The sequence below is a fragment of the Moschus berezovskii genome, chromosome 1 (genome assembly GCF_049115385.1).
Source record: "Moschus berezovskii isolate FMDL1 chromosome 1, NW_MosBer_1.0, whole genome shotgun sequence".
NCBI lineage: Eukaryota > Metazoa > Chordata > Mammalia > Artiodactyla > Moschidae > Moschus > Moschus berezovskii.
This window is the reverse complement of record NC_142460.1, coordinates 94,744,754-94,888,932: the sequence shown is the minus strand read 5'-3', so window position 1 is coordinate 94,888,932 and position 144,179 is coordinate 94,744,754. Positions and strand designations below refer to the sequence as shown.

Sequence of the window (144,179 nt, the reverse complement as noted above, 5' to 3'; positions counted from 1 at the left end):
CAGTCTTAAATGCAAACCACCCTCATCACAAATCCATCTTCAGTCCTGACTCTCTCCACCCAAAGCCATTAGCGGCCAAGGCAAGAGGGGAAAGTGGCCTAAGCCACACACAAACTTAGCATCCGGAAAAACTCTGAATCCACAGCGGAATTCCAAATTGGAATCCAAACCAGACACCATAACATCTGCTGAAGCTGCTTTTGTAGCAACTGTGAGTCAGTCTGTGAAAAGAGGACAGCTCTTGCCTGGGGAGCCCCCAGCAACCCCCGAGAGACCCAAATTCACCATGGACCACTGGTGGCCACCATAGCAAGTGCTGAAGAAGAGGACCTGGGTTTGAATCATCTGAAACTTAAAAGAGAGAAAACTCTTCTCCCGGTTGAACTAGTATCCAGAAAGAGGTACACTTGATGGGTAACTGGTGTGATAATTTAGTCAACTTTCCATGCGTCTTGCCAATCTAAAACATCTTCTCAGCATCTCAGGTCGACATCAGGGATGGGTAGGACAAGTGAAGCCAGAGGCGGGTCAGGGATCAGGAGAGGCGGGCTGTGGCCCCAGGCGCCTGGGCAGCAGTGAGGCGCGTTCTGAGAGCATCCTCAGGCACGGCGCCAGCCCTGCCTCTTCTGGACTCTCTTCCCCGGGGGAGCGGGGTCAGCAGAAAGGGAGGGGGAGGGTAGCCGGGTCCTTCCAGTCCGGTGGAAGGGAGGGAGGAGGCGGGAGGCCGACCCGCCTACTTACCAGCAGCTCGGCGCCCACCCGCCTGCTTGCCGTCGACCAGAGGGAGCCGGAGAGGAGGACGTGGGGTGGCTCAAGGCTGCAGCATGAGTGCGGCTCCCGGGTCCTCCGCGTATTTAAGGGCTGCCTGGCGTGAGTCACCGCCAGGGGCAGTGTCGGCGCGGTGGCAGGGAGGGGCGCGCGCGCCGCTGCAGCGCCCCGACGTGCGAGGACAGCGGTGCGGCATCACCCGGGGAGGCAAGCCTGCAGCGCTCAGGGGAAGGGGTTTCCTTCTGCCAGATTTTGTGCTATTTTTCGGCCCGGGAACTGGGGTGGGAAGGGAGCGTTGTCTGTTTTTTTGAACACGTTATCCTCTTGTCTCTTTTTCTCCAGTGTTTCTTTTGGACTTTCAACGGCGTTGGCTGCTGCGGTTCTAAGAAAGGGTTGTGGCTCTAGAAAAAGCATCTGTCTTTTCCGTTTAAACCTTCTATTCAGAAGTAATTTCAAGTTTACAGAACATTTGCAAGAATAATACAAGGAACCCTCTTATTTGCTTAACCCAGTTGACTCTGTGTTAACATTTTGGGAAAATTCTGAGGAAAGTTACCCCCAGGGTGTCACTCCTAAAAACAGTGTTTCAATTCCCCTCTGACATCGTTCTCTGTTCCCTCACTGCCCCATGCAGAAGTGGGTACACAGGGCAGTCAGGTGACCTGTCAGAATGAGGGTCTCCCTATGCCCTGCACCTCTGCATTGGAGCCATCAACCTGCTGCCCCAATGGGAGGGTAAGAAACCATGTCTGTGCATGGCATCACCAAGAGGGCCTGGGAGGGGAAGAAAGAAGTCATAGTTGGAGGGGCGGGGAGGTTGTTAAGCCCCAGCTTCTCCAAGGTGGAGCCTCAACAAGTTATGAGCCACACTGGACCAAGCCACCTGCCCTGCTCAGCTCAAGTTACCCTCGCAGCCAAGTGGGGAGAGTGATATTTACACACAGCGCCTCATGGGATGCCGAGAGTCTTAATTAATGTTTGCACTGTGCTTTGAGATCTGTGATGAAAGGAAAACATAAAAGTGTGTAGTGTTATTACTGAATAGTCATTTGGGTGGCTTGCCATGGTCAAGCCCTTCAACCTGAATCATGCCGCATGCCTCCTCACCATGGCCCCATAATTCAGAGCCAGAAACAAAAAGTGCCCGGTCCATTAAGTCATACTGGCCCAAGAGGGGCAGGCAGAACTTGGAGGGGATCCCCACGCAGCTCCCAGCCGTCCTCTTCAGCCACCAGCCTCCCTTCCAAATAATAGTCCATGTGGAGAACTCCCTCCGACCCCCTACTCCCCTGGAACCTCCACATTCCCAAATTTGAGTCTTTAACTGCTTTTCCTTAGAACCTACAAGAATAAGAATATTCCCTCTTTACTTTCTTTCCTCCTTTCCCAACCCTAATACCCAGCTGCCCTGTGCTAGGCCCTGTCCTGGGAGCTGTTGGACAACACAGGGATGAATTGGAAACATTTCCTGCCATTCAGTGAGCACGTACTATGAACCAGAAAGAGCACAGGCACCTTATTGCATTTATGCATTACTTTGTCTCCACTGGGTTTCACAGCTTCACCACTATTGACATTTGGGGTCACAGGATTCTTTGTCATGGGAGCTGTCATATGTATTGTAGGATGCTTAGGCATCCCTGACCTCTGCCTGGGGCTTCCTGGATGGTGCTAGTGGTAAAGAACCTGCCTGCCAATGTAGGAGTCGTCCACCTGCCAATGCAGGAGTCGTAGGAAACGCTGGTTTGATTCCTGGGTCAGGAAGACCCCCTGGAGTAGGGCATGGCCACCCATTCCAGTATTCTTGCCCAGAGAATCCCATGGACAGAGGAACCTGGTGGGTTACAGTCCATGGGATCTCAAAGAGTCAGACATGACTGAAGCAACTTTGCATGCATATGTGCATGACCTCTGCCCACTAGATACCAGAAATATCCCTCCCAAATTGTGACAACCAAAAATGTCTCTACCCAGTGCCAAGTGTCCCCTAGGAAGTCAATACACACACATTCGTGTGCATACGCATACACATAGACCTGGCCAAGAACCAATGATTACCAAATAAGCCTGTGAGTATGAGTAATTGCCCACATTTTACAGATAGAAAAACTGAGGCCTTGGGCAGTTAACTAATTTCCCCAAGGCTACCTACTAAGTGGCGAATCTAAAATCCAAGCCTTAGATTCTTTATTATATGCTATTTCCACCACACTGTATGCTTGGACACACATAATACTATAGACAGAAGTGTGACTGTGTGGTGATCGGTGCAGTGTCAGGGTTAGAAGGGGAGGCCCCTGATAGAAGGCCATTGACAGAAGCTTCTCTGGGATAAGGTTGATACCTCTCGGTGCATTTGAAGGGATAGGGCTTGAAACGTACAAAGTGATCTAAAAAGATGAGCAGAGGGAATTCCTTGGTGGCCCAGTGGTTAGGGCTTTCACTGCTTTGACCTAGGTTCAATCCCTTCTTGGGGAACTAAGATCCCACAAGCCTCACAGTTTGGCAAAAATAATAGATAAATAATTTTGTAATTAAAAATAGAAAGATGAGTTGGATCTGGAAATGCAGAGACAATTAAGGAAAATCATGGAGTCAGAGGAAGGAGAGAGAGCTCACAGTCAAACACTTCATGAGCCCAAGGTGCGTGACGGCCCCACAGGGAGGCCTGGAGTGCCTCTTTGAGGGGTGGAATGCCTCTCTGCAGGCAGTAGGGAGCCCCCAAAGGTTTTGGAGGAGGGGATTGGCACAGTCCAAGCCATACTGCTGGAGGTGTAGTACAGCAGGGTTCCCAGGTTTCACGGAGGACCCATGGGTGCTCACAGAGAAAGCAGGTTCCAGAGCACTTCTATCATTTTCTCTGATCTTTTGACCAGCCCTAGGTTTCAGTACAGTAACTGGGCTGTGCAGGGAGGTCTGTTTCCCAGATTAACAGTGTCTATGGGCAACAGTTGCACACAACCATTTATAAAATAGAGAAACATCAAGGACCTACTATATAGCACAGGGACCTAAATTCAGTATCTTGTAATAACCTATAATAGAAAGGAATTGAGAAAAAAGAATATGTAAGATCCCCTGGAGAAGAGATAGGCTACCTGCTCCAGTATTCTTGGGCTTCCATGGTGGCTCAGCTGGTAAAGAATCCACCTGCAGTGCAAGAGACCTGGATTCAATCCCTGGGTTGGGAAGATCCCCTGGAGAAGGAAATGGCTACCCACTCCAGTACACTGGCCTAGAGAATTCCAGAGACTATATAGTCCATGGGGTCGCAAAGAGTCCGACACGACTGAGCGACTTTCACTTCACATACATATAACCGAGTCACTTTGCTATTGTAAATCAACTACACTTCAATTAAAAAAAAAGAGAGAGAGAGAGAGTGTACGTGGGGATCTAGCTACAGGACGTCTGGGTTTCTGCTCACTGAGCCCCTCTTTTTCACAGGGAGGCATATTCTCTGCTACAGAGAAAGCGAAATGATCCAAGCCAGTCCCCAGAAGTGAGATCTATTATTGGTGAAAGTAAAAGCCTGATTCACTCCCCGCAGGCCCTGTAAACTTCAGGGCTCACTTTCCAGCCCCCTCTGGGAGAACCAGAAGGGCCAGGTTGTCTCAGAGTTTCAGGGAACTCTGCACTCCCACCCACACACATTTCTCTAGTTTGGGGAACAAGCACAGAACCCAGGGAATTGGGGGCCATGTGATCTAGCCTCCCCACTGGGGAGGAAGCCCCCCCCCCCATCTCCACCTCAAGAGATGAAGTTATAACTCTGCTTGGTCTGCTTCCAGGGTGGGGAGGTCATTACCACACAGTGAAGTACCCTGGTAGTTGGGCAGAAAAAAAACACGGAGAGATGTGTGTGGTCTTATGCACTTTGATGGGAATATAAACTGGTGGAGCAGTAGGCACCAAAATCCAAAATGTGTAAATCCATTTACCAGCATCAGTGCTACATACACAGATGGGAAAACATGTGGGCAAGAAGCTACATGTTCAAGATGGGTCCATGCAACATTGTTGGCAATAATAGATCATTGTAAACAATGCAGATGTCCATCCGTAAGACAATGATTCCACTCATCATGAAACCCACACCAAGCAGCTAATTTAAAAGATGGGGTCCATCTCTGTTTGCTAAGCAAGAAAAATATATGATGTTTTAAGCAGACTAATATATAGTGTGTTAGTTGTTCAGTCGTGCCTGACTCTTTGCACCGCATGGACGGGAGCCTGCCAGGCTGTTCTGTCCATGGAATTCTCCAGGCAAGAATACTGGAGTGGGTTGCCATTCCCTACTTCAGTGGATCTTCCCAACCCAGGGATAGAACCCAGGTCTCCTGCATTGCAGGCAGATTCTTTCCCATCTGAGCCACCAGGGAAGTGCATGATTGCACTAATTGGTTTTAGGAAGACACTCTGCTGATCACGATCACTCAAAAAGCCAGATGGCACAAAACTTCAGTTTTCCCATTGCATGGCTCTTCATTGCCTATGGGGTCAGCCTGGATGGGCATCCAGGGCCTGTCCCCCTACTTCTCTCCTTTCCCAGGTGTCCCTGTTTAGCCCTCACCTGTTCTTCCCCTCCCAGTGGCCCAGCTGTCTTAGAGGCAGAGAAGTCCATGGCCCCTGAGTTCCAGATGCATGGTTGTGGTTCTAAGCTCATTCCCACAGCCCTGGCTTCTCTCTGAAGGAGGAATTTTAGGTTTTTTCCTCAGAGCAGTGAATCCCAAAGATAGGCATCACTTTTGCTCACCTGGACAGCCTCTCATAATAGGACTGGGATGCAGCCATCACCTGTCTCTGATCACTTACTCTGTTTTATTAAAAAACCAACACATATAAGGAGAAACAACAGAGGACAGTGCAGGTGAGAGAAAATTTCAACCAGCTATACATCTGTATGTGTTTGCATGTGTACTAATACATGCATATATATACATATATCTTTGTCTGTATCTCTTATACAAACACATAGAAAAAGATCTAGAAGGATACATATCAAACTGCTACAGTAGTGGGAGCAGGGAGCAATGATGAAGGAGGATTTTTTATAACTGTATGTTTCTCTTAAGAAAAGACACAAATGAACTTAATTCTAAAACAGAGACACAGGAACACAGAAAACAAACTTATGACTACCAAAGAGGAGAGGGAGGTGAAGGGAGAGGTAAATTAGGAGCTGGGATTAATATATGCACACTGATATGTGTAAAACAGATAACCAACAAGGACCCCCTGTAGGGCACAGAGGACTGTGCATCAGGAACTTAAACAATATTGTAAATCAACCATACTACAATTTTAAAATTTTAAATAAACATACATTCCTGAATTGCATCTAACTGATCATTAGAATGACTATTTCAAAAGATAAAAATTAAGTTCTATTTTTTAATGTTTCATTTCATTACACTGAAACCTAGCTGCCTGGGCCCTCTACCAATGACTCTCTCCCCTGCTTCAGACGCCATCATTACCTGCTCTTACCCATGGGCCAGCCCCTTGGGCGTTTGGGGCCCATGAGCAGACTCACCCCTTTCCAGAGCCCCCTTTGGACACATCACACAGTCCCTTCCCTCCACCATCCTGGTTGCTCAGCTTGGAGCCCCAGCATTCACTCAGCAAACTGAGTGTTCAGTGAAAAGCAGGTCTGGCCAGGGGCCCGCGTACAGAAATGAATTTGTCTGAAAGGGACTCAAACACGTGAACGGTCACAGTCAAGCATAAGGCCTGTGTGAAGTGGGGCCACACAGGGGAGCTGCTCAGCCTGCCTGAGCTGCAAGAGGAAGGCTTCCCCTAGGAGATGACTCTTGGTCTAAGCCTGGTAGGATGGGCCAGCCTTTGGGCACTCTGAGAAGAACAAATAGCATTTGCAAAGGCACGCAGGCACCAAAGACCATGGCGTATCCAAGCTGTAGCAAATAAACCATAGGCAAAGTGTGTGTGAGGGTTCTGTAGCAGCACCATCGAGGGAAGAAAGCAGAGTGTGCCATGTGAAGGGTCCCACCAGCTGGACTCATTCTGCAGGCCATGGAGGGCCATGGAAGGGCTTAGTCAAGGAGAGATTTATCAGCTTGGTGTCAAGCAGTGGTTTTCAACCAATAGTGATTTTGCCACCCTGCTCCCCAGGGGACATTTGGCAATGACTACAGACATTTTTGGTTGTCACAACTTGGAGAATGCAAGTAGCATCTAGTGAGGACAGGTCAGAGATGTTGCTGAACATCTTCCCAGACATGGGACAGTACCCCTACATCAAAGAGTTATCTGGGCTGAGATGTCAAGAGTGCTGAGGCTGAGACTCACTGAGAGGACAGGCAGCTCTGGCAGCAGTGCAGAAGACGGATTGCATGGGAGGAGGGGGTAGGGGCATGGAGACATGAGAAAAAGTATAGCAGTAGCTCAGATGGGAGACGGTGAAAGCCTGAGCTGGGACAAGACAAGGACTGAGAGGGAAACCTGAATCAAAAGTTATATTAGGAGTTAAACTGGCAAAACATAGTGATGGATTGGTTATGGTGGGTAAGTGAGAGCTGTTACTATAGAGATAAGATGACAACAAAGTGAGCCCCCAAAAGCAAGAGTTTAAATGAGTGCTTATTTTCCATCTAGAGCTGGAATGGTGCTGCATCAGGTACTGAGTTCCCATCTATCTAATTGAGATTGAATTCCCATCTCAATCCATGGTTGCCATCTCATATCCAAAATAGCTGCTCCAGCTCCAGCCTTCACATTCATATTCCAGCCAAAGGAAAAGCAAGGAAAGAGGAAGTGAAGGGCTCAGTTCTTTTCTTTATGGAAATGACCTAGAGGCTATCCATACCACTTCTGATCACATTCCATCAGTCAGAACTTAGTTGCTTGGCTGCCACTACCTGTAAGGGAAATGCAGTCTTGAGCTGAGTGCCATGTATAAAAGCACAGCTTTTATAACTGTGGAAGTAGGGGTGAGCAGCCTCTGGAGAACTCACAGCGGTCCATGCCACAGGTGATGAAAGAGAAAAAAATCGTGAAGGAAAACAGGCCGGTGTTCAGCATGAGTGTCTGAGTGGATGGTGGGTTCTGTTAAGAGGAGGAAACACAGGGAAGGGCATGTGGGGAGACGGCAGAGTCACTCGGACAGACTGGATACGAGCCCTATGGGGCCACAGTGTAGACTGTCTAGCAGAGTCCAAGATCAGGGTCTGGGCTCAGGGGAAGGGTCTGGGTGGGGATGGAGATGTGAGGAACTTTCAGTAAGGACACCGTCCAGAAAGGTGCTGGATGTGGAGTCCAAGAACCGCAGCCATTCAAGCAGGCTCTACACATAGAGGACGAGAGGGAGAGGCCACCTCTGACCCCCCTGAGATTGCCTGTCAAGCAGGTGCTGTGCAGGAGCACTTTTCTAGGGAGACAGCTTGGGGCTGGCATCAGATTCTCAGGGGTCTGGGCGCAGGGTAAGAAGGTAAGAAGGGGTTCAGAAAGGCAGTCTGGGGCTCCCCAATATTATTGAGGCAGGCAGAGGAAGAGGAGCCCACCAGAGGGACCAGAAAGCAGTAAGGAAGGTAGCAGTGCTGAGCAGCCAGATGGAGAATTAAGACGGGGGTGGCGGTTGGCGGGTGGCACCTGTAGACATGGTAGTAGTCTACGGGGCTAGAGCAGAAGTGGGAGATGGGGTCCCGGAGGGAAGGGTGGGAGAAACGGCCCATCCTGGAGGGGACACGGGGCTTTTGGGGTGACAGAGGACTAAATGTGTCAGAGGTTGAGAGGACATGTCCAACAGAGAGAATGGGATTGTGATGAGAGCGATAGTGCAAATTCTATCTTCTTCTTGAAACCAGTTCCTGACACCAGCTCCAGGGACCACAGCTGCACCCTTTTCTTTCTGCCTCAGAAAAGGGCTCAGACTGCCAGAGTGTCTTCCACCTCTGCCTGTCTTCTCTGACTGGGTCCTTAATAAGTTAGTCGCTTCTCCAAGCCTCCTTGTCAACTCAGATGAGAAGAAAAATCATGGGTGAAATACCCAGCTCAATCCTGATCACAGAAGGTGCCAGTGCTTGGGAGGACCCTTCTCTCCTCCCCATCCTCCCCTTCTCACAGGACAGCTGCTTTTTACTTCTCAGGGAAAGGACAGTCTTTAAGAAAATGACTTTATAATCTTCCTACTTGTCCCAGAGTGTCAGGATTTGGGCCATTTAAAGGATTGTACACCAGCCTCATAAAGGAAAAATGAAATGCTTTAAAATACACAGAGTAGGACAAACAAATTAATGGGACAAACAAGCAGAAAGTCGCCTTATTTTTTTTCTGTCATAGTTTATTACAGGTTCTTGACTATAGTTCCCTGTACTATATAGGAGGTCCTTACTGTTTATCTCTTCTATATATAGTAGTGTGTATCTGTTAATCCCGAACTCCTAGTTTATCTCTCCCCACTCTTTCCCCTTTGGTAACCCTAAATTTGTTTTCTATCTCTGTGAGTCTGCTTCTGTTGTGTAAATAAGTTCATTTGTGTCATTTTTAAGATTCATATGTAAGTGATATCACAGGATATTTGTCTCTCTGTCTGACTTACTTCACTTAGTATGATAACCTCTAGATCCATTCATGTTGCTGCAAATGGCATATTTCATTCTGTTTTCTGGCTGAGTGATATTCCATTATTTATATAACACATCTTCTTTATCCATTCCTCTCTTGGTGGACATTTAAGGTGCTCCCACATATTGGCTATTGTAAAGAATTCAGGTGTGAACTTAGGGGTACATGTATCTTTTCCAATCAGAGTTTTGTCCGGATTATGCCTGTGGGATTTCTGGATCATATGGTAACTCTATTTTTAGTTTTTAAAGGACCCTCCATACTGTTCTCCATAGTGGCTGCACCAATTTACATTCCCACCAACAGTGTAGGAGGGTTCTGAAAGTTACCTTCTTAAAACGCTCAGTGACAACTCCCAGACTCATCTCCATTCATAAGTGGTTATTAATGGTAGTTCTCCAAGTGTCATGAGATGGTTCTTCATCCTCGCGTTCTATTCCTGATGATGATGATGTGTTTAGAGTTATGAGTGTCCCAAGGAGGCTGTTTGGTCAGAGGCTGTCAAGCCTGGAAGCAGTGGGTGGAGGAGAGAGGATTTCACATGTGAAAAAGCAATCTTAAAAACAAACAACCCAATTAAAACCTAGGCAAAGGACTTGAGTAGGTATTTCTCCAGGAAGATATACAACTGGCCAACAAGCACATGAGTAGATGCTCAACATCACTAGTCATCAAAGAATTGCAAACCAAAACCATATGTATCACTTCACACTCATTAGGATGTCTGCTGTCCCCAAAATAGAACCTGGTAAATGTTGAAGAGGATGCGGAGAAATTGGAGCCTTTGTGTGTTGCTGGTGGGAATGTAAACATGGTGCAACTGTTGTATATAAAAATATGGTGGTTTCTCAAAAATTAAACAAAGCAGGGACCTCTGTTCAGTGCTCTATAGTAAACAATATAGGGAAAGGATCTGAAAAAGAATAGATATTTCTATTTGAATAACTGAATCACTTTGCTGAACACCAGAAACTGATACACTGTAAATCAACTGTACTACAATATAAAGTAAAATTAAACCCAGCATTATTGTATGACCCAGCAATTTCACACACAGACACACACACGTATATGTTGTTCAGTCACTAAGGTGTGTCCGACTCTTTGTGACCCCATGAACTGTAGCCTGCCAGGCTCCTCTGTCCATGGGATTTCTCAGGCAAGAATACTGGAGTGGGCTGCCATTTCCTTCTCCAGGGGGATCTTCCCAACCAGGAATCGGACCCAGGTCTGCTGCCTGTCTCCTGTATCACAGGCAGATTCTTTACTGCTGAGCCTGGGAAGCCTATATATATTTATCCAAACGACTTGAAATGTTGGTCCTATGACCTGTCCACATTGGGTGAATCAGGAACCAGCTCATTTAGACTGGGTCTCTGTGTTTATCTTTTTCAAAAAGGCCTAACTTTTAATTGCATAGGAAAACATTTCGCCAATTAAACAAGGATCTTCAACTCTGTCCCACATAATTCGATATGAGAATTGCTTTTTGTGTTGTAAAATACATATAACATAAAACTTAACATTTTAACCATTTTTAGGGGTACAGTTCAGTGGCATTAAGCATATTCATATTACTGTGCAACCATCATCACGATCCGTCGCTAAAATTTTGAATTGCCCCAAACTGAGACTCTGCACCCATGAAGCATTGGCTGCCCATTCCCCCTTCTCTTAACCCCTGGCAACCACCATTCTACTTTCTACCTTAATGAATATGAATGCTTAGGCACTTCATATAAGTTGTGTCATACAGCATTTGTCCTTTTGGACATTTGGGTTGCTTCTCCCTTTTGTCTATTATGAATAATGCTGCAATTAACATGGGTGTACACTTATCTTTCAAGTCATTTAGAGATACGCATGGCAGAAAGTGAAGAGGAACTAAAGAGCCTCTTGATGAAGGTGAAAGAGGAGAGTGAAAATGCTGACTTTTAACTCAGCATTCAAAAAACTAAGATCATGGCATCATTTCATGGGAAATCAGTTCAGTTCAGTTCAGTCGCTCAGTCGTGTCCGACTCTCCGCGACCCCATGAATCACAGCACGCCAGGCCTCCCTGTCTATCACCAACTCCCGGACTACACTCAAACTCATGTCCACAGAGTCGGTGATGCCATTCAGCCATCTCATTCTCTGTCGTCCCCTTCTCCTCCCGCCCCTAACCTTTCCCAGCATCAGAGTCTTTTCCAGTGAGTCAACTCGTCGCATGAGGTGGCCAAAGTATTGCAGTTTCAGCTTTAGCATCAGTCCCTCCAATGAACATCCAGGATTGATCTCCTTTAGAATGGACTGGTTGGATCTCCTTGCAGTATAAGGGACTCTCAAGAGTCTTCTCCAACACCACAGTTCAAAAGCATCAATTCTTCATGGGAAATAGATGGGAAAAAAATGAAACAGTGACAGACTTTATTTTCTTGGGCTCCAAAATCAATGAGGATGATGACTTCAGCCATGAAAGTAAAAGACACTTGCTCCTTGAAAGAAATCTATAACAAACCTAGACAGCGTATTAAAAAGCAGAGACATCATTTTGCTGACAAAGGTCCATCTAGTCAAAACTATGGTTTTTCCAGTAGTCATGTATGGATGTGAGAGTTGGGCCATAAAGAAGGCTGAAAGCCAAAGAATTGATGCTTTTGAAGTGTGGTGATGGAGAAGACTCTTGAGAGTCCCTTGGACTGCTGGGAGATCAAACCAGTCAATTATAAAGGAAATCAACCCTGAATATTCATCGGAAGGACTGATGCTGAAGCTGAAGCTCCAATACTTTGGCTATCTGATGCAAAGAGCCAATTCATTGGAAAAGACCCTGATGCTGGGAAAGATTGAAGGCAGAAGGAGGAGACAACAGAGGATGAGATCGTTGGATGGCATCATCGACTCAATGGACACGAGTTTGAACAAGCTCTGAAAGATGGTGAGAGACAGGGAAGCCTGGCATGCTGCAGTCCATGGAGTTGCAAAGAGCCAGACATGACTTAGCAACTGAACAACAACAACTATATATATATCTCATATATATATATATATGTATACATATACATATAAGATACATATATGTATACAATATATATGTGTGAACAATTCTCATACTGAATTATGCTGGACAGAATTGAAGATCATTGTTTAACCAGTAAGATATTTTTCTATGCAATTAAAAATTAGGCCTTTCTGAAAACATTATCAAAGATAAACATAGAGACTAAGGAAGCTGGTTCCTGGTTCAGACGGACATGGACAGGTCATAGAATGGACCCTTCTGCTCTGGCTGGAACTCAGCTCACTTCACCTAGTGAAGCGGGTGAAAGGCTCTCTTATGTCTGAGTCTTTGAGAGAGACTGGCCTGCCTCTGGGTGATGAGCATATGAGCCATCTTTCCCTCCCCTATAATTTTTTGTCTTTTGTAATTTTTCCACATTTTCTATAATTGATTTGATGATTTTTACATTGAAGAAAACGTTCCTTAAATTCCCCATATTTTAAAGACCCCATCTTCTATACCAGCCCCTGTGATCGAGGGCTCAGTATTTCTCAGGAGGGACCTCCAATGCTCAGGACCAGCCCTCGAGTGAAACACTCTTTTGCTAAGTGAGTCATGCAGGTAGGACCACAGGGATAGGTTAGGCTCACAGTTCAGATGAACAGATGTCCCAGCAAACCTTTGTGGCCATCAGTTGAGCTCCTGGTAGGCACTTGTAGGGACAAACTGCAGAGACAAACTGGAATGACCATCAAGGCCGCATCCTGAGAGGTCAGTCTCAGGGGCCTGAGACACATAAACAGCCACCATAAAGCATCTTAAACTAAAACAGGTCCTGACCTCATGCAAGCGGAGCCTCCAGAAAGGACAGAAGAGGGCAAGGTCCCCCAGCCAAGACAGATCAAGGAAGCCATGGCAGGGGGGTTGCAGGCTTCGAGGAGTGCATGGGGTTCTGAAAGGGTCTGAAGGGGGTGAGGAAGCATTCCAGACAAGGGCCATGGGGTGATCAAAGGCAAGGAAGGGTACTATTTGAAGCCCTTGTATGTCCAGCTGAGAGATTTGGGCTTCAATAGCTGACTGCAAACCAGGAGGGTGGTTGGTGATGGCTATGGTTTCATTTACTTTATCAGGAGACTGGCCCACCTGGACCATGAGGCCTCAGAGTCTGCTTGGTTGTCCTGGCAGCCTCAAGTCATGCCAGGAGGACAGTGTGAGCCTAACCAGTAGCTGTCTCTGAACCTCCAGACTGACTCCAGCAAGCCTGCCGAATGTCTTTTTAAACACTGCTTTTCAAAGAGCCCCATCCTCCATTTCCCTCAAAGCGATTCAGGGAGTTTGAAAATAGTTAACAGACAGGGGTGGGAAGGGGACAGAGCTAGAAGAAGGGAAAAGTTCTCTTTGGCCGAAAGCAATTTATTTGAGTTACATTTCATTGTACATTTTAATGTGAGACTTCCAAATTTTATGCCACAATAAAACAGAGCAGCCTTTGAAATGATTAAACTAGCAAGTTCGTGGTCCTCATGGCTAGAGCAGCTTCCAGCGCGTCACCACACCTAATTAAAGGTCAGAGATGAGCGCGGGGAGAGCAGCTATGTTTTCCCTAATTATGACATGAATGAACAGGTCTGTTTTGAATGCCCTACATGACTGAAGTTTATGCAAAAACACAGGGGCACGTGGGCTCAATCTGAGAAGCCCCATTCTTCCCCTGCTCCCCACTTTGAGAAACTTGCTGGCTCATCACTCCACTGGCTCATCATTCTCTATGTACAACCCTACAAGGAGCAAGAAGATGATTTTAGCTAGACCAACATGTTTAATACAGTTAGGGACAGCCAGGAGCCCAGAATCTGGACTTTAGTAAGTCATGTTCCCTTTTGGGTATCTGTTTTCCCATCCATAAAGTGGGGACATTACATGAGCTAACTATTTATAACAGTCTGTTTTTCTGTGAAAAAATCATAAATATTTTAATGAAAAATTTAAGAAAGAAAGGAGGGAGGGAGGAGAGAAGAGATAGAAGGATATGGGAAATTTTTTGTTCACAGTTGATATTTGCATTTGCCTTGACTCATTTCAGGCTTCCCTAGTTGCTCAGATGGTAAAGAATCTGCCTGTAATACAGGAGATCCAGGTTCAAGCCCTGGGCCTGGTAGATCCCCTGGAGAAGGGATTGGCTACCCACTGCAGTAATTTGCCTGGAGAATTTCACGCACAAAGGAGCCTGACAGGCTAACCCATGGAGTTGCTGAGAGCTGGACATGATTGAGTGATTAACACCTTAACTTTGACTAATTTCAGACCCTTTTGACTCCATATCATGCACCACATACATCAGTACCCAGACTCAACAGCTTCCAGCTTTATTTATTATTATTGTTATTTATTATATATAAATGGTAAACAAGACCAGAGAAGGCCTTCTCTCACCACACAGTTGCAAAGAGGGTACGAGGCTCCTCCTAGACTTGGCTAGGGGAGTGGTGGCTCTTGCAGGATGGGAGTCCGTTGGGCTGGGTCTGGATAAGTCCCAGACCCAGATTTTTTTCACAGAATAACAGAGTGTCATAAATAGTTAGGTCTTCAGAGGTTTCATCGCACTTGGAGCCTTCAGCAACTCAGTTCCATAGTAGGACCTAAAAGGAGCATTTCAAAGTGGAGCCCCTTCAGATGGCTTGCCTGAGCTGAGGCCTCTGTAATTCTGCTCCTCTCTTGCTTCAAAAAACTCCCAACTTGTGTTTTTGGCCATCTATTCAATCCTGTACCTTGAAAGGTAGTGGCAGCTACTGTTCAGAAGCTGAGACATTTTCATAGCAAGGTTCCCATTCCTCCTTTTGAGGACTTGTGCAAAAAGGAAATAAATCTATGAACTTTTCCAAATAAAATCAGTATCAGAAAGAATTGGGGTTTCTTCTTTCATTCAAACCATTGCTTAAACATGCGTTATTATCGGAACCATTTTTGTCACTTCAAAGTGGTCAGGGTCCCCACAATACTACCCACCCAAACCGTATGCTTTTGGGGAGGTGTTGGGGGGAAGCCAAGATCTGGAAAGGATCCTAGACTTCATCTAGTTTAAATCTACACTCTTCTGGAAAAGCAAACTGAATTCCAGAGAAGTCTCGGTCAGAGATTGAGATTAGAGTCCTGCATTTTCTGTTACCCACACCTCTTTATTCTTAAAACTGCCTTCTGGTCAGCCTCTGCATAAGGAACAAGGCAGCGGAGCAAGCGGCTGCTCTTCATTAATGAAGCTGTGGCTACTGCTCAGAGGGAAAACCAGGGGCAAATGACAGTGCTGACTGGGCTGCATCGTCAGAGCCGTCAGCTGAGTCCTTGGGATGACAGGCTGTCTTCTCTGGCGTCAGTCATTTCCCTGGTGACAAATTAAGGGACATAACTAAGCTTTGCTCCTGACAGCAGAGGATTTTGAAGACAGAAGTGCAGGGATGGAGCTTATTACAACTGGAACCTAGAAGGAAGTGGCAAGTGGTTAACAGGCTGAGTGGAGGCCCAGGTGACACATGACAAAGAGGATAGCGCTGATGTCAGAGCTGCGTCAGGACTGAACAAGGATTCCCCCGGCTTTCTCCTGCTCTGACCACCCACCCCTCCTGGGAAGCCTTTCCTCGTGTCTAGGATGGAGTCACGGTCCTCAGGACTAGTGACTTTGGGTGGACCAGCTTCCCAGTTATCTCAGAGAACTGTGTATTTATCCAGACACTCATTCATCTTTCTGCATGTTTGCTCTCATCCCTCCCAGTTCCAGAAAGGATTTAAGGTAGCTCAAATAAATGGTCCGTATAGTCATGACGTCCATCTAGTCAAAGCTATGGTTTTTCCAGTAGTCATGTATGGATGTGAAAGTTGGACCATAAAGGCTGAGCACCGAAGAATTTATGCTTTCAGACTGTGATGCTGGAGAAGACTCGAGAGTCTTTTGGACTGCAAGGAGATCAAACCAGCCAATCCTAAAGGAAATCAACCCTGAATTTTCACTGAAAGGACTGATGCTGAAGCTGAAGCTCCAATTCTTTGGCCACTAGATGCGATGAGCCAACTCTTCAGCAAAGACCCTGATGCTGGGAAAGATTGAAAGCAAGAGGAGAAGGGGATGACAGAGGATGAGATGGTTGGATGGCATCACTGACTCAAAGGACTTGAGTTTGAGCAAACTCCGGGAGATGGTGAAGGACAGGGAGGCCTGAGGCGTTGCAGTCCATGGTGTCACAGAGAGTCAGACACAACTGAGCAATGAACAACAGCAGCAAAATAAAATGTAACAAAACATTTAGAAACAAAACCTAAGTTAAAAGGAAGAAGGAAAGAGGGAGGAAAAACAAAAGTGAAGGACTAAAAGGGATTCAAGAACGAGACTCAAAGTGACCACTTCAAACTTCGTTTTGTGATCATTCATCCAGTGGCACACGTGTGATTCGTGTACTTTTCTGTATGGGTTTATGGGTGGGAATTTAAAAACCCATTCACAGCTCTCTACACTGCGTGCTTGTCTCAGGGACATCTTCTAGGGGGCCTGGGGGAGTGCCCGAACCACTTCCCACGTTTTCTCTTTCCAGAAACTTGCCCTAAATATTGCTCTGCTCACCTGAGATTTGAAAGAACATAATGTGGCCATGAGGCTAACTATGCTGTCTAGGCCAAGTGTCAAAGTACAGGGCTTCTCCCCAGAAATCCAGACCCACCCATGCTGGAGCTGACCTCTTACACAATCTAAGCATCTTTAAAAGCCCAAAAAAGGACCACCTGGTTAATCTGAGCAGAAGCAGGTATTCCTCAGGAAGAAACAAAGATGTGGGAACTAGTTTTCCACTGGGTGTTTAAGTGACATCCCATAACTCGGTCTATAAACCACGTCCAAAGGGCAGGGCTCTGATTAAGAGGCTGGCACTGCAGGCCCATCAGGAGGCTGACACCTCAGTGCGGGAGGGCTGTGGGGGTATAGCCCAAGCAGGGACCTCCATGGCCCCACTGGCTCCCTCCTCTGCCTCAGCCTTGGTGACCACGCAGGCGTCCCAGGGAGGCAGAAAAGAGTCTTGAATTCACTGAACCTCACTGATAGCAGAGGCTTGTGGTGGTCTGACATTGAGAGCAAATTTCTTGATTTGCAGTTGAGGGAATTGAAATCACAGAGACGGAGAACTGGCCGAGGGCCCTGCAGCGAGGGGCATGGCCAAGATGGAGTCCACACGCAATCTTTGTCTTGTTCTGTCTCTGTCTCTCCCTTGCTCTTTCTCTCTTTCCAGGAAGCATCTGCCGCAACGTGTCTAAGCCCGGTAGCACCAGTTGACCTAACATGCCTTCCCCGATGATACCAGGCAGGCCCTGCCTTACTGTCCCAGTGGACCTCCAAGATGTGGTCATTCCTCGCAGAGAACTCTGCTGCTTACAAAACACTTCCTCACCCAGGTCTCACCATGATTGTTCCAAGAGCACCTGCTCCAAGAGCAGCCATTGGTGGGGGGAGAGAGCAGGGCCATGATTACCCAGAGAACTCTTGCCATTACACTAGGGTGAGCGAGATTCCAGGACTGCCAGGGGATAGCAGAGACGAGATGGCGGGCAGCTGCTGCAGGACAGGCAGGCTGTGCTCCCAGTTAGCAGGGAGCCTTGGGCCCAGCCACAGCATCAACTGAACCCAGGGCTCAGAGGGGACCTTGCCGGGGTGGCCTCCAACCAGGAGTCATGAGAACAACGCTAAAATGCACTTCTGCAAAGGTGGTAGGAATGCATATAGGGCAGAGACACTTGGACAGACTCTTGGACTGGAAAGGGGCCCTTTCTGTAGCTATTTAAGTATTAGGAAGGAGATGAGATATTCAACTATTCAAGGGCAGCTTAGGGTGGGGAGACAAGTGGCAGGGATGTGTCTTTGAAAGGACAGAGGCAGACGGACAAAGAGGGAAGTGCTATTTTCAGGGTCTAGACTCTGGGCTCCTGTAGCATCAGAGTGGGAGGGGCCTTCTGATTCAGTACCCTACTTTACCAATGGGGACACTAAGGCTCAGGAAAGAGAAAGAACTCCTTCGCAGTCACACAGCCGGTCAGCGTCAGAGTGAGGATCTGATCCTTGGAGGGCAGAGTGGAGGAGCTGGGGGAGTGGGTAACTAGAGGAAGGGCACAGGAAGTGAGAAAAGCAAACACACACTTTGGCCAGGGGCCAGTCCTCGAAGGACTGTGGGAGCCTAGGACTGAGCTTTTCCAAAGCAATCTGGAATATAAACCCCTGGGAGGCCCTGCTGGCCAGTGACAGGCCTCCTCCCCGAAAAGAGCAAGCTACAAAAATCCTGCTGTTCAGACAGCAGGCTTTATGTCTGAGGACGTGACTGACCCCAGGGCATTAGGCACCTACACCAACACAGGGTCAGCAAATTGCTCTTCCTTTCTGTTCAAAGCAGCTCAATAAGGCCATGGCCAGTGTCTCCGGAGGCCAGAGCCTGGGCAGTGGGTTACACCCATATTCACCCAGGGCAACCCAGGGCAAGGTAGAGTAATCACAGGCCATGTGAGGGAGACGGGTTCTTAAAGGGCAAGTTCCAGCCTCACACCTGTCTCCATCAAACACTGGAATTCCTTCCATCTCTGGGTGGCTCAGCAGCAGCTTGAGCAGCTCACAGAGACAGCTCATGCCCCCACGTGATAGCCACTCCAACCCTTGGGCCAAGTGTCTCCCGCACCACCCACCATGTGTTTCCTGCCAAGTGGTGTTCGTTCTATCCCTTGAGACCCCACGGACCAAGCCCCTCTCCCTTCCCCACAGCAAACCTGATCTGGTTAAACAGTCATGCATGTGTGCTCAGTGGTGTCCGACTCTCTGCGACCCCATGGACGGTAGCCCGCCAGGCTCCTCTGTCCATTGGATTCTCCAGGCAAGAATACTGGAGTGGGTTGCCATTCCCCTCTCCAAGGGATCTTCCCAGCCCAGGGATTGAACCCCAGTCTTTTGTGTCTCCTATATTGGCAAGTGGATTCTTTATCACGAGTGCCACCTGGGAAGCCCTAAACACAGAGATCAGCCCCCCAAATCCTCTCCTTTCCAGACTAAACACCCCTGCTTCCATGTACCTGGGTTCCAGTCTTTCACCAGCTCCCCTTCCCACCCTTCGCCCTAGTCATTTCCTACTACACTGCCTCCCCTAGATTAATTACTAATCCTGGTTCCACATAACATTCAACGTGAAGGCCAACATTTCAAATCACCCTCCTAGAGACCTAAGGAGGCAGCTTATCCACAGGCCCCTTCTCCTTCCTGTCATCTCTGCTCTAAGCTTCAGATATACACACACAAAGGCCACAGTTTCTCAGAGAACAGTTACATGAACCTGCGCTCATAATTACATGCGTGGTAAATCCTGATTTTCCAAAACCTTAAAAAGGAAGACTATTTAATTCTTTAAAAGGCAGGGCATCTGTGTGGCAGCTGACCTCTGTCAGGTCTGATGCTGGAGTTCAAATTAGGTAAGGAATATTCATTTAGGAGAGCAAGCTCTCAGCACCTATTAGGCCTAGAAGCACCACGGCAGAAGGCTACTTAATATACCGCTTTTACCCCAAGGAGCCCAGTTAAGGAGACCCGTACACGTAGAATTACAAGAAACACTGCTAGGTGCTGTGATTGAGGCATGGAAGTGGGAAAAGTTAGTTTCCTGTTGCTGTTGTAATGAATGACCACCAGCCCAACATGTGTCTCCCTGGTCTAAAATCAAGGTGTCAACCAGGTTGGGCTCCTCCAGGAGGTACCAGGAGAGGATCCACATCCTTGCCTTTCCCAGCTGCTAGAGGCTGCCTGCATTCCCTGACTCATGGCCCCCTGCCTCCATCTTCAAAGCCAACAGCATTGTCGTCACATCTTCAATTCTCTCTCCAGCTTCTGCCTGCCTTCACTTATGAGAACCCTTGTGATTGGGTTCACCTGGATAATCTTCTCAACTCAAGATCCTAAACCTAATCACTTCCACAAAACCCCTTTTGCCTTGTAAGGTAAACTATTTATACATTCATAGGTTTGGGAACTAAAACACGGACATCTTTGGTGGCCATTATTTTGGCCATTATGTTCCACAGGGAATAACTAATTGCTTGTGGGAGGCATTGTAGTTGTATGCAGGGGGCTTCCCAGGTGGCGCTAGTGGTAAAGAACATGCCTGCCAATGCTGGAGACATGAGGCCAGTAACTCATTAGAACACTAGCATTCCCAAAGCTGGACGGGCTGCAGGTTTCACTGCAGCCCTCTCCTCTACCTCTGTCCTACAAATCAACTGAAGAGAATTTAAACAGAGGCTGACTTTGACCTTGAGTTTGAAGGGGGCAAAAAACACAGAAATACCGACATTTTCTGTTTCTCTTTTGATGTCACTGAGGACGTGAACTGCTAGGGGTTTGGAGCCAGGGAGGAGGCCCAGCTTTCTGCGTTCTGTCAAGGCAGAGACAGCCCCCAGCTCTGTCAACCCCCAGCTCTCTGGGGTTCTACTGGACTTCAGTCTGGCAGCCCCCGTTATGGTGGTCAAGGGGAATGTGGGAGCTCTGGGCCGTAGAGCCTGTAGACGGAGGCCAGGACCATGGGAAAGGCTTGCGCAGAAGACACACCCTGTGTCCCTGTTGTCCCTTTGCATCCTCTGCTGATGTTTTTCAATCCTGGGTCTTCTTTGTGTTGAGCAGGGCTGTCCTGGGTTATGGTCTGAGCTGTGGAGGCCGTGGATCAAAAACCACCCTGCCTTCATGGTGTGCCGACAACAAGGAGACCGTTCCCTGCTGAACAGAACTCTGGTTTACCATACACTTTTACAAACATGATCTTCTTAGACTCGATTATTTTTGGCTACATGCGACATGTGGGATCATAGTTCCCCGACTAGGGATGGAAACTGCTCACCTGCAGTGGCACTTTAACCAATGGACTGTTAGGGAAGTCCCTTTCTTTGACTCTGATAATACCCCGAAGAGGATGGGGGAAGTCAGTCAGTGGCATTGCTGAGACCTCAGCTGAGACCCACCCTCTGCCACTCCCACCACACAACAGTGCCTTCAGTGGGCTCTTGCCGGTGACTGTGTGTCGAGGCCACCCTTGCAGCCACTGTCAGAATGGCCTGCACTTAGATTTCTACTTCCTTTCTCTTGTTTCCTTCTCCTCTCAACTACCTCTCTCCCACCCTTTTTTCTTCCCTGTTCCTCTCTTTATCCTCTCTTCTTTCCTCCTTCTCAGCAACCAAAGCCCCCCAAATAATTCTCAGCTCTCAGGGAGCCCCCAGTAGGCTTAAGGGACTACAACTCCTAGGTCAGGATGTCTACAACCACAAAAGAATGTCCTCCTGGTGTTTGCCTCCCAAAATCATCATGTCCTGTGTTGAGCAGGTGGCCTGTCCATACCAGGAGAAGCACTGAGAACTTGGAATAGTCTAGACCAGAAGCCAGGAGACTAGAGCTCACAGACAGCTCTGCCAATCATAGCCTTAGGTACATTACTGCTCCACTCTGGACCTCAATTTTCTCATCAATAAAGTGGGATAATAACAACTACCTCTCAGGGCAGTTTGAGGGTTAGGAAAATTGATTTCATGGTACTAAGCATGTATTAGATGTTTAATAAAGCTTGGTTGAATGCGGCAGATGCTGGAACACAGAACCCCCCCAAGCAGTGGACTTGAAAATATCAATATCTGTGCTGGGGTAATAAAAGTCAAGAAGCACCTGGAAACATCAACAGAGAGGTGGAAGGGGATGGAGGAAGTATCACTGGGGAGGGGCTGTTTATTGTTTCCTCCCCCACCCCCAGGGGCATTTCAGGCTCCAGGTACTCTGGATCCAGCCACTGAATTCAATTAATGCTTGTCTCTTTATGATGGTGAGGAAATCATCTTGTAACATTCCAGATGCCTAATGAGGGTGTGTGCAACTACTGGGCAGTGAGTCCCGGAATCTCCCTGCCTTCGGCACGCCCTGGTAGTAATGGTGATTTTTAAAAGCTGGGAAGCCCAGAGTGACTTCTCCCAAAACAGACTTGCTCAGTCCCAATGTCAGCAGAGATCCAGAGTCCAACTTGCAGTTGTTCCAGAAAGAGAAGCCAATTACAACACGCTGGGGGGAGGGGGGATTGGAAACTTGGAGAAAAGAAATGGATGGACTTGCAGTTAAACATGCAAATTGATTGTCCCCATTTATCTCCTCTCCCTCCAGGGACCCCACTTAGACAGCAGCAAAGGAACTGGAATGATAAACCCACTACATCACAGGGAATGGAAAAAGATCATCAATGAACTAGAGATTTCAGCACATTTATGGAACAGAACAGTTGAAGGTAGCTGAGCAGAGAGATCCCATTTCCTTAACAGAGCTCCAGAGAGGTTTGAAAATTGATTATACCAGGAACAATGCAGGACAGTTTTCAGGCTTCCCTGATAGCTCAGTTGGTAAAGAATTCTCATGCAATGTGGGAGACCTGGGTTCAAACCCTGGGTTGGGAAGATCCCCTGGAGAAGGGAAAAGCTACCCACTTCAGTATTCTGGCCTGGAGAATTCCATGGACTACAGTCCATGGGGTCACAAAGAGTCAGACACGACTGAGTGCCTTTCACTCACTCACTCAGTTCAGGACAGGTTGGTGTGAGATATGGGATTAAAATCAAGGGGGCTCTTTGAAAGCTACTATATGGGACAGTTGCCTCTGCTTCTGTCCCTAGGAAAACAAACAAATTAGTTTTTAAAATTACATTGTGCTAGAGAAAACAACCCTCCACAAACATTCTGGTCTGTCGAGATCCCCAGGATAATACTCAGCCTGCTACTCCAGAACCCTTAACATGAAGCTTGCCCATGTGCACAAAGCTCTCAGAGTCGGTGATTTTTATTGCCTCACTTTTCAAGTATGAGCCAATAACCAAGCACTTAAGGGAAGCAAAAAACAAACCCCAGAGAAAATAGATACAGCTCAGAAAGGAAGCCTTTAAAACCTCAAAATTTTGGGTAACCAACAAGGATCTACTGTATAGCACGTGGAACTCTGCTCATGTGGCAGCCTGGATGGGAAGGGGAGTTTGGCGGAATGAACATATGTATATGTATGGCTGAGTCCCTTTCCCGTTCACCTGAAACTATCACAACGTTGTTTGTCAACTGGCTATACCCCAATATAAAATAAAAAAAATTTTTATAAACTACAAAATTTTAAACTCTAGTATCCTAAGAGAAATTCAAGAGACGGTATCCATAAAACAAAAGTCTATGAGTGCTAAATTGCTTCAGTCCTGGTGGCTCAGTGGTAAAGAATCCACCTGCCAGTGGGGAAGATACAGGTTTGATCCCTGGTCCAGGAAGATCCCACTTGCCGTGGATGAACTAAGCCCATGCACCACAACTACTGAATCTGTGCTCTAAAGCCCATGCTCCACAAGAGAAGCCACTGCAAAGAGAAGCCCAAGCACCACAACAAAAAGTAGCCCCTGATCTCTGCAACTCGGGAAAAGCTCACACAGCAATAAAGACCTGGAACAGCCAGATAAATAAATAAAATTATTTTTTAAGGAAGTCACATACTGAAAAAAGATACTTGCAAAGCATATAATTTATAGAACATTAGTGTCCAGGATATGTACACAGTTCTTACAAATCAGTAATAATGAAAAGACAAAATGTCCTATCATGAATTGGTTGACGTATATGCACAGATAATTCAAAGAAGGATCTAAACACTCAATAAACATTTAAAAATAAGTTCAAGTTCACTAGTTATCAGGGAAATATAAAACAGCTATGAGATATCATTTCGTACTTTTCAGATAGACAGAAATTTAAAATTTTGACGTTATTGAGAGTTGGTGAAATTGTAGAGTAATGGGACATAAAAAGAAAAGAAAAAAACACTGGGAGTAAATGTCCACCAACAAGAGAACAGATAAGTTGTGGTATATTCATCCACTATTATGTAGCTATTAAAATGAACTAGAGCCAAATACTTCATGTGGATAAATCTCAAAAATGTGTGCCCAGGAAAAAATTTTAATACTATATGCAAAGTAGCATTTATATACAATCTTGAAAGTAGCCAAAGGATTCCACTTGCTTAGAGAGTTGTTGGCACATATAGTAAGAGTATAAAAAGACACCTAGGGATGTGAAAGATTCGATCTATTAATGCGGTTACCTCTAAGGAGAGGAATGAGAACAGGGGAAAGACGGAGACATGAGCCTTCAAATTTATCTGCTGCATTTTATTTGGTTAAAAAAACATTTGAAGCAAATAAAGCAAAGTGTAAAGATTTGACACAGCTGGTTAAGGTGTCCAAAGATGTTCTCCACACGTTTCTGAATGTTTGAAGATAATGACCAGGAGCTTGCGGGAGATGTTTTAGTTGAAGGGGACACCAAAATGTAAACATTTTGTTTTATTTGCTATTTTTATTTGCTTCTTTATCCTTCCACTTAGAAGAGTGCCTGGTACAGAGGAGGTAGTCAATAAACAATTACTGAATAAATAAATGTATGCAAAGGCATTGAGACATGCTGGAACATGCTGTGCTCTAAATGAGTAAATCGCCGTAATAGCCAACTTCTATTGAGCCCCATATGCATTGGCCTGGCTTATTTCATCCTTGCAAGAAAGCATGGTGGTTAGGACTAGAGTCCATAGTCATCAAAAAAAAAAGTTTGAGTTTTATGCTGTAGGTAGTTTCAAAGTGTGGAGGAGTGGAAATAAATAAGGAGGCGCGCGCGCGCGCGCACACACACACACACACACACACACACATTCCCCTAGAGTGCAAGGTGAGCATTCCAAATGGAATGGGGAGCATGCCCAATGCCTGACAGCCTGGGAGGTGGGCACACAGAAGGGAACACTTTTAGTCTGCCAGGGCAGTCAGGAAGACTTCACCAGGAGGAGACATCTGAACTTGATCTTGAAAATGAAGTGCACCTACAAATGCCAGGAACCGCCAGCTCTTCCTGCTCCATACCCAGTGGTGGTTGTTGGAGGATCTATTTCTCTGGACCCTGAGCAGGGAGCCTGACCACACAGGGCTGAGACCACCCACAAGTGAAGACAGACTAACTTGAATGTAGTCACCCATTCCAGGATGTTTGGTCTCACCTTTAAATACAAGAGGGGGAAAAAAACCTACCAGCTCAAAGCTCTTTTAAAATTATGACAGCAGTAATAATTGCTTGCCTTTTAATAATAAGAGCTACCATTTATTGAGCATTTACTCTATGCAGGGCACTGGGCTAAGTCATCAGAAGCTTGTCTTTAGTTCTTACAACTCTAAGAGGCAGGTACTGTTTATCCCTTTCCAGGGATGAGGAAACCAAGGCTTGGAGATTTCAGGGGTGTTGCCCACAGACCTATGCAGTTAGTAGGTGGAGCTGGGATTCCCAACCCACCGGTTTCTGACTCTTCTCCAGCCCGTGCTTTAACCACTGCTTCTCCCAAGCAGACACCCAATTAAAGAAAGGAGGGTTTTACTGCCTTCCATTGGAATAAATGAGAACGTGATCTGAGCATAATAAACTAGAACCCAAGCTTATCATTACATTCATGAACACCTGTCACTGTCAGGTGTCCCGTAAATGCTTATGAAATGAGGTAGCGTTTAGTTCCAGGAAATGAAAACCAACCCAGTGTCGAAATGACAGACTTCACCCTTGCAGGAATCAAGGAGGAACTCACAGATCAGGTGAACAAGCAGGGCAGGGCTCCCGCGGGCACGCAGCAGCCAGGGACAGTCGGGATCAACAGCATCTCCCAGCATCACACTGAGAGCCCCTGGAACGTCCCCGCTCCTCCCCCCACCCTGGGCCCACCGGCCTGGTGCCCGCCCTTCTCCAGCTCCTCGCACTCAGCCCGCACCGCGCTGGGTACCGAGCTCCTGGAGGGAGGGCTGGGTTGTCTCCTGTCTCTCAGCCATCATCAGTCACACAAGCCTATCCACACTCTTGCGTGGATGGAGTTCAGCGCTTTCCCCCAAATCCCACAGGTCAGACATACGTAAAGTGAGAAAAAACGGGACGAAAAGAACTGTGAAAGAGTTCTGCTTTTCAGACAAAGGGAAAGAGAGCAACCCATCTTCTGTCCATCGCCGGATCCCACGCATTCTATTTATTCATTTCGCAAACATTTGCCAGACATCCACCAGGGGCAGGAGGCAGGCCCTGGCCTGGAGTTGGCTGTCTCCTTTGCAGCCACCCTCACTTCACAGTGCAGAGACCCCCTGCGTCACCCCACCCACCCACCGCCGACAGTGGGCACGGGGAGGGGCCGTCGCAGTCCGCGCTGCCAGGAGCACACTGTGGATAGGGAGACAGGCAAACAGACAGTCACGGTTTCCCACTGGAAATGGTGCGGGGGCTCAGAGGGAGAGGTGCCACTGAGCGGGGAGGAGAGAGGGAGGCAAGGAAGGGGATGGCAGAGGGGGAAGAAGGGAGAGGAAGACAGCGCCAGCGGGTCTGGGCTCTCCCCGGGGCGTCTGACAATACTCCGGTCACGTTTTAATTAATTGCAAGGTTTTCTCATCGCCTCAAACCAGAGCTCTGTGATTAAATTCCGAAAGAGCCTGCCGAGTTTAATCATCGCCAACACAATGATCCCGGTAATTAGGGCCTGCGCGGCTAAAAGCAGAAAATAAAGACCCCAGAACAGGCTATGGTCCTGACTTTGGCCCTCAGCCACCGGCCGGGTCCACGACTCGGAGCGCTTGGGTCCCAAGTTAGCGCGGGCAGGGGCGGCGGGCAGGGTGGGCTGCGGGGGGCCTTCGGAGTAGCCCCCGGCCAGGCGGCGGGGAGGCGGGCTCCCGGGGCGCGGGCAGCCGAGGTCGCCGGCCTGCAGGGTCCAGAGCAGTAGGCCGCCGTGCGGCCCGGGCCCGTGACACCGCGGGGGCTCGGCTCGACCCACGAGGCCCGCGTGCCGCCGCAGCCACGCCAGGAACGGCCCCAGGCCACAGTCGCAGCGCCAGGGATTGTGTCCCAGCAGGACCTCCGCCAGTCGGGGCAAAGCCTCAAACGCGTCCCCCGGCAGGGTCTCCAGCTGGTTGTGGTCGAGCTGGACCTCCTCCAGGCTGCTGAGGTTGCGGAAGAGAGCGCTCGGTAAGGCGCGCAGCCGACTGCGGCGCAGCGACACGTGGCGCAGCCGGCCGAGGCCGCGGAGCAGGCCGGCGGGGAGGGAGGCCAGGCCTGTGGAGTTCAGGGCGAGCACCTGCAGCTCGCCGAGACCTCGGAAGGCGTCCTCCGGGAGCGCACTCAGCCCCGGGCTCAGCGACACCTCCAGGACGCGCAGGCCAGTGAGGTTGCGGAAGGCGGCGGCGGGCAGGGTCCGCAGCTGGGTGCTTTTCAGCCTCAGCTCCCGCAGGCCGCCAATCTCCCCGAAGAGCACCTTGGGGAGTTCCTCCAACGGGTTCTCGAACAGGGTCAGGAAGGTCAGATTGTGCGAATGAAGAAAGAGGGCTGAGGGCAGGAACTCGAGGCGGTTTCCGGAAAGGGTCAAGGAGCTCAGGTTTCGCAGCCGGTCGAAGGCGCCTGGGGCAATGAAGCGGAGGTGATTGGTGTGAAGCTGCAGTTCCGTCAGGGCGCGCAGGCTGTCCAACAGCCCCGACCCCAGAGAGACGAGCTGGTTCGAGTGGAGCAGAAGCTTCTCAAGCTTAACCTGGACCCCAAACAACCCTTCGGGCAGGTGGGTCAATTTGTTTCCCGATAAATCCAACAATGTCAGGTTCCCCAGGTGTGTGAAGAGGCTAGCAGGCAGGAAAGCAAGTTGGTTTTGGTTCAGAAAGAGCTCCTGAAGGTGAACCAGTTTCTGAAACAGGTTTTCGTCAAGGCTCTTTAGTTCATTGCCGTCCAGAAACAACTGTTCCAGGAGCACCAGGTTATCCAACAGTGCGCCTGGGAGATGAGTGATCTTGTTGCGCGATAACCTCAGGGTTTTAAGTTTTATCTGGTCGTTGAACGTGCCCGGGGCAATGGCGGAAACGTGGCTGTCGGACAGCAACAGGCGCTGCAGGACGGTCATGCCACTGAAGCTGTTGTTCTGCAAGGTGCCGCGGCCCATTTGGAAAAGCAAGATGTGCGTGAGGTTGGTGGGCAGGCCGAGCGCGGCGATGCCGGCCACCGTGCCGCGCGAGCACTGCGCCGCGTCGCGGAAGGCGCACCTGCAGGTCGGGGGGCAGGGAAAGGGCTGCGCGCGCAGGAACCAGAGCGCCGCGCACAGCAGAGCGCGCCTCAGCATGTCTGAAACGGCGTCCGCGGCAGTCCTGTGGGCTGCAAGGGAAAGGGCAAACGCTCGTAATCCTGCATGATCCTTTCACCCGGATTATCACCGACTGTAAATGTTACCCGGATCCACGCTACGTCTCCCTCTCAGCAGTGCTGATTTTTCCTGGGTGGTGAAAAGACATTCATTCCGCACTCAGAGGTCTTATCCTCTTGTTTCACTGATTTTCCACTCTTAATTCAAATCGGTAAAATTAAAGCATTTGCAAGCTATGGAAAAGGTAATACTTTTAAATCTTTACATAGCAAGAACTAACTAAAATAATCTTTCTCACAATCAAGCTTGGAGGTATCACAGAACAGAGACTGTTGTGAAAATAACCCTGCTCTTTATTATTATTGATTTTTTGGATTCACCTTAAAAATTTTTTTTATTTATAGTTTAGCAGTGCCTATGACCTGCAGCCCTGAAGCGAACAGCAAAGTCTGTTAAAACAGCAGCAACCACTGCCTGATTCTTTTAATCACTATCACGCTGTGTCTGCAGTGCCTTCTTACTCCACTAACACAGGACCGGCTCAAAATAATGAATAGTCTCAGCCACACCGAGACAAGTAGGTTAACAGTACTTCATCACTTTATGCCACAATGCTCTCAGCACTGTATTTAAATTAATGCATTTACTCCTTACAGTAACCCTGTGAAAGTGAACGTCACTCAGTCGTGTCTGACGCTTTGCAACCCCAAGGAACGTAGCAGGCCAGGCTCCTCTGTGCATGGAATTCTCCCAGCAAGAATACTGGAGTGGATAGCTGGTCCCTTCTCCAGGGGATCTTCCCTACCCAGGGATCCAACACAGATCTCCCGCATTGCAGGTGGACTCACTGAAGTCTGAGCCATGTGAGTTAGGTTATCCGCAATTAAAGGATGATACAACTGAAGGCACAGAAAGGTTAAGTAACTTAACCAGGGTCACAGAGCTAGAATTTGAAAGTATTTCTGATTGTGCCATAAATAAGGAACTATTACTTCTAAGATGCTTAATTAAAAATTAGTACTCAAGGCACTGAATTATCCGTGAAATACACACAGTAATACTAATCTGCCAAAACAATGTTTCCCACGTGTAATTTCAAATAAAGCACATCTTGTACTAAATTTTACTTGTTATTCGTACAGACTAGCCAAGCCCTCCAGTTACCCACACTTAATTTTTAGAATATTTGGCCTTACCTGAAATGGTGCTGCACCCCAAAGCAACTGAATGGTTTAGAGCTTTGCATGTGATTTGGCACTTTCCAAAGGAAGAGAGGAGTATCTTTGCATCCTGAAGATAAAGACTTTCCCAGAACAAAAGTCATGGAAATAGCCCTATCGCAGAGGGCATATTCTGGTTTTTTAATGACAAAAAATGACAACTATCTTCAAACTTTGAAAGAGACTGTATGTAACCCAAGTCCTGCTGCCAAAGCCGAAAGATGAGCAGGAGGGGTGCAGTTTATTCATAAATGGCACAGTATGACCTGGTGATATGTGTCTAGTGTCACACAGAAGGATCATTGCAGCAGCCATATATCCCTGGTTGGTCTACACTTCCTTGGGACCTTCCTTTATCTGCTGCTGCTGCTAAGTCACTTCAGTCGTGTCTGACTCTGTGCGACCCCATAGACGGAAGCCCACCAGGCTCCCCCTTCCCTGGGATTCTCCAGGAAAGAACACTGGAGTGGGTTGCCATTTCCTTCTCCAATGCATGAAAGTGAAAAGTGAAAGGGAAGTTGCTCAGTCGTGTCTGACCCTTAGCGACCCCACGGACTGCAGCCTACCAGGCTCCTCCATCCATGGGATTATCTAGGCAAGAGTACTGGAGTGGCTTGCCATTGCCTTCACTCCAATTCTACTCAGGTTCCCCTCTGCCCCTTTTAAGAATAATAAGGTTAAGGACATTCTCAAGTGTGCCACTCACTTTTTAAAAATATTTTCAAGTATGTTCCCTAATGGCCTTGCTGGGTTGAGGGTGTCCACATGTTCAACTGAACATAGGAATGTCCAACTGCTTTGAAATATACCAATATATGTTGTCACCTACCATGTATGACAGGTCCTGTGCTTCATCTCTACCCATGCCTTGAAATTTTTTTTTAGTTTTAATTTTTGCCATTCATATGAAAGAGTGTGGTTTTAGTTTTTCATTTTCCTACTGAACGACAAACTTGAGCATTTTTCATATTTTTTAAGGGCCAATCGTCTGAGAAATTTGGGTTCTTCTGATCATTTTTCTATATGGAAAAATGTCTTTTAAAAACTGAATTGTAGGCATTCTTTATATATTCTGAATATTAATCCTTTGTGGATTATAAGTGTTTGTTGCAGATATCTTCATCTAATATATGCTTTGCCTTTTCACCTCCTTTATGTCTTTTATTGAACTGAAGTCTTAATATAGGCAGTTATTAATATTTATGATTTGTGTCTATCAAAATAATTCGTCTTCTCGCAAACCAAAAAAATTCTCCTATAATAACTTACTACATTTTAGAATATTGTCCTTTGCATTTAGGTCTTTATTCCATCTAGAATTGATTTTTGTGTATGATGTAGGTACAGTTTTATTTTTTTCCAGTAGATCAGTTGTTCTATATATATATCCTTTCTTCCCTCAGAGCTACAATGTCAGCAGTGTCACAGATCACCACTGGATGAATGTGTGGTCTGTGTTCTGGGCTATTTGATAATCCCTGTGCCAACACCACACTGAAATATAAAGCCTGAAAATACCCAGCGTTTTATCAAGTGTGAAGAAGTAGACATTCTCATACATTGGTGGGAATATAAAGAGTAGCAGAATTTGGGGAGGAAAACTTTGTATCAGCCAAATTTGAAATATACATAATTTTATCAGCCAAATTTAAAATATACATAATTTAATCAGCCAAATTTTAAATATACATAATTCTTTGTCCAATAGTTCCATTGCTAAAAATACATGCTATGGAAATGCTCATTAAGACATGTACACAAAAATTTATTTGCAGGATTGTAATAGAAAAAAAAGCCTAAATGGCCATCAATAGGGAAGTATTCATTTAAATTATAGTACACCCATGCAATAGGATGCCTTGCAGACTTTGAAAAGAATGGATTTGAGCTGCAACTACTGACGTAACTTTCTAAAATACACTGAATGACATAAAACAAGGGCTGTGTAGCATGTAACATGGGGTTCTACACAAACGTGTAGGATTTTTAAAAACATGAGCATATATATTATTTTTTCTAGAATACACCCAAGAAACTTTAGTATTCCCCCTTTGAGAGAGAAATTAGGAAAAAGGCAACTTCCTTACATACCTGTGAGGTTGAAATTTTATCAAATGTGCTTAATGTCACTGTTAAAAAATTTTAATGCAAATATAAAGTAATTCAGAAGGGAAAATGGCATTTGAGAAAAAAAGGAAAGAACATAGGTATTTAAAAATACTGGGGAAAGCCAGTGGCTGAACTGCAGAAGAATAAACATTAACTTCTGGAATTATTGACTGGAGTGGTACTACAGAAATGGTCTTTTATTCTGGTTGGGGAAAAAAGTCCCCCAAACCGACACTGGCAGGTGTAACAGAAAAGGAATTGAAACCTATTCAGTCTTCAATGTAGCCAAATGCAGGCAAAGCCCATTAAATGCTAAACTGACTGAAGATACCTTCTAAGGCATCTAGTCCTAAACCACAGGGAAAGCCACTGCCTAAGCCAGGAGTTGTGGGAGGCCTGTCTTCCCACTCAAATCAAGGGAAGCAACTCCAGAGGTCAAACCAGCTCCCCAGCAGGAAGTCAGTCATGCACATACATGGCCACGCCAAGTGAAAGGCCCCTTGCCCGTCAAATGCCAGGAGCCAGCCCTGGAAGAGGTGCTGTGGACCAAAGTACAACTTTGAGTCGAACTCAGGAGAAGGTTCCTTGGCCTATTTCCCCAGGAAGATTTCCAAGAATTACCTCCAAGTTTTATTTTGAAGAGAGGACATTATAATCACCCAAGGAGGGAACACTGGGCACAGAAGTTGCAGACAGTGGAGGAACACTGAGTCCATTCAATGGACAAACTGATGAGCTACTGAGAACTTTGAGCACTGAAGTAATGACTACACCAGTGTTTCCAGTCCTTTGGATTTTGAATCCATGAAACAAGTCAGGAACCTGCTGTCCTAAGTGGCAGCTTCCGGATCCAAGTCACAGAACCCTGGCTTACAGGATTTGGCCATTCAAAAGCAGGTTATCCACCCGAATGAGATATGCTTTTCTTCCTCCATGAGGAGGAAGATTCCAAGGCCAGGGCACAGCAGGCATCTCTCTCTGCTTGGAGAGTAACCACAACCCCAACTTGGCATGGGGACATCTCATTCAAACTCCTAGGACTCCCTCTGTCCTCTCCTGCAGTATACACCAGAGTAAGGCACCTGGAATTGATGGAGGGGGAAGAGGATGGAGAGACAAGCACAACTTACCATCACCAGCAGGCTGTGGTGCAAGGGACGGGATCAACCCACACTGAACGGAAGGAACTTGGGCTCAGACTAGGTCTTACACCAGGCGACCATCCACATGGCTCGCAGCAGACACACAGCTCCTGCAGAACCTGTGACACGAGGAAAGCCCTCCTACCCAAACACAAGGCCAGGCATATCCTGCCTCTTGGGATTCCTATGGTCAGTAGTTAGTTCCAAGGTTTCCCACTCCATGGAATGCTCCTTTCACATTCATGGGTGCCACTTCACCTCAAGCTTACCATGGCTTACACGGCATTAGCTTTTAGTTTGATCTTCCTAACTATTAGTAAATTCTGAGTGCCTGGTCTTCTATTTCATCATTTCCCTCAGATCTCCTGATACTAACATTGGCTCTACAATGCCTCTGCTGATGGGTTACCATGGGCTTGGTCACAGACATGTGACATGTGGAAAGCTGCATTGTTTTCTTAAAAAATTAAAAGTTAAAGAAACAGGGGAAATATTAAGCAGGAAAATAAATCCAGAGCAGGCAGTATTCATGTAACTGAAGAGCAAACAGATGTATATAAAGACACAGAAAAAAAGAAATATCATTCATTTAAATCTTTATTTTGATCAGCTTCAATCAAAAAAAAAATTCATAAGGTTATTTACAGTGCTGAATGTACAATTTGAATGTATGCCTTTTTGACATCAGGGTACCATTCTTGAGCAGCAATACAATTTTAAAAATATAAAGATGCAGTATCATTTCTGATATAAAGTTACTTAAAAAAATCCAAAGTCTTAGGGAATTCACAAATCATAACAGAAAGTAACTATTAATTTAATGTGCACATAATTACCAAATCTTAATGCATTAAAAATGTGTAAATGCCCAGACTGTACAAAAATTAACATTTTGTTAAAAGTTCCCAACCACCTCCCACCATAAATATACAAAAGTCTATTTTCAGATATGGCAAAACTGCATGCGTGAAATCTTAGAATGTTTTCTAAAGCTGGAATTCTGCTCTTCTCTGGACACTGGATCCATAGCCATTTTGGGAACAGAGTACATAAACACTGATATAATTTTCCATGCCTTTGAAACTGTGCAGTTATTTTCTTAAACATGGGAAACAAAATAAATAGTAAAAACTGCAACAGTTTTATTTAAATGCAAGTAGAATTTGGAAAACTTTCCAATGTAGGGATTACAAAACTAATATAAAAAGTTTTTATTTTATTGTTGGCTTAGCCACTTTTTATTCAAGCATTATTTTGCAGCATCGCTTTACAGCAGTTGGTGCTAAAAGTTACAAAACATATAGTTACCACTATTTATATTTGAGGGAGGGAAAAAAAAAAAAACTTTAAACAACCCTGAGGGAGACACACATTAAAAATCTTGTTATTTATTTAAAAAGTTAAAAAGTTACATATTATTTAACAATTACTTTTCTGGACATTTCTGTCCTTTAAGTATATGCATAAATAAAATTTAAATCAGCAATATTTATTAATCTTAATACATCAAAATAATATATGTACAGATTTTAAAATTTAGATCTGTATACACTCAAATAATTTAATGTGAAATTCAGAATCGAAATTACTATGTAATGGTGACCGACAGAGAGAGGAGGACTCTATCTATGGCACTGAGCAGGACCCACACCTGGACTCACAGACATTCTTCAAATCACATTCTGGAAGCCATCAAATAACAACCTGAACAACCCACTTTGTCTATATTCAAATCTAACCTCCTACAAATGCTTTGTCTACCTATCTAAAAACCTCATTCCTCTGAAAACAATAGGGGAAGATGTGATATAAAACCCTTATAAAATCTAAAAGTTAAAAAAGGGGGGAGGGTGTCAAAAATATAGCTCTTTTATTATCATGCTCTTAAGGATGTTAAATACAATCTAATAATTGGATTTTAAGCTGCTACTTAGCAATTAATTATATGCTTCAGTATTTAAATCAAAGGATACACTCATACGTATTGAAAGAGAATTGAATGTGGAAATTATAAAATGATTAAAAGAGTAACTATAGAAAAAAGTGCTAATTCACAGCTCAAGAGGTCTAAGATGCATAGCTTCATAGAATCATTCATGGAACAACTGTTCTTATCATCTAATGTGTATTAATATAGTATCATACTTTTTGATGGAAAACTTTGATTGTATTTTTGTAAGAATCATCAGTGGCCATAGCAGTAACAGTGATCCTGAGTGTAACTTACATTTTTCTACAGTTACCAAACATCATCAGGTCTCTGCAGCATAAAAAATGAGAACCATGTGGTTCTACAGTTCTGGGTAACATGTGATCAAATCGGTAAATACCTATCAGGAAGATAATGATCAGCTAGAAGCAGAAAGCACAAGCATGCTACTGGTCAAGGGAGAACAGAGGATCAGATCATACAGTCTTAGTAGTTTAGTAGCTACTTTACAGCAGTATCAGTTTCCTGTTTATCAGAACTCTGGGCTTTGCCAAACTACTGGATCTCACCTATAAAGACATTTTTAAATCACCTTAATTTTGTTTAGAATTTAAATGCTAACCAGGAAAAACAGAAAGGTGAAAAACATGTTCCACATTTCTTTTGGCTCAATGAATGTTTTTTTTCTTGAACTTCATTTTTTTTCTCCCAGAAATTTCCACAACCCAATATGTTCATTTGCGAACACCGAATCCAAAATAGGTACACTCTGACCTCTGGCGCCACCTAATGGCATAGAACAAACTCACCAGGTTCATACTGGTTTGAAAAAATAGCATTCAAAGCCGCTCATTTTATAAGCCTCATTATTGACAGGAGAGACCTACATCAAACCTTTAAATTTTTAAGAGAGAAAATTCTAACTCCAAAACTAAAACACAAAAAACCAAAAGACAGTTATCCTATGTCTTTAGGTAATAAGAGACGTAAATGAAAATAAAAAGGCATTTAAAATAAAACCTGAGAGGGGGGAAAAACAGGTATGAGGGGACATTAGAAAGATAGATCTACATCTACTGACAAAAGAAATAAGCTTTCTTCCTACTGAAAAATATTTAACAACATATAACTAAAGCAAATTACACTACTGACACCAGATGTAGCCCAAGATGCACTTAACAGCTTTGAGGGACATCTCAAGAAGGCAGTGAAGCACCTTGCTGATAGAAAAATAAAACCCAGGCAGTCTGTACAGAAAATATAAAACCATAAATGGAAATTACCTGAGTTGTTCTATAAGCAATACCCTAAACTCACTCCTAACTCTAGGCTATCAAAGGGAACTGGTGTATGTATACAAAGTTTTCTCTGGGAGAAACACTGAAATCAAATGAAAACACGCTTTTTACCTATTTTCATTGGAGGCTAATTAACACCCATTTTATTTATCAATCACAAATTTAGGGACTGTATATAAATGATGACTTTTTCTAAAACAGGGGCTGTGAAAATAAATTTAAAGGCATAAACTAATAAAGTCTCAGAAAATAATATCTAAACACCTTTCAGATACCAACTTTCTTCTCTACCATATAGAGTATCACTGAGGGTAACAAGGAAGCAAGTTCTGGAAATACAATATTTAGAGTTACTGAATGAAGGTATAGGACTTTATAGATAATTAATTATTTAACTGGCAGGCCAATTTCTTTCTTTTTTTAAAAAAGCTCTCAAATCAGCTACTATAATGGGAGGGGTACAAGTTGAAAGGGTGCCATTCTGACGCACAGGATCGATGAAGTCCTGCATTTACACTCTCCTCAATACTGCTACCAGAATACCACTGAGACTGACTCACTGCTAGGTTATGGTGATGATCTGACATGACCCATTCTCCTTTACTAAAGCTTTAGCTTCTGTTGTTGTTTGAGGTTTTGGTGGCCATTCCGGGTCAACCAAGAGCTCCTGAGCCAGATACATGTACTTGGCCTTTGGCATCTTCTTCCTACAGTTCAGGGCCCAAGACAAGCAGCATTTCCCCCACCAATCCAGTGACTCCTAAAAACATAAGCAAAAAAAAGGGACACCCAGTAAATTAAGAGCTGCTGTTTTTAACGATTTTGTTAAAGCATAGTTCATCAGCACAGAAAAATAAGAGGAAATGACTTCTGAGCACAAGAAATACATGAAAAAAAAATACACTTAAGTCAGCTTTCAATTAATTAGGAACATTATTTCTTTAAGAGTATATTTTTAAAATTATCTAGGTAATTTACTTCATTTTATTTAATTCTATGTTCCTATCTCCTCTTGTATGCATACACATTTTAAAAATAACTTGTATATCTGGAGCCTATGATCCCATTACATAAAACATACATTGAGAATAACTTTAAACTATTCAAAAAGAGAAAAAATTGTTAATATTATATGAAAGCCCCAAACTATCTTTTGGTGCTATTGCTTCTAGCAACTTAGCCACCTGATCATTTTTGGAAGAAAACGGTGTAAAGATACCACTGCTGGTGTTAGTGTCACCTTTCAAAGTATTATTTAAATATTGTTAGGTCAAAATCAGAGCTGAGATCATGTTTAATGTCTATCACTTCTTTTAAAAGCACAGTCTCAGTAACATAAAAAAACAAATTTATTCTATAATGATGGTTTCCCCTCGGTGCTCCACAGCTGGAAAGAGAGGTGTAAAGCAAGCACTATTTCTTCGTGTTATTTCACCATGAAAAGCTCCGCTGTCACAGAAATCCTTCTGATCAAGCCTAATGTTTTTACTGAATGTGATCTTGGATAGTTCTCAGAGAACAAGAAAGCAGAGTTCCCGGTTACTGTACAAAAAAATGTAAATTCAATACAGGTCCTCATGATTTGTCTTAATTGAAACTGGAAATAAAACCAAATGACTATACTGAGATCTGTAGTTACATTCATCTCAGAAGAACAGTCAGTTCTTACTCTGACTGTTTCTTCTACAAAGAAAATGTAAACCCTAGGTTGTTTTGTTTTGCCATCAACATATAACCCAGGTGTAATCTCAACTGAAGTAAAGATGACCCTTGAGCAACATAGGTTTGAACCTGCGCAGGTCCACTTACATGTGGATTTTTTCAGTAAACAGTATAGTACTACATGATCCATGATTGGGTGAATCTGAAGATATGGAGGAACCTCATTATCTGGGCATTCTATAAATTATAAATTATATAAATCATGGCAGATTTTTGGCTGCAGGGAGGGTCAGCGACCCTAATCCTTGTCATATTCAAGGATCACCTGAATATGTGGAACACAACGTAACTGACAAAGACATTCTAATGTTAACTCTCAAAATACCTTCATGATCGAGAAAGACAAATTTGATGTAACAGATCCTGAAACACAGGTTTCTCAGTTGGCCAATGGAGAACAGCAAAACTACTTTAAAATGAAAATCTTTTTAAAATTTCTTCATACTTTTACTCTCTCCTCCTTCAAAACTGGGGATGGGCACGCGGCAGAGCGCCACGAACATAAGACACCACGAAAGAACTGAAAGCTGCTCAGTTGTGTCTGACTCTTTGCAACCCCGTGAAATATACAGACACCGTAACGATGTGCTTTTAAAGGCCTTCTAGTTTACTCTGTCGACAAAACACAGCAAGCTGCACCGTTACCAAGAGTTTAACGGCAAAAACTGTGACCTGTCACAAGTAAGCTATACTAAATTAGTGGTGCGATGGGTTAGTGGGGATATAGGTTTGAGGATTATTTATCTAGTAGCCTCTATATCATAGCTAAAAACAGAGTTATTATCACCTTAAAGGAAATCCACAGGAAAACATCTGCTTTAGAATACAGAAGAGACTAGACAGAGGATTCTTCAGGTGATCCAAAGAACAAATAATTCCTTTCCAGTACAGGCATATGCACGACATACCTTAATATTTAATCTAAAATTATGGTTCACCACTTGGACCTATCTTTTCCCCAAGATTTGTTCAAATTCTTCAATCTAACTGCAGAAAGAAAAAAAATCACTGTTCCTAAATCAATGTGAAAGCTGTCACTTTTTACTTTACAGCAAATGACATGGTTAAAGGATCACAGACAAGGGTGAATGGTGAAGGAAGGTGACTTTAAAAAAAAGAAGACACGGGGACCAGAAACATAGGCATTGTTGCCCAGATGAGCCAGCTAGGCTGAAAGCAATGCGTAACAGGCTGAATTAAGGAAAGTCACAGCCAGGTATATTCAAATGTAAGATACACACACACACAAATTAAATTACATCCATCATTCCCCACCAGTAAAGTAAGGCAAGCAATAACATTTTAAACAAATTCCACTGCAAACAGAATCACAATGGAATAGTACTCTTTTTACATTAAAGTGTATGTTTTTTAAAAAAAATCCCCATGTCCCTATTAAAAGCAGCATACACTTGTTCTAATAAATTAAGTCCCATGGAACACTAGGGATCCCCCCTCCACATTAGATTCATATTTTGTTCTTGAACCCTCATCTCCCCTAAACATTATACACAAAAATACACCATAAGCAAGCATAGACTTGTTAGTTTACAAACACAAGCATACCACAGACATCCTCAAACAAGGTAATTCATTGGGAGAGAAAATAAAAGGTGCTACAGGCATGCCGAAATGAGAACTAAATCAAGGGAGAGAAGACAGTGGCAAGAGGGCAAAGGCAAGCACTGTGCAAGGAGAGGGAAGAGCTGCATCCCGGGGCTAAGAGTGTGCACCAGGCCTCCCTAAACATAAGGCCAAGTCCCTGAGGCAGAACACAGGAGCCCCGGGAACAGGATCCTGTGACTTGCTGCTGAAAGGAAAGGTTAAATAACCGAGTGTATCCCTGAGAGACGGAGAAGGCAATAGCAAGCCACTCCAGTACTCTTGCCTAGAAAATTGCATGGACAGGGGAGCCTGGTGGGCTGCAGTCCATGGGGTCGCTACTAGTCGGACACGACTGAGCGACTTCACTTTCACTTTTCACTTTCACACACTGGAGAAGGAAATGGCAACCCACTCCAGTGTTCTTGCCTGGAGAATCCCAGGGATGGGGGAGCCTGGTGGGCTTCCGTCTATGGGGTCGCACAGAGTCGGACATGACTGAAGTGACTTAGCAGCAGCAGCAGCATCCCTGAGAGAAGGGAAAGCAGCTACTGCAGCTCAGCAGAGAAACCACAAAGAACTTTCAAAAAGTTAAAACTCTCCTGCTTTTTAGAAGACTAGTCCAAGCTGCTCATTCCAGAACCCCAATGCCAGCTTACTCCTAGCAGTATCTTGTAGGAAATGTTTTCAGGGGTAGAAAGTAAAATATAAAGCTATGCTACAGGGAAAATGTTGTAATGGTACTGTGGTATTCATGTAAGTCTTTTTTCAAACCAATCCTGAATATAAAACAATCAGAATTAGCATTCTTTCTAAATAAAATAGTATCCTAAGTATCAAATAGTATCCTAAGCGGCATAAAGACTACGGCTGACATCTGGATTTTTTTCCCTCTAAAAGGAAAACAAAATCAGGACAAATTCTCAGGCATTATCTAAATACCTGATATTAATGCCTTTAGTTTTACATCCAGCACTAAGCAGCCTCGGTTTATCAGACACAGGATACACACAAACGCTTCTTTAAAAGAGAATATGCAGCACAGATCTTCTCAAACACGGGTAAAGCTGCATGTAAACCACAGGTGATGGGGTCCTCCACCGAATACTTCTCATTCAGCAGATGAAGGGTGGAGCTCAGACATTTTGTCAATGTCCTTGCTTGAAAAATCACTGCCATTTCAAGAATCGTTTTTCCTTTCTTTGCTTTTTCTTTTTGGTCCGAGAATAAGTATTAATATCTGGGGCTACTAAAGATCATTGTAGGAAAAAAGATACTTAGTTACCTAAAAGTTTTAACTTTGATTATTTACAAATGGTTTATTTAACCATTTGATTCAATTTGATTCAACGGATATTTACTGAGGTCACTGAGCGTTAATAAGAAAAAAACTTACTAATATTTTATTAATAATAAAAAATATGGGAAAAAATGATTATATAAAAACCTTACCTGTATCTAAATTAGGTTAGCTGCATGAATGTTCAGTGGGCAAAACAAAAAAACATATCTAAAACATCTACTATTAAATAAAATGACACCTAAAAGTTTATTTGGTTTTTCAAGAATTTTCAAGCCTCTGGAGCCTTTCTGTTACAGGAATATTATGGTCCTGGACCCAGATAAAACTGAATTTTAATTCCAGTTCTAACACCATTTCCTCACCTGTGAAGATAGGGATATCTTTAATCTATCTTAATCTCTTAGGTGACTGTAACAATTAGAGAGAATTTATACAAAATACCTCCCAGTGTCTACCATAAAAAGTAGGTATTGAAACAGTAGCTATTGCTGGTCTCCATTTTGTCCCTTGACTGTTATGTTAGTTTGTATCTCTATGGCCCCATAATGTGAGGCAGTGTGGCATAGTGGAAAAGACATTCCTCTTGAAATTGGAAACCCTGGCTTCAACTCCCAGCTCTGCCACTCTCGTAAGCTGCATAACCATGGCAAGCTGACTGAATGCTCTTTATGTATTAACCAAAGTTAGAAATACCTTAAGATTGGAAGGATTTGTGTGTGGGGGGGTGGCATTATTCCTGACTGAGTCTTACAGTAATCTAACTGATGGGTCTCCGAGGGTCACAAATACGAACAGTGAGAGTAAGCTACAAACGGAAGTGTCAGAAGATGAAAGCACAGCATTCTGTGCTAAGAGTTTCTAAGAACTCTCTCTACTAAAGCCAGTAATTTTAAAAATGCTTCCTTAAATCATGACCCTAGATAATGAAGGCCAAAATTCTTGTCTACTCAATGATGCTCAGAACTGGTAAACATGTGCTGCTGCAGCCGCCTGCTCTAGACCACTCTTCTACCTCCACTCCCCCACAGCACTTCAGAGGCCCAGCTTCACACGAGAGGCACAAACTCCTAAAAACAATGAGGACACATACTTACTTATAAATTTTTAGAAAACAGATATAACAAATGACAGGATTTTCTGCCACTTAATTTTGATTGAAAAGTGAGGAGGGCTTTCCAGTTGGTTTAAAGGAGCTTTGTGATGCCCACTTTTGACTTAATCAGGGTATAGTTCCTTTTCAGAATCTGCATTTCCTGTTTAGTTGGAGATTTCTTTGGAAAAACTAAAAACTCAACAGAAATGTTTTCCTGGGCCAAGGCTTTGACAGTACAGACATTTTATATGAGGACTGATGATATGACCCAGACTTAACCCTCTGAAGTAATGCAGTGAGGTAACCAGGACAGAGGAGGTCTTGCTCAGGACCTGAGTCTCTAATACAGCTCTGGTCACACTACTGGGGACAACTGGGTATTACACTGTATTGAGACAAAGAAGCGAAAGCAGATTCCAGACTCATCACTTCATTACAAAAACTATCCCTACTCATCATCCACCATGAGAAGAGGAAATGGTGCTCTATAGGACCTCTTATAAAGTGATCCTGTGATACTCTGCTAGGCATCAAGCCTAATGAATTACCACAGCAAAGCTCAGAACACAGCTGCTCAGGTAAAAGAAGACTGAAAATAAGTGAGTGACCCATGCCAGGGAATCCTCTTGAATTTGGAAAACATCTGTGTGGCTTGGAATGAGTGACAGGTTTAGAACTCATGTGTATAAACTGTACCTACAAACAGCAATGGACAAAATGAGGGAGTGAGGCTTTATGCTGTCAAGTTCTCTGCACTCAGTAAGCTGGCTCAGTGCTGTGATTCAATGGTACTGGTTTAAAAAATAAGACTAACCTATATTTTCTATCAAGAATTTCAACATCCTAACACCAAAAAAAAATTGGTTTTATTCTTCTGTTTCTCTTTCCTTTTTACCACAAAAACAATAAAAACTCCTAAACCATGGTTTGCATAAAAATGAGCACTATCTCTGAAAATTTTTCTGAATGATGAGAGACTGGGGAAACCCAAAATTAAGGTACAGTAACTAACAAGCAATCACAAATGATTCCTCAAAATTTTGACTTTTGAACACTGATCCATGAAGAAACAATCTCCATTTCATAACTTAATTTACATCAATATCATTTAGCTTCTAATGGGACTCTTTATAAAAACCAGAAACAAAATGAAAGCCACATAGAAATGAGAAAATTAACTCTTACCACTGTGGACAAGACCTTCACACACTGACATGAAAGAGATTGGAATGGAAAAGAGATTTTGAAATTTCTGAAGTCCTAAAACATCTGTAACAAATGCTTGCCATGAATTTTCTAGGATGTCTTACAAAAAAATGAAATACCAGGCACAGAGGGAAAGGTTGAGTAACACACAACAGAATACCATCCTGCACAATGCAGAGTACACAACTGATGTGAAGAATTGAGTAAGGGCTGATTTCCAACCTGTGATGGCTGTGTGGTGGTGAAGCGATATTCTCCTTGTTTGTCTCGACTGAACACAACTTTCCAAAGGACCATGTCAAGGAAGAAATTCTGAGAGACAGTCCAGTGAGTTAAGCATTAAAAACAACTACATCATTCTTTATTAATGCACACATTTTAAAAAGCTCTCACGATGCAGAAACATTAGTGAAAAACATGATTTGGTTTTCACACAGAGAATTTCAGTTAATATTGAAAAAGGATAAAGAATAACAACAGGACTTTTGTAACAAATATAAATCATCACAAAATTCTTGGCAAAATGGGATCTCTAAATTTTCTGCAGAATATGGCTTTTATATGAATCCTCAGGCCTTTCTCATATTAAAATAATGCTTTATAATCTGAATTATTTTTGTAACAATGAATTATTTATATTTAAATATAACTGTGAGCATGATGAAAAATAATTCTTTTGATAGCAAGAATAAATCAATGGAGATTAGAAAGGATTCCCCAGAAATCTGTTTTTCAAAAATATTTTATCTTAAATAACATTTACGTAAAAAGATAAACTATAGAAAAAGGAAAGCTTTTAATATACATTATCTTAGATGTGCTTTCCATAAAATAGCAAAAATACATTAAACTGGGCAACCTAAAAAGATCAGTACCATAATACTACCAGGCCACCACAATGGCCCCAATTTTAATACCAAGTCATTTTTTTTAGAAAGATAACAAATTAAACATAATTTCTAAGTCTAGAACTATTATCTCCAAAGTATACATATTTTCCACAAATACCTAATTTTAATTCAAAAGCCTACTCTATGAAACCCTAAACTTAAAAAATCACAGCTGGAACTTCCCTGGTAGTCCAGTGATTAAGAAACTGTCTGCCAATGCAGAGGACACAAGTTCAGTCCCTGGTCTGGGAAGATGTAAGCCCATGTGGCTCAACTACTGAAGCCTGCAGGTTTCTAGAACCTGTGCTTTGGAGCAAGAGAAGTGATCACAATCAGAAGCGCATGCACCACAACTAGACAAAGCCCACGTGCAACAATAAAGACCCAGCATGGCCACAAATAAATTTTTTTTTTTAAAAATCACAACTGTATCTCCTTCTTCACTTGATATACTTCTACTCTAAGAGTGAATTATAACAGTAGTACTGAGAAGAGACCAAATTTTATTAATAAGCAGCAAATGAGAACTTGCTATCTCCTTTTAGAAAAGCTGACCTAAAAGGCAATCCTAAAGAATAAATGGATGGTATACAATGGATCAAAGAGTACTTTAAGACCTCTTCCTTCTAGGGAAATTTAAAAGTAAATACCAAGGGAGAAGTTCCAGCAATTGAGTAAGTTTATAACAGTCATTTTATATTTTCAGTAAACTTTCTTACTATTCATGTTTACTATACTTCATGGAGACAGCCCTGTCCCTCTCCTCCCTTGAATGTGAGGCTTCACTGTACATCACAGGACTCAGGTGGTACCCTGAGCTCACAGCCTTGGTTTACCAGTTTATAGGCCACCAGAGCACCAATCTTCTCTCAATTACTAATTTTTGATTTCTAACTGCTTATTTATGACTGTACCTAAGTCATATCTCTCTTTTTTTTGGGCCACACTGCGTGGCTTGCAGGATCCTAGTTCCTTGACTAGGGATCAAACCTGTGTCCTCCACAGTAAAAGCGTGGAGTCCTAATCACTGGACCACTAGGGAATTCCCTCATATCTCTTAATATGACTATTATTAGCTCATAGAAAAAGTGTGAAGAGAAGGTTAAATGAATTTAACTAGAGTGAAATAAACTCTTTGTGGATCTCCATAATGTTACCTATCCTTTTCCTGTATTACCATTAAATCACCAAGAATCACAAAGTAGCAAGGTAGCCATCTGATTATGTGAAGTGCTTACTTACCTCTACTGCAATCGAAACAAAGGCATTGACAAGAACGATGATGAGCATAGTTATACGCCACTGATATGGTACACACACTATCTGTAAGACAAAAGTTAATACAGTATGTAGCTGATATAATAACATTATATCATAATTTCCAAATTTATTTAATTCCTCTTATATACCAAACACTTCCACATATACTATCTACTCAGTCCTCAACAACGCCACAAGGCAGATACTACATCCACTTTTCAGATGATAAAACGTAAAGTGAAGTAACTAAATGTTTAAAACATACATTAAACAGCTGAACTTGAGACAATTACTATTCAAATTCAAAAGCCCATACTCTACTAGATTATGAATTCTAACATGTCCCTGTTTTTTTTTTAAATCCCATCTTTAAACAATGAAGTAGACACTGATCTAACAATGAGGTAATACTCAAACTCTATACTGTTTAAAGCAAATTCATAAAAAAGAACTATCAGTTCAGTTCAGTCGCTCAGTCGTGTTTGACTGTTTGTGACCCCACGGACTGCAGCACACCAGGCTTCCCTATCCATCACTAACTCCAGGAGCTTGCTCAAACTCATGCCCATTGACTCGCTGATGCTATCCAACCATCTCACCCTCTGTCGTTCCCTTCTCCTCCTGCCTTCAATCTTTCCTACCATCAGGGTCTTTTACCAAGGAGTCAGTTCTTCACATCAGGTGGCCAAAATACTGGCACTTCAGCTTCAGCATCAGTCCTTCAAATGAATATTCAGGACTGATTTCCTTTAGGATTGACTGATTCAATCTCCTTCCTGTCCAAGGGACTCTCAAGAGTCTTCTTCAACACCACAGTTCAAAAGCATCAATTCTTCTGCACTCAGCTCTCTTTATGGTCTAACGCTGACATCCATACAGACTGCTGGAAAAACCACAGCTTTTACTAGACAGACCTTTGTCAGTAAAGTAGTGTCTGCTTTTTAACATGCTGTCTAGGTTTGTCATAGCTTTTCTTCCAAGGAGCAAGTGTCTTTTAATTTCATGGCTGCAGTCACCATCTGCAGTGATTTTGGAGCCCAAGAAAATAAAATCTCTCACTGTTTCCATTGTTTCCCTATCTATTTGCCATGAAGTGATGGGACCAAATGCCATGATCTTCGTTTTTTGAATACTGGGTTTTAAGCCATCTTTTTCACTCTCCTCTTTCACTTTCATCAAGAGGCTCTTTAATTCCTCTTCACTGTCTGACATAAGGGTGGTGTCATTTGCATACCTGAGGTTATGATATTTCTCCCTGCAATCTTGATTCCAGCTTATGCTTCATCCGGCCTGGAATTTCACATGATGTACTCTGCATGTAAGTTAAAAAAGCAGGGTGACAATATACAGCCTTGACATATTCCTTTCCTGATTTGGAACCAGTCTGTTGTTCCATGTCTGGTTCTAACTGTTGCTTCTTGACCCGCATACAGATTTCTCAGGAGACAGGTAAGGTGTTATGGTACTCCCATCTCTTTAAGAATTTTAAGGCTTTGGTGTTGTCAATAAAGCAGAAGTAGATGTTTTTCTAGAATTCTCTTGCTTTTTCTGTGCTCCAACAGATGTTGGCAATTTGACCTCTGGTTCCTCTCCCTTTTCTAAATCCAGCTTGAACATCTGGAAGTTCTTGTTTCATGTACTGTTGAAGCCTGGCTTGGAGAATTTTGAGCATTACTTTACTGGCATGTGAGATGACTGCAATTATGCGGTAGTTTGAACATTCTTTGGCATTGCCTTTCTTTGGGACTGGAATGAAAACTGATCTTTTCCAGTCCTGTGGCCACTGCTGAGTTTTTCAAATTTGCTGGCATATTGACTGCAGCACTTTCACAGTATCATCTTTTAAGGTCTGAAATAGCTCAACTGGAATTCCATCACCTCCACTAGCTTTGTTTGTAGTGATACTTCCTGAGGCCCACTTGACATCACATTCCAGGATGTTGGCTCTAGGTGAGTGATCACACCATCGTGGTTATCTCGATCATCAACATCTTTTTTGTATAGTTCTTCTGTGTATTCTTGCTACCTCTTCTTAATATCTTCTGCTTCTGTTAGGTCCATACCATTTCTGTCTTTTATTGTGCCCATCTTTGCATGAAATGTTCCCTGGGTATCTCCAATTTTCTTGAAGAGATCTCTAGTCTTTTCCATTCTATTGCTTTCCTCTATCTCTGCATTGATCGTTGAGAAAGGCTTTCTTATCTTTCCTTGCTATTGTTTGGAACTCTGCACTCAGATAGATGTATCTTTCCTTTTCTCTTTTCCCTTTCACTTCTCTTCTTTTCTCAGCTATTTGTAAGGCCTCCTCAGACAATCGTTTTGTCTTTTTGCATTTCTTTTTCTTGTGGATGGTTTTGACCACTGCCTCCTGTACAGTGGCATGAACCTCTGTCCATAGTTTTTCAGGCAGTGTATCAGATCTAATCCCTTGAATCTATTTGTCACTTCCACTGTATAATCATAAGGGATTTGATTTAGGTCATAGCTGAATGGTCTAGTGGTTTTCACCACTTTCTTCAATTTAGGTCTGAATTTGGCAATAAGTTCACAATCTGAGCCGTAGTCAGCTCCCCGTCTTGTTTTTGCTGACTGTATAGAGCTTCTCCATAATTAGTTAAAGAATATAATCAATCTGATTTCGGTATTGACCAACATGTGATGTCCATGTGTAGAGTTGTCTCTTGTGTAGAGGGTATCTGCAATGACCAGTCTGTTCTCTTGGCAAAACTCTGTTAGCCTTTGCCCTACTTCATTTTGTACTCCGAGGCCAGACTTGTCTGTTACTCCAGGTATCTCTTGACTTCCTTCTTCTGCATTCTAGTTCCCTATGATAAAAAGGACATCTTTTTTGGGGGTTAGTTCTAGAAGGTCTTGTATGTCTTCAAAGAACCATTTAACTTCAGTTTCTTCAGCATGAGTGGTCAGGGCATGGACTTGGATTACTCTGATACTAAATTGTTTGCCTTGGAAATGAACAGAGATCATTCAGTCATTTTTGAGATTGCACTAAATACTGCATTTTGGACTCTTTCGTTGACTATGAGGGCTACTCCAATTCTTCTGAGGGATTCTTGCCTACAATAGTAGATATAATGGTCAAATGATTTAAATTCACCCATTCCGGTCCATTTTAGTTCACTGATTCCTAAAAATGTCGATGTTCACTCTTGCATCTCCTGTTTAACCACTTCCAATTTACCTTGATTCATGGACCTAACATTCTAGGTTCCTATGCAATATTGTTCCTTTACAGCATCGGATTTTACTTCCATCACCAGTCACATCCACATCCGGACGTTGTGTTTGCCTTGGCTCCATCTCTTCATTCTTTCTGGAGCTATTTTTCCACTCTTCTCCAGGAGCATACTGGGCACCTACCGACCTGGGGTGTTCATCTTTCAGTATCATATCTTTTTGCCTTTTCATACTGTTCATGGGGTTGTCAAGGCAAGAATACTGAAGTGGTTTGCCATTCCCTCTCCAGTGGACCACGTTTTGTCAGTAAGACTATAAACTGCCAAATTCTCCAGAGTCCATTAATACAATGTTTATAAAAATTCAGATTCTAGATATTCTTGCTATCTTTTGACCAAGAAATTCTACTACTGACATTAACTTCTAAATATGTCTTTCTTAATTAAGTATGCAAGAATCTGCAAATAGAGCACTGTTTATAATAGCAAAACAGTAGAGACAACATAATATCCATTAAAGGAATTAGTTAAAATATAGAAAAGTCAATGAAATAAAGCTCATCCATAAAGTTCATTTAAGTTTTATATCCAAACGTGTCAATAACATCAAGAAAAGAAAACTAAGTCTGATTTCACTCATGCAACCTAAAGCAAAAACCCTGAAGAAAATCGTAATAAACTAAATTGGGCAGATATAAAAAAGAATGCATCATGACCAAACTGGTGTTATTCTACAAATGCAGTACTGGTTCAACATTTGAATATCAGTCAACTGTAATTCACCACATTCTCCTAGGAGAAACACTATGTGTTTCAGCTCTCATTTCAACAGCTATAGAACAAGCATTAGATAAAATTAAATACTTATGTCACCAACACCATAGAAGTAAGCTTCCTCAACCTGGTAAAATGTATATACCAGAAACCTACAGCCCATAATATATCCAATGGTGAAATACTAGGAACGCTCCCCATAGAGGTAAGGACATTACTATCACACCAACATTCATGTTGTTAACAGACATGAAAAATACACAGAAGACATAAGGATTGAAATGTGAGAAACAAAAAAAAGTCACTATTTATAGATGATAAGTGTCTAAAACAAAATCCCAGAGAATCTAAACATCCAAGAATAAAATCTGACAAAGGTGATAGATGTGAGATAAATGTCCAAATAACTGCACTGATTCACCAGCATAAAAGGATCACACGATGTAATTTTAAACAGATACGTATCAGAGGAACAAACCCCGTTAATACTATAGGAATAAATCTAATAAAAACTTGTATAAAAGCCTTTAGAGAAAAAGATATTCTGAAGAAGTAAGAGAGAGCCTCCACCTCAATTTTTGATAAACCCAGTGTAATTCTAATAAAAAATCCAAAAGGGCTTTTCCTGATACTTGACAAACTACACTTAAAATTTATATGGAGGAGGAAAAGCTCAGGAACAGCCAAAAAGATCATGATGAACAACAATGTGAGGCGAGGATATGGATCCTACCCAACCATGTATCAAAATTACTTATAAAGTCACATGACATCTTTATACCCATTAGATAAATGTTGGCAATGATGTGGAACAAAAGCTCTCATACAGTGGTACAAACACTTTGAAAAACAACTGGGACTTTAGAAAGCTGAAGAGGGCATGCTCAAAATTATACTGAACTGGAACACACCAGAAGAAAGAAACACAGCTTAGTCTCTTCCCGCAGTAACATAAGAGCAACAGAGGGGGATAAATCTTAAGCCCTAGCAATCACCCAGCACTCTCACCTGCTGTGTAATAATAATGTGTCATCTTCCCCTACTATCTTATTAACCACTGCTATCCCAGATCCTATCACTTTTCAGACAACCAGTAATAACTGATGTGCTTAAGCCTTACCTGAAGAACCTGGTCAATAGAGTCAACTGGATGCAACATGATGAATAATATGAAAGCATACAACATAATCACAGACACAACAAAAAAATCTGGAAAAGAAAGTAAAACAATTAAATTAGGGAGTTCCTTTAAGTAAAAATGCATATAATAACAACTGGTATAGTGTCAATCCTAAATTTGATTTGAATACTTCTATTTAGGTGGATGAAGTATATAAAATGTGTGTTATATGATATTTCCTAGAATATGACAGATCATACAGGCCCAAAGAATTTATTTATGTAATGTGAAAATAATCAGCATTTATTAAAAAAAATAAGGGATGGGCCTTTATGAACATTTATTTATACTTATCACAGATAGTCATTTTATAAGATAATCAAGCCAATCTATAATTCACAAACAGGAGACCAGACTGTTTACAGCAAAATGAGATTATCATTTAAAACTATATGCAAAGACAATTATTGTTGACTGTAAAAATGCTGATAATATTTATCATCAGTTATTAGTTATACTCCTAAATAGAGGCATTCTAAGTTGAATGTAAGTATATTTCTATATCTATGCTTACATTTCTATACTCTATACTTAAGTGAATCCCACTTTTTCATTAATTTCCTCCATGAAAATATTTCCACAGAAAACACTAGCCAAAACCCAGGAACTGCTTGATCTGCTACTTTAAGTGTGGGCTAACCCTGCTGCTTGCTGCTGTAGGCAGAGATGGTAAATTCCACCCATCAGCACTCTGTGTCACTTTCCTAACTCAAAAACAAACAACTCTCTGCTCATGACAGTTTTGTTAACTGTACATACATACTATCACATGCACATAAAAGCACACCCTTAAATAAATAAATAAATAAATCTTCAAGGAGGAAAAAAAAAAAGCACACCCTTATGTAACAAGCTATGAGGGGGGCTCAGAGATAATCTCAATTATATTGACAGATTCCAACTTTTTCTCCTCTGTTTTTCCTTGGTCTGGAATATTTATAAGTTCCTATTTGAGGTCAGCTTCAAACTCAAACTTTACTATGACCCTATATAATCAAAACCTTATTGTGAAGCCTTCAGATTGAGTGAAGAAGTTTAATATCCTACTTACAGACTGTAAATGGGGGGGGGGTGTTTCAATATTTTCAAATGTGGGAGACATTTGTAAATATGAAATCTGTTACTATGTCAATTGAAAACTATAGGCCAACTGTTATTATTCTATAGAAACAATACTGTTTTATACATATATTTGTTGCTGTATATATATAAATATATATTTATTGTTCTAGCAGCTTAGGCCATGACTGAGGCGACTTAGCAGCAGCAGCACCAGCTTAGGCTGAAAGTTGTGTTAACATTCATGCCATAAGTGAGGAATCTTTTCACTACGAGCCTCTGACCAACAGGGTAAAAAATTTGGAACCCATTTAAGATAAAAGAAGGAATTTTTTCTAGATTTTTTTTTACCAAACTTCTACTAAATTGCGATCAGGAAATAGAACATTCTATTCAATAAATGTAGCAACAAAAGTAATACATGTTACACAGCCATTCAAATATTTAAAGAAAAAGTGTTTGGAAAGTTGCGAGCTGGGAGTACATGAACATACACAAAACACACAAAGACTAAATCAGAAAGAAGACCGGAAGAAAAAAAGGTCCAAATATAAATGCCAGAGAGAGACACAGACAGAAAATGTTTTGTTTCAATGAAGTAACAGCCTATATTGAATGTTTTCCAAATCCTACTGCATTTTTACAATGATAAGCAAAAACAGATTTTCAATCTAGTTCTCACATATTACCAGAAGAAAAAAAAATTCTTTTTTTACTCAAGCTGAAAAACTTCTTACATCTACCTCAACAATATTCTCAAATTCTCATCTGTCTTTCTCCTATGACGACTACTTTTGATCACACCTCTAAAAATCTGCCAACATTTCCATCTGAAGGAGAAAATAAATAATTGAATCCTTCCTTTGTTTAGCCAGGGGAGAAAAATAGGCACTGTTCAAAGGAATTTGACAAGGGTGGTAGATGGCTGGCAGATCTGTATAATAACCAAAATGGAAAAATGAATAAGAATTTCAACCAAGCATGGAAAAATCAGCTGTTCATTTTGTAGAGGTATGAGTTTCTAGGAGACTGTGCTCTCAGCTCCTGGAATCTCCTGACACAGTCTGATTCCTTAGTAAATCCTACAAAGTGCAAGGAATACTCTTCACCAGAAGACAGCTATCAAACTCTGTATTGGTGGTGATCGGTAGCTGAGAGAATATTCCACAAGTTAAAGGTTTAGATTCTGTTTCAGATACTGCCACAAAGCTATGTGAACATCAGCAAGTCATTCAAAGTTAAAATTTTATCTATAAAATGGGGATATGGTGAGGTTCCTATAGGAAAGAGTAGATTTATTATTCCTAAGTCCCAGCCTTGGCGTCACAGAATTGTTCTTAATACCAGTTCCTTTTGATGGAATATGGCATCAAAATAAGGCACCATAAAGGATTTCCTTCATATTTACCTTAGTAAGTAACTCAAAAAATAAAAACCTATACAGAGTAAATAGCTCCAAAATACTTTTCTATGGCTCTGACATATACCTCTTGCTCCTTCTTCAAAAATACCAACCAGAATAGTCTGACCTATAACCACAAATTTCAAGTCTTTTTATTCCTAATCCTTCCTTCCTTACCCAGTTACTTGTCTTTAAAAGGCCACCTTATCCTTCAGAGCCTCTAGGTATCTGCTCCAACCAATTCAGGCAAGGGAAATACACACAGGCCTGAAGAGGAGAGACACTGGCAAGTCAGTAATAATGCCTTCAAAAACTGAAAAAGAACCTGGATTTCACAAGCAGTAAATTATAGGGATCAAATTTTTCAAAGTATAGCAAAAATTGAAGCCAGATCCCAAGAAATCACATCTAGTTAAGAGAGTGTGTTAGAACTATATTCACGTGATCTTGGTCCTTGAAATGACAGCATAGTCAAACATGAAAATATAACTAGGCTAACATCAAAAACAGGTAACCAGACTGAAATTAGGTTTGACTTAGAATCAAACTGAACCACTAGAAGTGAGCAAAAAACTCTATAAAGCCTTACATGCCTAAGATTGAGGTTAATTCTTGAAAAAAACCACCTCAGGACAGACTGAATATATTATACTGTTTTGATATCGAGAACAGCAAGTAGCAGGCCCCAGTGAAGACCTGTTTTCTGTATCCTAGAAAAGGAAAGGCTAATGTCCACTCTAGGAAAGGCGTAACCTTTCCCCTACTCTTCTCCATCTGTATTTACACTTTACATTGTATATCACTTTATACAGTAATACTTTATTTCTGTCATTTCTTACTTTCTTCTCTACTTTTCTTTCTTTACTTACCAGTATCAACTACATTCCAAGATCAGGGGACTTCAATCACAGACAGACAGACAAGATGTGAAAATCAGCAAAGTATGTATTAGTATATGTTGACTTTCCTGTTTCTATTACATTTTCCAGGAGGCATGTTTTATGACAGTATGCACTTCCATAACTACTGACAGAAACGTACAAGCTGCTAATAGTAAGGACAGAGGTTTTGTGTCTACATTTCTACTAAAATATCATTTTTAACATACATAAAAAAAAAAAAGTACGGCCATCAACAATTGAGTTTATTTAAATCAATTTGAAGTTAAATGGGAATACAAAATATTTAAGCCTTTAATTTTTTTTGAAGTTTCCCATAATAATATAAAAGATGCATTTGAATATAGGCATCTAATATCTAATAGGGTGGACTTACTTAGATCTCTAAAATGAACTTTCCTGGTGTGACTGTCTTGCTTATTACCAACTAGTTTTGCTCTTTGATAGATGTTTTAGTTGCCCTTGGGCATGCTCAGTATTTCCTTGAAATTTTAAGATACCCAACTAAAGATAAAATATATCAACCTTAAGTTTGACAAGTTCATCTTATAATAATGTAACTTTAGTTATGAAGTTCTCTTAAAAAGTACAATGATAAACCTTCTATGTAAGCCCTTTTGTCCCCAATGGTTTTAATATGATTTTCAGTAATACAGTCTTCATTTGTTAGATAAGAAATATCAGCTCATTTTTTAAGGAAAAAAGTAAAAACAAATTTCAATTATTATTGGCATTTAACTTTTTGAACAGTCTTGCCTGCTTAAAATATAAAGTAATAAAACCTGCCATACGAACCAGAGAGTAAAGACTAAATAAGACAATGCATGTGAATATGCTTTGTAAACGCTACATGAGGCAGAGATGTGCACAGTAATCCCTCCTATGAGACACCAAAAGCTGCGACCCAACACTGCGCCAGCCAGAACACTGGGACTTCCTTACAGCAAGAGAATAGCTACTATTCACCCCAAGATACTGCAAAAGTCTAAAGTCCTATCCAAAAAAAAAAAATTAACGTTGTTTGGTATATTAATTACTGCAGTTTCAATTTCTTAAAACCAGCAACTTACATAAGGTGAATGATCTTCTTCCCCCCAAAAACCCTAACTGTGATCAATCAAAATGCTGTCTCTTACAGCCACAGGCAAACAAGTTTTCATAGGCACAAGCCTCCATTCTACTGGCCCCTTCTGCGGCAGATGCAAAGGTGACAGAAATGGAGAACTCCAGGTGAATACTGGCTGAAACGGTGTCAAAAATGAGAAAAGAGCTGGTACTGTGCAGACCACCCAGAAGGAAAGTATAATACCCACTGTTCCAAGTGAGGAGCCTCTGTTCTTGCTTCTAATTCTAACTTTCCAATGGGCTGTAAAAATAAAAGTTGGAGCCAGAGGAATAGGATGTGAAAACCAGGAATGTTTAGAACTGCTGACTTTAATTTTAAACCTAGGGTGGCAGCTATCATGAGAATAAAACAAGACCATAAACATCTAAATCACTAGGTTCATTCTATTTGTGAAAATCTATTTATTTTGAAAGGACAGTTTTAACTTTAATCCTGCATTACTTTTGAAGAAGGGAAGCAAGATGGAAATCACAGTTAATGCCAGACTTACAATTCTTGTAGCAAGGTTGCCTGAAGGGTTTTCCTTTTGAAAAGGCAATTGCCACTATGAGGTACTGAAAACTGGAGATAAAAAATACTGTGGTATTTTCATAATTTTCTATGTTATGTTTATCTGGATTGGTTTCATCATTCAAATGTGAAGAATTCCCATCTAGGCTTCCTGTTGTATTAAAAGCACTACAACACACACAAAAAAAACCCTTGTATTAGTAAACACAGTATCTATGTCCCAAAGGAAACCAATGTTTCTTTCTAGTCACATTCCAGTCAATTTTAAAAAATTAGAAGAAAGAAACTTCATTAATTAATAAGCCCCTCTTATTTTTAATAAACCCTTTCCCCACTCTTTTAATTTGCAGAGTCCTTCTAGCATGGGGCTTCCCCAGTGGCGCTAGTGGTGAAGAATCCACCAGCCAATGCAGGAGAAGCAGGTTTGATCCCTGGGTTAGGAAGATCCTCTTGAGGATAAAGTCGCAACCCACTCCAATATTCTTGCCTGGAGAATCCCATGGACAGAGAGCTTGGCCGGCTACAGTCCACAGGGTCCCAAAGAGCTGGACACAACTGAGTGACTGAGCATGCACTTTCAGCATAGTAAAGGTAAAGAGACTTTATGTTTACCTATGTGTAATTAATTTAAAAAATGTTGTAATTTGTGAACTGGAAAACATTCAGCTCATAAACAAATAAAAGATCCACTTAGTACTTTTACTCAAATTTTTTAAGTTTCAAAATGTCATTTCCCAAAGTGAGGATAAAGAAGTTAGACACATAGATACTCTTGAGTTTAGAAGAGACCCTAGTAATTAATTTCACTTTTCTCATTTACACATAAGGAAAGCAAGGTTCAGTAGCAATTTAAGAAACTGGTCTATCTGGGTCATGATTATCAGGACCTGGCCTGACCATCTTCCTATAGATAAAGTCAAATGCAGGTCAAAATATTTAAATGTGTAATCAAGCTGCATGCAATTTTTACATAAATTTAAACATATTTTTACATGCATAAACATTGCTGCTGTTGTTCAGTTGTTAACTAAGTCATGTCCGACTCTTTGCAACCCCACACACTCTACACGTTTTTTTTAATGGATTGACCAAACTTACTCTGAATACGGATGTGATTCTTTATACCAAGTCTGTTGCTTGACCCAAAAGAAACCCAAAGACTGAAATCCAATGGAAATGATAATCTGAGACAAAACGGAGAAGAGAAGGGCTCCAGATATAAGACCTGAAGGTGGTCTTTGTGCCACAAGTTCCTTCCAGGCTGGATTTAAACTCACTACATTGAGAAGAAAGACAGAAAAGGTTTGTATCTAAATTAATTTGTCATTATAAAATACATAATCAAATTCATTTAGGAACTTAGAAAAACTATTTTTCTCTAACAAAACTTTAACATGAAAAATCACCAAAAACCAAGCCAGGTGCCATACATGTTTAAGTAATCTGTAAAAGTGAACAATTTAAGCTTTTTCAAGAAATGGCTCAGGAGTACTTTTTAGTCTACTAAAATTCAAAGGAAACACTAGTACAAGTAAAAAAGCATACTAAATATATCATCACCACCCTTATATGTTTAACTAAGAATTTATTTCTGAATGTTTCATTGTAAAGCTACAGTTAAAATAATACATATTTCTTCCTCTTAAGAAGACCTTAACAAAAGTTTGAAACTATATAAACATAACAGTAACATTAAAAAAAGCCTTTGATCACTTATTAAGGTGGTGGCTGCCAAGTTTCTCCACTGTAATATTTCTATTTTTCTCTTTGTAATTAATAAGTAATTTGTAGAAAGATGCTAAGACTGTGTAAAAAATCCTGTTTCTTATTGACTTTCATTCACTAGTTTTAGCATTCACTAAAGACTGTCACATTCAGTGGTTCGCAACCACAGTGAGTATGACCCCTAGAGAACGTTTCACAATGTCTGGAGATATTTCCGGATGTCACAAGTGGGAGAGTGCTGCTGGCATCGAGCGAGCAGAGGTCAGAGATAACCGGTAAGCAGCTTGGAACACAGAACAGGCCCCCAACGAAAAGTTATTCTAAAATGTCAGGAAGACCAGGGTCTTTCCCCTGTATAAGCCAATCATTCCTTCTATATTGTTAGTTAGCATTTTACTATAAGCAAGAGCTTTCCCTTCTCTCCCAATTACTTGTTTATTTCCAGTATATGGTCTTGTGAATTTTCATACGATTAAACAGATCATATCTCATTACCATCATTGTTTATTTTGATGTTAACATCACCAATACTGAAACAAACCAACACCTTGTCTCCTTACATGATGTACTCAGGAGGACACAGCATCACTTCTTTGATATTCCTGCCAAGAATGCATAGCCTGAGTCTAATGAGAATATATCAGACAAACCCATATAACTGATTATCTTCTTTCATAAATGTCAATATCAAGAAGCCCCCCCAAAAGGCTGAACATAGTATTCTGAATTAAAGATGACAAAATAGATATGATAACTAAATGAAGTTTGTGAGCTTGGACTAGATCCTGGGCCAAGAGACTAGGGGGGAAAATGGGTATAAGGGTTATTTTGGGGATACATGACAAGACTTGAATACAGGTATGGATTAGATAATATTGCATCAATGTTAAATTTCTTGGTCTACTGTGCTTAGCTGGATAAGAGAATGACTTTGGGGAAATATATATTAAAACATTCAGTGGCAAAGGGGCATGATAATGTGAACATATTCTCAAATATTTCAGAAAAAAAACGGAGAAAGAATAAAACAAATGGGGCAAAATATAAACAACCAGAAATAAAAGAACCTTACACAGAAAACATAAAAGATGTGCACTGTTATAATTTTTCATGTAAATTTACCAAAGTTTAATAAGCCACATTAGAATTTCCTATGCTTTAAAAACAGTAACAAAACAAAATACTTACTTGTAAATACTACTACCAAAATGATTGCCAGATCAATGAAGAGAAACTGGAAGTCTCCCAGGTTACTTAAGATCTAGAGAAGGGATTTTATTTTTTAAATAGTTAGAGTTCAGAAACTATTCTTATAGTACCACTTTTATACTATTTTCCCCCTGCTTTTATTAGCTTTTTCCTCCTTGGTTTTAATTTTTCCCCCCAATAATGACAACTTCAAAATGACACTTGGCCTGCTTAAAAATTAAACACATTTGCTTTTAAATTAGTGAAACAGAACATATTTATAATTTAATATATAAATTGTATAAAAGGTAGCTTCTAAAAATCCATTCAATAAAAACCTTTAAAAAGTTTTTTGGCAAAAAGAAAGCACAGACGTCTACCCACAATATTCAACATTCTTGAAAATCAGTATCTTGAAGCTTCCTTAATATCCAACACCATCCCTCCTGATATGTTCCACATATGGTAAAAAGGGATAGTTTCACAAAGACTCCTTGGTATCTCACCAATGTTCACTCAGAGAAAAATCTAAAGTGAGATCACTTCAACCACAAAATCCATGGCGTACCTAGGGACATCACTTGTTTATATAAGTCCTAAAAGTACAGTTGAAACATCTTCTCTCATTCTGGCCTTTCCTTATAAATGTATAGCAAAGTTAACTGCAAATTCTAAAATATGTCACAGCTTGACATTTTGAAGAGTTCTGAAAAAAAAATGTCCAATCTGTGCTAAAGGAAAAAAAAGAATAATTATCTTTTTTTCACAAGGCTGACGCCACAGCTGCTGGCCTTAAAGAAAATGCTATTCCAGATTAACGAGATTTTCAATTTGCTACTCAAAATTCAGTAAACTAAAGGAAAATTTATAGGTGCTAGTTATTTAAGTTTCACAGTTACTGAATATATTCAAACTGAAACATATATGCCCAATATTTTTAATTTAAATGTCTTAACACTAAGTACCATCTCTGTTGGCAATGTCAGTACTCACAGAATACAGCAGAGTAACACTGAAGTACTGTATAATGCTGTACAAAGCCATAAATTTAAACACACAGAAGGAAGTCATTAAAGCTGCACGGCCTTCCCTGTGAAAACAAATGTTGGCATGTGAATAAAAGTATTCTAAATGCCTCCTTCAAACCACAATTATATCTTGACAGATGAACATCAACATTCAAGTTACAACAATGCACTTTTTTGCCAAAAAGAACTAAGCCAAAGCAGAACTGGAAGAAATGAGGAGTGGCAATCAAACTGTTGCTAAAGCATTACAGATCAAGTACACTAACACGCCGTTAAAACAAATTCATATTACTTTCTATTTTTTTTCTGTATTAATAGAGCAAGCTACAAAAATATAATTGGAAGATTTCTAATGTATACTACCTGATAAGGTTTGGCACACAGGAAATACTAGGAGTTTTGGAGGTAAAGGGAGATGCCACTGAAGCCTCGAGCTCTGATAAGGAAATGCCTCCATGTGCCCTCTTCAGAGCCTAATGGATTAAAGAAGAAAATTCTTTTGAGTCTTGGGTACTTGACTTAGCCAGAGAAAGAACTGTAAGTCACAAAGTCTATACTTACACCACAATCATTTGCACCGTCACCGCACATCCCAACATAGTAACTAAGAAACAAAAATTACGTTAAGATTTTTATTAATTTCTTAAAATACACAACTTTTAATTTAAGATTTCCTCCAGTATGGTACTAGGAAGAGCTACAAACTAAGATTCCCTTAGTGCTAACTAATGAATCTTTTCATTATAATGACCACAGGCATGTTACTCTGCAATAGAACCAGCCTACAACTCAAATGACTTGGGTCACTGTTCTATTTCTATCACATGGACATCTCAATTGCCTAATCTTTAGCACAAAGGACTCAGGCCAGCCTAGTCTTTAGTACTTACTTTTAAGGCTATCAGTAAAGATTTCTCCTTTAAAAACTTGAAAACATCATTATTTACTAAAACTGTAACATTACTTCTATCAAGCTGAGTGAATGAACTCTACCTCATGGCTATCACCTAGAAGAGGAATGGTGGATACATACTTTAAATAAATAAGCACTTGTTGGTTGCTTAGTCACTAAGTTGTGTCCAACTCTTCTGGGACCCCATGGACTATAGCCCACCAGGCTCCTCTGTCCATGGAACTGTCCAAGCAAGAATACTAGAGTGGGTTGCCATTTCCTCCTCCAGGGCATCTTCCCGACTCAGGGAGAGAACACCGGTCTTCTGCTTTGGAGGCAGATTCTTTACCACTGAGCCACCAGGAAGTCTCTTTTAAAGAGGCTTGACACATTTATGTACATGAAATATTAGTTACTTTTCTGATTTTGACAACAAAACTACAATTCATAAATATTAAAAAACAAAAACAGGAAAATCCCTGGAAGTTCCGTGATTAGGATTCAGAGCTTCCACTGCAGGAAACACGGGTTGGATCCCTAGTCGGGGAACTAAGATCTTGCATGCTGTGCAGTGTGGCCAACAAAACAAAACAAAAACAAGACCCACCAATACTTACTCTACATTTTGCAATGCTTCTACTAACTGGGTCTTCTGATCAGGTGCCATACGAGCAAACACAGTGCCATGCAGCATCAACTGGAAAAAACATGAATTTCTTTAAAATACTGTTTGACATATATTCATATGAAAACATACATAACCCAAATCACTAACCTTTGGAACAAGGTCTTGAAAATGCTCCAGAATCACTGAAAATGATTTTCCATTCATTGCGAAGTGATAACGAGTCACCTGAAGATCCTCTAAGTTATCATGGACCAATTTAATTGGAATAGCCTGTGTATAAGATATTCAAAACAGTATTTAGGCAGCCAAATCAAGTGAAAGAATCCTATTTTTAATATATTTGCTCCAAAACTAAATTTTTCCATTTGATGTTTTATATAAAACGCTGTGTTAAACATTTATTGAATGTTAAAGAAAATTCAATTTTAAGATAATCCATCTATATTGTTTATTTAAAGAATAACACTTAAGGAAGTCTAAATATCAGCTTCAATTTGAAATGATCCATGAGTCAAATATTATGGACCATCTGCACCATTTACCACTCCTTTTAAAACAAGATAAATACTTGGGATTCTTATAGTATAAAACTGTGCTTCTCACCTTTAGCTAAAAGCATCAAAATTTAAACACTGAGATACTGCATCTGGCCCCATTCTAGTGAATCCAAGTCTCTGAGGAGACGGCTCAGGCTTCTGTTTTTGTTAACTTTTTGTTTTGTTTAGTTTTAATGCACCACTTTTTATTATTTCAGAATAAATTAAAACAAGCAAGCTTCCAAAAAGAAAACTCTACTTGACATTACCTCCGGGTCAATTGCTGATGAATCATGACTCTGTGTTATGATGTCTGCATAATGCCAATTTATCTTGGCAACCTTTCCATCCTTTGGAGGTAATGCTTCAGCAATAATAACTTTATCCTGAGGTAGTATCATTCCACAGTCTCTGGCTACAGAGACAGCAGTCAACATGTTGTCACCTAATTTTCAAAACATTGAAAATACATTAACATTAAAATGAAAACATAAATGTATTAAACAACAAGTACTTACTGAGAATCTACTACCATCCCCATGAGTGGGCTGGACAAAATGAAGTTAATGTAGAGTCCTTACTCTTGGAATTTAAAAGTTACCTTGGAGTTAAAAGTTAATCAGGACATACAAAATCAAAGGAAGCCTCAAATCAAAAGATAGATACTAAATAGTCAGAACATTCTCACCCACAGTTGTTAAAGTCAAATACATTCTCAACCTTTGTGAGTCATGCACTAGGGGTACCCATTCAATGCTTGGCACAGTGCTCAATAAATACTGTTGAAATAACCAAGAAGTGACTGGTAATCTGTATAAGAATATGAGCACAACATAAAGAAAAAAGTGAATTACAAAGGCAAGATTACACATAAACACACATACACACACACAAAAGCAAAGTGACAAGTATACAATCTTTATAAAACATAAAGAGAAGCAAGACAGACAACTTCTCAGTCATGAGAGGAAAGTATTAAAGACACTGGTAAAGACAAGATCAAGGAGGAAAATACAAATGTACAGGAGAAGCAGGCAAAGGTTTGGGGAGCCCCCTGCTACCAGAACGGAGGTACTACTGTCTCCTCTTCCCTTAATCCCACCCACTGTTTCCAAGCACGTCTTCCTGTGACCTGACAGATCCTCTTGGGACACACCATATTCTGTCATGGCAGGACAACAGGACAAGCGATACAGACAGAAAAAGCTTTGAAGCAAAGTCACTAGAACCAAGAATTGCTGGGACGCTAATAAATTTGGTTACTTAAGCTCTCTGGTATCAGATGGACCTCAGAGTTTCTAAACATAAAAACATATGCAGATCTTCTCTATAAGTCTCTTACTGAACACATAAACGTTATAAAGTGAATGCCTTAAATCTGATTCTTTGCTAAGAAAGAAAACTTTAGAGCTGCCATGATTTCATACAGCTAAGAAATGGTAATTATCTAATATTATCAACAGTGTTAACACCAAGAGAATCCTTTGAATGAAGTAGTTAAGAAAGAAACCAAAAAATGGCTCTTTTCACTATTACACATTCAAACAATAATAAATGTACTATTCTATATATAAAAATATAACTCTAACCAATCACTTCCCATGTTTCTGGTGGCACAGTTCTAAAAATTATAGAGAATGCCAAAATAAGTCAATCATATTCTTAATCTTCAAGAATCTTATATTCTAGTAGAGAAAACAAATCTACAAATAACTAACACAAGCAAAGGAAAATCACTACTATAAGAAATATATGATTAAAGAGAGATAACAAAAAAAGGCACAGCTAAATATTTATAGTATGTCCTTCACTAGTTCATTGTACTTATTATAAACAGATCTAAAGGATTTCCAAAGTGTATCGTGAAGTTGTCCTCTATCTTAGAAAAGTATTCAGAGCTGAAACAGGGCAACGTAGGATGGAGCTACTCTATGATAAATTTAATTACTTGACTTATAATAATGCAGTATTAGATGGAATTATATAGCAATAAGTAGGAAATGGTAACCCACTCCAGTATTCTTGCCTGGAGAATCCCATGGACGGGAAAGACTGGTAGGCTACAGTCCACGGGGTCGCATAGAGTCGGACACGACTGAGCGACAGAACGGAACGGAAGTAGGCTTTTATAATGTACTGATCATGCCTTAATATTGGATAACGTGAACTCTAAGAGTCACACTCAATTTTTTTGTGTGTCCTTTTATAAAGTCTAACCTGTGACCATGACAGTGCGAATGTTGGCTTTATGCAAATCTTCAAGTACTGCAGGGGTTTCTCGCTTTAATTTGTTCTGCATTATTATTAATCCCATAAAATCCATGTTGTTCTCAATGGCATCTCTGCAGAAAAAGAAATTTTAACATAATGATTTAGTCAAGAGAACAAGTATTTGTTCACTTTGTTGATAAAGCAATTTAAAATAGCCATCAATTATAAATGAAAAACATTTTATATGCTGAATAAATGTATAAATTTATGAGTTCAATCTCAAAAAATTTAAATCTGAAAAAGTAATTCCCAAGAAATACATTTTGAAATTAAATTTTACCCTTTGAAACATGGGTATATAAAGATTCTTAGGAAATGTATATCTTTGTAAGACACAGAACTCTTCTAGTACTAAGGAATATTCATCTTGTATCCTACCTACAAAATGAATGAACATAAAATATATCTATTCCTTACTGTCCTCCCACACAACATACCCTAATTTAAATGTTAAAAAGAAAAGGAAAAAACTGTACCACAGGCACATTCACCAGTTATACTGAATTCACTATCAAGTCTTTGAGGAATTTTATAAAACTCTTGATCAAAATCTTGATCTTGGAAGTGTGATGCAAAAACTATTAGCAGTCCAACAATGAGATCTATTCAGAACCCAGAGATGGGTCTTCGACAATGTTAATTTTCAGTAGTTATCAAGATGCTATTCCTTCAAAGAGGTGATTATCTACTATGCACCAAGTACTACACAAGTCACTGGAAGGTCAAAGATGAAAAGCCATGATCTCTACTCTCAATTTCCCTGTATTTCAGACAGTATAGAATCCTCCTACAATACAGACCTGGGTTCAATCCCTGGGTTGGGAGGATCCTCTAGAGAAGGCAATGACAACCCACTCCAGTATTCTGGCTTGGAGAATCCCATGGACAAAGGAGCCTGGCGGGCTACAGTCCATGGGGTCGCAGAGAGTCAGACACGACTGAGTGACTAACACTCCTAATACGACTCCTCTCAAGACCATTTTGTGGGGAAACAGACATGCAAGCAAAGAGACCACACAAAAATAATATGTGCTTCAGTACTATAACGGAGAAGTCTGTTAACTGATAGCAGCATTCTTAAACTAAAGATATCGAAATCCTATTACAGAAATACTCTCTTCAATGGAGAAAGCAGGACTTGAAATTAAGAACCAAAATTTCAGACTTGGATTAACCAAGTGGTTTTCTACACAAAATTAAACTATAAGGGTGCTTAAGTAAACAGCAACTAAATCTAAACACCTTTAAAATTATATAATTTATTCAATGGGTGGTAAAGATATTAGAGAACAGTTAGAAAACTTAATACAAATGATACTGCTGGAGGTAACAGGAGAAGTCAGTCTTGAAACTTGAAAATGCATTTCTAAGCACAAAGCTGTACCAATGTGCAACTACTGGGTCAAAGTTCTGTAACCATTTTCCTGTCTGGTTTCTGCCTGCAGCTGGTTTCCTAACTCTCCTATGAATGATACCGGTCATAGAAATCTTGCCCTCTAATTAATGAAGAGTACAATAATCAATTCAAGATACACAGGTTCAAGCTATAAGAGAACAACAGATAGAATGGAAACACAGAGAAGACCTTGACTGAAAGATGAGGAAGGGAAGCACAGAGAGAGAAGAGTTGATAGGGAGGGTAGGGTATCCTGGGCAGACGGAATAGTCGGTCCAAGGCTGGAAGGCTGCCTGAAAGACAGGCTCAAGAACCAGAGGCAACTCAATTCTCAGTCTTTAAGGTCTGGGAGGAGGAGTGGCAAAAGGCAAAGCTATAAAGAAAGGCAACTCTAATGTCCCTTCGTAGAAATTAGGATACAGTATTTTACATGTGTGGCTCCTAATCACAAATATGCCTCAAACCATTTGATTACTGCTTTTTTTTATGTTCCTGCTTAGGCCAAATCCCCCCAATACTCTGTTTTAATAGGGAGAATTCCTAAAGTTGCTTTTCCTTTCAGTTATTATTTAGCTATCCACTCCACTCCCTTAATTTTCATCCAGAAAAATGGGACTGCACTATAAACACTGCACTGTGCTTTTCATTTAATGAGCTCAGAATAATTAAAAGAAGTATTAATACTTCATAATTTAACCACTATCATAGTTATGATATTTACACTAGTTAAACTTGAATCTTATCTCACATAGACATATTTCTTTTGGCTGAATTCCTTGAACTGTACAAGCTGGGTCAAATTGAATAAGTAAATTTAGATTTTAATAGGTATTATGCAAGTTCTTTATGAATTTACAATCAATAGTGCAGCAGCAGTATTTTTGTTAAAATTTTCTCAAGCCTTCGGTAACACTTCATATCGTCAATCTTTTGAATTTTGTAAACTTTAAGAAAAAATTCTGGTTGTGGTTTAATTCTGTAGTTCCCCCAAAACTGAAGTGTCTCATCATTTTCATGTGTTCAGTGGCCATTTATATGTCCTTTTCTGATAATTATCTGTATCATTTACCCTTTTTTAAAAATTAAGTATGTGTTTCATTGTTTCTTTCCTGATTTATATTCTTGATCATGAACTCCTCTGAAAGGTGATGGAGAGGCATTTATTTAAGAATTCCAGGTAGAAGACTGGTATTAGATTTGAATGTTAAAGACCTCTCAGTGGACAGGGTGTGGTACACAGATTAGACAAAGGAAAAAGTGGAAAAAAGAGCTAAGTCCCTGAATTAGAGACAATGACAGCAGGGATGGGAAAAGAAAAGTCTATTTGATAGGCAGAATTTGCAGGAGAGCCAATAAATCTTTCTTTCTGCTTTGAAATGCTAGGTACACCATGAAATATTACTAACCAAACATGTTATTTTTCAAAAGGTCAGGCTAGATCAGTTTTACTATAACAGGACAATCCTTAAATATGAAACACAGCTGTAACTGGAGGTAAATGTGATGTTGGTAATGGCCATCCGACCTTTGGCAGTGAGGGTGGAAGGTGTATTTATTGTGACTCATGATACTCTGATCAAATGAGCACTTGGTTTCAACTACTAGGCAAAAGCAAGTACTGGTGACCCTTGAATAACATGAGTGTGAACTGTGTGGGTCCATGTACACATGGATTTTTTTCAATAAATACTGTTAGTACTAGAAGATCCACAGTTGAATCTGCATGGCAGGTCCAGGAGCCAATCCCCTATAGATACCAAGGAATAACTGTAGATCACTAGAAAATAAACTTCTGTAGAATTATGTTTACCAAAAACATAATTATGTTCCTCGAACATGCCCAACACAGAGCAGGCACTCAATAAACATTGAAAAATAAATTAAAAATAGTTCCAGGGAGTTGTACGTTTACCTCAATTGCCTAAAACATTGAATTATGTTATATATTTGCACATATCCAATAATCATTTACTTAATAAATAATAAACTGAATATAAATGATTGAATAAGACTTTCAAAAACATAAATGATGCCTTATGGGAAAAACTGTAGGCAAAACCATTCATCAATGTGTACCTGCCAACATTCTGCACTTTGTGCCATGTCAGTTTTGACTCCAATTTTCTGTGTGCAAGAGCAATCACACGGAAGCCCTGTTTTGTGTAATCTTCCAAAACTTTTTCAAAATCAACAGGAACTTTTAAAAAAGAGAAAATGAAGGTCATTATTAGAACTGTGACTACCAGCTTACACAAATATCAGAATTTCACTCAAAGTCTTGCTGCTTCCTTACCTGTTTCAGGCTTACAAAGACCAGCAATGACCTCTGGTGCCCCTTTCATGTAGGCATCCATCTTTCTGTCCCCGAGCACCCTGGCCACCACACACATACGTTGCAAAGCAGAGGAAAATGGGAACTGGCGAACAATTCCTATCTCATAAACAGCCTACGGAATTTCAAAAGATGCACAAACCATTCATTATTTTTCAAAGAATTAAAACATATGCCAGTATATTTACTATACCTCAATTAAAAAAAAACTTTTTTAAAGATATACTTAGGTAATGAGTAAATATTCTTCACTTACTGGAAGTTCAAACAGCTCCTAAAAATAAAACAAGACAAGAAGAATAAAGTAAAAGTACAGATTAAGTCAATTAACACACTCAAGCGAAAAAAAATTTAACTGCATATCCACAAAAAATTATTTGGAAAACAACACAGAATTTTTAATATTTCAAAGTCAGGTTTTAAGACTGCTTCTCTACCAGCTCCCATTTCTTAAAAAAAAAAAAAAAAAGTTTATTCTTGGGTATTTTAAAACACTCTGCTATCCTAGGAATATTAACATATTAAGCTCTTAAACGAACTAAGAGGTATATATTTAAAAATTAACCTAAAAATAAAGGCTTCCACATATTCTTTCTATTAAATCCTAGGAATACAGATACAAACTAAAAGTCTTAACCACCATGTATCTAAATCACAAGGCTCTAAACTGCTTGGTAAGTAGGAATGAAATGAACAGCACTGAGAGTTAAATATCAATGTTTTACATAGAATGCCTGCAACACACCAGGTGTAGTTTCTGATAAATGCAGTACAGATATTCATATCTGCATCAGAGTTTTAAAAAGGACATGTGACTCCACCTTCCAGCAATATCTTAAAATGAGGAGAAAATGTGAGCACCGAAAGTATTATCAAGCAGTTCCATACCATTTCTTGGTTTCCTGCAGGTGCAGATTCAGGAAGCAGCTGTTTTGGAGGACGAACCACAGTTGGCATAATTCGATTATGAAGTGCTGTTTCCTCTTCAGTTGCTTCTTCCAGAATCTGAAAGGAAAATAATCAACACATTGATTCATGAAACAAACAAATTCAACTCACCGGTTCCATTTTAAAATAAAACATTATGGCTATCTTCAGTTAAGTTTTTTTTTTTTTTAAGTAAAACAAAATATAAATAAAGCTAGTTTTAAAGTCCTAGTAACCTGTGGGAGAGGGGAGGCAGAGGTTAGTAAAGAAATAGAGAAGAACTTCTAATATTGCTCCTATAACCAATTAAGTCTAAAGACTAGTTCTATAAAATACAGAAGGTCCCTGCAGTTCCAAAAATTTTTAGTCTATCATCCAGAGATTCCTTGCTGCTAACAGAAGAGGATTCAAAATATGCAGTTCAGATATGGTTAGTAGAACCACTGGGTCAGGAGCTCACTGAGGTAGGAAGATGTAAATTTAAATTTCCAGCTTGTTGTTGTTGTTGTTTAGTCGCTAAGTCATGTCCGACTCTTTTGCAACCTGATGAACTGTAGGCCCGCCAGGCTCCTGTCGTGGGATTTCCCAGGCAAGAAAACTAGAGTGGGTTGCCATTTCCTTCTCCAGGGGACCTTCCTGACCCAGAGATTGAACCCATGTCTCCTGCATTGGCAGGTGAGTTCTTTACCACTGAGCTACCAGGGAAGCCCAGTTTTCCCAGTCTGAACACATTTAATTAAAGCACTAGCTCCTTGAAATTTAATGTTAAACTATTTTTGGTGGAAAATTCAATAAAAAAACATATTGAATACACATATATGAATAAGAAACTAATTTCACTCTGTAAGTGAAGGAATCATGAGTGGGAAAATGATGGGGAAGATAACTATGCTGAATTAGCCAATTTTACACAATTCTTAAGAAACATTTTAACATCTCTGAAATTGGCATGCATCTTACATGGTATTAATCACTTTAAATAACAGCAGTGCTTAGTTATATAAAAACATTCCATAGATACTCTGTGGTAAGATCAAATATCAAAGCATCTCAGAGTCAAAAAAGCATGCTATTTATTATACAAACTGACTTATTTAGCCCACTTTTTAAGGGTCACATACAGAGCAATAAATCTACCAAAATCAGCTGGAGAAAAGGTTTAGAAAATATCAGAGATGAATCAACTATACTTTGTTTTACTCTTTATAAAAGAAGTGGGCCTCTTTTAAGGAGTTAAAGTTGATGAGTATTCACTGTGGGCTTTCAGAAGATGGCAGAGAACTTCGTCACTCATCCCCTCTACCCCCACCTTTCAAAATATTAACCCAAAACACAAGAAAAGAAATAACTCTGTAAAAGTAAACAGAGTAGAACTGGAATATAATGATGGATACAGCAATAAAGAAACAGTAGTCCAGGATAAACACAAAAGGACAGAGAGGCGGGATCAAACTTGTCAGTCAGAATAGCTGATCAAAGCAAAAGAAAAAAAAAGTCATACTCTATAGATATAAACTATATCCCTGAGAGGAAGAAGGGCTGCTAAAATGAGGGGCAGAATTCCAGGGTACTGCTTGTGCAAGCACTGTGGGAGAGCGTGGGAAAGCAACCAAAAGACTACTACTTCTCTCCTGAACTCAAGACCTGCTGATGGGCCCCAATACAACAGGCTCCCCCAGGCAGCCGTCCCATTCAAGGAAGACCCTTCCCAGGAAAACCAACATACCAACATACTTCTCAGGACCAACATACATACGGGCAAGGATAAAAACCTTGTTGCAGCAGCTACCCAGAGTGTCAAATCAAACCTTCATTCTTAAATATGAAAGTAGGATGAAGAAATATACTGAAAATCAACAAGAAGATGTCCATGACACCTCAATTTTTAAAAAAAGTATAAAGGAGAAGATTAAGTATAGGAAGGGGGAAAAAACTGAACCTAGAGAAAATGGAAAATTCAGAACCAAGAAGGGAACTTGAAATACAAACTAATACCTGTAAAACAAGAACTGGATGCTGGAAAATACTAACAACCAGAGCAAGCACTCGGAAATTAAAATAATCAATGACAAAACAAACAAAGAAGTGAACAGAAACCTCTGTGAGCATGCGTGTGCGCACATGTGTGTGTTGAGAGAGAGAGAGGAAGGACACAGGGAGTAGAACATGGGGCTGAAGACACATGACCACTCTGCACTTTTTCCCTATGGCCAACAAACCGAGTCACTGAGACCACCTTATTGCTTAGACCTACTGCCTCAAGATACTGATCCTGCTTTCTCCTGTAAACATAAAACAAGGCCCTGAGCAGGTCCAGGTCTTCCTCTATTAAAGGTTGTTTGAATGAGTCAATTAAACCAAAACTGAATTTCTACACAACTGTAAATATCTCTCCAGTGACACATCTTTAGAAATTACATAGTTCCTTATATGAGACAGACCAAAATCAAAACAAGGTGAAAAAATAATTCTTCTGCAAGTTTTTACTATTTTCCTGAAGTTAACTGTATTTTAAAACATTGAACTTACCCATCCGATGGCTTCAAACATTTTCAAATCAAGTGGATCTCCAGAAAGCACTCCTTCAATTTTTGTAAGTGAATGACAAGTAGCCATACAAGCAACAAACTGAGACTTCACCAACATCTCACTGCAAACCTTTTCTTCTGGCAAAAGAAAACTATATAGAAAACGCACTGAATTAGATTCATAAACCCCAAGACTGAAGACAGTAGTTTAACAGAACTTTTCAGGTTTTATTATTTTTAAAAGTAGAAATAAAATGTTTGCATTTATGCACATATTGCATGTATTAATTTCATTATAGATTTTGACATTCAAAAACATTTTCTTCCATGAAAATTATTATACATGAGTAAAATACAGTATTATCTTAGATTCTAAATAACTAGACCAGACGTACCAGTACAGAAAATACTACATACTAAATAATAATTAAAACTCTTGCCTATGGACATATGGGAAATTAGAACACACAAAAACTCTCTTGCAAAAACATAAAATGACTGTGTAACACACCACCTTTCAAATACAAAACTGAGCTTGTAAGCAAGAAAGGGAAAATTTTAAGTGCCAAAAACAGGGAAAGGACAACCAAAGGTGTGTAACCTTAAACAGATGCTGTGACTACGGGGGGAGAAGGAAGAAGGGAGGGGAGCCCTCTCAGTACCCTTAAGGCCTTTGGTTTTAATAACCACACAAGAACAAGAGACAAAGCCCTGGCCACATACAAAGTAGGAAGTTGGAACTGACAGAATCCCTCTCACCAAGATGTTCTTGAAGAACTACAACCTTGGAAAAAGGAAAGATTCACCCACAGACTCAAATGCATAAGTAAGAATAAGCTTCTCTCTTTTCCCAAGAAAAGATTCACCCACAGACTCAAATGCATAAGTAAGAATAAGCTTCTCTCTTTTCCCCCACCCAAAGTTCAAGAAAATAATTAATATCTATATAATATTTACTATTTATTAGGCACTATTCAAAGAACTTTAAATTTATTTGCCTCATCTCATCCTATACCACAGAAAGGTGTTTTATTATCACCATTTTATAGATGAGGAAACTGAAGCAGAAGGGTTTAAGGGACTTGCCAAGCCACGGCATACATGTGGCAAAGCAAGGGTTCAAACACAAGAGGTCTGGTGTCAGGGCCTGAACTCTAAACCACTAAGCTACTCAGGATGGGATCTGGGTTTGAATATATACGCTACTGTCCAGTCCAGAAATCCCCAAGTTATAAAAGTAACATTAAAGTTTACCTGGTACCACTGACACTACTTTTGGCCAAGAAAGGTCAAAACTCCTACAACATAGCTACAAAGGAGTCTCACAAAAAAATTCCGCTAAGAATGAATCCATAACTTAAAAATGAACCAGGAAATAATTCTCACAACTCAACAGACACAACAAAGACAGAATTAGAATCCCATAAACTGGAGATAATAGAATGGCGATCTGAAAGAATGCAAAGAAGGCATTTTAAAATTATAGACTTCGAAAAAGAACAAGACACCATGGTGGGGAAAGGAGAGAGCCAGATTTGAAAAAAACCAAATGAAATTTATTATCCAGGATATGGTTAGGATTCCCAGATGGAGAGAAAGAATGGGGGGAAAGCCACAATGGGAATAAAAAGAAGCTGCACACTTTCCAGAATTTATGAAAAGAATGAATCTTTGGAATCAAGAAGCAAAATTAGTCCCACACAAACAAAAAGATCATGGTGAAACTGCAGAAATAAAGCATAAAAAAGTATTTTTTAAACAACAAAGGAGAAAGAAACATTACTAAAGACTAAGACATCTACAAACATGGCAATTTAATCCACAGTAATGAGATATAAGAAGCAATGGTTACCGAACCATCCATCAACCTAGGTACATCTTAGCATGTAGACTGCATACAAAACCAAAATCATAAAAATCATAAAATGCTACACAACAAATGCATACAAAAAGGGAGGTAAAAGTAAAAGTAGTCTACAGTCCATAGGTTTTATGGAGTTAGAAACTAATAAAGACACCCATAGGGTCTTCCCTGGCGGTTCAGGGTTAAGATTTTACTTTTCAACGCAGGAAGTACAGATTCGATCCCTGTTCAGGAAGCTAAGAGCCAACATGCCTTGCGGCCAAAAAACCAAAACTTAGAACAGAAGCAAAAAAATCTTAAAAAAAAAAAAAGACATTCATAGACTTCAGATGCTAAATATGAATATTAATAACTTACGGACAAGTAATAAAAATTAGGATGTATGAATTCTGAAAAAATGAGAGAAATATGAAATCTGTGTGTGGGAACTGGGGTAAGAGTCAGTGGCAGAAATAATTTCAAATATATCTGAAATCACAATAAATGTGAACACAATGGCAGAGAAAGAGTGAAAAGAGACGGGAAAAAAAGATACACAGGCATATATTAGTCAAGAGCAAGCTGGTATGTAAGCACACGAATATTCGATGAAACAGAATTAAAAGCAACAGGCATCATTAGGGATAAGTAAGTTCACAATGTGATATGCTATTTACCAAGATGTGCCAACTCTGACATTACATGAACCAAACAACATTCTCTCAGACTGTATAAGCCAAAATCCCACTTTCAAGAGAGAAAAAAAAAACCAGCAAAAACACAACTATCGTAGTAAAACTTCTAAGCATCAAAAGATAGCAATAAAGTAAAAAATGTAAAACAGAGACTGGAGAAATATTTTCATAATGCATAGTACTGAAAAAGATTATCACCCCAAAAATACAAAGGACTTCTAATAAATGAATAAGATAAAGACAAACAACATCATTAAAAAAAAAAAATCAGGATATAAACTGACAATACACAGAATGCCAAGTAATCCTCCTTCCAAAAATTTGAAAAAATGTTCAGCTTTATAAGTAATGAGGAAACTCCTAACAAAGCCACAATGAAATAACATTTCGTAGCTATTCATTTGGGCAAATTAGAAGTCTGGCAGTACCAAGTTTGGCAAGGATGCCGGGCAGCAGGGTCGCCCATGCACTGAGGGAGAGTGAGTCTGCATCATCATTTAGACAGTAAGCAGGCGGTACCCATGCATGTGCTGCATGATCCAGCACTGAAACTGTGAAGAAACTGGATTACTCAACCACATACTCACAGGAGTTGCAACCCTAAGAATTTTAATTGCAACACTGTTTATGAGTGTGGAAGGAAAAACGGAGAACAAATATTATGGTTTAGTCACACAATGGCATACTAAACAATAGTTAAGATTAATAATTTGGATCTATACATATCAACATGGAGGAATCTTGGAAACAATGTTATGAGGCCAAAAGGCGGCAAAAACACATACAGTACATATCAGTTGTATATACTTATTTATGGACAGATCTTGTTTATGGGTAGATATACAGGAAGTAAACTATAAAAACATGTAAGGACAACAACACAACTTCAGAACAAGAGCAAGGATAGACAAAGGGATAGAAGAAGACTTCAGCAGTATCTGTAATGTTTTAAATCTTTTTAAATCTTTTTGCTTCAGAGATCTGAAACAGATATGGCAAAATGTCAACTGTTTAATCTCAGTAGTGGGTACAGAGCTGTCGCATTAACTTCTATAAGTCTGAATGTTCATATATTAATATATTTATTAAAAATAAACTAATAAAAGACCCTGATGCTGGGAAAGATTGAGGGGAGGGGGAAAAGGGGACAAGAGAGGATGAGATGGTTGGATGGCATCATTAACTCAATGCACATGAGTTTGAGCAAACTCTGGGAGACAGTGAAGGACAGGGGAGCCTGGCACGCTGCAGTTCATGGGATCAAAAAAAGTCAGACATGACTGAGTGGCTGAACAACAACAACAATAAATGGTCAAGTCTAGCTAATAATTACCGTGCATTTTCCACTCGTTGAATCCCCCAAAGATCTAAACCATCTTCAGTAAGGGTTCCAGTCTTAAAAAAAAAAAATAAAAGCACACATTTACAAAATCATGAAAAACTATGCTGTGTTTACATAATAGAGTGTATACAGACATAAAAGGGGGAAGGAGATGAGTAAGATCTGTGTGTGTGCTAACAGAGAATAACTTTCAAGACAAAATTGAGTAAAAGGGTGCAGAACACTCCCTTGGTACAGTTCCTCTATGTGGGTGGGGTGGGGGAGATATGTATAGAAATGTATACTTATGTGCTTGTGTTATTAAACAGTGGAACAATGCACCACTCAACATATCACAATGGATGCCAACACAGGAGGGAGAGATTAGGGCATATGGAGCCAAAATAGGGAAGAAGAACAAAGTAAAATGACATCAAGAAGTGTAATCAGCCAAATTCAGGAAATAAATAACCTGGGTTCTCCAATAAGATGACTGGAAAAGAAGGGCAAGAAAAACAATGGTTACTGATTAACTGCAATCATTGCAATCTGTATTTGGATTGCAACTGAAAACACAGACTATAAAGCAGGAAAACCTGAATATGTACTGGATACTAGGTAATACGGAGGCTGTTAATTCTGTTAAGTGTAGTAGTAAGCAGTGATAATGGTATTCGGTAATGTGTTTTTAAAACGTTATTTTATCTTCTAGAGCTACATACTACATACATACATATGGATAAAGTAATACAATGTCTGATGCTGCCACCTTCAAAATGAGGGGACAATTTAAAGTTAAAACTGACAAAATGCTGGTTAACTGTTTAAGTAGGATAATGGGTAACTGAGGGTTTATTTCACTTGCATCTTTTTTTCCCACTTCTGGGTCTGCTTAAAAACTTTTTAAACATTTTCAAAAAAGATCAAACATAAATAAAATTTTCTGAACAGATTAATTTAATATGAAACAGTCATTAAGTTATGACCTTTTTTCCTTAATAAAATACACCTCACTTTTTTTTTCTTGATAATAAAGATGACACACAAAAATCATATGTGTATCATATCAGTTACCCAGAAGAACCTGGTCAAGATTTAGTTCTCTGAACTTTCAGAAAAACTGATCCCACGTGAGGAAAGGAGAACCCTCTGTATTTCAAACAAGTAAAAAAAAATCTGTCATTTTCATATGAAATTATATAATCAGTGTCCTTTGTAATTTTATAATACATTCAATAAAATCATACAGCAAACACTAAACGTATATATTTCATAGCAATAACATTCCAGAAAACATATCTGTATGAAGTCTATTCTGTTAAAAACATGAAAGAGCAAATAAATTTAACTACTACTACAAGGTATAATTCTAGAAGGACTGGTTAATTGCAGATTTGGGCAAATATCCAAAGTAATAAAAATTGAAAAAAAAATGAAAAAATAATATAAAAATGATACAGATGCCAAATAAGTTTTAAAAAAGGAAAGTCTGTAAAACATTTCTTTTAAAATGTGTGCAAATTAGTTGATAAAGAACACAGAAACCATTAATCTAAATACTTTAGCTTTACAAAACTACAAAGTGACCTTTAAGAATGATTATGAAACTGAACCAACCTTGTCAAAGCAAACAAGATTCAGTTGTCCACAGATGTTGATCCTTTGGGGACTGATACAGAAAATACCCACTTTCTTCAGTCTCCTTTGGGCATACACAATGCCAGCGGTCATCGCAGCAGGAAGTGCAGGCGGCACAGTAATTGTAATGATATCAAGAGACTCGATAATTATATCCCCAACTTCAACCTACAGTTAACATAAAAATAAATGTCACACCCCAATATTAAATATTAATCCAATGAGTATTTCTTTAATTTTATATATATATTAAGCACATACATATTCATCTGTTAATTATTTATAATTTTTTTCCTTTAGAGATGCTGCAAAATAGAAAGCTCAATGAATTATTAGTGGGCTGTGAGATGAGAGCTATTGTTTTTTTAAATTCCTACTTTAATAGCCCCATATACTTCATACACTACATACTTCAAAGTAAATATTTTTAGATATTGTCTCTACTACTATCAGAGTCTTTATAAGGGACAGAAAAAAGAAATCTGACAAGGTCCCTTAGAAATATCTTCAATTCAGTAATCACAAATAATTTTAATGCTGTATATACCAGAGGTTAAAAAAAGAAAAAAGAATAAAGCTTTTGGGGAGTATGTGATCACTCCTCCCTTAAGTTACAAGAAAGCAAATAAAAGATCATCTAAACCTGATAAAAACTTTCGGCTATGATGGTAATGTTCTACATCTGTACTTTCTAACATAACAGCTACAAGTCTCATATGGCTCCAAATTAAATTAATTTAAATTAAGATTTCAATTTTCCAGTCTCGCTAGACACATCTCAAATCCTCAACAGCTACATGTGATAATTAAGAATCAAACTCTATTAAGGGTTTCCCACGTACATACCTCATTTAAAATGTTATTGATAATAGTGTAGATAAACCCAATTGCAGCCACAGCCACTAGACACAGTAGAAATAAGTAGGCATCTCTGTAGAGTTTAAAATCAGTTGGTTTGGGATACAATATGGAGCGAACAAGCTGTCCTTTGGAAGTACTAAATCCTTTTTTAAAAAAAAGTTAAGAAGAAAATGATTCTGTAGTAACTCTATAAGAAAATAATTATCTCTCAGAATCTATTTTTAAACATGCAATAAGCATCAAATGTGTTAAACCATGCAAGAAAGGATTAAGTATTTTCTACCTGTTCTAACTACTATGGCTTTGACAAGTTCTCCAGTGTAGAAACGAGTCTGAATAACAGTTGTCCCACAAAACAAAGTATGTCGTCTATGTGTTTCTGGACTATATAATTCATCTCTCGTTCCTTTCATGTCCACTGAAGGATTTGGCAAATTAGTTTTTGTCACTGGAACACTTTCTCCTTTAAAAAAAAAAACTCATAAATTAAACCATAGAAATCAGTACCAAACACACAAATCTTGAGTTATTACATGTACTAAATGTTAAATACTGTTGACAACGGTTATTAAAAGTTCTCAAATGTAAATAATACAGCTTAATCAATCAGCCTTTTGTCTTCTAATTTCCTTACCCAGAAATAACAAATCTTGTCTTCCATAGTAATTCTCTAAAGTCGTCTGTGACTCAACGGTAATCACTTGGAAATAATTACATCAAGTTTCATAAGAAGACAAGGTTGTTGCCATCACCACAGCACCTGTTCTGGGACCCCTGAGAACTAACTTGGGAAGCACTCTGCAACTCCAAGAACACACAACATGTGACGATCCAGTCCTAACTGCCCTCACCTCCCAACAATCCCCCAACACACACACACACACACACAGGAAAAGAACAGGCATCTGAGCAAAGAGGAGTGTGGTAATCCTCTAACAGCAACAAACTACAAATCATTTTACTGCTACAACGTTATGCTCTGTAGCATCCACACTTCTTGTGTCAAGGGCAACAAGTGTGCAGGGATGTTTATCTGCATGAGTGTATTTTAAGACAGATTCTTAATAGTTCAAAAATGTATTATATAAGAATCACTTTCTTGCCAGATTGACTATGACAATTTAAAAAGTCATATGATAAAAAGATATAAAGCTCTACCTCCAGATTCTGAATTTCCAAAGGGAAGTTATTTTGAAATCTATTTCTCCCCAATTTAATAAAAATATCAACTTTTTTATTCCTACATTTTGCACATCAAAGTGAACAGCAATAAATATGCTGTGGGGAAATAACTTTTTTCCTAGTCCCTTCCTATAAAGCATTTCCTCCTGTCAGAAGAATGAACAGAAGCTGGACAAGAGATGTGAGCACCAGCATTATACTTTAGTATTACAGCTGAGTATAATGAAGGATTTGGTTCCCTCAAAACAAAAAAAAAAAACTTCAATATCTATCACATGACGTTTGTGAGTGAAGGTTACAAACTGCATAGTTAATGCTCATACAAGCTTAATCAGTAAGTACTTAGCCCTAATATCATTATAAGCAACTCAGTTGGTTTCTACTCATTTAGTTTACCTGTTAACATGCTTTCATTTACAATGCAAGTACCATTAATAAGCACTGCATCACAAGGCATGATTGTCCCATTTAATGGAATGACCATGACATCTCCTGGCACAAGGTCTGTAGAAAAGATCTCTTCTATTTCTGAATTTAAGGAAAGAAAAAGAAAGAAAGGTCTGAAAAGAGTATTCTTTAACTTGTAATAAAAATTCACCAAACTAAAGATCGATCCAAAGGTCACCTGATCTCAGTAAGACATTACAAATATAATGGAGTTAAATAAGAAAATCCCAATAGATGAAGAGTTCTGACAAAATTATTATTCCTTAAGCTAACAGAGCAGTGTCTATCATGTGTCAGCTAGTTTGTCCCTGGATAGTACACCAAGTGCACACAGTTAATGTCAAGTCCCCTCTAAGCTAACAGATAGGTGGGTTTCAACATTCATTTCAACAGTGGATGGTCAATCTTAGTTATCAGCCCTGTGAGCTAAATAGGCAATACATCCACCCAGGACCCTTGCAACAGGTACATAACCTCAGATTTCCATAATCCCCTGGAAACAGAGAAAAGCACTGAAAGCACTTTCTTTTCCAACAGCATTCTTTTCCTCATGGCTACTATTTATAATCCACATTGTTTCATTGTCTTCTCAATATTTCTAAAACAGTTCCAAAATATCTTACACATTATTTTAAATCAATGTATAAAATAAAACTATCATATCTAGTTATTTCCTTAGAAATTTATGTATTATATTCAAGTTAGTTAAACACTTCTTTCAAGATTTTCTTAAGTAAAAGATGGCCTTCTATTTGGGCATTCTTTCTTCCCCTACCCCTCGATTTTATTAAACTATGCTTAGAAGAGACTTACACTAGTTTCTAAGCAAAGATGGATGAGGAGAAAACTACTGTTTGTGATGCTTAGGACAAATATTCTTTTCTTTCTACAAAAAAAAAGGTAGAAGTAGTTTACTAAGCTAAGAGCAAAGAATTCTAAAGTTATTTACATGTAGTAAGTATAATACTCTTCATTTCTTAATATGATCCTTTATTTTAAAAACTTGACTCAATACCCTCCTGCCACTTGAAATTCTAACCCTTAGGTATATGGGGAAACTAAGTATCAAAGATCTGCTGGACTATTGATGGGGTAAGGAAGAAATACACTGAGAGATGCCCAGCATCTTTGGCAGCGGCAGAGTGGGAAGGGGAAGAGCGCCAATAAACCACACACCTTAAGACTGCAGCTAGGAAAGGCAATATGATCAGCTACAGTAGCAAGTGACCAAGAAGCACAAGGAAGAAAACAACCTGCTAGGCTAACTTGGGTTCACGCTTGGATGTGGGATACCAAGTCGAAGAGAATGCAGACTGATTTGGTTTTCCTGATAAATCAAAGAGGCTGCTGTCTCCAAGACCCATGATGCTGAGCTGCCTCCCTTGTATCCTTAATCTCTTCCATATCTCACTGGGCAAACCAATGTGTCCAAAACATTATCCTTCCCTACAATTCTGATTATCCTCCAGTGTTCCTTATTTAATTAAATGACACCAACATCCATCCCCCACCAGCCTGACACCACTCTATCAGCAAACCTTGTTCAACGCCTGCATTTAAGTATCTTTCAAAGACATCTCTCCACACTCCGTGTCCACAACCCTCACGCTGATTCATATCATGCCTTCAATATTACTTCCTTCTAAATAAGTCTGAACATGGTAATCGGAAGGACTTTTTCAAATAGGCAAATATGATCATATCACTCTCCTGCTTAAAACCCTTCAATGTCTTTCCACTGTCTTTTGGGAGAGTCCAAATTCCTTCAGAAGTCTTAAAAAGACTGTCTACCCTCTAATTGCTGCATCTGTCACACTGAATTTCTTCCAGTTATTACAATGAACAAACTCTCTTTAATTTCCAGGCCTTTCGGCACTAGAATCCTCTTATCTCCCTCTCTCACCCCTGCCTTATCACTTTCTCACCTATACTTTATCTGGCTAATTCAATCACTTAAAATATACCTGTTCAAAGAAGCCATCCATGACACCTATATTAAATGAGCTCTAATATCTCAGTTCCCTGAACCCTCCCTATCATTTATCACACTTCATTGTTCTGTTTATCATCTGTCTTTCCAACTAGACTGAAGTTCAATGATGGCAAGGACTATGTCCATCCCGACAGCCTAGTACAGTGCCTGTCACATTATAGAAAAATACAATTTCACATAAATGAATGAACTTGATACAGAGACATGATTATAAATCCAAACACATTTTCGTTTCTTATGGAACTGCATGTATACGCATAATATATTGGGCTTGCTTCACACATTAGTGCATAGTGGATATCTTTTTCTATTTACTTTTCTAAGAGTAAACTTAAGTACTTACCTTCATTTACTCTGCAAACTGAAATTCTCACAGTACTGTGAGCCGCCACCATGTCATGTAACATAATATATTGCTGAATCAGAGGAAAAAAATTTTTAACTCATTAATATAAACTCACTCTTCAATCTATTAGAAAGCAAGGGTAATATAAAATAAGATAAACTAATATATAGTGGTAAAGAACCCGCCTGCAATGCAGGAGATGCAAGACTCGGGTTCGATCCCTGGGTCAGGAACATCCCGTGGATGTTCATATCAGGAAATGGCAACCCATTCCAGTATTCTTGCCTAGATGATCCCACGGACAGGAGTCTGGTGGGCTACAGTCCATGGGGCGCAAAGAGTCAGACACAACTGAAGTGACTTAGCATGCAAGCTAATATAATAAACACATATTACTCTACCTTTAAAAAAGTCAAGACCAAAAGATTCAAAGATCATTCAATGTTTCAGCCCCAAACAAAAGAAGAAGCACTTTAACAAGACAGCCCTAAAAACAGATTCAGCCCTCCAGTATTCCAGTCTAAGATAAGCAACTAGAGACCCCTACAGTCCCAAAGCAATCAAGTGATACTCTGACTTTAAAAAGCATTTGCCTTCCCCAACCTCAAAAAGAGGGCAAAAGAGTACATGTTCACATAACTAAAAGAAAAACTGTATCAAGAACGTGCTTTATACCAAATATCATTCTGCACATCTTATGTGTTATTACAAAGTACAAATACAGTTGTGAAAACCATAATAAATTGGACTCACCTTTCTAATGGCATACAGGGAGCTTATAATTGATACTACAGACATAATCACAATGGCTATAGCATAGTAATAGTATTCATCTGTGCTCCAGAGTATAACACTGAACAACTGGAAAATGTAAAATGGGTTGAGAACCTAAAAAGCAAACATTTTAAGTCAAATTGAATGAGATATTTAAAAACATACAGATTTAAGAAATAACTAACAAGATAGTAACAGGATAAGCTCTATAGTACCCTAGGGCAACATGTAACTACCCAAAGAGTACAGTAAGATACTACCTTTTTAGAAAATAAATCATTAAACTACTAGAATTTGACTAAATAAGCTTAATTGAAATTGGGAGCATCCAGTTAGATTGATACCAAACCCAAATATAGATTCAGCTAGAAACAGCTAAAATGTGTGAATTTAGCTGTTCTTCACTTTGCCTTAGCAATAAAGCACACTTTACTTTCAATAATTACTGTGCTGCAAAAGAATACAAAACGTTTAACCAAATGGAGCATTTACTTATTATGAACCTGAAGCACTAATTTACTTGTAAGTCAAAGGTTCACTGAAGTCCAAAGAGAAGACAACTATGAGATAAGTTACACTGCTTTGCTTTCTCTAAGGAAATAAATAAAGATTAAAACCTGAATGGGAAAAAAAAAAAGATAAGGAGTCCTGCTAAACACAAGAAGCAGAAAAGACCTACAAAAATGAAACCCCAAACGATTAGTGACAGGAACACCCATAGTGATAATTACCTTAAATATAAATGGATTAAATGCACCAACCAAAAAACATAGGCTGGCTGGGTGGATGAAAACATGTGCATGTGTGCACTTCCACACTTATTATTTTAGTGACTTTAAAAAAAAATCTAAATGAGGTTTGAAATTTCTAATCCAATTCTGAGAATATAAAGAAATACTAAAAAAAAAAAAAAAACCCAGGAAATTAACATGTGATACACTATTATCAACAAAAGTACAGATTTAGTTCAAATTTCACAAAATTTTATGCTACTGTCCAGTCTTTTGTTTTCATACCTTATTCAAGACTCCATATTTTATTTAGTTGCATTGAGCAGCTTCAGCTGCATGCAACAAATTCTGATAAATTATCTTTTCATTTTTATTCTGTTACAAATATTTTCTAATTTTCCTTGTTATGGCTTCTTACATACACCATCATTTAAACATGGACGTTCAATTTCCAAATACATGAGACCTTTAAAGTATCTTTGATATTAATTTCTCATTTAAATCCTTTCTTCTCTGCAATCACCTTCTGGGTTTTTTCAGTCTTTTAACTTTATTGAGGCTTTTAATGGCTTAGTCAAAGATCTCTAATGGTAAATGTCACATAGCATTCGAAACTATGTGTGTTATTTTCAGGTATTATTTTGATACTGATTTCTAATGTAATTCCACAGTGATAAAGAGAACAGACAGTGTGATTTCAATACCTTTAGACTATGAAATTTTTCCACCTTGTTTTATGTCCCTGGATATGTTCCAGTGGCTTCTCGTTTATAGTCTATGGGAACCTGTATAGAATTTGTATCCTGCTATTATGTGAAAATTATATAAATCTTAATGATTACTATGTTGAATTGGTTCATACTGCTTTTTAGGTCTACTACATCCTTCTACTTTTCTATTTATTAATTTTTGAGAGTTTGATATTGAAACTCCAAATGAAAACCTTAATTTACTTAAAAAAATAATTGTAATGTATAGTGAAACTATATGTAACTTTCTTCTGCATTTTCCAAGTCTCCTGTAAATGTGTTACCATACTTTCGTAATCTAAAAAAATTTAAACGACGTTTGCATCTGATTTGGCCAATAAAAAACCAATTGGCAAGTTTACTTAAAAAAAAGAGTCCTGCTAAAGGTCTTTGACTACCCAAATTTTATAGTATTTTATCAATTTCATTAATAATCTCCAATGTCTTAAAATTGATGTTTCTGTACTTTTCAAAGCACTTTTACATATATAATCCTATTTTACTTCAAAATCAAATGAGGCCATCAAAGGATTTACCACAATTTTACCAATACAAGAGCAGCAGGGAGAAAGGTCTTCTAATGATCAGAGCTAGTTACTGATGGAGTCATGTTCAGTTCAGTTCAGTCGCTCAGTCGTGTCCGACTCCCTGCGACCCCATGAATCACAGCACGCCAGGCCTCCCTGTCCATCACCAACTCCTGGAGTTCACTCAAACTCATGTCCATAGAGTCGGTGATGCCATCCAGCCATCTCATTCTCGGTCGTCCCTGTCTCCTCCCGCCCCCAATCCTTCCCAGCATCAGAGTCTTTTCCAGTGAGTCAACTCATCGCATGAGGTGGCCAAAGTATTGGAGTTTCAGCTTTAGCATCAGTCCTTCCAATGGACACCCAGGATCGATCTCCTTTAGAATGGACTGGTTGGATCTCCTTGCAGTCCAAGGGACTCTCAAGAGTCTTCTCCAGCATCACAGTTCAAAAGCATCAATTCTTCGGCGATCAGCTTTCTTCACAGTCCAACTCTCACATCCATACGTGACCACGGGAAAAACCACAGCCTTGACTAGACAGACCTTTGTTGGCAAAGTAATGTCTCTGCTACAAGCCAGTCTTTCTAATTCTGACTCCTTACATGTTGCTGTAAGGAGCTAAAGTTCCATTACACAGCTACTCTCAAGAAATGATGGAAGGCAATCTAACTTCTACTCAAAGTACTGACCCAGTACAGCTAACTGTGATCTTTAGCCCAAAATCAGAAAGAAGATTGGAGAGCCTAACTCTCCGAGGCAAAGCCACTTACTCTCTTTCTTTACATGCCGCAACCCTTTACTTCCACCGCCTCTACGGCTCTTACAAACTGAAGTCACTACAGTAACTACTGACATGTACTCCCTCTAGGCTAAAGTGCAAATTCCTCACTGTCACTCATCAAGTTATGTTTTTATTCCAAACATCTGGCATGATGCCTAGTTCCTAAGAGTGTACCACATGAAGAAAACATGATAAATTATTTTTAAAATCGGGGGGGTAGGGGGAAGACAGAGGTACACATCTGCAAAACAGGGCAAGGTTTAAATGCACAACTTCCTAAGAAAAAAAATCTACAGACAAGAAAAGCAAAAAAATCAGACAAAATAAAAAAGTAATCATGCCCCCAAATTACTGATCTACTGGAGAAAGATCTTTCTGACCTTGCAAGTAAAAAAATAAGCAAAGAGAAGTTAGGAAACAAAAAAACAAGAATATCTTCTTATTACTTAAATCCTGTCTCTTTTCAATTGACAAACCTATTGATCACAAATGTTAAGACAGGTACAATTGTCTTACCTCCTTAACCAGGAGCTTAAAAACTGAAGGCACTTTCACAGCAATTTCATTTACTCCATAAAGCAATTTTCTATAACAGGAAAATATAATAATAATAATATTACATTATACTGTATTATAGCAGTACAATTCACGGAAGGCACTGCATCAGATAAGGATCAAAACACCAACTGCTCCTTAATTCTGGAACTTAAAACATTCATTTTTCTAAACAGTTGTCTTCTACAAGTTACATTCTCTATCTACAGTATTTAAATCAACATGGTCAATACTGGATAACTACATTGTTATTATTTTATCTTTTGTGTGACAAGTACCTCTCCCACTAATCTATAATAAACCAAGTCAGCAAAAGATTTTCTTTTCCACCCATAAACACAATACAGCTCAACAATTCTGAACTACAATTAATTTTTTCAAGAGGCTACATAAGTAATTTGAGGTGTCCTATACTATTTTTCTAATAAGAATACTGCACTAAAAACGTTTATTTCAAAACAGTATACATTTGGCGCCTTTTTTTAATGCTTAAGAAAAGTTGCTTAAAACCTTCCACTTAAATTCCTTATAATAGTACTTTCTAGATGATAAATTAATTCTCGTGTTTTATGAAGCAGAAGTCTGAATGAATGAATTTATACTGCAACCTTTTAAAAGAACATGCTACAGGAGTACAAGAAAATTCCTAATTTGATACATAACACACTAGGATACTTTTATACCTTAGCAAAGAATAACACTATAAAAAAGATATTGTCTCTCAATTTACAAATTTTCATTTTAGTAAATCTGAGCTCATGCTTACAATTCCCAATATTTCAGTAAATCGAAGATGCTATCAATTGTAAGACATTCGATGATTTTATGTACTATCAAGAAAGATTAAAAAAGTAAAGGGTGACACTTCACTCACTGTATGACACACCCTCCTTTTACAGATGTTAAAATGTAGGAAAGTGTGCACGTTAGCAATGATGAAATACAGTATATTTTCAGGGATATTCACTTCAAAATCGGCTTCAACACTTTTATAATTCTTAAACTGAGAGTTTCACCCAAATAAAATATCAATAAGCTGTCAATTACTATGTTATAATATTTACATAATTGTTAATATTACAACTATATGGTAAAAGAGTAAACTACATATACCACTTTATTTCGGAATTTTGATAACAGATCTAACTTTAGTTGGATAAAGATTACCTGTAGGCATGCATCCCCTTTGTCAGTCCTGCACTATGCTTTTCATAAATTGACGTACAAGAAACACCTTCATCCAGTCCCCTAAATAAATCCAAAGTTTTTACTTTAAACAAAGTTTAAAATATCCAAATTTCTTAATGCCTCATTTTTCTATATTTCTGATTTTAAAGTGTGATTTCCTTACAAATAGAAACCCCTAACAAAAACTGAGACAACGGATGAGAATTTTTAAATCTCTACTTCCTAAGATAAACAGTAATAAAAGGCTAACTCTCAAATGTGGCAACTTCTAAGCTACACAATGTATCTATCACAGGATAAGGTTATATAATAATATTATCATCCTTTAAGTCTGTGCCAAAGCTGTAACAGTTAATAACCAAAAAAATTAAAGGTAAAGTATGACTAACTCAAGTACTTCAAACTTTACTTTTTATCGAGTTTCCCTTCTTAAATGTTGAAGCTTCACACTAGTAAGTCCTACTCACTTATTTTTCTTTCTACAAAGGCATCAATCTGAATTCTCTCATCTAAGGAGAAGTGCAGAATCCGTCTAAGTCACAGGCAATGTCTAAAATCTGTAATGATTAAAACTGGGATTCGACTAACATACCTACTTTCCTCGTAATGCTTATTTTAACTGAGATACTATTCACAAAAACTCTATAGAGAATCTAACACATCATTTAACTCCAATCTTTTTCTACTTTTTCCAAAAGAAAAACCTAAGCTCCATAATTAACTGCTATCATTGGAACAAGTTTAAATCCTACAAGTTGCTATGGTTGGCAAAGGCTACACATGCAAACATGTTTGCTATTTTCCCCTAGGGCACTCCAAGTCAAAATTTTTTTAAGAACAAAATGACAGTTCACTGGCAGTATTCTCTAAAAAATAAAGCAATGGTTCTTAACTAGGAAGGGTCTTCACAACTAGGCAAGTGGAACTGCCCTGCTCCATTCCAAAGTATTCCAATTCTTCAGGAATATTAGCAATATTCTTTAGGAATTATCTATTTAGGAAATGTCTGAGGGACAAAGTCTAAGAATATTTTAAATGTTCATAAGGTGATTCTCTTTTTACTGCTAATATTAAGAATTCCTTTGCCACTCTCAAATGAGGATACTTAATGGGTATTTACGATAATCACTTTAACAGCAATAAAAATAGAATCCTAAAGGAGTTCCCTGGTGGCCTAGTGGTTAGGGTTTTGGGCTTTCACTGCTGTGGCCCAGGTTCAGTCCTTGGTGAGGGAAGTAAGACCCCACAAGTTATGTGGTGCAGCCAAAAATAAATAAATAAATAAAATCCTAGTAAATTCAGTCCTGATATAACTTGAAGTCTCCATAAAAATCAAATTTTAAGGAATTATTCCAATTTGTCCTACCCAAGGATTAACACCTTTAACCATGTCCCATCTTTATCCACTTACGAAAGTTAAATTTAATGTTTATCTATCACTCCATCCCTCAAGTATTGAAATACAAATGGATGAAACCATAGCAAATTGAGAGGTGGTAATTCAGATACTCTGGCAGGCTAAGAGGTATACTCAAAATTCACTCCGAGATGAATCCTCAAAAAGAAAAGGACTCAGACTGGATTTTGGGAGCATGGTGCTTCTAACTTTTTGTCAATTTTGCCAGGATACAACTTGCAGGTGGGGTTTATTCTAAACTGGTTACTGAGTATTACTGAGTATTCAAACACCACCAGGGAGTTATTAAAATTAAGTGAAGGGAAATCTTCCATCTTATATAACACTAAAATGAATTATTTTCTATCTAAAACATAATCAAGACACTCATACAATCCAAACAAAAGAAGAATACTTACTTTAAGAAATCAAAATTGTGAAGGGTATCATTCCAGAAGTATTTCACACTATGGTGGGTAAAATAGCGAATCTGTAGAACATACAAAAAGGTTACATCAAAAAGCATTATCTTCACTTGTTAATTATAATTAAGTTTACTAACACAAATTTAGCATGTAACAACTATTAAAATTAAAGCAATCACGTGACATAATCCATTTCTTCTAGTAAATATTTAAACTGTTTACATAGAGTGATAAACAGGTATTTTATATGCATATAGTTTTACCTTAAAAATAAGTACAAGTACAAAATTATAGGCTATCTATAGTAGCATAAAATGTAACAATTCCAGTTTTTAAAGAAACATTGAGAGTAAGATCACAATACCTGTTGTGACTGAGGCTGTGAGTATTTATTCATCTCAAGCCTATTCTCTTCAGCCAGATTTTCAGTTAAGTGAACTGCATGGCCATTTGAAACTTTATTAATCAGAGATTTTGAACTTGAAAATGGGGGAGTTTCTAGAGAAAGGAAGCGAATTTTTGCACAAAACCACGTTCTGAATTCATCCTTCCAAGAGAAAGGAATAAGGGTAAAGAGTCAACTATGTATATTATATAACCATATATACAGTTTCTATTCTTTACATGATATATTATTTATTAATACTAACCTCTAAATGAGAAAGTGTCACTTTCTACTCACTAAATGTTAAACCATTTCATGAAGATGCGTAAATTCAAACATAAAGTGTTCTTGATCGCTTACCATTTTATATATGTCATTTTTTACTGATAGAGGATCTCATAAAAGATTATGAGTAATTTCTTGATTTAATCCATCTACATACTGAGTCTAGGTATTAAAGCCTCTTATAAAATGCTTCCAGTAGGATTACAAAACAAAACCTGGGGAGCAGCAGCACTGCATAGTAGAAGAGATCTGGGATGCAGTCCTTTCAGGAAACCTTGACAGACCAGCCATCTATCCAATCTCTCAGCACATCAAGAGATATACAAGAGGGTAGATTCGAGTGGCTCAGACAGTAAAGAATCTACCTGCAATGCAGGAGAGCTAGGTTCCACTCCTGGGTCGGGAAGCTCTCCTGGAGAAGAGAATGGCTACCCACCCAGTATTCTTGCCTGAAGAATTTCATGGACAGAGGAGAGCCTAGTGGGCTACAGTTCATGGGTTCACGAGGGGTCAGACATGACTGAGTGACTAACACTTTCGCTTTTTTTTGTTCACTTTCAAGATTCCTTTAAACTCAAAACCACTGGGATATTAGTCACTTGGAACACAGATGCTTTAGAAATACCAGGATTAGTATTTTTCATTGTATCCTAGCAATGATGTTCTCATCATATTTTATTTTGAACAGAACACACATAAATACATCATTTTACCCCACAAATAATCCACTACAAGTAATCATGTGGACTTACAGTAGTCCTCAGCAGCACTACTTCACAGTCTTTGATTGCAGCTCTCACACAGGTCACCTTCACACGCCACTCGGGCATCCAATAGAGGAGCAGGAGTAGAAAGCCGCCAGTACACACCACTCCAAGAGAAACGATGGCAAGCTTCCAGCGACACAAATTATAGCCATAAATCTCCTGCATGGACACAGTGATTAACAATCACATATCAAATGTTATGAGAGTCCCAACGTAACAACCCTATCTTTCCCCTACATACACCACCAAGAAAGAGTTGAGTTTTACTAAGCTGATTTTAAACTTTCTTATAAAGGAAGAATTAGAAATTTTGCATTTAGGACTATATATAAGCATTAGCTAACATAACTTCTTAAGTTATATTAAATGAAACTCTGAGTTTCAACAGTTCACAAGTGAAATAGGAAGCACACTAGAACCATACAAGAACCATACTAATACCAGAGGTACTGCTGCTGCTGCTGCTGCTGCTGCTGCTAAGTCACTTTTCAGTCGTGTCCAACTCTGTGTGACCCCATAGACGGAAGCCCACCAGGCTCCCCTGTCCCCGGGATTCTCCAGGCAAGAACACTGGAGTGGGTTGCCATTTCCTTCTCCAATGTGTGAAAGTGAAAAGTGAAAATGAAGTCGCTCAGTTGTGTCCGACCCTTAGCAACCCCACGACTGCAGCCTACCAGGCTCCTCCATCCATGGGATTTTCTAGGCAAGAGGTTTTACATAATCCCAATTCAAAGACACGGCCAGAAGGAAAAAAAACCACATTGACTCAGCTATTGTTTTATTGTATTTTATTTTAGTGTTTTTTTAAATGTACTTTCTTTTAAATGTACTTCCCTACAAAAGAGACACAGGTGTATAGAACCGTCTTTTGGACTCTGGGAGAGGGCGAGGGTGGCATGATTTAGGAGAATGGCATTGAAACATGTATATCATATGTGAAATGAATCACCAGTCCAGGTTCGACGCATGATACAGGATGCTCAGGGCTGGTGCACTGGGATGACCCAGAGGGAGGATAAGGGGAGGAGGGAGGTGGGAGGGGGGTTCAGGAAGGGGAACTCATGTACACCCGGGGCGGATTCATGTCAATGTATGGCAAAACCAACCAATATTGTAAAATAATTAGCCTCCAATAAAAAAAAAAATGTACTTCCCTAGAAAAATAAACTGACACTTCACAAGTAAATTGTAAAAGCTGGTTACCATTTCATCTTCCTGACCCTGGTTGATAGTCTTTCTTTCTTCTTTGTCCATATCTACAGTGCTTGGAAAGGCCGTGTGCTTCAGGACAACTGAAGGTAACTGAGGGAAAGAGGAACAAACATCTTAGAAGACGGCGGTATCTTATAGTAACTGCGTACGATCAGACTTCTTGTTTGGATGAAAGTTTAACTGATATTTAAGTAATCACTAAAGTGCTAACTGATTCTCATGACACTTTCAATGGTGTGCCAATTCTTGAAACCGAATGACTTACTACTATCATAAAACTTGATATATTTCACTAATTTATACTAGTACTAGCACTGCTGCAAAGTCATTTAAACTCTAAGAGAAATTACAGAATCTTCCTTTTTCACTCTCCATACTCATCTACTGAGCACCTATCACATGTATGGCAATCCCTGGTCAAGAGTCAATCTCTAATGCAGGTGGACCCCTACTGGAGACCACCCTGACTCCAAGTCCACTCAGTAATCTTATTGTTCCTAACTACCCATGATGCTCATTTCTAGGAGAAACTTTATTGAGCTCACTGACAAAAAAATTTCTCCTGTATTAAAAAACAGATTAAATTCAAACATTAAAGAGAGCTGCAAAATGTAAAACAATGCAGGGTTTCTTGCTTTTTTTCTTTTGGATTCTGGAAAATATATATATTTATTTGGGAAAATGTACTTATCTATTACTGCTTTAGTAAGTTAATATTCTTAAAGATCTATGTGGCAATAGCAGATATAACCCACATAAACAAAATCTTCTTAGAGTTCACAATAATTTTCAAGAATGTAAAAAGGTCTGAGCCCTGAGGTGGATGAGTTTCAAAGACACTGCTTTAGACATGGTTGACCTCTGCAGAACACAGTGCACATGTTACCTCCCTCATTCCAGATGCCATGCCTCCACTCATCTACCTGGTGGCTAGCACAATCCTGACATGTGGCCAGTACTCAAAAAATACTTTCTGAGTGACCTGATAAAGAATTTAGCTATATAATGTTTACCTGATATGAATTAATAGCAAAGTAAACTAACTGCAGAATTTCAACTTAATCCCCCCCCACATCAGACTAATGAAATCTCCTGATTTATGTCATCAAGAAAATGACCAATAAAAAACACTGATGTGTCCTGAATGGGCACTCAAAGTTTCTCTACCTTGTGGTAGCCCTGAAGACAGGGCCAGAGGTTAAGTAGAGTCAGGGCTTTCCACAGAAATAAAATGCAAGAGTTTGATGACAAGCACACACACACACACACAATACACACTGGACTTGGTGCCATCTTGGAAAAGAAGACTCTGAGTTATCCTGTTTTCCAGGGGAAAACAAGTCACATTATCATACAAAACTTTTTAGGTAATTTAGTGACAATTTCTTCTCACACTAGGGTGTGTTGCAGCCCTAAAAAAGTACACTACTAGAGTCATCCCACCAATGTAAGCTTGTCCCATCAAATCAATATGACCTGAGGTAGCAGTTGTTCTCAAGGGCTATACACCTGATGCCATAGATTACAAGCAGAATGAGCAAACCCAACCTCTTTCCATGCAGAAAAGGTCAGCTGTTGCTGCCTGAGCCTGTAAGGTTTAGTCTAATCCTGCAAGGTTTCAAATGTACACATGCCTACCTTCAAAGGGTAAGGCAAAGGAACTCTGCTCTGACGCTGTCCCCACTAAAGAATCCACTCTGGGGTTCTTAACCTTTAATCTGTGCTCCTTCCTTAAATCCTGGCCTGACTCTCAGGATGATCACTCAGGATTTCCCAGAGTCATTTTTAACAACCAAAACATATAATTCTGACACCCATTTCCCATCACCACCTAAAATATGCTTCTTGAGGGGAAGAACTTATTCAAATACTTAAATGGAAGAGAGTTCTGCTTCCAACCAAGATGTAAAAACACAGACCCGACTAGCCATCCTAACTACTGGGTTGGCCAGAAAGTTCATTGGGTTTTTCCGTAAGATATTATGGAACACCCAAATGAACTTTTTCGCCAACCCAATAAAATAGCAAAATTAATAAAATATCTAAAACTATATAGTTTTCAAGTAACTGGACGTCAACCAAAGTTGTTGTTGTTCAGTCATTCATTCGTGTCCGAGTCTTTGCGAACCCGTAAGCTGCAGCACGCCAGACTTCCCTGTCCTTCACTATCTCCTGGACCTTGCTGAAACTCATGTCCATCGAATCAGTGATGCCATCCAACCATCTCATCCTCTGTCATTTCCTTCTCCTCCCGCCTTCAATCTTTCCCAGCATCAGGGTCTTTTCAAATGAGTAGGCTCTTTTCATCAGGTGGCCAAAGTACTGGAGCTTCAGTTGCAGCATCAGTCCTTCCAATGAATATTCAGCGTTGATTTCCTTTAGGATTGACTGGTTGGATCTCCTTGCAGTGCAAGGAACTCTCAAGAGTCTTCTCCAACACCACACAAAAGCATCAATTCTTCGGAGTTCAGCTTTCTTCATGGTTCAACTCTCACATCCATACGTGACTACTGGTAAAACCATAGCTTTGACTAGACAAACCTTTGTCAGCAAAGTAATGTCTCTACTTTTTAATATGCTGTCTAGGTTTGTCATAGCTTTTCTTCCAAGGAGCAAACATCTTTTACTTCATGGCTGCAGTCACTGTCTGCAGTGATTCTGGAGCCAAGAAAACAACGCTGTCACTGTTTCAACTGTGTCACCATTTCTTTCAACTGCTGACAACTGTTTCACTCAATGGAAGAAACTGATATAAAAATGGGAAGTATATAGGTGAGCTCTGTAACTGTCCCAGTTTACAAACCGAGTAATTACAGGATGCCACAAAAAACAACAACAACAAAAAAAAAAAACGTAGGACAGGGAACCTGGGGGGAGCCCAGCAATCTTCCTGAGTTGAAGAAATGAAGCTGCGAGTCTAAGGAAGTGCCAAAGTGATTCGGTCTGCAAGGCAGATTACCAGAGAAGAGGTGTGTAAAGAGAATGAACGCTAAAAATTTGCAAAGTGGGGACTCTTCTCAAGTCTTCAGCTGAATACTGACCAGCATTTCTGTGTGAGAAAACGACCAAGACCAGGAGAAAGCCATTCAAAAGGTTTCTGGGGAAGAATGCATCAGGTTCACACGGGGGACTGTACCTGTTCCCACCAACCACAGGGGAAAACCTCATTAGTTGCATGGAATCAGGAGGACCCAGAGAATTTTGCTTCAGTGGGCTTCCCTGGTAGCTCAGTTGGTAAAGAATCCACCTGCAACGCGGGAGACCTGGGCTGGAAAGATCCCCTGGAGAAAAGAAAGGCTACCTACTCCAGTTTTCTCACCTGGAGAATTCCACGGGGTCACAAAGAGTCAGATTGAGAAAGTTTGACTTTTCTCAGAAAGTCGCGACTGAGCGACTTTCACTTTGCTTCAGTAGTAGGTTCAAATTAGCCCCAAACTAAAAGCCACTCTGGTCCTGCCCAACAAAACTTCTAGGACTTGAAAGAACAAAATTGTTTCCAAGTAAATGCTTCACAGAACACAGTCCAAGGAGATTTACAGGAATGCAAACTATCTAGTTACCATGTCTGCTATCTAATTGAAACTTAACAGTCTTACAAAGAACCAAAAAAAGACATCCCATAATGAGAAAAATCAATGGACAAAAGAGGACCTAGAACTGACAGAGATAACAGATTTGATAGACAAGGCCATTAAAACAAGTGCTGTAACTGTAGTCCACACGTTCAAAAAGCAAGAGGAAAGACTGATCATGTGAAGCAGACACATGAAAGGTATAAAAAATAACCAAACTGAACACAAAATAAAAAGTATAATGTCTGAGATGAAAAATATACTAAATGGAATTAACAGCAAATTAGATATTACAGGAAAAAAAATCAATGAACTTGAAGACAAAGTAACAGAAATATCCAAAATTAAAAACTGAGAGGAAAAAATAGACTAAGGAGGGGTAAAAAAGCTAGCACAACAGCATCAATAAGCTGTGAAACAACCTCAAGTACTCTGATATACACATAAGGTAGAAAGGAATAAAAAATACGTAATTCTATAATGGCCCCCAAATTTCCAGATTACATGAAAAAACTATAAACCCACAGATTCAAGAAGTTCAACCAACACTAAGCAAAAACATTAAGAAATTACATCAAGGCTTATCATCATCAAACTGCTCAAAATTGTGATGAAAATAAATTTAAAATGACAAAGCAAGATCTTTGAAGTATTAAGAAAAAGAAACTACGATGAGAATTCTATACCCAGCAAAAAAAATATCTTCCAAAATCAAAGGTGAACTAAGTCTTTTTCAGATATAAAAGCTGGTAAAAATTCACCAACAGCAAACCTACACAATAAAAGTTAAAGGAAGTCCTCAGACACAGGGGATAAAAAAGGTACTGATGGTAGTACAGATCTCTACAAAGGACTGAAGAACACCAGATTATACACAACAACAGCGCAAAGAACACTGAGAAATGAAAGCACTCTCATAAGGTTCTTAAGAAAGCATGAAAAGAACAGCAAGTAATACCCAGTGTAAGCAATTAAAAGAAAGACTAAAATTTAGAGAAGAAATACATGAAATAAAAGAAAAAAGCTGGTTCTTTGACATCAATAAAATTATCATTTCCAGTTGCATGTGGGGGTGGGGGGGTACAAATTATCAATATTAGGACTATGGCAGGAGACACTGCTTTAGATTATGCAGATATCAGAAGGAGAATCAAGGAACCAACAAGCAACTTTATACAAACATTTCAACTTTTCTGCAGGTCTGAACTTCCAAAAAAAAAATTTTTTTTTTTAATTATTATGGACCAGAGAATGGCCATGAGTTGATAACTGCTAAAGCTTACTTAAAAGCTGAGTGATGGTCCATTAAAGTTCATTATACTAATTATTCTACTCTTTAATAATGATACTATTTCTATTCTAGTTCTACTTTTTAATATGTATAAAAGATGGACTGGGAGTTTGAGATTAGAAGATACAAACTATTATATATACAATGGACAAACAACAAAGACCTACTGTATAACACAGGGAACTATATTCAGTATCTTGTGATAAACCATAATGGAAAAGAATGTGAAAAAGAGTTTGTGTGTGTGTGTGTAACTGAATCATTTTGCTATACAGCAGAAATTAACACAACACTGTAAATCAACCATACTTGAATAAAATAATTTTTTAAAAAAGCCACCCATCTGAGTTGAAAATAGAAGAAAAATTTCAGAGAACCGTCATTCCTGGCACCAAGGGATAAGATCCTGAGGACTCTGCCTCTGAGTCCCAAATCTACTGACTCAACGTATTATGTATCAGGTTTTATCCACAAACTCTTACTCCTGGGTTTTGAATCTAATCCTTCTTCACTCTCATCTTATATCCATTGCCTGCAAATATAGATGCATTTCCTCACTTACATAAGTTCTAATTCTTCAACATAGAATATATTTGTAGATAAATAAGCATGCTTTTATAATTTTAGAAAAAGAATTACCATTAAAAATCAATGTTTTCATTAATTTCATATACTAATAACTATTCAAAATATCTCTTGAGAGAGTACACATTAGTCCAAGGTAACTACATTTTCATATCATATGACCACAGCAGAAATACTTAAATGAGCTATTACATGATGCATTGCTTAGAACAATCTGAATTCCCACTTTCTTAAAGATAATACTTGACCATATTACCTCATTACTCATCTTACAAGTGTTATTTCTCTGACATTTAACTTACTTTTTAAGGCAAAGTTCTATGTCTTACCAAGTTTTATCAAAGTTGAAATAGTAAAAATATTTAAGTAATTCAAATTAAAAGTTTCTCTAAAAGTCACCAATTACTATTCTCTCTAGACATACTATACTTCAAAGGAAATTACCAAGATTTCACTTTTCACATAAACTTTTAGTAAAACCCAGTGAGACAACTGCAACAGCTTACATTTGAACATAAACATGCTAAAAATATATATTTAAATTTTAAAAACATGTACATAAATAGAAATCCCTTAACATTTCTATGACATATCTATGAAGATAAAAATCTACGTAAGCATTTCAAAATATACTACTTATAAAGGTGAAAATACATGTTAAACACTAGTCTACTAATTATCCAATTAAATATTTAAAGCTTTACTATCAAGCTTCTAAAATCCACTGACTTACAGAAGTATAACTTCTGGTGGTTTGGGTGCATGTGCTTTTTAATCAAGTCAATTTCTAGATCATAAAAAGCAGAGAAATTTTTCTTACCAATAGCAGTATATCATCATTCCTTCCAACTGTGATATTAACAGAACTTTCAAAAGCCAGCTCTTAACAAAAACAAAATAAAACTGAGCATAAAAATTCATTCAAATGAGAATTTTCTGCCACGTACTTGTTTGAGTTCTTTTTGAATTGTTTTCAAAATGACTAAGACACTAAAATTCAGAATTTTTTAATGCACCAATTTTAAGTGGATTTTCAAAAGATATACCTTCTGCCATCTGACTGGCACTGAAGAGCTCCTAATATTTGAATAAATCGCATCTAGCTAGTCTACTTAAGTCCCAATTCCACAGTGCATGACAAGCCTTGATGTTATCTAAACAGCAAGCAGCTTATAGGCTATTGTGCTTAACCAAACCCTTCCTTGCATTTACAATGAACCTGATTTTTTTGTGTTGAGTAAGAAAAGCAGCACAGGACAAAACGAAGCTATCAGGAATAAAACTCACTAAATCTAATTTTTGTTAAAGTTAACTTTTTTCTACTAAAGTATAGTATTAAATCTAGAATAAGAGTCAGATCTCATTTCCTAAAACAGGATGAGCTGGCCTCAACAAGAACAGAAATCCCCAAACTTAAGGTATCTTTCCTTCAAAACCTGAGTTTCACATGAGCTGTAACAATATTATAAGAGTATGTGTTGAGGTTTTCTTTGAGGATATGTACCTGCCTAAAATTACAAAGTAGATAATTTAACAAGGTGATTTCATTAATGATCTGCCACTCAAGTAAAACCTCAAGCAAAGTATATGCTGAATAAATATTCTTAATTTTTTTACTTCAGTTGGTATTTGCCAACTTCAGGGAGACTGGAGTTAAAAGAAATAAAAACATACTATTTAACGTTCACAAAATTAAGAGTTAAAAAGTTCTCAAATGATACGCTTCATAAGTTTGTACCTAGAGGATATATATGTAACAATATTGTAACAGTATGTGTGGCAGGTTTTCTTTGAGGATATGTTCAGTTCAGTTCAGTTCAGTTCAGTCGCTCAGTCGTGTCCGACTCCCTGCGACCCCATGAATCACAGCACGCCAGGCCTCCCTGTCCATCACCAACTCCCGGAGTACACTCAAACTCATGTCCACAGAGTTGGTGATGCCATCCAGCCATCTCATTCTCTGTCGTCCCCTTCTCCTCCCGCCCCCAACCTTTCCCAGCATCAGAGTCTTTTCCAGTGAGTCAACTCGTCTCATGAGGTGGCCAAAGTATTGGAGTTTCAGCTTTAGCATCAGTCCCTCCAATGAACATCCAGGATTGATCTCATTTAGAATGGACTGGTTGGATCTCCTTGCAGTATAAGGGACTCTCAAGAGTCTTCTCCAACACCACAGTTCAAATATTCTTAATTTTTTTACTTCAGTTGGTATTTGCCAACTTCAGGGAGACTGGAGTTAAAAGAAATAAAAACATACTATTTAACGTTCACAAAATTAAGAGTTAAAAAGTTCTCAAATGATACACTTCATAAGTTTGTAAACACGTACTTCTGAAGTCTTAAAAATTAAAACTGCACTAAACTTTTGGGCTACCTTGTATTGTTGAAAAACAAAATCAATCATCCTACTTTATTCTGTAGTTCTAGATTTTTTTTTCCTGAGAATTAAACATACCTACTCATATTAAATAAAGATTTGATAAATACATCTTTCAAGACCACAAAGCAAAAGGTGTCAAAAAATCCTAAAGAATAAACAGCACAGCCAGCATTCTGAGTATTATTTCATTGTCAAATGTGTAGCATCCTCAGCAGTTAAGATGCCCTTCTGCAATTTAAAAACAGTTCTACTGAAATAAAATGTGCAGTAGTCTACTGAAATCAAATGTGCCCTAACAAACATGAAATCTTTACTCACTGTATAACCTTAATTTTAATATCTATACAAATATTTGTGTAAAAAGAATTAAAAAATCTCAATCTCCCAACTGCAGTAACAAAATTGTGAAAACGGTAAAACTTAACACTCAAGTCAGCTCCTAACAATAAGAATGACATAATATAATTTAGTGAATACATGGAAATTTTACAAGGATACCAGCTAAATTTTAACAAAGCTCTACTCAATACCCATTTTATCACTTCCCATCTTGAACTTTCTCTTATAATACATGCTTTTGTTTCTGTGTTTAGGCTTAAGGAAGACCATTGTATCCAATATACACCAAACCAAAACTGTATTTACACTTGCAAAGTGCAGTCTTTGTATAATTTATTTTTTGTGTTACAAAACAATGTGATAGCTTAACAAAATAAGTTATAATTAGGAAAGGTAATGCAATTTTCTGTCTTAGGGTCAATTTAAGAACATTAAGAGTTCTAACTTAACCTGCACTATAGCATATATGCATACATTTTAATCATTTTTTATTATATACACTATTTAAAGAAAGAAAAAAACCCATTTGTTCAGAGAAACTCCATGTGGTAAGACTATCATTACACAACATAATGGCTTTGAGTATTACAGTCAACTGTATAGCATTTAATCAGTACAAACTGGGAGAAGGCACCTTTGAACTGACAAATGGCATCTATGCTTTATTTTCATTATTTTAATTTAAAAAGGAAATGAGTAAAATTAATCATTTACATACATCATAACTAAGTTTGCATAATTAAATAATTAAGTTTGTCTACTTAATATGAGATTTTTTTCATTTATGCAAATTACTCTGATCTTAAAACTTCTATACTTCCCCTTAAATCCTCCTCATGTATTCAACTTTCTAAAACTCCCTACTCAAGGAGAGTTTTGAAAGTACTGTAATTGCCAGATTTATTTCAAAATCTTACTAGTAGAAAGGCTCACTGTGGTTAAGACCAGTCCTAAAGAGTGAATATTCAAAACTAGCAGAACCAAAAAGGCCTCAAAAGAAAACTGGCACCCACCCCTAAAACAAAAGACTGAACAGATCTGAAAACTGGTGACACAGCTAGTGTGTCAGGATGGGAAGGGAGGAGACTTCAGTACTCTTTGAATGCTCCTACCATCTATGTGCAATAATATTTTTAAACAGATAAGGAAAGAAAAAAAAAAGACTGAGCATATGTACAGAATTCTAATTCTACCACATATGGCCGTGGGCCTGAACCTATGGGAACCTCCAAATGGTCTCTATTAAAGCATTCCACTCTCTCTGCCTGAACAGCACTCTCTCTCACTGTTATTTTACCCCAGACACGGTAAAGTAGCCATTTGAAGACTCCCTTAACAAATATATTTCAAGAATGCTACAGTTGGCTCTTTTTATTTTTTCATTATTTTATTTTTCTATTTCCTCCATATTTTGGCTCCACTGAGGAAAAGTACTAACCAGAGATACAGCAAAAGCAACAGCAAATTCCAAATTATTTTATCAAACTAATTCATCTATAAATCTTAAGTGAGCATATAAGCCATGTTCGTTACTATATTAGGAACAGTAAGAGATATACAACGTTATTCCAAACCACAAAAAACAAAATAGAAGAGTACAGAACTCAAGAGTCAGCTTTAACTTGTTCTTAAATGTCGACTAACTCCACATGAACTACTTCGCAAGTTCCTTCACCCATCTTGGTTTCAATTTCTCCACTAAAACGAGACGGTTGTAATAAATCACAATTCATTCCAACCATGAAAGTTTCTGACCTCCTCAAGCATTGCCTGCATATACGGTCCGCTGTTGCGCTCTCTCACCATTAGGTGGTGCTCCGACATTGGGAAGAAAGATTGACAGTTTTCACAAGTTTGACAAGGCAATCACTGATTAAGTATGAGTAAAGGTAAGAAATTTTATACAAGCTTTTTTTTAGTATCAGTGCAAATACTAATATGACAAAGTAAGAGCTGCTTATAATAGAACTTCTGTTTCATGTGTCTCAATGGAAAATAAGACATCACAATAAACATAAAACACATGATAATGGGGAGGGGAAGGCAGATATTATTCCCCTCATCAGTTCAGTTCAGTTCAGTCACTCAGTCGTGTCCGACTCTCCGCGACCCCATGAATCACAGCACGCCAGGCCTCCCTGTCCATCACCAACTCCCGGAGTTCACTCAAACTCATGTCCACAGAGGCGGTGATGCCATCCAGCCATCTCATTCTCTGTCGTCCCCTTCGCTTCCCGCCCCCAACCCTTCCCAGCATCAGAGTTTTTTCCAGGGAGTCAACTCGTCGCATGAGGTGGCCAAAGTATTGCAGTTTCAGCTTCAGCATCAGTCCCTCCAATGAACACCCAGGACTGATCTCCTTGCAGTCCAAGGGACTCCCAAGAGTCTTCTCCAATACCACAGTTCAAAAGCATCAATTCTTCGGCGATCAGCTTTCTTCACAGTCCAACTCTCACATCCATACATGACCACGGGAAAAACCATAGCCTTGACTAGATGGACCTTTGTTGGCAAAGTAATGTCTCTGCTTTTTAATATACTATCAAGGTTGGTCATAACTTTCCTTCCAAGGAGTGTCGTTTAATTTCATGGCTGCAATCAGCATCTGCAGTAATTTTGGAGCCCCAAAAAATAAGGTCTGACACTGTTTCCACTGTTTTTCCATCTATTTCCCATGAAGTGATGGGACCAGATTCCCTTCATACAGACTCCCAGATTCACACTGGTCTGAAACTAGAATTTAGGATACAATGTTGTAGAACCAGGGAGGAGGGAAAACTAACAGTTTAAGAGTGCATGATCCTACTGGAGAACAAGATAAGGCAAAGTATGAAATTATGTGCTAAAATTACTTATCTATTAAACTGGCAACAACAAAAAAACACCTTTATACACTGCTGCTAAGAGTGAATCTGTACTAGCTTTTTGGAAAATCAACTGACTATATACAAAAACTTAAACCTCCTACATACTCTGATCCAACAATCCCAATTAGAAATCACACATGTATCTATACATGTATGTCACCACAAACCCTTCCTTCAATTCCTCTCTGCACTGTTAGACTTCTGAAAGAGAATATAAAAGTTTTGGACTTTTTTTTCCTTTGGAAGTGAGAATGGGTACTTACAAACAAAAAACCTAGTTGAAACAAATGACAGCATTTTAAACACTCACAGAAGAAACTGTATAGCATGGACATTTAATACAATAGGAACTGACAAATCAAGGGTTCTAATAACAGCTATGTAAATAAATCAAATTGTTTGAACCTAATTCCCCAAACTAAAAGTTAAGACTTTTAGGGTTAAGGGATTAAACGGTACAAACCATTATGTATAGAGTGAGTTACAAGGATATACTGTACAAAATAGGGAATACAACCAATGTTTTATGATAACTATAAATGAAGCCTAATCTTTAAAAATGTGAATCACTATTATTTTACACGTGTAACTTACATAATATTGTACATCAACTATACTTCAATTTTAAAAAGTTACTTTATAGAGGTGCGGTAAAGATTTTCGTTAAGCAATATATACATGAATGTTTCTTCTATTTTAATGCAAATTGGTAACTATTTCTTCTAAACTGTAATGCTATTAATCCAAATCCCTAATAGCTTGTTTGACATTTCAATCAGCAATTTAAGAGGTGGTCTCTGAAATCTAGACACATTAATTCTAAGACTCATCTTTCACATTTCAGCGTAGTTACAACTGGGATCTAGCTGAGATGTCACTGCTGCAGTCACAGTCAATCCCAGTGAAGCCACCGTCAACGCACGCTCCTAGGACAGTGTTTACAGCATTGTCATTTCAGCTGAGTAAAGTGCAGTGTTGGCACGACAACGCTCAGCTTAAGTTGATGATTAAAAGTATTCCAAAAGGCTACATTGTAGTTGAATATTTAAACATAAAGTGATCATTTGCACAGAAAAGTATCAAAATAGAGCAGCAGAGTGGAAAGGAAGGACCAGGATTAGAAAGGGGCGGGGGCAGACAAGAGTAGAGAAAAAAAAGAGGGGGTGAACAGGAGACCTTTCCAGAGAATTACACTTCTAAATCTTCAGCATGTTAAGGAGTCACACATGGACTACAGATTTGTTCATTTTTCTTATAACAACAAACTCCAAATAATTTTTCTTCATTAACTCAGCAGTTCACTTCAGGATTACTGTATTATGCTTGTAAGAAAATAAAATGTACTCATGATCTACACTACAGTATGGCTCACATTTCATTCCTCCAAACATTATAAAGACTCAACCACAAAGAAGCACAAAATCACCAGGAAACCATTCTGTACAAAAAGTCCAATCCTGCAAATTTACAACTACAACTGACAGGCACTTGGATCAGCTTTTTCAATTATGTGAATGTGGGAAAACCCACTTTACTCTTTTTTCTCCAATTTGAAACCTACCCAAGTTGACTCAGCGTGGAAAGGAAGTATAAAGCCCTTACATCTGCATTCAACGAATACTTCAATAATATGGAACTTTACATTTCTGCTGGAGAGGATAATGGCCTTACTCAAAGCACAACTATCACAGAAATCTAAGGAAAGTCATTCTGTAATCCACTATTCAGGATTAAAGGGAAAAAGCCATGTGTTTGGGTAGTATTGACTGACATTTGTAGAAGGATTTTTAGTTTACAAAATATTTTAACTGGCATTTTTAGTTTACAAAATATTTTAACTGGCATTATCTACTTTATTTACCAGTTTTCAATCAATATTGTCTTTTAAAAACTGAAGGAAAATAATCTTCAATTAACTAAGATGAGCACTTTGCACTCTCGCTAGAAAGTCAAGCATGGAATGACTTTATATTGAAAAGCCTTACCAACAAATTAAGGGATGTCATGGAGATAGCACCATCCATTTTCCAAAACTTCATCTGAAAACAACACATACTTGAAATATATGCTTTCATACGGAAAACAGTGACTAAGTTCCCAAGACAGAGCACAAACGACCTTTTTACCTACCACAATGCAGCTGAATTCTACTTCCTATCACACTAGCCTGGGTCATGGGGCAGATAGCCAGGTGACCAAGCCTCTACTTCCTCTGCCCACTTCTTAATTATTAATTTTCCCCAAGCCTCCACTTCCTCTGCCCACCTCTTAGCTATTAATATTCTCTATGCTTCTGTCAGGGGCAACCGTGGCAACCACCAATCAGTATTGTCAGCACTGCTATCTCCCAGACCCACAGATTCAAACATCTACTGACCACATTTTGCTAACACCCAAAAGGCTTGTTTCATCTTCCAAAATCCTGCTCTCCCACTTGCTGCCACCACTACCAGCTCCCCTCTACTCCTTTAACAGATAGCCCTTGCCTCAAAAGCCACGCTAGGAATTTGGAAGTCATCCTAGACTCCTACCTATCCCACACCTTCTATATTCATCTGGGCTCTGTCTTATCATCTCTGTTTTTCTCATACCCACCTCCCCTATCTGCACGGGCATGCCTCAGCTCAGGTCCAGAGACCTCTCCAGTCTCCCTCATTCAAATCAATAGAAGAACCAGATAGGATCATTTCTCTTTGTTTAAAGTTTCCAGAGCTTCCTATTGTCTGCAGCAGCATTTCCCAACTGATAAAAGTCCCTCCAAAATTTTAAAGGCATTGCCTGCTCATATAGATTGAAGAAAAGAACTGAATTAAACAAAGTGCAGCAGCCTTTTTACTAGCAAGAAAGTTTACAACACACAATACTACTATGTGTTTGCCCTCCATAGGAAACTCGGCAGAAGAGGCCCGACAGGGCTCCAAGACAAAGTCACAACTAACTGGAAGACAAAATCCTTCAGAACCTGGCCCTGCCTAGCTGTCAACATCATCCTCCAGTCAACAAAGGTTATTATTCACCTCCTACAAACCTTAATCCCGTTTACACAGAACACAGCTTGCAGTTCCTCTAAGAGCCCTACTGATTCCTCATTCCACTCCCTTATATATGTTGTTCCTTCTGCAAAGAATGCCCTCCCCGACCTAACTTAGTTTGGCTGAAGAGCTCCTGCTAGTCCTTCCAGACCATGGTCAACTACCTTCTACCTTCTCTAGGAAGCTTTGATGAATCTCTAAGCAATGAAATTTTTCTTTTTTAAAGTATGGAGCGGGCATTGCGGCCTAGCATGCAGAAAGGCTTGCTCATGTAAGAGTCGAGAGTACTTCTGACTGAGTTTCCCTGAAGGGTCTCCCCATTGTCATTTCACTCATCTACTCCTGCCCAGGAGCAGTAGGGGGTGCTGCTGGCAGCAGCAGATGGAGCTGGTGCTGTGGCAATCCCATGGATCACCCATTCTTCTTGGACTGAAAAGCTTTGTTTCTGCTTTAGAGACCACTAATGGTCAATTTTTTATTATTATGGACAGAAAGTCTCAGAAATGTTCATCAATGAACTTAAAACAGGGCCTTTATCCTAACCAAGTATTAGTATCTTGAAATCTAACCTCAGACCAATTGTTTGATTTAAGGGAAAGGCAAACTGAGAACACCAAGATTTTGCCACTCTAATATTTCAAAATAAACCTAATAATATTACATTAGCATTCCAGCAAGAATCATTATGGTTTTTCACTACTTCTTATTTCATGAAAAATCATTTGTCGAAATGTTATGTCCACACATGCCAAGTACATGCTACATTCTGGAGATTACAAAGATTACATTTCTAACCTCAAGAAGCCAAATCTAGGTTAGACAAGTAAGTAAGCAAACAAACATATCACACAAAGCGGCTGCACACTGCAGTGAAGTATGCATCACGGGAGCACTGAGAGCAGGGAGGGGCACAGGGAGGGAGGGCGTGCAGGGGGCAGAGAAGCCTGCAGAGAAGAGCTAGCTCTCCCCTGATCTAAGCCCTGACGACCTGACGGGTGAAGTTCATCAGGCAAACAAGCAGTACCAAGATGGGAAAGGAGAGAGGGATGGAATACAAGTAGAGGAATTAGCACGTGCAGAAGTGCTAAGGAAAGAAATCTGAGAAAATGTCAGGGAATACACGTTGCCTGAACTAGCTGGAGCAGAAGATGGCCTCTGAGGAACGGCTCGAAACGGAGCTTTAAAAGATGGCACAGAATCAAATTATGATGAAAGACCTTGTTTGATAAAGTTATGGATTAACTTGTATGTAATGAAGCTTCTGAACTTTTCTCAACTGAAAGAGACCCAGGGCCATGAGGAGGGGCCCACATTCCCAAAGAAAACAATGTGAATGGGGTGCAATGCAGCAGTTCCGAGTTCCCTTGCTAGACTGTGTACCTCTAAGAAGGCAGAACTCACTTATCAGTGTGCACCCAACATTCAGTCCTGTGCTGGGCACCAACGGGATCTAACAAAGTATCCAATAGTTAGATATGCTAACACAATCTCAGGGCTCAACTAAGAAGCCCTAACCCAGCCTCCTTCCTTACTTCCTATAAAATCACAACTCTTATGCACTACAGTAAGTGGTAACTGCCACAACTTTTAAAAGAACATGCAGAAAGGTCATTCACTATAGGATGCAGAGAAAGGATTTGGCGAAAAAAACACATTAAGATGCTTTTGAACCTGACAAAACTAAGCAGTTTTTCTATTCTTCTCACTAAAAACTGAACAGAAAATACCTGTGGATTATAACAAGCATATTCTCACATCAAAAGAACTCAGATAAAAATAGATTAAATAAATAAAATTAAAATAAGTAAACAACAAATAGATAAAATAAAAATCTATTTTAACTAAGAATTTGCTAATTAGTCTTTCAAGTAATTAAGTACTACTTAAGCCACCTGCCTGTAGTACTTTACATTTTACCTAGTAAACTGAATTATATTATGATAACTAGCAGGCAAGTAAGAACTCCACCTCTGGTGCTTGGGGATATAATAAAAATAGTAAGGAAAAAATATTTGCTCCAAGAAGAACCAGTGACTCACATTTTAAAGAAATCAATCCAAAGGCCACAGAAATGAAACAAATGTCAAGCCCTCTTTCTAAAGAAAAGATGAAGACATATTTCACTAATCAAAATTTCTAAATAAGGGAACATAAAATCCTATTAAGAAAACATAACTAAACATATTTTTAAATTTTATAATGTAGCCAGGGAGAGAAAAACAAAGGTAACAGTAATACAGAGGATGGGGGCAGGGGGAAGAGTCTGAAGACACACCCAGTAACATCAAGATAAAAATATACATCAAATGTACATTAGAGACACATGAAATTAACACTTTTTAGGATGTTGCTACCAAAGATGCAAAATCATGGTATTTTTTCTATGAAAAGCCTGAATTAAACAATATGTCATTATGGCCTGCTACTAGAGTTGAAAAAAGCAATCCTCAATCACAATCCCCACACTCTCTCATCACACACACACACACACACACACACACACACAGTGCGACTTGTTTTGACTATGTCAAATATTATTAAACTAACAATAGAAATTTACCAATCACTGGGCCTCTTACCCTCAGAACTCTCTAGGTTTTATTACCTCCATTCAGCAAATGAAGAAACTAAAAACTACTTAACTACACAGATAGTTAAGTGATGAGGCTGGAATTCAAAATCTCCTATATGTATAAGGTTCTGAGGTCACATTTTAACCAATATACCATGCCCTCTAATGGGGCATATGACTGTTAAATCTTTAGACACCATGACATTTCTTTAACGAATGGGGTCTTCTTACTGTGCTATCCCCAGAGTGATATTAAGTTCAAATACTTTAAGCTTCATGGAAAATATTAACAACTTATAGTTGTTTCAAAGTAATGCAAATCTTGCTCCGGGTGACATTCACTCTTAAAAACACTGAAAGTAGCTGAATATCCACCTAAAATTACAAAAAGTACCAACAGTGCCCCAATAATCCCAACTTTATTCCTTAGCCCTTAATTATGCTAGTGTGTGGTATAAAACACCCAGTATAACCCTAGAAAAATAGATTTTCTAAAACACCTAATTTCTTTATTATTCACACTGTAGAATCACATCACACATGGATTTAATTACATCAATCCAATTATCTGTGCTGCAAGAAAAAAGAAAAACACTCCAAATAACGGTGGTAGGATGCCTGCCCTCACAGCCTCATCCCAGAGTGAGCAGGCAATGGAGACTGACTTGGCTGTTCCTCAGTCGATCCAAAGTTCAGTCACTGGTCGAGATTACGACTCCAGAAAAACAGTCACCTGTACTAACAGCTGGGGAAAACACTAGCTTGTGAGAACTGAAAAACAGTACATCGGTTAACCAGTTTTCAAGTTGGTGCCTTCCTAAACCACTTTTTCACAGGTAATTTTGACTATGCAGGATTTTACCTTAAAGGAGAATTTAAGTCCAAAGCCCCTACATAAAACTGGATTTCACTTTACTCAGGTCTTTAGATCAGAAAGAAGATCCAAAACACTTGTCTTTTATATAGCAGAGTAAGCTACTAAAGTATTTTTCATCCTACTTCACAAGTGGGAAAAAGAGAGCAATAGGATGCTGTAAAGAAGCCATACCAAACACATGTGAGAGCTGTTCCATGACTTACTTTAAAACAAACTAAAAATGTAATAGAAGTCTGTCAAGTGATCAAAAGCAATCCTTTAAAGCTGGTTCTCAACGGAGAAAAAAAACAAATCCACAAACATCCACCAAGCTTTGATATGTGCCATTACTACACAGTTCAAACTAAAGATAGGGTGAAAAGAATACCCAACCAACAGAAAGCTTCTCCTTTACCAACATGCGGTCACTTACCTCTCCAGACATCAGTTTCCTTTTCTATAAAAAGAAGGGACTAATCTAAATAACTTTGACTGTTCAACATTATTATTTTCCAATCTCATACCTTTTTATTTCAATGTCCAACTCATAAATCTTTTGTGAAAAAAATAAGAAAAACTAAGAGTCAATTAATTAAGTGTGCTACCATAGAACAGTTCTTCACTTCGCTACCAAAAACAGAAATATTTTTATTTAAAAAATTTGAGAAAGATTATATAGACGTCAGTAAGTTTCACATCATGTACTCAGGAAACTTTACTCTAAATCACTGGAAATTTTTATTTCTAACCTAACTAGTATCTGTCAAAGGCTTTTTTTTTTTCTGGGGGAGGTGGGGGGGGTTATGGGGGGCGCGGTTGTGGGATCTTAGTCCCCCAACCAGGGACTGAACCCAGGCCCCTAGCAGTGGAAGCACAGTCCTAACCACTGGACTGCCAGGGAATTCCCTCAACAGATTATTTAAAAGCAAGATCCATAGCAAGTAAGTGGAAGGGTTAACTAGACAGTCACACTAGTTTTAGTGGCCTTTGCTGATAGAAGGGACGAAAGATGCATTTTCACCTGTAACTTCAAAGACACATGCCTCTGGGCAACTTCATTTTCATAAATCTATAAGAACTCTTCCCTTGGGGAGACACCTTATGGTACATAAGTCCTTTTTAAATTTGGACAGTCTCTAAATTTGTTATTTGAGTTAATGACTTACCATCTCACCGAGCAAAGGCCCCAATACAAGCCTTTGGGTTTAGGTATCATGAGGTCTGGTGTTAGGAAAGTTCTCTCTGAAGAGCTGGTCTATGGAAGCTCTTCAGCATTCCTCATCCTTTCCTTTCCTCACTCTCAGACATTTGACACCTGGCCAACTCTCCTTTTCCTTCATTCCACTTTTTTCCTTTCTTACTGAAGATCAAAATATCATTTCAACTAACCATTGTAACAGTGATCGTTTCTTCCAATTACCATTTATTCATGGCATTTCACATTATCTGTATGTTTAATCTTACTAATACAAATGTTTTTATCTCAATTTTATAATTACTGCTACTGCTGCTGCTAAGTCGCTTCAGTCGTGTCCGACTCTGTGCGACCCCATAGACGGCAGCCCACCAGGCTCCCCTGTCCCTGGGATTCTCCAGGCAAGAATACTGGAGTGGGTTGCCACTCCACCAGTATAATTACTAGTTACCATTAATTTCCTTTGTGGCTTCCTTTGTGGCTCATCTGGTAAAGAATCTGCCTGCGATGTGGGAGACCTGGGTTCGATCCCTGGGTTGGGAAGACCCTCTGGAGAAGGGAAAGGCTACCCACTGCAGTATTCTGGCCTAGAGAATTCCATGGACTGTATAGTCCATGGGGTCGCAAAGAGTCGGACACGACTGAACGACTTTCACTTCACCATTAATTTAACACATTCTACCTTATAAATGATACTGACTTTTCTCCAAATTAAAAAACCTAGAGCCTTTTATTTTTTAACCTGAATGTTAAAATATGTGGCCCAATTCTGATCCTCTCTTATTCCTCTACTCTCAACAAATGAAGATTAAAGACGCTATCATTTCCTTGCACATTGCCTGGACTAGTAAAGTGGGTCAATTAGAATACAGTTTTGATAACTACAGATTTACTCTCTCCAACAAACCAGTGGTCTTCATTTCACACAGAAAAACTATGTTCCAAAACCAAAGACTAAATCTCATCAGCTAACTCTTAGATCCAGATTGAACCAGATGAGCTATCTAGCACATTCAGAACACATTCCATCACTGGAACAAACCTTCTGAATATGTATCAAGTAGATCTCAGACATCAGACTGTGTTCCTTTAGCATACCACTGACAGTTGTTTTAAGAATGTTGTTTTCAGTAAGTGATAAGTTGCTAATTCCTATTCAATCCATTTACAAGGTCTCCCGCTTAGATTACCCAGTATACCAGTGAACAGAAACCAGCTTTAAATGAACCAAGTAATCAATATCATTACAAAATTCTATTTGTCCCCTAAGATTTTAGAAATTACAACCCTCATTGTCATTCACAGGCATGAAGTTCCCATTTCCACCATCACCTAGACCAGTGGGAAAAGTTACAAAAGAAAGACAAAATTCCACAGGATGCCCCATATCACTCATCACTGCCCATTTCCTAGGACTGCCATCAATTCTAGCAAAAAAGTATATTCACATCTTGAAACTTTATATTCACAATGGTTACAAAACCACCATACTAAACAAGCACTGCCAGATTCAGTATATGGAATGGAAGGGGGAAAAAAACTATTTACTACATGCCAGGAAGAGTGCTCTTTCCTTTACATAGGCTCTCAGCTAGTCCTCAAAACTCTTTGATGTAAGTACTAGTATTCTCCTTTGTTAATAAAAAAAGAAAGAAAAAGAAGAACAGGGAAGTTAAGCAAAGTAACATACTATCATAATTTCAATAACCAGAGCTACCCCAAAAAAAGCTTCCTGGACAAAGAACTCAGCCCTCTTACTACATAATTTGAACATGGAGTCAAAGTAAAGACTGTCAACTTTATTTTCAAAAGAAATTGCTACTTAATATTTTTATTGTAACTGCACTACTTAGGATTTAAAGGAACCAGGATCAACATTTTTCCTACTCAGTTCTCTGATCAAAAACAGGCTTTGTTCTAATATTCAAAAATCTCACTTAGCTGTCTCACCCTCACCTGATCTAATGGTGGATAATGCAAAAACAAGGACAGCAGCAAAAGTAAACTTGCATGACAGTGATTAATAATAGGCCTACTATTTCAAGCAACTGCCTTTAAAAGGGGTTGCTAAACCATAATGGGATGCTCACAAACTTTTATTTTGGCAACTACAGCCTATTCTGCAAAGCAACAATCCTAAGAATACCACATATATTCCAGTGAAACAAAATCAATACATGTGCTGAATTCTAAGCAAAGGCAGAGCATTTTTAACTAGGTAATCACCCTTCAAAAGACAACCAAATCAGAACACCTTCAGTTTAGCAGCAGTCTTCAGAAAAGTGTTCATTTTGCAATAATCTTAAAGGTTTCTGCATTTCTCAAAGATTTAAAAAAAAAATCTAACTTCCTGACTCAGAGATCCAAAATAGCCATTACATACACAAATGTTCTACTCATTTAGTTTAGAATCATGTGCAGGAAACCTAGGTTTCTGTTTCTAGGTTTACAACTCCATACCCATTCATTTTGCACTAATATAACCACTAAATATAGCTCTAAAACACTGATGATTAAAAGTAGTTAATTATGTGAGTGATTCATACCTCCTATGTCCAGACACCAAGATCCAAGGATGTTTCTGTCAAATCTATGGGAAAAGGAATGATAAACACCTGTTACAAAAGCTTTCCAAATTTGGAAGCTCTGAATTACTGTCAATCCCCAATCACTGGTGGTGCTATAGAAGACTCTTGAAACTCCCTTGGATAACAAGGAGATCAAACCAGTCAATCCTAAAAGAAATCAACTCATTGGAAGGGCCGTTGCTGAAGAAGCTCCAATAGTTTGGTCACCTGATGCGAAGAGCCGACTCATTGGGAAAGATCCTCACGCTGGGATAGAAGGCAGAAGAAGAGGGCGACAGAGGATGAGATGGTTGGATGGCATCACCCATTCAACGGACATGAATTTGGGCAAACTCCGAGACGGTGAGGGACACGGAGGCCTGGAGTGCCACAGTTCATGGGGTCGCAAAGAGTCGGACACGACTTGGTGACTGAACAACAACAAAATCAGATTCCCTCGGCTCCCCACGCCCGCAAAAGAAAAAGAAAAAAACCAGGTCACATCCACCAGAACCTAACTTTTCGGAAGACGTGGGGAGAAGGAAAAGCTACAAAGAGAGCGGTCACAGAAGTACTGGAAGAAAGGGCCCTAGGTGTTTCTAGAGTCGAAATGAGAGGCCTTTGGCAAGTTGTTAAGTCACTTTTCCTCTCTGGGCCTCACTCGGCTTAATGCGGTGACTGGCAAGGCTACTACTCCGTGATTCCTCAGTGAGCAACCAAGCAAACCCATCAAGCTCCCTGCCAATACTGCTACCTTCGATCTCACCATTTCCAGGACTTTCTAAAAGCGCTGGACCACCTCACCATCTCACTCCCAAACCCCAACACACTTGCCTCCCCGACTAGCGGCATGTCCCATCCAGGCCTTCACACCCACAACGTGGAGCCCTTCTCTCCGCACCTGTCCCAGACAATCAGCAGTCTCAGCGCTCCCCTCCTCACCCTACACACACCTTCCCCGAAAAATGATGCCCAATTCCGGCCCGAGGAGGCCGACCCCGAGCTCACCTGGTGCCCGCTACCCCCAACAATACCACTCACCTCTTCCAACCTCCCACATCACCACCACCACCCGCTCCACGCCCCGTTCACCCTGCCCTCCGCCGGTTCGGGGAAGCTGGGGGCCACTCACCTGGCGCCCCCGCGCAGTCTCCCAGGCGGCCTCCCGTCCGGAGCTGCCAAAGGGCCGTGTGGGGCCGGGGCCGGGCTCGCCGCTGTAGCCGCCGCCGCCGCTTCACCTCAGCCCAGCCCCATCGCCCTCGGCCGGCGCCGGCGGCCGCGGGTCGCTCGAGCTCGAGGAGCCGCCGCCGCCGCGCACTGCGGCTCCGGGTGAGGGGAGGGAGGCGCCGCGGCGGGGCCCGGGCCGAGCCGGGCGCTGGGGCGTCCGCGCTCGCCTCCTCTGCGCCCGCGGCGGCTGCGTGCAGCCGGAGCAGGGCGACAACAAGGGCGGGCGACAGGGGGAGGGAGGCAAGGGAGGGGGGCGTTCTGCACTCCGAAACTGCCTCTCGCCGCCAGCGACCAGGAGAACCCCCCGCCCCTCGGCGGTGGCGCCCGGATCACGCTGCGCGGAGAGGCAGCGGGCGGACAGCGGAGCGCGCGCTGCTAGCTCGGGACTCCCGCGCCGGATGTGAGGTCACGTGCTTGCCTCATCCAGCGCCGAGGGCGGAGGGGCGCAGAGGGTACGCCGGGGGCGGGGCCGGAGTGGGCGGGGCGATGTCCAGGCCCCGCCCCCACCTTCCCCTTTGGCCCCCCTCCTCGAGGCTGGAGCAGAAAAGAGAGAGGAAGAGCGCTGCAGAGGACCTGTCTGTTGGGTAGGTGTTACTAACGCAGGACGGCATTTTTTTTTTTTTTGGTGGGAGGAGGTGATATTTGCCATCTTGGCCACCGTGCAAAGACCAGATTACAGTCCAAATCCTCATTTTATGAACAGGGAAACCGAGTTGTAGTGAGGGGCCTAGCCTGACTTGCCCAGAGTCAAGGTCACAGAGGTAGCTTGTACAAGAATGATGGAGGGGAGGTCAGATCCTGGCTCGGCTCGCAGTTCCTTAACATTACACTTCCCCTTGCAGAAACCAAAAGCTATAGATCGCATTTAACAACCGACTCAGCGGTGCCCGAGGAGGACTGGAAGGCGTACCTAACAGAAAGCTCCCACGCCCCCACTACACCTCCTCCAGCGGTAGGGATTTTCTTCCGACAGCGCTGGATGCAAATTAAATACTTCCCCTAGCAGAAGATTTATCTCGGGGCACAGAGATGAACAAATCTTCCGGCCGGGTGAACAAATCGCGAGTTCGGTTTTCGCGGCGTCCCTTGGGCGACCCGCACAAGGAGAGCACTCAGCCACTTGCTGCCTCGGGCTCGGGCCATCTTTTCGCCCTGAGACTCTCGCCCGCGCCCTTTAGGCCCCGCCATCACTGTTAGTGTCATTCACTTCGCGGCCAACAGAACTCCCATCTGCAGGGGCAGAAGTAAGGAAGAGACTCCCGACCTCTGATGCACCGCCCTTGGGAGCTTTCAGGCTCTGGTTCCTGGCACATGATATTACAAGTTGGGGGTTGCTACCCTTGATCCACGACACGTGGTGACACCTCGTCTGAGACAGCACCCCCCATGGCATCGATGTCGCCTCACTTGGAGCCAGGAACACGCTTCTCCTGGGCCCCTACGTCACGTGGAGCGGGACAGTTTACCCGCAGTTTCTCGTACCGCGTGGTGTGGGCACACACTGTACCCAGATGGATCTCTAGCCCTCTCTCCAGCCCATGGGATCAGTCTCACCGTCTGTTTCCTCCCTCAAATGAGTAAATGAGATAAGGAGTGTGATAGTTGTTGGGCAAACTATAAGAAGCTGACTTGGTGGGGTTGAGCCCGTAAAGCTTCCTTCCTCACCTCTCGCTGGTCCTTGGATCCTCGCTGTTTTCCCTCGGCCTTTAAACAAGCTTAGATCCTAAAAACAAAACTATGGTGCCCAACCTCCGCTCCACGTGCCTTCTCCAGTTAGCTTCCAAAGGCGTCTGTCCCTCTCATGACCTCTTAAACAGTGGTCTCTCTGCTGTCCCCACTTCCTCATTTCTCGACACTGGGCATTCCAGCTTCCTCTCTTCTCCCCAACACACACCCTTCCTCACCCTGCTTGGGCAAGAGAACCTCTGACTTTCATTCTGCCAAATCTTAGTAGGCACTCTGCCCGCATTCTCCTTCTGGGTCTCTCTGCTACATTTGACAATTCAGATGACCCCCACCTTCTGGAATCTCAACATTCTCTTGGTTTGCAGAAGAGTATACTCTTCCAGTTCTCACATTTCAGTAAATAAAGCCTCTGCCTCCTTAAGTGCCACTAATTGTGAGTCTCCACCTTATATGCAAGACTCCGAACCCACAATTCTTCTCATTCCACTCTTAGGAGATCACCTCCAACCTCAGGGTTGCAATTACCCAATCAGCAATTGCAGCCCAGACCTCTTCCACAAGAGTTGGACCTAAATATCCAACTACCTGCCAGGAAGCTCTATCTAGATATCATAGGGATGCCTCAAACTCAGCTTGTCCAAAACTAAACTTGCCCTCTGCCTTCAAAGCAGCCCTTCCCTCAGCTGTTGGCACCAGCATCCACAGCCATCAGAATTAGAAAGTTGAGAATGAATGTGAGTGTTTTTATTTTGGCCTTGCAGCAAGGCATGCAGGATCTTAGTTCCTTGACCAGGGATGGAACCTGCCCACCCATCCCGCTTCTTCCCCCTGAAGTGGAAGGCAAAGTCTTACCCACTGAACCATTAGAAAAGTCCAAGTGTGAGTCATTGATTCAGCCCCTTGTCTTATCCAATTATCTATTCATTTCTATTTCACCTCCTTAATAAGCCTCAAATCTCTACCTCCATTTCCACTGGCAAACATTCCAGTCAACATTTCCAACCTGAACTATTACAGTAGCCTCCTAACAATCTCTTCAGACAAGTTCATCCTCCACTCAGCCTCCAAAGTGAACTATCTAAAACACAAACGTGTCTAAAATCCTGCAGGAGTTCCTCCTGGTGTCTTGCTGTTGCATGTATCTCCAAGAAACCCAACAGGAACTTATCGATGCACTCATGCCTTTAAAAGACCACAGAGAGGTCCAGACTTCAAGAAGCAGCCAACATCCCCAAAGTGGGCAACACACAACCAAACAAGAAAAAGCTATAGGAAGAAAAAGGGCTATTGAATATTTCAAACAGTTTTCTGTTACAGATGTTCTGGGTATGGAAAGAAGAGAATTTGGACAGTGATGGGAGGAGCTGCTGAGTCACTGGGAAAAGCTTGAGCATGTTTGTAGGTTAAGGGGAAAGATAAGCCAGAAAAGGAGAAGTCAAAGATGAAGAGAAAGGGAGTAGAGCGAACCTTGAAAAGTTCTGGAAGACTGGCTGGTTCTTGGCCCAAGATAATTCTGGACCTGGACCTCTGTTCATGCTGAGCTCAGCCCTTTCCTCCTCTAATCCTCAGTTCAGTTTAGTTCAGTCGCTCAGTCGTGTCCGACTCTTCGCGACCCCATGAATCACAGCACGCCAGGCCTCCCTGTCCATCACCAACTCCCAGAGTTCACTCAAACTCATGTCCATCAAGTTGGTGATGCCATCCATCCATCTCATTCTCTGTCTCCCCTGTCTCCTCCCACCCCCAATCCCTCCCAGCATCACAGTCTTTTCCGGTGAGTCAACTCGTCGCATGAGGTGGCCAAAGTACTGGAGTTTCAGTTTTAGCATCAGTCCTTCCAATGAACACCCAGGATTGATCTCTTCTAGAATGGACTGGTTGGATCTCCTTGCAGTATAAGGGACTCTCAAGAGTCTTCTCCAGCACCACAGTTCAAAAGCAACAATTCTTCGGCGATCAGCTTTCTTCACAGTCCAACTCTCACATCCATACATGACCACGGGAAAAACCATAGCCTTGACTAGACGGACCTTGGTTGGCAAAGTAATGTCTCTGCTTTTTAATATCCTATCAAGGTTGGTCATAACTTTCCTTCCAAGGAGTAAGCGTCTTTTAATTTCCTGGCTGCAATCAGCATCCGCAGTGATTTTGGAGCCCAAAAAAATAAAGTCTGACACTGCTTCCACTGTTTCCCTCTAATCCTACTCATTCCTTAAGACCCAGCCTCCAATCACAACTCCAAATAGGTAACAGTCCTCCATGTGTGCATGTGCTTAGTCGCTCAGTCATTTGGTAAGCTCTCACTTTACTTTCTACCCTTATTCTCGATTGTCTTCCCCTCTTACCATCACCTTACCTTTCTAGTTCATTGAAAAACAAAAAATGTAGGCCATCAAGAGGGAACACCCACAAATCTATGCATTAACCCACACCTGCATGGAATATCTCCCTCACTCACCTTTTTGCAGAGGGGCAGACAGTGCCTCCTTCCAAGAGCTCTAACCCTTTGTAAGTACAGTCCTGGGCTTCCCAAAGGTCACTGCTATTGCCATGGATACTTTTCAGTCTTTATCTCTCGGCCCTCTCAGCAACTTTATCTCCCATTCTTGATACACTTCTCTCTCAGTTTTGATGTCTCTTTCCGATATCCTCCTCCCTCTTTTGTGTATCATGTCAGACTCTTGTGGCTACTGCCTCTGTCTCACCTCTAAATGGTTCTGCTCCCCAAGGCTCAATCCAGGGCCCATTTTTCTGTTTGTACAGTCTGTTTGGGTTTGTTGTTGGGTTTTGGTTTGCTTTGGTTTTGTCACCTATGGACCTTACAAAACTTGTGGATGGGCTTCGGGAGGTCTGTAAATTCCTTAAACTTGAATGAAAACAAATACTTTTAAAGGAAGAAGTATAATTTCTATCAGTTTTTCAAAGTCATCTGGAACCCCCCCAAAAGGATAAGAGCACTTATCCATATTTGCTCCCCCAAATGATATCAAACACCATGGTGATAGCTATAATCTGTATGTACATTTATAACATAATGATATATATATATATCTGTAGCCCAGGTCTCACTTCAGAATCCCTGGGCCATATGTCTATGAGCCATATGTCACATAATGTCTCAGTAGTACCTCATCAATTCTCATCCAAAACTCAACTCTTGCCCTTCTTCCCCAAACCAGACATTCACCTCGGCTTTCTGGTCTGGTGGCACTGTTACCTACCCAGCTCCACAAACCAGAAACCTAGGGATCATTCTTTCCAGTTCATTATCAAATCCACTACAAATCCTTTCATATCTCACCATCTCTACTTCCACTAGAATAATTCAAGCCACTTCCATCTCTCACCTGGAACTACTGCCTTACCCTCCAACTGATTTTTCGAATTTCATCCTTGTTCAGTCGCCAAGTTGTGTCTGACTCTTTGTGACTCCATGGACTGCGGCATGCCAAGCTTCCCTGTCTTCCACTGTCTCCCACAGTTTGCTCAAATTTATGTCCATGAGGTCCAGGATGCTATCTAACCATCTCATATTCTGCCATCCTTTTCTGCTTTGCCTTCAGTTTTTCCCAGTGTCAGGGTCTTTTCCAATGAGTTGGCTCATCACATCAGGAAGGACTGCCCTCCCAGAAACCATTTCATCCTTACCCATTTCCAATCCCATTCTTACACAACAGCAATGTGAATTACTATGTGTGACTTGGAGCATAGCTTCTGAAAAACATTTTCAATCGCTCCTTATTTCACTGAAAATAAAATGTGAACTTCTTTGACCTCCAAAGTCCAGTGTTGGATGTGGCCTGCCCAACATTATACCTTTGCTGGCACTCCTGTCTTTTGCCTTCCTCCCACCCTAGATCTTTCCCTGCTTCGCCTCATTCCAATCACAAGCCCTCTTTCAGTTCCTCAAACACATTGCACTTTCCTGCAATCAGGGACTTTGCACAGCCATTTCTTTCTCTCTTTCCCTTGTTTCCTTGCTTGGCTAACCCTCGTAGATTCAGCTCTTGGCTTACATATGCGTGCATCAGTACTTGATAAAGACCTTCCCTAACTATTCATTCTGTCCTTTATATTCTGATGCCCTCCGTTTATTTTCTTTATAACTATCATCCCACATTTAGTTACCTGTGAGTTTGTGTATGTATTTAACACTATCTCCCGCACCAGATTTCAACTCTGTAAAGATGAGGACTTATTATGGTGCCAGAATTTTTCTAGAAGGGGCTTAAAAGTGGTAGTCTTTTTGAGAGAGGACATGGTTTGTCTTGAGGCTATGTTTGCATGGCACTTTACGTAAGACTGAAAAAGTATCAGTTTTCCATGTTTGTAAAGGGCAAAGGAGTTTTGGAATTAAAGGGAAGGGACACAGAAAGCATCTCCCCTGCCCTCCCAAGAAGCCATCTCTTCATGCTGCTGAGTCGGTTTGGTTTATCACTACAGATCTAGCACTAGTTGAAGCCTTGCATGGGCTTCCGAGGTGGCACTCATGCTGCTGCTAAGTCGCTTCATTGGTGTCTGACTTTGGCGACCCTATGGACCATAGCCCGCCAGGCTCCTCTGTCCATGGATTCTCCAGGCAAGAATACTGGAGTGGGTTGCCATGGCCTCCTCCAGGGGATCTTCCCAAGCCAGGGATTGATTACCCCCTGGCACTAGTGGTAAAGAACCTGCCTGGCAATGCCAGAGACATAAGAGACAGGTTCACTCCCTGAGTTGGGAAGATCCCCTGGAGGAGGCCATGGCAACCCACTCCAGTATTCTTGCCTGGAGAATCCATGGACAAAGGCACCTGGCGGGCTATGGTCCATAGGGTTGCAGAGAGTCAGACATGACTGAAGCAACTGAGTACACACTCATGAAGCCTGACATATGGTAGACTGTCAAATGTTTGTTGTCAAATGTGAATGAATGAATTTACAGTCTCAAACACCATCTCTGTTAAATGCCTTTCCTGACTCTCAGACTAAGGATTCCTATTCTGTTCATCTTTTCCACTGCATTTACAATCTTGAATAAGTACTTTGTTTAGTGTCTGTCTTCCAATAGTCTATGTTGTATTCATGTTTTTGCTTTTACAGTTCTAACTACTTTCGTATGTTATTTGATCATTACAGCAATACCAACACTAAAAGCTGTAGCTACTATTATCTATATTTTTTACAGGTGAAGAAACAGAGGAAGCTTACATGTATTATTTCATTTAATCATTGGAATAATTCAGGAAGTAGATACTATCATCATCTCAGTGTTTACAGACAAAACTGAGGAAAGCTTAAAATTTCACTTTACAGAGTAGGAAAAGATACTATTAATAAATAACTCTCTTAAAGTCACAGAGCTAATAAACAACACACAGCCTGGATTCAACACAGGAAGCTTGGCTCCAGGGTCAAACTCTTGACCAGTACAACCAAATGAAGCTGTAGGGATCCAGCCTCTGGGATCCACACCCTTTAGATTATCTATTTAAGCACCCAGACCCACTTTTCATGAGCAGGTACCCGACTCACCCATCCTTTGCACCTATGTAGGACCCAGTTCATGATTCAGTTCAGTTCAGTTCAGTCGCTCAGTTGTGTCCGACTCTTTGCGACCCCATGAATCACAGCACACCAGGCCTCCCTGTCCATCACCAACTCCCGGAGTTCACTCAAACTCATGTCCACTGAGTCGGTGATGCCATCCAGCCATCTCATTCTCTGTCATCCCCGTCTCCTCCCACCCCCAATCCCTCCCAGCATCAGACTCTTTTCTAGTGAGTCAACTCGTCGCATGAGGTGGCCAAAGTATTGGAATTTCAGCTTTAGCATCAGTCCTTCCAGTGAACACCCAGGATCGATCTCCTTTAGAATGGACTGGTTGGATCTCCTTGCAGTCCAAGGGACTCTCAAGAGTCTTCTCCAGCACCACAGTTCAAAAGCATCAATTCTTCGGCGATCAGCTTTCTTCACAGTCCAACTCTCACATCCATACATGACCACAGGAAAAACCATAGCCTTGACTAGACGGACCTTGGTTGGCAAAGTAATGTCTCTGCTTTTTAATACGCTATCTAGTTTGGTTATAACTTTCCTTCCAAGGAGTAAGCGTCTTTTAATTTCCTGGCTGCAATCAGTATCTGCAGTGATTTTGGAGCCCGATAAAGTCTGACACTGTTTCCACTGTTTCCCCATCTATTTCCCATGAAGTGATGGGACCAGATGGTACTCAGTAGTAAATATGCTAAGTAAATGAATAACAAATTTTTAATGATTTTCACAATCACAATGCAAAACTAACAATGAAGTGACTAAGCTTCCCATTTTATAGAGAAGAAAAATGAGGTTCACAACTTCATAAGAGGAAGCAATTTGACTTAACTGTCTTCTGACTGACTCCAGCCTCTTTGGTATTTCTTCTGCTGCTTCCACAAAAGGCTAGAGGTCGATTTTGAGGAAGGACCACACCTTATTAAAAACTAAAAAAAAAATTGCAAAAATGCCATAGCATTCACTGCCTTTCCTATAAAAATTGACCATTAAAGTACTTTACAATGTTCGCCTAACAAGCTCTCTACTTCCTTTAGTTCCTCCTAAGTTGTTTTGTCACTATTTAGCTTGAACCACACATGCCTCTGTGTTTGTGTGTGTGTGTGTGTGTTGGAACAAGAAGAGGAGGAGAGCTGTGAGTCAGATGTCTAGAAATCAGGGTCCAGAGGCCACCACAGACTCATTTCTGTTGCTAAGCAAAGCATGTAATCTTTTCTGTCTCTTCCACAAGACAGAAAGCCAGGGATCTACATTCTTGTCAGGCCATGGTGCCCTAGGATATGGTGGGTCACATGCCACTGAGTGTAGTTTACAAACTCACTGTTAAGACCATAGGACCCATGCTTGGAGGAGTGCTCACTGCTGGCATGTAGCCCATCACGTGCTAGTGAACCAGTACTCCTGGAGGAAAAAAGCCCTGATTTGTAGCACCTGCCAATTTCGTGGTGTCAACATTCCCACCACAGTCATATTCCAGCTACCAACAGTAGACACAGCTTACAAAATTCCTGAAAATGTAGCAATCTGCTCTAATGAGCCAACACAAATCAGTGCCGGAACACCACTGCTTATAGTACCTCCTTGCATGGATAGAGAGAGGAGAAATACAAGCTAAGCTGTTCCTGGGAATTTCCCTGTGTTTGGATATAATGGTTTCACCTCTGATGACAAAAAAGAGCAATGAAAAAACTAGGGTCTAATCTTAACCTTCTTAGAAGTAACATATTTATTTCTTAAAATTTCAATTTTAATAAGAATATTATTACCTACTTCACAGGATGGTTGGTTATCTAACAAACACTTATATAGCATTTGGTTATCTAATGAACACTTATAAAGCACTTACTATCAGCTAAGCACTATTTAAATACCTTACACATTTACTTATTTAATCTTCATAACAACAGTTTATAATCAAAGCTATGGTCTTTCCAGTAGTCATGTATGGATGTGAGAATTGGACCATAAAGAAGGCTGAGCCCCGAAGAACTGATGCTTTCACATTGTGGGGCTGGAGAAAGACTCTTGAGAGTCCTTTGGACAGCAAGGAGATCAATCAATCCTAAAGGAAATCAACCCTGAATATTCATTTGAAAGGACTGATATTGAAGCTGAAGCTCCAGTACCTGGACCACTTGTTGCAAAGAGCTGACTCATTGGAAAAGATCCTGAAACTGGGAAAGATAGAAGACAAAAGGAGAATAGGGCAACAGAAGATGAGATGATTAGATAGCACCACCAACTCAGTGGGCATGAATTTGAACAAACTCTGGGAGATAGTCAAGGACAGGAAAGCCTGGCCTGCTACAGTCCATGGGGTCACAAAGAGGTGAACACAACTTAGTGACTGAGCAAAAACAACTATTATCAACTGAGATGTGAAAGACCAAAGCACAGAGAAGTTAACTAAGTTCTCTAAGATCACACAAGTAACAATAGTGCCAGGATTTGAACCTGGCTCCAAAATCTGTGCTCTTACACTGTAGGGCCCCAAGTCAAAGCAGCTGCCTGATTTTATAAATAGAGTTTTATTGGAACACAACCATGTCTGTTTATTTACATAAATAAACATTTTTGTTTGTGTAAAATTTACATAAATAAACAAAAATCTGCTTTTGTGTTACAACAGCAGAATTGAGTAGTTGTGACAGAGACCATATGACCACAAAGCCCAAAATATTTATAATATCTGGCCCTTTACTGAAAAGGTTGGCTGATCCCTGCTCTATGATATCCTGCCTATTTGTATGGGGAGAAACAATGATTTTCATTAAGAACCTAGTAACTCCTAAGATCAAACTGGTTCTGAAATTGTGTCCTGAGCCAGTAAGACAAGTGAAAAATAATGTCAGGTTTGTAACTGTACCCTGTCATTTGTACCATAACAATTTTGCCACTGTCCCCTGACATTGGTACTGTAACAGGAAGGTGTCAACTTCAGTAACAAATGATCCATGATAACAATTATTAGTAGAAACATACACCTGATGTCATGGGATCCCAACCTCACAGAACTGGAATTAATTCAGAAATTGTTCATCGCAACCTTGACTCTCCACCTGGAACTATTGTATTGGGTTTCTGAAGTTAATGCCGTAAATCCTTCATGATCATCCTTCGAGCCCTACATGATGATTCCCAATATGTGTAGTCATGGCTTCTTGTACAACAGAGCAAAGTCACCTCCTTTATGGGGCTCAGGCACCAGTCTCATGCCTGTCATTCTGTCCCCAAGGCAGCTCCTCCACATGGCTGTTTCAGATGCCAAGCAGAGAAACTCCTGAACGCCTGTCATTCACTGACCTCTTGGACAGTTGTTGAAAACTTCCCCTGCCTTTGCAACTACTTCCTGTGAGCCTCGCAGGGACTACTAGTCACACATGACCTATTTTCAGAGCTGGTAGTTCTGGCTTCCAAAGTGAACAAGGAACAAGTCCAGCTACAGGTGATTGTTTCCTTTACGCTCCAGGCAGCAGAAAAGAATTGCTCAGTGAAGGTGAAAGGACCGGCATAGGTCAGTTGGGTGGGAATGATTGCCTCATTTAAGTCGATAGATTTTCATCCTGCTGTAAACTATGATTTCATAACTCAAGATCACTAGAAGGCTGTTTATTATCGTCTGTTTGCTGAAGACACTTGCTTTTTTATAGTTATAAAGAAAAAGAACCCTTTTTGTTTTGTTTGCTTTTCTTGTTTTTCTTCTTTTCTCAAAAGAAAAAATACCTCTACCAAATTGGCAAATTAAGACAATTCTGTACTGATTGAGCTACTGTGTGGAAGTCCCATTACCAAAGAATTTCTTTCAGGAACATTTCAAAAGTAAGTTGATCCAAGAGACAACTCCACCATGAGGTTACCTGGAACCTAATCCAGGCTAGAGAGCAGAGTCCAAACAGCTCAAGGTTTTGCAAATTCCACAGCAGCTGCAGGCACAAAATGAAATAAAGCAAGGCATTAAGGTAGAGAACACCCGAAACATCTCACTATTTCCTTATTGTTTTTTGACACCAGACTCTTTAAATATAAATTGTTTACATTGTCCACAAAGAACACCAAAGTGAAACCTCTTGGAGTTTTACTAACAATCCCATTTATAATTGTTTAACCTTATATGATTTCTTTAGGATACCTTTAAATACATTTATGAACTTAGTTTCATTTTTAAAATATAAATGAAGTTGAAGTCTCAGGATCTTAAAGATCTCAAATATTCCTTCAAGGGAATATTCTTTCGGGGGTCTGAAACACTTGATTTTACTTGCCTGGAAAAATCCCATGGACCAAGGAGCCTGGTAGGCTATAGTCCATGGGGTCGCAAAGAGTCGGACATGACTAAGTGACTTTCAACAACAACAACAACAATTAAAATTCATGCTCAGTCTCACTCTCCTTCATACCAATTCAAATATTCACAGACTTATTTCAAGCTCCCAAAGAGAAGGTACGGTCATATTCACCTTTTTATCCCCCACATGTGACTAGAGTAGAAGGTAGTCAATATTGTTATTGTTGCTATGTAACCTCCAGGAAGGCAGAAACTTTCTCTATTTTGTTCATTCCTATAACCCCAGCAACTAGAACAATAAACATTAGGTCGTAGCCTCTCAATAGAGTTTGAATAGATTAGCCTACAGCCTTAATAAATGTAGTAGAAAGAGTTTTAGAATTTTTAACTGTTTAAAAATTTTATTAAATCCAGCTCTCCTTGTAAAAGTCAGTGATCAATCAGAGAAGTAGAATCAGTAGAAGATATCTGTTAAGAGATTTAGTGCAAAGAACTGGCCTACACGATCATGGGGACTCACTAGACAAGGCTGAAATCCACAGGGCAGACCATCAGGTAGATTTCTTCTTCTCCAGACAAGAGTCAGCCCTGCTCTTAAGACCTTTCAACTGATTCAACCAATTGATCATTTTTGATTACCTCCCTACTGAAAGTCAAAAAAGGAGTTTAATCATATCCACAAAATACCTTTGTAGCAATACCTTGATTGATGCTTGACTGAGTATCTGGGGACTCTAGTCAATTTGACACATTAAAAAAGACCATCATATCCCTCAAATACCTATTTTGGAACTTTGAAAGTGACTCCTTCCATTTATGTGTTTATTTCTTTATCTTATTTTGTGTAAGAAGGAATAATCCTGTATGTATCAAGTTTCTTTAGAAATGTTCACATCATCTGCCCAAGATGTTTCAATAATAGAAACCTAATAACAAACTAACGGGTAAATTAAAGGACCAGTGTGCCCTTCCAAAGACATTTCTCCTCTATTAACCCATATAAGAATTTGAAACAGAGAAAATGCTTACATAGAGATGGCCACTCAGACACCATTCATAATGGAGAAAAATGGTAGAAGAGAAAACCTAGTCAGTAAAATTGGAATGTAATTTATAGCACATCCACATGATGGAATATTATGTAAACATTTAATAGTATATTTACAAAATAAAATAATAAAGATTAAAATGACAATAAATTGAATAGAGAATAAGAAATCATTACAGAAAACTGATGTCCCAAAACTTAATTCTTGGAAAATTTTGAAAACATTGACAAATCTTTATCTAGATAACTAAGAATAATTTTGAATATTTTGATAATTTGAGAATCAAGAATATCAAGAATTACCAAAATCAAAAATAAAAAAGAGAATATCATCACCTACGTTATAAAAACTAAAATATTTGTAAAGGAATACTATGAATAGTTATAGTATTCAACAAATTAGATACCTAAACAAAATGGGTTCATTTCTAGAAAGATACAAACTATCAAAACTGACTCCAGCAGAAATGAAAATCTGAGTAGACCTGCAACAAATAGATTGAATTAGTTGTTTTTTAAAGTTTCCACAAAGAAAAGCCTAGGACCAGATGACCTCACCAACAAAGTATACAAACATTTAAATAAAGAAGAATATCAATTCTTCACATACTGTTCCAAAAAATAAAATAGAAGCGAATATTTCCTAACTCAGTCTATGAGGCCAGCATTAACCTAATAAGCAAAACCAGACAGAGACATTGCAAGAAACTACAGACCAATATTCCTTATAAATATAGACACAAATGTCTTTAAACTTAGAAAAACAAGTCCAAAAACATGTAAAAAGGATTTTATACATCACCAAGTAACATTTATAGCAAGAATATAAAGGTTGATCATACATATGAAAATCAATAAATATAATACACCATGTCGAAGGCAAAAGGAGAAAGGGGCAGCAGAGGATCAGAAAGTTAAATAGCATCACAGACTCAATATGGACATGAATTTGAGCAAACTCTGGGAGATAGTGAAGGACAGAGGAGGCTGGTATTCTGGGCTAGGGCAGTTCATGGGGTCACAGAGTTGGCCATGACTTAGTGACTGAATAACAACAACAGCAATACACCATGTTAGATAATAAAGAACAAAAACCACATGATCTTCCCAACAGAAGCAGAAATTTTTGACAAAGTTCAATACCCTTTCATGAGAAAATTTGCCAAAGTTCATAGCATCATTCATAACAACTATAAAGTGGAAACAATCCAAATGTCCATCAATTGATGAATGAGCATATCCATATAATGGAATATTGTTTGGCAATAAAGATTGAATAAGCAAATCCACAGAGACAGGAAGGTAGACTACTGTTGGCCAGAGGTTTGGAGTAATGAAGATATTCTGAAATTAGATGATGATGACAGTTGTACAGTTCTATGAATATGCCATAAGCCACTGACTTGCATGCTTTAAAAGGGTGATTTTTATGGTATGTGAAAAATATCTCAATAAAGATATATTTTAAAATATTTACAAAAAGTTTTTAAAAACATAATAAGGGCTCCAGGCCATGGTTCAGTTGTGCCTTTACTTAGACCTTATATCCCTCCAGGTATCATAATATAATTCATTAATCAAATTAGACCAACAGAAGGCTCCAAATGGAATGATATTAATCCAGTGCCTCCCAGAATTACCCTGAAGGCATTTCATCTGAATATTTTCTGCATAGCTTTTATCTAAGTTCCTGTAATAAATAGCCATATGGAACTTACTTTTGCATTTTTTGCATGAATACTGAAAACATTGCCCATCCCATTATCAGGTCATTCATTACTGATATTATAAAATACTATATTTTATTATAAAATACTATATTATAAAATTATTTTAAAATAATTATAAAATACTTTATAAAATAAAGTTAAAAATTATAAAATACTTTATAAAAATAACATTTTACAATTTATTTTAGGAAAAGCAATGTCCTTCAGGGATTATTCTTTTTAATTATCAAAATTATACAACTGACTGTGATTTCTTTTTAGCCTTGGAGAAAGTTCAGTTGAACTGTAGCAATTATGTTGATTGAAATAATTAACATATTTGTATCTCCATTTTTATCTTTGTTTTTCTTTTTCTATTCATAATTTGCTATGTTATGGCATGGAATTTAAGTTACTTCAAATCCCAATATTTGAAGAATTGGTGCAGGACTTTGGACTAAGTTTCAATATTTAATTGTACCTTACATTAAATCACGATTTCTCTATATTAATACTATTGCTATTTTGAGCAGGATAATTCTCTGGTGAGGGGAGGCTGTCCTGTGCATTGTAGTATATTCAACAGCATCTTGGTCTCCACCCACTAGATGCCAGTTACAGGTCTTCAGTTAGACAACCAAAAATGTATTCAGACATTGCCAAATGTCCCCTGGAGGGCAAAATTGTCCATGATTAAGAATCACTATCTTAAATCATCATTGAAAAACTGACCCCCATTACTCTTTCCAGTCAGTCTTAAGGTGACAAAAATTCATTACTCTAGATGGATAGGTAGGTAGGTAGATACATAATGGATAGACAGATAGTTTCATACTTTGCTCATTTATTTGAGATGAATCAAGGATGTCTCTGAACTGGATGTCAGTCCCTGAAGCAGAGCTACTTCCACACAGATCTTTAAAAAAGAATTTTCTAATCTTTCATTTGAAGCCAACAATCCATTAAAAAGAAAATTAAATCTTAGATGAGGAAACTGATAAAGGGATATGATCAATTTCAGGGCTAAACTCCAAATTCAGTGCTGCTCCTCTCACTGCCAGGAAAACCTTCCTCTCTGTCTACATATAGCATCCCTCCCTAGGTGGGTCAAGGATAGGAGTGAAGTCCTGTGAGGCTAAAGATAATCTTCTAAGTGATCTTCTAAGTAATCCAGTCAATACCTAGAAAATGGACCATCTCTTCCCAGAGTACACTGTATTCTGATCTAACTAAAACTCACAAAATTTCCATTAGCTCTAACTTCCTGTTTACAGGGAATGAAAGGGATAGAAGAATGAGTTAGATACTAGTAGGAAACAATCAATCAGATCCTAAAGTAGGGGCATTCCATAAGACAACTGTTCTGAGCTATTCCAAAATGTCAGTATCTTGAAAGTAAACAATCAGAAAACAAAATCATGGATAAACTATTTTGGAATAAAACAGACCAGCCATCATAATAATTAAATGCAACATGTGGACCTAGATTGGAATCCTGGTAGTATCTAAAAAGATTCTTAGAATAAAGGGAATTTTGAATTTAGATTTCATCAGTCTTAGTTTTCTTATATGTGATAATGGTGGTGTGGTGTAATAGGAGATTGTTCTAATTCTTAAGAGATACTTGGGGAAACTACTTTGGGATAAAGTGCCATGATATCTGCAACTTTCTAATTGGTCGACAACAATAAAACAACAAAGATAGATATAGTAAAATATTAACATCTTTTGAAGTTTAAATGGAAGATGTGAAGCTTGGTGTACTATTTGTTCAGTTTCTCAAAACGTGTGGAATATTTTCATATTTCATAGAGAGTTCAGGGGAAATTAACAGCCCTCCTTATATGCGCTGATCGTTCAAGAGTAACCCACAGGTCACTTTTAGCTGGGGAAGGTCCATGGTTCTACTTCAAGGGCCCCACAAACTGCTTACCATTGTGGGCAGATGCAGCTCCACCTTGCTCTATGGTTGTCACTCAAATGTTCAGGGGGGCCCCATGCCTCCAAAAGGGTGGAGGCCTACAGGCTTGTCTGAAGATGTCAGGTCTGATGCTTGCCAACGTGAGAGATTTTTGAGTTGCAATTCAATTGCAATTGCAGCTCGAATAACATGTAGGTCACAGGACTTTAGAACTGAAAGGAAGGAAAGTTAGGAATGATTTATCAACCCTAGAGACAGCGGCTCTGAAACAGACCTTGTCCAGGCTCAGGCAATTAGCTCAGTGGTAGAGGGAAAAGCGAAGTCCAGGTCTGATTGCTAGGATTCCACTCTGTTCAAAGAACTATCTGGTTCAGTCACTTGACCTCTTTCAACTTCTATGTGGACTTGGAAAGCCGAAAACATCCTTACATGGGCTACAAAGCCAACCTGACCTGCTTCCCCACCCACTTCCTCCTCTGCTTTCCCTGCCTACTCTCCTCCCCAGGATCATTCCTAACCTGACACAGGGTGTCCTTGGGGTTTTTTTGACATGAGCAGCACACACAACCTTAGGGCATTTGCTCTCCTGGTTCTTCTTGCCGTTCTCTTCCTCCAAACATTTGTGTGGCCAAATGCTCGCTCCTCCCCAACCCACCCACTCTTTTACACCTGCTCTGGTCTATCCATGAGGCGGACCACCTGTTTAACTGCAGCTCCTTCCACCACCAGCCCCAAAAGTATGTGGTCCCACTATCATTTTCCATATCAGCTATGACCTTCAAACATTCTAGAAAATTTTCCTGTCTAGTATCTGTTCAGTTCAGTCGCTCAGTCATGTCTGATTCTTTGCAACCTCATAGACTGCAGCATGCCAGTCTTCTCTATCCATCACCAACTCCCAGAACTTACTCAAACTCATGTCCATCGAGTTGGTGATGCCATCCAACAATCTCTTCCTCTGTTGTCCCTTTTTCCTCCCACCTTCAATCTTTCCCAGCATCAGGGTCTTTTCAAATGAGTCAGTTATTCGCATCAAGTGACCAGAGTATTGGAGTTTCAGCTTCACCATCAGTCCTTCCAATGAATACTACAGAACTGATTTCCTTTAGGATTGACTGATTTGATCTCCTTGCTGTCCAAGGGACTCTCAAGAGTCTTCTCCAACACCACAGTTCAAAAGCATCAATTCTTTGGCACTCAGCTTTTTTTATAGTCCAACTCTCACATCCATACATAACTACTGGAAAAACCATAGCTTTGACTAGATCGACCTTTGCTGGCAAAGTAATGTCTCTGCTTTTTAATATGCTGTCTAGGTTGGTCATAACTTTTCTTCCAAGGAGCAAGTGTCTTTTAATTTCATGGCTGCACTCACCATCTGCAGTGATTTTGGAGCCCCCAAAAAATAAAGTCTCACACTGTTTCCTTTGCTTCCCCATCTATTTGTCATGAAGTGATGGGACCAGATGCCATGATCTTAGTTTTCTGAATGTTGAGTTTTAAGCCAACTTTTTCACTTTCATGAAGAGGCTCTTTAGTTCTTCTTTGCTTTCTGCCATAAGGATGGTGTCATCTGCATATCTGAGGTTATTGATATTTCTCCTGGCAATCTTGATTCCAGTTTGTGCTTCATCCAGCCCAGTGTTTCTCATGATGTACTCTGCATATAAGTTAAATAAGCAGGGTGACAATATACAGCCTTGACATACTCCTTTCCGAATTTGGGAGTAGTCTGTTGTTTCATGTCCAGTTCTAACTGTTGCTTCTTGACCTGCATACAGATTTCTCAGGAGCCAGGTCAGGTGATCTGGTATTCCCATCTCTTGAAGAATTTTCCAAAGTCTATGGTGAGCCACACAGTCAAAGGCTTTGGCATAGTCAATAAAATAGAAGTAAATGTTTTTCTGAAACTCTTGCTTTTTCAATGATCTGACAGATGTTGGCAATTTGATCTGTGGTTCCTCTGCCTTTTCTAAATCCAACTTGAACATCTGGAAGTTCACGGTTCATGTACTGTTGAAGCCTGGCTTGGAGAATTTTGAGCATTACTTTACTAGCGTGTGAGATGAGTACAGTAGTTGAGCATTACCGCAATTGTGCAATTACCACAATTGGGTGGTAGTTTGAGCATTCTTTGGCATTGCCTTTCTTTGGGATTGGAATGAAAACTGACCTTTTCCAATCCTGTGGCCACTGCTGAGTTTTCCAAATTTGCTGGAATACTAAGTGCAGCATTTTCACAGCATCATCTTTCAGGATTTGAAATAGCTCAACTGGAATTCCATCACCTCCACCAGCTTTGTTTGTAGTGATGCTTCCTAAGGCCCACTTGACTTCACTTTCCAGGATGTCTGGCTCTAGGTGAGTGATCACACCATCGTGATTATCTGGGTCGTGAAGATCTTTTTTGTACAGTTCTTCTGTGTATTCTTGCCACCTCTTCTTAATATCTTCTGCTTCTGTTAGGTCCATACCATTTCTGTCCTTTATTGTGCCCATCTTTGCATGAAATATTCCCTTGTATCTCTAATTTTCTTGAAGAGATCTCTAGTCTTTCCCATTCTATTGTTTCCCTCTATTTCTTTGCATTGATCACTGAGGAAGGCTTTATCTCTTCTTGCTATTCTTTGGAACTCTGCATTCAAATGGATTTATCTTTCCTTTTCTCCTTTGCCTTTCGCTTCTCTTCTTTTCTCAGCTATTTCTAAGGCCTCCTCAGACAACCATTTTGCCTTTTTGCATTTCTTTTTCTTGAGGATGGTCTTGATCACTGCCTCCTATACTATGTCACGAATCTCTGTCCATAATTCTTCAGGCACTCTATCAGATCTAATCCTTTGAATCTGTCACTTCTGCTGTATCATCATAAGGGATTTTATTTAGGTCATACCTGAATGGTCTAGTGGTTTTCCCTACTTTCTTCAATTTAAGTCTGAATTTGGCAATAAGGAGTTCATGATCTGAGCCACAGTCAGCTCCCAGTCTTGTTTTTGCTGACTGTATAGAGCTTCTCCATCTTTGGCTGCAAAGAATATAATCAATCTGATTTCTGTATTGACCATCTGTTGATGTCCACGTGTAGAGTCTTGTGTTGTTGAAAGAGGGTGTTTGCTAATATGCTTATTGTTTATTGTCAGTTTTCCCCATAGAAATATATGCTCCTTATATGCTCCAAATATAGAGATCTTTATTTTATTGGTTTGCCCCAAGTGCCTAGAGCAATACCTGGCACAGAGAAGATACTTAATCCTGGAAATTTTTGCTGTATTAATGAATATTCTCTCTTTGCAAATTAAGATGTAATTTCAATTTAAAAGGGACCACAGAGAAGAAGAAAATTAATAATAAGTGGTGGAAGGGGGCTTCTCTGGTGCCTCAGTGGTAAAGAATCCACTTGGCAATGCAGGAGACAAGGGTTTGATCCCAAGTTTGGGAAGATCCCACATGCCTCGGAGCAGTTAACCCTGTGTGACACAACTATTGAGTCCATGTGCTGGGAGCCATTGCTACTGAGCCCAAGTGCTGCAACTACTGAAGCCCACATGTCCTAGAGCCCACAGAGTAGCCACTGCAATGATATGTCTATGCACCTCAATTATAGAGTAGCCTCTGCTCACCAAAATTAGAGAAAAGGCCAGGTAGCAATGAGGACCCAGCACAGCAAAAAGTAAAAATAAATAAGAATAAGTAGTGGGACTTCCCTGGTGATCCAGTGCTTGGAATTCCATGGATTCCACGGCAGAGGGGGCAGGTTCAACCCCTCCTCAGGGAACTAAGATCCCGTATGCTATGCAGCATGGTCCAAAAAAAAAGTAATAATAAGAAGTAGGAAAAGTGAAGGAAAAGGTTATGCTGGATTTTGTCCTTATTTAAAAGGTAGGATTTGGTGAAATGGATGCATGACCAGCAGCCTGTCCTGTGAGCTAGCACTGCTTCATACATGGAACAGATTAGCAACATCTTTTCCTGCCTGAGGGCTTACATGTTGCAATTCTCTTGTAATAAGTTCCTAAATATTTAATACCTGAATGACTTCCTAATAGGGTGTTAATTTGCTACACCCCAGGCATAATTAAGAAGCATCCATTCAGGTCGGTTGGGATTAAAGGCCACAAGTTTAGCTTTCGGAGCCAAGTAAATAGGAAAGGGGCACAGGCATCACGTGGAGGAGCATTTGTACAAGGAGCATCTGCACGCACACGCTCACCCTGGCAGCTGTGTTCTTCTAAGATCCGTCCTCTGCTGCGGGCCCAGGAAGCTTCCTTCTGTTCCGAGTGTGAAGCTGAGATGAACCCAGAGTGCCCAGCTCACAGTGGGGCTCTGCGGTGGCTCCCCCAGCAGTCACTCTTCAGAAGACCTTAAACTGGTATATATGGAGACATCTCATCTACAGGTGTGGCTGGGGGTATCTGCTACTAAACTTCACCAGAAACAGGCTAAAGTCAGAGAGCAAAAAGTGATAGCTGTGGAAACTAAACATTCCACGTGTTTTGATAGTAGCTTTTCATTGTAAACACTCATGTATTATCTTACCATGACCTCAAGTTTTAGAGGAACAAATTGACTGACTGGTACTCTGAAGGGATTCTGAAGAAATCTGACAAAATATAGTCAGATGTTTCTTTCTCCACCCCCAGCATGTTGCATGGGTAGAGAGACACAGGGCCTTTTAGGAAGTTTTCCTATATTGCATAACACTTCTCATCACTGTGGGCCCATCTCATTCTTTTTTTTTTTTTTTTTGACACAAGGTTACTTGAATCATTACTGGCTTCCATTCATAGTAACAGGCCATCATCTCTGCTCACATGTTTCCAGATTGCCAGACATAAGGAAAAGAGGTTTAATGAGAATTTCCTTAAAAAAAACCAAAACTCTCATTTTTGTGGTTGCTGTTTCCATTATTCATTGAAGAATTATTTAGTGAATGACTAAATGTTTAGTGTTTAATAGAATGTGCCAAGCACCAGAAAAATAATAGTACAAAAACACTGCTCCTTTTCCAAGGAGTTTATAGTCTTGACTCAAAACAGAGAAATAAGAAACCAGAAATTTAAAATACAGAGAGAGGCAACAAAGGAGGTAAGTACAGATTGACTCTCAATAGGAAATGCTGTGGGTGAAAATTTCCAAAACAGGAGACAAGAACTAAGACAAACCTGCCACTGCCCAGAGAAGGCACTGGGAACAGTTTATATGTTTCCTTTGAATTGTTTTACTATAGTTGTACGCATCCTGAGGGCAGAATCTGTTATTCCACCTTTTTCTCACTTAATATAAGAACATAAGCACGTCCCCTACATTATTCAAAATTAGTCGTAAGCATGTTTTAGTCCTATAAAGATGCTATAATTTGCTTATCTTATTCCTCATTGTTCATCACTTACCAGGCACATTGTTTTCATTCAGATTAATTCATTCATCCTGCATTTATTAAACCCTTGGCTGTCAGGGGTCAGACACTGGGCTGGGTTTGAAGACGTTAAATTGAGTAAGTCTAGAGAGACCTCACCGAGAAGGCAATGGCACCCCACTCCAGTGTTCTTGCCTGGAGAATCCCTGGGACGGGGGAGCCTGGCTGCCGTCTATGGGGTCTCACAGAGTCAGACATGACTGAAGTGACTTAGCAGCAGGAGCAGCAGCAGCAGAGAGACCTCAAGGAACTCAAAAGGTAAAAGAAGACCTGGGAAGCAGACATGCAACATGAAAATAAGGTGACAAGAGGAGGCACAAGGGATTACAATAACCCAAAGAGGAAAGGACCTACAGGGATCACACATTGGGTGGCCTAAACAACAGAAATATATTTCTCATAATTCTGGAGGCTAACAATCCAGGATGAAGGTGTTTGGTTTGGTTTCTTATTCAGTCTTTCTCCTTGCCTTGCATTTGGTGGTCTTTCAGTGCGTCTTCATGTGGCCTTTCCTCTGCCTGTGTGCACCTCTGGCGTCTGTACGCCCAAATTTCCTCTTCTTGTGAGGACATTGGTCAGATTGAGTTATCACATCCTAAGGGCCTCATTTTAACTGAATCACCTCTTTAAAGGCCCTATCTTCAAAGACAGCCACAGTTTGAGGCTTTGGGTGGGGTCAGGGCCTTAACACAAGAATTTTAAGGAGATCCAATTTAGCCCAAAATGTTTAGTGACAAGAAAATGCTTCTTGAAGGAGGTGACCATTTGCTCATTGTAGAAGGATGAATAAAAATGAAAAGAGGAAGGAAATAGAAATAGTATGTATAACACGTATAATATTTGGGGTTGACCAAATGACCGAAAAGTTCAATCAGGTTTTCCTGTAAGGCATAAAAAAAAAATACAAATGACTTTCTGGCCAACTCAATGTATATATTAAGGTCTTGTTACTGTTGTTTAGTTGCTAAGTCATGTCCAACTCTTTTTGTGACCCCATGGACTATAGCCCACCAGGCTTTTCTGTCCATGGGATTTCCCAGACAAGAATATTAGAATGGGTTGTCATTTACTTCTCCAGGGGATCATCCCAACCTAAGGATCGAACCTGCATCTCCTGTATGAGCAGGTGGATTCTTTACCACTGAGCCACCAGGGAAGCCCTATATTAAGGCCTTGGGACATGAACAAAGATACATCATGTACAGAGGAGCTACAAGAATTTCAGCATGACTAGGGCAAAGTGTGGAAAGAAAAGTGAGGAGTACAAAGGCAATTATAAACAATTCTGAAAAATATAAACTTTGTCCATATTTCTGATTGTTTCACTGAGATTGACGCCGGTGGAATGACGGGGCCAAAGATGTGCTCTGCCCACACCACACGGCACTCTTTCCCCATGTTTTCTGTGTTGATACTTAACCAATCATTGAAGTTTCCCAGGCTTTTCCCTAGAGATCAAACTCTTGCTTCAGGGCAGTCACCAGCAGCCTTCAGCAGCCTGCCATCTCTCCAGGGAGTCCTGGATACATGTCTAGTCATTTCTGTGCCCTCTTTTCTATTAGGTTTCACTACCATCTCTCCAAACTTGCATGGAAGACTCAGGCTCCTAGGTCTCCAGTTCACCCTCAGAAACATCAGTCATGCTGTTTGAATGGGACACAAACAAGGAATTAAACACCATGGCTGGGACTTCTCTGATGGTCCAATGGTTAAGAATCTGCCTGCTGATGCAGAAGACACAGGTTGTATTCCTGGTCAAGGAAGATCCCACATGCCTGAGGGCAACTAGGCCCATGTGCTACAACTACTGAGCATGCCCACCCTAGAGCTCCTGTTCCAAAACAAGAGAAACCTCCACAATGAGAAGCCTGGGCACAGCAACTAGAGAGTAGCTCTCCAGTTACTGCATTAAGAAAGCCCACGTGCAGCAATGAAGACTCAGGGCAGCCAGAAAGAAACAAAATTTTTAAAAAACACCATGGTTTCCATTTCTCGATATCCTCTCTTTTGAACTACCATTACTTGGCATGTCTCATCTCCTTGAATGATCACAACCTGGCACTATAGTGAAACTAGGGAAAAATCATTGGTGAGTCTTTTTGCTCCCCAGAACCTCAGTTTCTCTACCTGTAAAATGTGGGACATGAAAGTTTTGGAATCTATACTTCCAAGCACACTAACATTTTTGCACAGTGCTTTAAAGTGTTTAAAATACTTTTGATAAATAGGACATTACCTAATACAAAAATACCCAATAAATATTTGCTGACACAAATGACAGTGATGACTCTATTAACTGAAAGGAACCTGTTTTTGTTCAGTTGCTAAGTCATGTCCGATTCTTTGCAACCCCATGGACTGTAGTCCGCCAGGCTCCTCTGTCCATGGAATTTCCCAGGCAAGAAAACTGGAGTGGGTTGCCGTGTCCTTCTCCAGGGATCTTCTGGCCCCAGGGACTGAAGCTACATCTCCTGCATTAGCAAGCAGATTCTTTTTTTTTTTTTTCAGTATCCACATAATTTACTTCTCACAGTTCTCCTGACAAATGAACATTATTCAAGAACACACTGTAAACACAGATAAGAAGAAACATACAAAATGTTTTAAATGATGCACAACAAAATCCAGCAGTTTAAAGAAAGCATGTGAACTCTTGCTCACTGAAAAGAGTAAATTTAATAACTCATTTGAATAGTAATAAAAATATAATCTTCTATGGATCTTGGCAGGCAGATTCTTTACCTCTGAGCCACCAGGGAAGCCTGAAATGAGACTACTTAATGACAGTTTCCTCCAGTCATTAAACCTGAGAACCAGTTAAGATTTTTTAATGACTATCAACCAGCATATGTAAGAATTAATTTTAATTCCCAAGTTTAATTCCTAAATATCATCCAACCTGAGGAAAATGGACTAAGCACAGTTGTCAGCTTAAAAAAAAAAAGGAGGAGAGAGCACCTCCTTTGTGTAGTACTCTGCTGCTATGTTGTGAAAGTAGTACTTTATTTTTAACAAATGTTTCTCCCAGTGTCTGTTTCTAAGTTGGTTGGGTTGCATTCAATATCTTCCTTATTAAACCTTGGCTTTGTTATTCTATTTTACTTGATGTAAAACTCTATTTTGAAATGCAGCTCCTCTCAAAAAAGTGCCTGCCCGTTCTCCAGCAGCCGTTCTGAAAAGTAAACTTGCTGCACACACCTGTTGGAGGCTAGTTCCAGGTGTGTCCCAGGCAGATGGGCTCCACCCCCTCAGGTGTGCCCTCTGGGTAAACATAAGCTGTGCTGGGCTGCTGCCACCACCAAGGGTTCTAGTTTCACTGTCGCTGTGTCTCTCATGCCAGTGCTGAGGACAGTGAACTTTTAAAATTAACCTTCCCTTTCTTCTCTAATCTGGTAGAAAAACAAAGCCTGAGGCAGGAACCGATCAAGGGGAAGAGAGAGTGTCTAAATCAAATAAACACTGAACTTGACTTTTTCTGACACTTCTCCCCCTGGGATCCATGCAACAAGCTATCTTCAAAGCCTGGCTTTGAGGAGGTGCAACTTTTAAGGAGGATTGAAGAAAAATAAGGGGGGACCACCTCACACCTGTTAAATGGACAGCTGTTCTCAGAAAGACAACAAATCACAAGTGTTGGCGAGAATGGGGAGAAATGGGAACACTTACACATTGTTGGTAAGATTGTAAGTTGGTGCAGCCACTACAGAGTAGTGCAGTATGGAGGTGCCTCAAAAAATTAAAACTATGTATGGCAAAACCAATACAGTATTGTAAAGTAAAATAAATAAATAAAACTGAGATAAAAAAATTAGAACTACCATATGATCCAACAATTCCACTTTGGGATATTTTTCCAAAGAAAACAAAAATACTAATTCAGAAAGGTATATGCACCTCTATATTCTTTGCAGCATTATTTACAATTGGCAAGATATGGAAGGGCCTAAGTACTCACTGGTATATGAATGGATAAAGAAGATGTGATGTGTGTGTGTGTGTATATATATATATATATATATGCAATGAAAATTAGCCATAAAAGGAATGAAACTTTGCTATTATGACACGGATGGATGTAGAGGGTATTATGCTCAGTGAAATAACTCAGACAGAGATAAACAAATACTGTATGATTTCATTTATATGTGGAATTTAAAAAAAAAATGGGGGGGAACATAAGCAGACTCATATATACAGAGAACAAACATGTGGTTGCCAGAGGGAAGGAGTGAAATAGGTGATGGGGATTAAGAGGTACAAACTTCCAGTTACAAAATAAATGAGTCACAGGGATGAAAGATAATGTACAACATAAGGGAATATGCTAGGAATAGTCAATAATATTGTCATAGCTTAGTAAGGTGACAGATGACAACTATACTTGTAGTGATCATTTTGTAATATATAGAAATATCAAATTGCTATACTGTATATCTGAAACTAATATAGTGTTATATGTCAATTATAATTCAATTTAAAATAGAAAAAGGGGAGAAGGCCCTTTCTATTATTGCCTTCCTCTTGTCATCTACTCTTGAACCTCAAAAAGCCTGAAGCATCCTGACAGCATCATTCCCCCTTTAGGGTACTCTCAGGTGAAATTGGAAAATATCTGATTTTGAGCTCTCAAGTGTAAAAGCTTCATTTTGCTAATGAGAAAGCCCAGAGGAAGACAGAGGCTTCTGCCAAACTGGTGGCAGAGCTAGCGACAGAACACGGAGTTCCCTTGACATGCTACCCATGCCTTCCCTAAATGGTCTTGCCCCCCACAGACTAGCTCCTCTTCTAGTGTTCCTGTTGCCGTCAGACACCCCTTTCCTCCCAGTTGATGAGATCAGGAATCTGAGAGTCATTATTAACTCTTCTTCTTTATCTCATCTTCTAGTTAATGAATCTGATTGAATCTTACTTTAAAATGTCTTACCCTGTTATTCCAGTTGCCATCACCTTAGGCAGTACTGCTTCAGTCCTTGCCTCCTGCTGGGCCCCTGCTCTGACCTCTGTCCAGTTCACCTAGCAGATAGCTAACATATCGATAATAGCTAAGAGCTGTCATGCACATACGTGCCAACGCTGTTTCAAAGTGCTCTACATTTATTATCTCATTTGAAGTAATGAAAGTGTTAGTCGCTCTGTCGTGTCAGACTCTTTGTGACCCCATAGACTGTAGTCCATCATGCTCCTCTGTCCATGGAATTCTCTACGCAAGAATACTGGAGTGGGTAGCCATTCCCCTCTTCTGGGGATCTTCCCAACCCAGGGACCGAACCGAGGTCTCCCTGCATCGAAGGCAGATTCTTTACCATCTGAGCCACCAGGGAATATTCCTCATAAAACCCTAAAAACTAGATGCTTTTATTACCCCCATTTTATAGATGAGGAAACTGAGGCATAGAACAGTTATATAATACATCTAAGATAGCCCAGCTGCCAAGTGGCAGAACTGAGATTTAAAAGAAAAAAAGATTGTTTGGTGCCAAAGTCCAAACTCCTAACTACTGAGCTGTATTGCTTTTTTTTTTCCTGCAGCAGCCATATCACCATATCACTTCTCTGTCCAAGAACCTTCAGCAACTCTCCTTTGCCACTGTGGGAGTCCAGGGGCATCATTTGGCATTCAAACCACTGCATGGTTTGGTCTGATGGTGAAGGACAGGGAAGTCTGGCTTGCTGTAGTCCATGGGGTTGCAAAGAGTCAGGCACGACTGAGCAACCGAACAACAAAGACTTCAGGTAAGTTAATTAACTTCCCTGTATCTCAATTTCCTGATGATTATAACAGTAACCACCTCATGGGGCTGTTGTGAGGGTTAAAGGAGGCCACCCACATAAAGCACACAGCTTAGTGCCCAGCACAAAGCAACTCTTGATCAAAGTTAGCTATCTTGAGTTACCTTTCCACACAACTTCCTTATAGAACTCCTCTGACCACCAGGATGTTGCTGCATATAAATAGTGCTCGTTGCTGAACCATATGCTGGTGCAGTTTTTCCCTTCTAGAAATATTCCCCACTGCCAACCTCATTCCCATATGCCAACATAGCCAAATTCTCCCACCTCCAGTCTCCCTTACTCAGTGGCCTCTCCCTCTACACTAATCTGAATTCCTGGAACATTTATTCATCATTTGTTTAATTATTTCGCAAGCACTTATCAAGTGCTTACTCTAATAATAACAGTAATTGTATTGACACTATAATTTAAAGGGCTTCAAGTGACAGCTATGCCTCTGTAAATCTTTATGAAAACGGTGGATGGCAGCTCCCAATTTAGAGCAGCTCTGGCTCCCCCAGGGGTCACAGGGAGCAGGGAGGTGATAAAACCAAGTCCCACTAAAATTGAGTTCCCCTGCTGATTTGATGATTAACCTCTCTATCCAAAACTGTATTCCCTTTCTTGTCCTGCTTCTGTTCCCCTCAAGACTGATCAGTATTAAAAAAAAAAGGAGGACCTCCAGGATACACAAGTTCCTCCATGGCTCCTGCTTCTTGTTTGGCCTTCACTGAGTTTCCAAAGAACAGACTCAAGCAGTTAATGATTAAAATGATAGAGTCCCAGGACTCCTGCTGCTGCTGCTAAGTCGCTTCAGTCATGTCCAACTCTGTGCAACCCCATGGAGGGCAGCCCATCCAGGCTCCCCCATCCCTGGGATTCTCCAGGCAAGAACACTAGAGTGGGGTGCCATTGCCTCCTCCACCCAGGATTCCTAGTTCCTCCCAAAGATAAGTTACAATTGGATGCATAATTTTGTATTGTTCTACATAAACTAAGACCCCCCACCTAGAGTCACCATCACTAGTATGGTGATTCCATACTGACCACAAGCACCAAGACCCCAGACTGATTGGAACCAGAAGGTTGATGATTAAGATCCTGAAATACTACCCTATTACCTCAGCACCAACCAATCAGAAGAAAGTCTACAAGCTGATCATGAATTCTGTGACCCTCATCCTTAAAGGTTACTTTAAAGACTCTTCCCTGAAGTCATCAGGGAGTTTGCGGCTTTTGAGCATGAGCTGCCCATTCTTCTTGCTTGTCCCTTTGCTGTACTTTCCTTGGTGAAGGAGACTGGCTTTGCTGCCTGTCAGGTGAGCAGACCCGAGTTCCTTTGGGTAACATTGATGCAGATGGAGCTCCCATCTTCAGGAAGCTTACAGCCTTTGTAGACAAAGCAAGTCCTCTTCACATGTGGTGAAATCCAGGGCATGCGGTGGCAAAGTCTGACAGAACAGCTAAGAGGCGGTGCTGTGAATTTTCAGGCACACGCATGGCTTCTGGCTGGGTAGACGTACACTTCTCCAGACTGTGCTTGTAGCAGAGGCTGGCACACCCTTCTGGGGTGAGTCCCTCTGGACCCCAGGGTCTGACAGCTGGTATGGCAATAGTTAGTTAGATAAATTCATTCTGCAGAATGCAAAGACAGGCTTCCTGGGAACTGCCTCTACGGGAAAGTTTAGTCTTTTGTTCTCTCCCTCAGGTATCCATTTATTCATATAAGCATCAAATATCCGCTATGTGTGCGTGTGCTGAAGTGCACCACACAACATCATAAGGCCCTTTAACGTGGGCCTAAAGCAACCAAGTGGGGTAGAGGAAAAAGACAGTCCTGTCTCAGCCACTTTCTAACTGTATGACCATGAGAAATCCTAACTCAAAACCCAGTTTCCGCAGAAAAAACGGGGCTAACACTTACCACCATTCTGCTGTCATCAGAATTAATAGAGATAACAGCTAGAAACTGCCTGGCAGTGTTCCTGACACACATTAGCTACTTCATTCATTACTGAAGAGAAGGTTGAGTGTACTTGGCCCTTTCTCTTTTCAGAATAGCAGGTACAGAGTCCAAGTGACAAGTCCAGGGTAGAAGTATCCTGGAATTCTCTCTTCCTATGGCTAAAACGGGAAGGAAGAAAAAAAAAACAAACAAACTTGGTCTGAACATTCTTCCCATTCTGCAGGGCTCCTTTCAAATTCACCTCCAGGCAAAATTAATACTACTTCCTTCCTCTGCTGCTTTTCCACAAGTCTATTTTAGCACATCATTGATTTCTTTTATTAGTGTGATTTTTTTTATACACCTGTTCTTCTCCCCAGGGCTATAAACCTCCCTAGAAGACAAGAGTCTTCACAATCTTTCTTTTTCCCACCACCTGTGACCCAGCATAGCCTCTGCCACATTACAAATCCTTGAAAACAAGTCCAGTAAGGGCCAACTGTATGGGAGGGGGGAAGGGGAAATGAGGAGGCCTCTCTTCCACTTTAAGCTCTGTACCATATGGTGTATACAAGTGGAAACTGAATCCCTTAAATTTATTAGCATTTTATGGTGTGTACATGCAAAGCTTTTTGTTATTATGAATCTTACCATTTGAACCTTTCAAAAATCTAATAAAATGTATCATTGAAATACATTTCATATTTTCTCTTCCTTTTACCTAATACTGTAGAAGTAATAGAATTTTGTTTGAATTCTCTGTGGCCTTCAGATAGCACTTATCCCCTGGACACACAGGGATGGGAATTCTTAACCTGGAGGCTACAAGTTTCAGCTGTCTCAGATTGCAGACAAAATTGTATGTGTGTCTGGGTGTGTGTGTGTGTGAAGGTGTGAACATGGTGTGTTTTTGGATGGGGTGATGCTCCGTGGTTTTTAAGCGGGTTCTCATGAAGTTGCGTGATTTTACAAAGGAGGGCCAAATAATGAGAAAACACTAAGTGTTCACTGGAAATTCTTTACTTTAAAAAGATGGCACATTTTTAATACAGATTGTGATGGGTGATGAAAACTAGATACTGTGTGATAATGTGGAATGGAAGAGATTGTGGGGTAAGCAAAATAAACCACTACCAGTTCAGTTCAGTCGCTCAGTCATGTCCGATTCTCCGCGACCCCATGAATCACAGCACGCCAGGCCTCCCTATCCATCACCAACTCCCGGAGTACACTCAAACTCATGTCCACAGAGTCGGTGATGCCATCCAGCCATCTCATTCTCTGTCATCCCCTTCTCCTCCCGCCCCCAACCTTTCCCAGCATCAGAGTCTTTTC

At 40.1% G+C, this 144,179-nt stretch overlaps 3 protein-coding genes and 1 long non-coding RNA gene across 13 annotated transcripts in view; 1 reads left to right on the top strand and 3 right to left on the bottom strand.

The window, feature by feature from the left end:
* The window catches only part of LRRC15 (leucine rich repeat containing 15), a 22,531-nt gene extending 12,673 nt beyond the window's left edge, over positions 1–9,858 (bottom strand). Inside the window, exon 1 of one of the 2 annotated variants that reach the window (XM_088838068.1) lies at positions 9,681–9,858. The gene's annotated coding sequence lies outside the window, so the exon portion shown is untranslated. Of the gene's footprint in view, positions 1–741; positions 882–9,680 lie in introns of those variants that run through there. The other variant, XM_055407631.2, reaches the window with a different exon arrangement.
* A 14,037-nt stretch (positions 9,859–23,895) lies between these two features.
* Positions 23,896–30,396, bottom strand: GP5 (glycoprotein V platelet). Of its 2 annotated transcripts, none has more exons than XM_055407616.2 (2): positions 29,778–30,396; positions 23,896–28,592 (listed from the first exon to the last, which is right to left on the bottom strand). In XM_055407616.2, the coding sequence occupies exon 2, from the start codon at positions 28,558–28,560 to the stop codon at positions 26,836–26,838; it is 1,725 nt and encodes a 574-aa protein (XP_055263591.2). In that variant the 5' UTR covers positions 28,561–28,592; positions 29,778–30,396; the 3' UTR covers positions 23,896–26,835. The 2 variants fall into 2 exon arrangements, with proteins under 2 accessions (XP_055263591.2, XP_088694197.1); XM_088838071.1 differs by lacking the exon at positions 29,778–30,396 and adding an exon at positions 29,236–29,375.
* LOC148778774 (uncharacterized) lies at positions 27,869–91,555 on the top strand. Of its 2 annotated transcripts, none has more exons than XR_016037871.1 (6): positions 27,869–28,008; positions 28,986–29,158; positions 29,238–29,444; positions 55,003–55,094; positions 55,851–56,091; positions 91,105–91,555. It is a non-coding gene; the product is annotated as an uncharacterized LOC148778774 (long non-coding RNA). The 2 variants fall into 2 exon arrangements; XR_016037872.1 differs by having other exon boundaries at positions 55,003–55,185.
* On the bottom strand, positions 33,632–113,580 carry ATP13A3 (ATPase 13A3). Of its 7 annotated transcripts, XM_055407551.2 has the most exons (34): positions 113,440–113,535; positions 112,287–112,330; positions 91,046–91,144; positions 89,828–90,001; positions 88,770–88,952; positions 88,400–88,470; positions 86,564–86,644; positions 85,358–85,427; positions 82,031–82,165; positions 81,275–81,347; positions 78,888–79,019; positions 77,593–77,772; positions 77,295–77,452; positions 76,428–76,616; positions 74,823–74,884; positions 70,953–71,103; positions 68,385–68,501; positions 67,753–67,770; positions 67,458–67,611; positions 67,241–67,361; positions 63,715–63,839; positions 61,767–61,942; positions 61,109–61,231; positions 60,951–61,030; positions 60,003–60,045; positions 59,805–59,914; positions 59,407–59,503; positions 58,414–58,486; positions 56,599–56,776; positions 55,481–55,668; positions 50,445–50,533; positions 45,339–45,419; positions 43,429–43,518; positions 33,632–37,040 (listed from the first exon to the last, which is right to left on the bottom strand). In XM_055407551.2, the coding sequence occupies exons 3-34, from the start codon at positions 91,094–91,096 to the stop codon at positions 36,843–36,845; spliced, it is 3,771 nt and encodes a 1,256-aa protein (XP_055263526.1). In that variant the 5' UTR covers positions 91,097–91,144; positions 112,287–112,330; positions 113,440–113,535; the 3' UTR covers positions 33,632–36,842. The 7 variants fall into 7 exon arrangements, with proteins under 7 accessions (XP_055263526.1, XP_055263536.1, XP_055263562.1 ...); XM_055407561.2 differs by lacking the exon at positions 112,287–112,330 and having other exon boundaries at positions 113,440–113,580; XM_055407587.2 differs by lacking the exon at positions 43,429–43,518.
* Positions 113,581–144,179: the final 30,599 nt, after the last annotated feature.

Coding starts and splice junctions, on each gene's coding strand:
- ATP13A3 (XM_055407561.2), bottom strand. CDS start 91,096: ATGGACAAAGAAGAAAGAAAGACTATCAACCAGGGTCAGGAAGATGAA. Junction 88,953..89,827: donor TAGTGCTGCTGAGGACTACT/GTAAGTCCACAT, acceptor TTCTCTTGGAAG/GATGAATTCAGAACGTGGTT. Junction 63,840..67,240: donor AAAGTGCAGAATGTTGGCAG/GTACACATTGAT, acceptor CTTTTTCTGCAG/AGATGCCATTGAGAACAACA.
- GP5 (XM_055407616.2), bottom strand. CDS start 28,560: ATGCTGAGGCGCGCTCTGCTGTGCGCGGCGCTCTGGTTCCTGCGCGCG.